Consider the following 117,489-nt stretch of genomic DNA (forward strand, 5'->3'; position numbering starts at 1 on the left):
CATTCAAAACATTTCCATTTGCTTTTTGAAGTGTTTTGCATAAATTGGGCACAAAGGCATTAAAAATCTCACACCCAAATTCCTTTTTTTTTATTATAGTTTTTTATTTACAAAATATATGCATGGGTAATTTTTCGACATTGACTCTTGGAAAACCTTCTGTTCCAACTTTTCCCCTCCTCCCCGAACCACTTTCCGGGGGGGCAGGTAGTCCAAAATATGTTAAACATGTTAAAGTATACGTTAAATACAATATATGTATACATATTTATACAGTTATGTAAAGGGCTGAAACTCTGAATAGGTGCACTTGAATTAGACAACCAAGCACTTAAGGCGAATAACCTACTGGACAATAACTCTATTAGCATGTTTGGAATTTCTCTTCTCACAGTTAATGCTAGCTCAATGCTTGGGGTTAAGAGAATTGTAAGGGGGGATTGGGGATGGAGTGAGACAAGCCAGTCACTTTGGAGGTGGACTAAGAAAAGAGAGGTTGTAGAGAGCTTGTGGCAGTCTTGTCCATCTCCTTCACTTCTCCTAAAGATCAAGGGCTTTTACTTATCCTGATTCTGGCTGATTCTGAGGCCTTCAGGGGGATAACCCAGATTTCACAGTTACCTTGCTGCACAAGAAAAATCAGATCTAGAAACAAAGAAAAAAATCTGAGAAGGAAAACAAAAATGCAAGCAAACAATAACAAAGAGAGGAAATGCTATGTTATCACACCCAAATTTCAAAGCTCCCAAGTTAAGGAGAAAATATTGGAAGCAACAAGAAAAAAACATAATATGGAGCTACAATAAGGATTACACAAAATCTAGCAGTTACATTGAAGGACCATAGGTCTTGGAATACTATATTTCACAGATCAAAAGAACAAGGGTAACAGAAAAGTTAAGTATAATCTTTAATTTTTTAAAAAAGGGGCATTTACTGAACTGAAAGACTTTAAGGTTTTTGTGGAAAAAAACCCAGAACTTAAGGAAAAATTTGACATAACATCCAGGAGAAATAAATATAGGGTAAACATTAAAAGTTCAATTATAAGGGACTCAAGGTCAAATTATTTACTTCATATATGTGAAATTATTAGCAGTACTCGTAAGATTGTCATTATTTGGGTATTCTGAACTGAGTATGTGTAATGGGCTGAGGCTTGAATTGATGCACTGAGGTCCCAAGCACGTGAGGCTAAACAGTAATTGGACCATACTTTATTAATATATATGCTTGGAGAAAGAATGGCCCCCGCCCACTCTTTGTACAAGTCCTGATGTGTTGTATAGGAAATGACATTTTTGGTGGGTAGAGGCAGGGGAGTGGAAAGGGAAACTGAAAGAGAGACTGCTAGCTGGCGTCTTGACACAGCTGCTCCCATTGCTATAGCGACCGCCCTTCAGCTCTGATCCCCCTTTCACCTACAATCCCCCTTCACCTCTGCTAGCTGGCTTCCTGTCGCAGCTGCCCATATTGCTATCACAATCCTTCTTCACCTCTACTGAGAATAAAGATTGAAGATTTTTCCCTTAACCTGAATTCCTGACTCCAGCTGATTTTAAATACGTGGTCATCACAAGTATGATGGAATGATTCTAAAATAAAACTGTGTAGGGGGAAAAAGAAAAAGTAATTACCTCATACAAATGAGGCATCATAAATAGATACAAGAAACTAGCAGGGCGAGGGTGAATGGTGCTGGAACCTTACTCTTACTGAAAATGGGCTAAAGAGGGAATAATATATAGGGTGGAGAGAGAGGATAAGAGAAAGACTTAATTAGTACATTAAGGAATAAGAGTACAATATAGTAGGTAAATGTAAAGCAGAGAAATAAAGAGAAATAGAGTAAGAAGGATAGGAAAAATAGGAGGAAAATGTAATTTACAATGTTAATGGGATGAATTTACCCATAATATGGAAATTGGTAGCAAATTAAAAATTTGAATTCAACATGTTGCTTTCTAGAAACATAAAAATGAGAGACACCAAGATAAGGACAGTAATAAAATTTATTATGTAAACAAAATTAGGGATAGTAATCATCTTAGAAAAGTTAAAATAGATTTAATTAAAACTGAAAAATAGAGAAATTGTCGGCAATATTCAATACTGTTATAGAATCTTAAAAATAACTGGATAGTATAAAATACATGAGCACATTCTTGCTAGAAAAGACACAAGATCTATAGGAACATAAATGGTAAAACATTTTTTATACAAATAAACCCAGATCTAAATAGATTGAAGTAATATTTATTGTTCATAGATAGGTAAAGCAAATTTATTTTTTAATGTCATTTTAAAATTTCATTGACATGCAATGACATTAAAATGTCATTTTTAAAATGACAATTTTAACTTGTCATCTCAATTAAATTACTAAAGTTAATGAGTTCAAATAACGAGAGCAAAAAAGTTCATTTGGAAGAGTAAAATGTAAGGAACTTTAAAAGAAACCAGGAAAAAAGTAAAGGAAGTAGATTTGGCAATACCTTAAACTACATCATAAGGGAGAGCATTGTTGAAGTGTAAAAAGGATAATTTTATTTTAAATTAAAATCTTTTGTATAAATAAAACCTATGTAGCCAAGAATAGAAGGAATGCAAAGAATTAGAAAAAAATTTTGTAATTCAGTTGGAATACTGCAGTAATATAAAAAATGATAAGATGGTTGATTTAGAAAAATATAGAAATGCTTGGACCTATAGGAAGATGCTATAAAAACAGATGACAGGTGAAAATAAGTATAGTGTGCTTTTATGAGTGAGAGAGTGTGTGTGTGTGTGTGTGTGTGTGTGTGTGTGTGTGTACCCACAATTATGTATAAAAATCTCCACACTTAATTGTAGCCTTCTTTAGGTGGAAAAGGGCAAAAAGTAAAAAGTACACACATAAAAGAAAACCAACAGGGAAGCAAAACTGGGCAGTTTAAAAAATATGTAGCATTTAGCATATAGATTTTCTTAAAATGGAAACTTTTATATTGAAGCCTCTTGTATGGTTTGCTGTGAATATGGCAATTTTTAAAAAGTATTTTAGTTTAAAATGAAAAGAATCTCACACCAAGGACCTTAGGCTGTAGCTTGAGAGTGAAAGATGATTATTATCTCTCTAGGGCTGAGGGAAATTACTGTCACTATTATCACTACTTTGTAGCTCCTACTACTTGGGCCAAGGGAATTTTTAACTTTCTGACCATAACTCAGTGTTTACACTGAGGGAGTTTTAGTGGCTTTAGAGGCTTTAGTGAAGACTTCAGTTCAAAAGACAGACTAATCTTTAAGGACTTCTCTAAACAATCATTGTTTGTCCTTCATGCTCAAAGAAGATCATGGCATCAGGAAGGTGATACCATAACTTTAGGTAAATTGAATTTAAGTGACAAAGGACTATGCCAAGTCACCGGCCTCACTTTGTCTTTTGGAGCCTTCTGAGTCCTGTGGCAATGTGTAGATCAGGATGACTGGAAATGGCCCCAGATGCACTGGGAAGTTCTCAGTTTGACTGAGTACTGGGACTGGAGTCAGTAAGAAGTGAGTTCAAATTCTGCTTCTAAAATACCTACTAGCTGTATGACCTTGTGGAATTCACTTAATCCTGTTGGATTCAGTTTCTTCATCATAAAATGAACTGGAAAAGGAAATGGCAAAGCCCTCCACTAACTTTACTAGTCTCTAAGCAATCAGGCTGGGTACTCCTACTGTTGGAAAAGGCTGCTGGTCAAGACTAATATCCCCTTCATGTTGAATAGTGCCTAACACAGAGAATACTCTTAATAAGTTGTTGAATTGAATTTCCAACTCAGAGTCCTAGTCAGAATAATTGAATGGGACTTTACTATCATAATGTTCTAAATCTATCATAATTTGTTTTCTAAATTACTCCATATTCATATTATAATACTATTAGTTTCTGATAAGAGTTCTCTTCTGTCTTAGGACAGGTTTCTCCACTTAAAAAAAAAAAAAAAACTCCCTGACAAAAAATTAATTTGCCTATTGCTTAGCATTTACATAGAACTTAATTTTCAAAAATGGCTACTCTCCAAGTGACTAGGTATTACGTGTATGAATGATTTGTTATGGGCTTTCAGAGAGTTTTATTATGATATACAGAAAATAAGTCTGAGAAACCAAGGATATTTTAAAATTTCATCCATATCAAAAAGGTAGTATGTAAAACTATCTTCTAGGTGAACAATTTTTTTCCCACCCACAAATTATTCAGTAATTAAAGATGAGGAAGTGTCTCTATTAATTTCCATGTGTAGTACCTAGAGCTTCCCTTATACATGGGTCCCTTGATCCCCAGATTTGAGGTAAGTCACTTCCTTAGGTAACTAAAACCAGAATGATTTTGAACTTAACCAGAATCCATCTAGGTATTTTCAGTTTAGGCACCCTCTAGTGGTCAAGTGGATATACTGCAGCCATTCAGAAGGTTCTATTTTAATCAAAGGAATTAAGTGATCTGGGGCCTACTTTCCAAAGGAGAGTGCTCACCTCTAGGCAACTAGACATTCTTAGTAAACAATTAACAATGAACATGCTGTCATTTATATAGGTTTAAAGTTAGCCCATAAGCCTATAATTAGATTTGTTTACATGGCAGAATGCCATTACTTTAGGAGAGCAAATCATTGGGCAGGGTACATAGATATCCTAGATCTTCCAAGTTTGAGAATCATATTACTAATAATGTGGATTATAAACAGCATACAATTAGATGGCTCAATGAATAGAGCACTGGTACTGGAGTCAGGAAGAACTGGGTTTAAATTTAAAGACCTTTACTAGCTGTGTGACCATGGATAAAACACTTAACCTCTTGTTGCTTTAATGCTCAAAGAAGGAAATGGGAAACTACTTCAGAATCTTTGCCAAGAAAACCCCATGGACAGCATTATTACATATGGTTCCCAGGGTCACAAGAGTTGGACATGATTGAACAACAAATTAACAGGAAAGTTTTGACCAAGGTGTGGCTCTTAGCAATTTACTGCTATCTCACCACAAAAACCACCAGAGGAGTCAACAATCCTTGTGAGATGGAAGACCATCAAACTTTATATAATCTGCTTTGCCACTGCATCCTAATATCCTCTGGACCTTGCCATCTATATTGCCTCTATTGCCTTTAGACCTCCAGGCTTTTTCCAACTGTTAGGCCTGAGAGAGTCTGTGGGAGAAGGCAGCAAAAAAATTAAGACTTGGGAAAGTGAGTTCTTGTCTTCTAGGAAGGTTCTGCTAAGTTAACCTAAATTCAAGTTCTTCACCTTTAAATTTACTTTTCCTAGAGCTAGTGTTACCAACTAAGTCAAGATGAAAGCTAAAATCAGCTCATCAGAGCCTTCTCCAATACTTCCCCATTGTTTAGTCAGTACAGGTACAGCACTGCTTCTGGGTTCTCTCCCAGAATGTACTCTCCAAATGTACTAGCATAGGCATGTTAGCTCTTTAGAGGTGTGACTGATACTTCTGATTCTATGGATAACTCAATACATAGTTATTCCTAATACTGTGGTTCAAAAGCCTCCATCGATGTGTATCATATTGACAATCAGCCAATAGTCTTTTCTAATATCTTAGAAAAGACATTTACTGAAATAACAAACCAAAAAAAAAAAAAATCTAGTATTTATATATCACTTTATTGCTATTATATGCAAATTGCTTTAAAAAATGTTCTTTTATCCAAACATTAATCCTGGAAGGTAGGAATTATATAAGGATGAACAGGAAAAAATAATGGAGAAAAGACAGAATTAAGAGGAGTTGAGGAAGGCTTCCTATAGAAGATGGGACTTGAATTAGGACTTAAAGGAAGCCAGGGTAGTCAGGAGGCAGAGCCTAAAAGGAAGAGCTTTCCAATCATGAGGCACAATTAAAATTCCTGGAGAGGAAAGAATTTGTGGAATAGGCTGGAAATCAGTGTCACTGGATCAAAGAGTATGTGTTAGGGAAAAAGGTAAAAGAAGACTGGAAAGAGAGGAGGGGATAAGTTATGAAGGGCTTTGAATGCCAAACAGAGCATTTTGTATTTGCTCGTGGAGGTAAGGGAACACTACTGAAGTTTATAGTCTCATATGAGACTAGGGAAGGACAAAGTAGGAGAAGGTGTGATGACTGCATATTTAAAATCAGAAGGAGTCAGGAATTCAGGTTAAGGGAAAAATCTTTAATCTTTATTCTCAGTAGAGGTGAAGAAGGATTGTGATAGCAATATGGGCAGTGAAAAAGGACTGCGATAGCAATATGGGCAGTGAAGAAGGATTTTGATAGCAATATGGCAGCTGCAACAGGAAGCCAGCTAGCAGAGGGGGATTGGAGGTGAAGGGCGGTTTCGATAGCAATGCAAGCAGCTGTGTCAAGACGCCAGCCAGCAGTCTCTCTTTCCGCTTTCTTCTGCCCCCTTGCCTCCATCCACCAAAAATGTCATTTCCTATACAACACATCAGGACTTGCACAAAGAGTGGGCGGGGCCATTCTTTCTCCAAGCATATATATTAATAGAGTATGGTCCAATTACTATTTAGCCTCACGTGCTTGGGACCTTAGTGCATCAACTCAAGCCTCAGCCTATTACATCTCCAGCTTTCTTTTGTTTTAGAACACAGGTGGTCATGCCATTCCTGACTCCTCAGGGAGGTCAGAAGAAGGTACCTGAGTGATAAAAGAGAAAGTTCATAGTAAATGGTTCAGTTTCTTCTGTAAAATATGAGGCAAAGGAAGAGAAGCCATGGGAGATTTGAGGAAGGATAAGAATAAAAAGAGATGCTGTGGAGAGTATAGTAGTGAGTAAATATGAGAAATATAGCAGGATTGCCTAGCAGCAATGAGGCCTCAATTGGAGTTGTATAATAAAATACTGGGCCTGGAGTCAGGACTATCTGAATTCTGCCATCTGCCAGATGTGTTATTCTGAGCAAGTCACTTAATCTCTCTTTGCCTTAATCCTCTGGAGAAGGAAATGGGAAACCCCGACAATATCTTTGCCAAGAAAACCTAGTAAGAAGTCATGAAGAATCAGGCCTATCTGAACGACTGAACAACAACATAAATCTGTAGTGGACCCAGTCAGAACATTTGCATGCTTTTTTCTATATGTATGTAGGCAAGAAAATAATGAATGACTGGAGTGATATATAAGACTGAAGCTTGGATGGACATAACTGGCAATATAAGGGGGCTAGGGGATTGAAAAAGGGAGGACAGCGCAGAAAACTGGGAGAGAATTGGGGACTCAAGGAACTAGAGGTCATGGTGCAGATGAAGAGAGTTAAGTAAAAGAATGCAGAGGGAGAAGTGAAAGGCCAACAGATAATAATTAGATGTGAGGATTTCAGAATTCTTGATATCGAGTAGGCACATTTTGTGGGTGACTGGGAATGAGGTTGTGTGGAGGAGAAGCTCAAAATAGCTATAGCTGAGTATGTTGAGGAACTGAGTAGGACATCTGAGGGAGAATCAATATGAATATTGAATTCTACATAATATGAGTACAGAAGTTGAGACTTGAGAAAAAATTATAAGCCAAGAATAAGACTTATGGAGAAAGAAAGTGGAATGAACGGTGGGGAAGAGAGGGGCAGGGGAAGAGAAAATCTATAGACAACAGCTATCTGGAATTTGTTTGATAGATATAAATATTTGTTTGGAAGATATAAATAGCATGAACCCCAAAGGAAGAGACTTTACTAAGTGATGGAAGAAAAGGGAGAACCTGGAAGTGACAATGGGGAGTAAGAAATACTCCAACTTCTCTTCCTCAGCCAATGTGAAAAATGAGTGAAGGAGTTACCAATCCTGGAAAGGGTGGCCAGGGAGGCCATATAGAAGAAATTCTGGTTTCAGTACGACCTAAAAGAGAGGAAAAGATTAAAGAAATTTGTTGCCTATGGATCATGCCTTCCAAAGGGCAGAATGAAAGAGCTAGATGGAATTGGGATGAAACTTTGAGGACATAGAGGGTAGAGAGAAGAGTTTGACAGTAACTTCTCATACGATTTCCAGCACAGACTTACTAATGTTACCTGGATCTATTCTGGACTGTCCTTCATTCTCAAAGAGGATATAACATCAGCGAGGGGATGCCATGACATGCAAGTGAACTGAATTTAAATGAGGGAGGGCTGGGCAAGGTCACCTGCCTCACTTTTCCCTCCAGAGCCAACTGGGTCTCTAGTAGCAAGATATAGATCAGAATGACTAGAGATTGGAGACCTGTACTATATGAAGGACATAAAATGGGACTTGTGTAAAGAGATTTATGTCCTTCATTATGATTTCCACAGAAATCTCTGAGGCAAATGCACACAAACATTTGGCTGAATAGCAAAAATTGCTATAAATTTATTCTTCTACCAACAGAATCACAATCAATATATGCCTATCAAATCATCTGTGGCTTAGAAGATAAGTTCTAGGATACTGCTGGAGGCATGTAGAGATGAGGCAATCAGTTAAACTGCTGCTTTTATCTTGGATAAAGTTAAGCAGATGCCAAAGTTAAAGGAAAAAGGTCATGAAATATAGCTTGAAGAATACATGTACCTTGATGTGGGGAGAGCTGGGAGGAGCAATACCACAATGCCTCCTCTAAATTTCACATATTTTTAAATTTAAAAAAAGGTTTTAGAAAATAAGGAGCAGATTATTTTAGAATCAGTGATGAGAACAAAAATAACCCTCTTAGCACAGTAAAATTAAACAATTTTAAAGCCATTCATTCATTAAAAAGTGTGGTATCTCCAAATTTCTAACTACTCTCTGGAACCATAACATGCCAGGAAATTGAGCTAATTATCTTTAAGTCTATCTTATTTATGAAATTAAAGGAAAAAAAAAAAAACCACCAAGCAGTAACATCCTTTTACACTGAATTGTCATTTGCTTAGTTAAATAGCAAAAGGAATACACATAAATTTTAAAAGTTTTTATAAAATTAAGTTTTAATATCATTTACATCACTTACAATAAGTACAAAAAATAGGCTCATTTTAATTTCATTTTAAATTTTAAGCTGAGAATTTCACATATGAAAACCCCCTTTTGAAGAATATTAAATATAGTCAAGATCAAATGTCAAGATGAAAAAATATCAAATATTAATTTCTAAGTAATATAAAATTTAAGCAAAAATAAGCTACAATAAATACTATGTAACTTTTTTGTTGGAACAATTTAATTCAAAATTTTAAATATACCTTGTGCCTCCTTCAAAACTGATTTTTTTTAAATGTGAAAAATTTAAGTATAAAAAAGTGATTGAGATATATTTCAGGTTTTTTTTGACTACTAGGAAGAAAAATGTAAACAACTGTGGACCTTTGGGGAGAAATGAATAAGGAGGCTGCCTATCATTGAAAAAAAAAAAAAACAAATTATTTAATTCACCTTATCTACTACATTTGATTCTCTTTTCATGTGGTATTTCTAACTACAAAAAATTATTTTAAGAAAACTATATGACTAACATTAAATTGATAGTAAATTCAGATATACTTTCTCTTACATTTCAAACAAAAATTTTTTTTTTTAAATTAACTGTTGATGGTAAGTTATTTGGGGAAACTCACTTTACATAGTTTGGAGCTGGTAGATTTTTGGACCTTTTTTCAAGAGGTAACCTTGGTCATTTAATGAACTGATAAAATTTTCAAAATCAGCAACCTGGAAGAAAAAAGAAAATTCTGGGCAAGTGAACTATAAAACAAACTAAATTTGCTACACTAATTATATTTGAATATCTGTTCAGACATATGATTTCATTGGTATAGGAAACTATAGCAGTGAAGAAACTCTCTACCAGGCAGCATGTAGATAGATACCATTTGTTATTTCTAATCTTAGATAGCTGTCAGGGTCACTGAGAGGCTAAATGACTTGCCAAGGATAAAAAAGCCAGTGTATAACAAAAATAGGACTCACTCTGAATCTGAAATATTAGAAGATTTGATCATGAGGTAAATGAGTATCTGCTGATGAACACTTTAACTGGGAAAAAAGAGATGGTGGAAGATGGTGGACTTAATGATGTATTTAATCTGAGGGGAGAAACAATATAAAGAGAGAGCACTGTCTCTGAGAAGAAGGTGTGCTTCCATGAGCATCAGCCTAGGAAAAGGGAAGTGTAAGCTGACACACCCACCAGTGGAACAGCATAAATATGGAAGAATTATAATCAAACTAAAAATCCCAATCCCCAGAGTATCTGACAGAAGCCCAAACAAGAATTACTAGGAAAACTGGAAAGCAGCCTGGCAAAAATTAGGTTTAGGCCAATACCACATTCCACAACAAAGTCAGAATGGACTTATGATTTAAATATTATGTCATAACAAAAGTTGAAAGAGAACCAAATCAGTTATGCTTCACAAAAAGTATAACTCCATGACTGGTGTTGAATGATATAAATTTTTTTTCTCTAATTCTGAATACCAAAATCCCTCATGTGAGTATTTCTAAATGTATCATAGGGCACAAAAAGTCTGTAAATTTAATGTGAATCTACACTTTATGCCATTTTCTTAATTAAAAAAATACAACATATTCAGCATGTTTTTTTCATAATTGTCCTTGCTGTTACGTTCTTCTGAATTAATAGAAAATTCCCATATATACAACATAAACATATAAATATATTTGTATAATGGTACTTTTTCTAGAACAAAAGATGCCCACTGACTGGAGAACAGCTAATCAAATTGTGGTATATAAAATAATGAAGTAATATACTATGTTGTAGGGAATGGTGAATATGAAGAATTCACAGGAATGTTACAAGTGAAATAAACAGAACCAGGAAAAAAATGTACATATATTCTGTCCTCCTTGGTTAATGTGTTATTTAGTTTTACTGAACTTCTTTTTTCATATATTTCTTTTTCTTTGTTTTAAGGGATAATGACTGATTTGGGGAGGGGAAAAGACATATCTGGAAAAGAAAATAAACCAAGATACAGTGAATAATTTTATTTTTTATATTTCAGCATCCCTGGAGGCAGAACATGTTCCCACCTATTCCCAAGGAACCTTTAAAGTAGAAAACAATAATAGAAATGCTACTGTAGTTTGAAGGAAATTATTCAAGTTTGGGATTTATGAAATATGAAAGAAAATATGAAAGAAATTTTAAGCAACACCTTATTATACTCACTACAAGTAATTTCCTTTAAAATTCCCTTATATGGTTAAAAAAAATCTTATTGATACAAAGGTTTGAATGAAAAAGTCTCTAAATATATTTGCTTCCTTTTTTTAGTTATTAGCTTTATAGAAGTCATAATGCCTTACAAAAATGATTACCAAACAATAAATGGGAATACAAAAGTTGAAAATGTAAGTTAGGAGAGATAAGAAACACTCAGTTTAATCTAAATAGCAACAGAGCTGAATATTCTTGATTAAACATCCTGATTTCAGTAGTATACTACTAATAATAAATTATATTCTAATTTATCTGCTGCACACATTTTGTTTTAATGAGCACTTTGGCTTATGTCTGCATTGCCTTAAGACAGTATAATATAATGCTTAGTGCAATGGACTTGGAGTAAGAGTTTTAAATCCTAGGATCTACTAACTGTCTGACTCCAGATCTAGTCAAATACCCTCTCAGAATGTCAGTTTGCTCACTAGTGACATGAGGATAATAAAACCTGCATGCACCTACCTTTGCTCACTGTGAGACATAAAATGTCTTGCAAACTTTAAAAGTGATTGAAAATTTGTTATTATGATGTAAAATATCTTATAGCTAAGAAGCAGTAGAAAGAAATCCAGTTTGAGAGTCTTAACCTGGATATAAGTACTGTCCTTTGACACACACTGACAGAATGACCCTGGGCAAGTCTCATAACATTCTATTACTGCATTCAGTTTTCAAGGACTATAACCTCTGGAGAAGATGCCAATGAACATTGGTAGAACTTCCTCACTGGGTGTTCCCTATGCCAATGAAAAAGATCTGGTCCCTCTTACCCCCACACCCAACAAGAGCACTTTGCAGAGAATTATATAAAAAATATTACCTGAATGTTTAGCTCTTTAGAAATCTGTCGAAGTTGTTGATATTGAAATAAATTATTATAGGTTCTTTCTGCAATGGTGTTGAGAGCAGAAATAAACCTTTTTGCTGCTGATCTGTTGCTCATTCCAGAACCATGTTGAGAACGTTCAAAATCCAGATTCCCAAACTCATCTGAGTAAGTTCCTAGCATACTAAAACAAAAGAGATTTGGCAAATATGGCAGGGATAAAAAAAACTTGGTAATAAACCTTTAGACTGTAAAAGACATTTAAAAAATGTTTATTCTGAATTTTGGGACTAAATAAAATTAGCATTTCTATATACAAAATAAAACGAAAGATTTTCTGGATAATACATAAAACTACAAATCTTGAGTTTCCTTTCAAGTTTGTAATAATTTCAACAAGCAATTTTTAAGGTTATCCTGCTTGTCAAGATTATCATCTCTTTTATTCTCTCATGTTTAAAAACAAGTTTCAATGGCCCTCTTTTTTTTTTTTTGACAACCTATTGCTATCTATCCTTATCTTCCAACCCTCATCCCTAATTGAATTAAAAAAATATTATTGTAACAAAAGGTCAAGAATCTTCACAGGAAATAATGGAAAGAAAAGGGATTTTGACAGTGCTAGATCCCAATACTATAAAACATTAATCATCAAAAACAATTTGACACTGACTGAAGACATAGACTGCTTATTAGAATGGATTAAATACACAACATATAGAAGCAAACAAACATAGTAGGCTAATGTTTGATATACACAAAGATGCTGGCTAGTGGAGTAAGAATTCACTCTGAGAAAAACTGTTAGGAAAACTAGAAAAGAGTAAGGCAGAAAATATATTTAGAGCATCATATAGATTGTATACTGAGATAAGCTTCAAATAGAAATCGGAATTAGACATAAAGGGTAACAGCATGTATAAATTAATAGGAACAAAGAAGAAATTAGATCTAACTTCTAGATCTATATATAGGGGAAGAGTGCATAATAAAATAAGGGGTGGAAAGGGTCACAGAATACAAAATTGATAATTTTGATTACATTAAAATGAAGTTTTTATACCAACAAAATCAATTAGATTTAGAGATTAGAGAACTGAATTAGCTTGAATTAGGGAAAAAAAGAAAAACACCTTTGCAGCAAGCTTGTCTGATAAGCATCTCGTTTTCAAGGTATATAAAGAAGTGATTAAATAAGAATATGAGCTACTCCCCAACTGATAAATGGTCAAAGAATATATTTAGTCAGTTTTTAAAATGAGACATCTAAGCTAACAAAATATGGGAAAAAGTCCTGAATCACTAACAATTAGATTAAAGCAACTCTGCTGTAGGACTTTAGCTGCTGTTTGGATAATGGACTGGAGAGGTTAGGACCAATTACTAAATTATTGTAGTAGTCTAAATGTGAGGTGAAAAAGGCCTGATCCAAAGTGGTAGAGAGGAGACAGATGTGATATATGTTGTGGACGTTGACATAATCTGGCAACTAATTAGATATGTGGGGTGATGGAAAATTAGGTGTCCAGGATGAGTCTGACATTGCAAATCTGGTAACTAGGTGGATGACAGTGCCCTTGACAGAAAGACAGAAGTTTAAAAGAGTTAGGTTTTTTGGGAAAAAATAATGAATTCTGTATGAATGGAAGAACTTAGCACAAAAATGATAGCCATTACATGGTAAGATTATTGGTTTTGATGACCTATGAAGTAAGTTAAAAATATAGACTAGAACTCTGTTTTGTATAACCTCTTCAACTCCCACAAAAATGGTAGAAGAAAGCAGGATAGAAAATACTAAGAATCACACAGATCTTAGATTAGTTATAAGCATTAATATAGCTATTAGTATTAATGAGCCATCTTTATCCAGTAACTCATTAGTATATATATTCTACTGGAAGAAGTGGACTATATCCACACTGATATTTTTGCCACAAATGAAACTAGAAGGAACGAGGAAATTGAAGCAAAATGGAATGATATCTCATAATTCTTCCTATGAGTTAATAAATTTGGCAGACTTGGGTTTTATCACATATCCATAAACAAAAAACAATTTGAAGAGGCATTTAGTTATCTTGCTTTTTAAGATTCATGATAAACACAATAGCTCATCATGAAACAATCTTAGCCTAGATACTAACTGTAAAAGAAAATTCTGTGAAAAAATAGCACAGTGTCATTCAAATGAAGTTAGTATATACCTTGTTAATTTAAGTTTGCTAGGACAGTACGGACCAGGGGGACACTTCCCTTTTCATCTCTACCCAAAATAAAATCTATGGATCATAAGGTAAAATATCAAAAGTAACGTTAAATGAATATTGATACCTGATGTGAGAACTAATCTGTAATAGCCAGCAGACAACCACAGCCCTATTACAGATAGCATCTGTACACTCTCTATACTCTCCAGGCTCCTATATCAGATCCTCTATAGGATTTATAGGAAATTTTGGCATTTCCCTTTCTTAAGTTCCCTACATTTGATTACTTCGTAAAACAATGCTTTCCATGTTTTCATACTCAAAGTCCACAATGGTAATAGGGATCATTATTAAAAGGAATCTCTAGAGGCTTGAGAAAGCTAAGGATCATATTATAATGACCTAATGAGATTGTATAATAGGATTCTTATAAGTCTTATATCTATATATCGTGCTTCAAAATGAATCAAAAAAGCCCCTGGAACATAGCAAGCATCAAACAATATTATAAAACTGATAACAAATTAACAAAGAGGAAATAACTGGTAACTGACTTTGAAATAATTTCAGAATGTTTGTATATAGCATGATCGCTGACTGGATTAGGGTTATAATGAAAGGTTTAATTTCATGAGCTACTTTTAAAAGTGAGACTTTATCAGGAGATAGTGACAGACAAATGGCAGTAGTAGATACTGTGATCAAGTGAATCTTGAAATCAAAGTCTATTAAAAAAGATATACTTGAGGGCATTAAGAATATTACAGCCAGGGGCAGGTAGGTGGTGCAGCAGATAAAGAGCACCAGCCCTGAAGTCAGGAGGATCTGAGTTCAAATCTGGTCTCAGACATTTAACACTTCCTAGTTGTGTGACCCTGGGCAACCCCAACTGCTTTAGAAAAAAAAAAATTACAGCCAAAAGGTTAATGCCACAATTCTTGTATCATCATCTATACTACTTCCCTTTTTGTGAAAACATCTTTGAATTAGATGATAGATTTCTAATGAGCTTTTGAGAGACAGATAAATGAAACAATTTTCAGTTATACTAATCAAAGCCAGAGGCATTTTGTCAGCCTATAGTTTTGTAGTGGAATTTGTTTCAAAAATATTTATTAAGTTTTCAATTTTTTTAATAGGCCATCTGAGAATCTTTATATGCCCTTCTCCTTTTTTGAAGGCTCTTAATCTTCCTACAGCTTCCCTGGGTGATGGTCCCTGTATTTCATAAATATTGTACAGAATTTTACTTGGATATTTCAAAATCCACTGTTTTCTATTTACTGTTCCAAAAGCAAATATTAACATTGGCATTGCCAAGGTGTTAATTTCACTAAAGTGTTCTTCCATTGAACTCTGACTTCAGGATGCTGCTAAGTCTTTTGACATATAACACCAGCTTCCTTTCTGACTTTTTATACTCTATGTCTTACTTGAAGAAGATCAAGGTATTCATAAGTATTGCTTTAATCCTTGATTTTATTTGAGCTCTGGATTCAAGCTCAAAGATTTACTTTATATTTTATCTTGGTATAAATTAAGAACTTCACACTTATTGAATCCAAATGACATTTTAACGTCATTGGAAAAAGCTTCCATGAAAAAGTTGTTTAATATACTTTTCAGTAAAGCCATACACCTTAAAGCCACACATATATATCAATTGATTAATGTAATATTTTGGTGAGATTCCCCTTTGATTCAAGCATATTCAGTACCATTTAGCAGGGATGATGATAAAAAAGTTTTCTTGTCCACATTGTTATTAAAATCATTTTCACAGAAATAATGATTCAGCAGGAAAATCAAGTACACATAAATCAACAATCTAATGACAATGAAATTAGAAATTTCATTTATTATTTCTTAGTTTAATTTAAAATTTGAATCTTACCTGTACTTCATAATTTCAACTATGTCCTCTGCATCTTCTTTGGTTGCTTTTTCCCTTAATTCTAACCTTGTCCGAGCCTTCAACAAAATTCATAATAGATTTTCAATCTTGATAGGTAATACAAGTTACTATATTTGCTCCTCTTAGAATAACAGTCATTAGAGGTAGCTATATTTTATGCATTACACATATTTTAAAGGTGCAACTCCAAACATATTAGTTTGGCATAGGCTGGGAACTGATCATCTGAAATATTATTATAGTTACAACATGACACTTTCACTGAAGTTGTACTCCAAGGCTTCAGCACAGTGTGAAGATCGCTCTGGTTTATCAAAGACTACGTAAGAGGAGAATAGCTAGTAGAAGGCCTACTAGAATGGAAAGGAATCACAAAGATTGTCTGCTAAGATATGGAAGTGTTTTGAACTGCATCAGTTGAGGGAGTACTCACATGAATAAAGCCATGAATCTTTGGAATAATTAAGTATGAAAATTAGCAATATAAAAAACAAAGAATACAAATTTTTTTTTAACTTAATTACTTTGAAGTTAAGTTTCTAGTAATCTCTTGTGTTTTATTTTAAGTGACAACAATCAACACAAGGCCCTAATTCCTAAAATGATCAAAGTTATTTTTTGATTATTATTAGTATAAGGCTTCCATTACCCTTGATATGTATATATATACATATACATATACATATACATGTGTATGTATATGTATGTAAAACTTGGTAATTTGGAGTTCTGGAATACTTTATATCCTTTTCCCAGATACTTCAAAAAAGAGATTATGGATCTGTCAAATCTTCAAAGAACACTCCACAGTGAGTTAATAAGCAGTCCTACTGGCTAGAAAGAACCACCAAGAACTTTTTTTGGAAGATATAAAGATATTGGTTCACACAATTTGTGTATGTTTAATAAATCTACTAAAGGATTTATATCTTTTACTTTCGGATTGTATACAAAGTATCCTAGTGCCTATTCATCAAAGATACCAAATCTGCTTTTAAAAATAATATAGTACAGCAAATTGTAGTAAAAGTAAAGAAATAAAAACTATTTAAATTTTTACAACTGAAAATAACCTCTGTCAGACGAATTAATGACTCCAACTGCCTTGTGGTAATTGGTGTGCCATTTAATCTCTGAGTCTGTTTCCGAAGTTCAAGATAAAAATTTTGAAGAATTTGAGCAGCTTCTGGAGATAACTTTGGATGAACATATTGCCGAGAATATCCAACATACTTTCTCAATAAATAGTGTGGAATTGGATCTAAGTTTTCTCCAGGAGAAACCTAAAACAATGATTCAAATATGGATTATAGATATGTAGATAAAACAAAAAGATTACTAAAAAATTATCAGTTTTAAATTATTAGCAAATTGATTATAACAACTTATCGCTATGACACTACACTATGACCAAGTAGTGCTGGTTCAATATCAGGAAAACTATTAGCAAAAGTGACCACATCAATGACCAAACTAATAGAAAGAACATGACTATTATCATAGATGCAGAAAAAACATATGACAAAACACAACATCCATTCCCATTAAAAACACTAGAGAGCATAAGAACAAATGGAATTCCCTTAAAATGATACTAAGTAAAAAAAAAAAAAATGATACTAAGTAGCACCTATCTAAAACCATCAGCAAGCATCATATATAATGAGGATAAATTAAATATTTTTGGAACTCTAGATATTAATTCTTATAAAAGAGATTCTGACTCTTAAAATCTGTTTGAGTTTAATTATTTTGAATAAAACTGATATTATCCTTAACTCTCATATAGTACATGAAAGAAAGAATAGAGCATAAGTGTATGTAGTATAAATGCAATAAAAAAAGAATGAATTAATTTCTCACATTTAAACAGAAGAAAAAGATTGAGGAAGAAACATATTGATGAGGAAATGCTTACTTTTAGTCTTTCTGATAAAGGTTTATCAGAGACAACTTCAAGCAAAGAAGTGTTTGAATCCTGAGTGCTCATACGAGACACTGTGGCACTTGAAACTGTTTTCTTCTTTCCAGCTCTTATTGCCATTACATGTTCAGAAAGTAAATGGTCATGATCCTCATTTGGAGTATCCAGTAGGATAAATACCAAATCAAATCTGGATAACAGAGCACTCCCAATTCTATAAGGTTTATAAACACAAAGGAGAATTTTTAAAATTGACAAACCATGTTTCCCTTATTACTCAAAAATACCAAGTAACATTTAAGAAACAAAAATTTAAAGTTAATAAGAGAATGAAACATTTCACTTTAAAGATCAATTAGCAAGTACAGCATTAAGTCTCACGTAAAGGTCGGGAATTCCTGGAACATAGGCCATAGTGGTTCATGATGGCTTCTTTCTGTCTGTTATACAAGTGAAATGGGCTCCACTTCCTTCTCTCCTCACCTCACCCCAAATACCCCTTGCTTATTTCTACTTTGCTTGTAACCTTAGGATTGATACACTCTTCTTTGGAACTTCAACTCAAGATATCATCTTTCACTATGTCTTTTTCTTGCCCATTTTTTAATAGATTGCCCTTTTCACACAGCTGAAGTAAAAAAAAATTTTTTTTTAAATCCAAATATAATTGGTCACATAATGACCTGTATTAGAAGAAAAACCTGCCATTTTATTGTACATTTTTTGTATATGCTAATAAAGACTTACTTTAAATTTTCAGAAACAGTTTTAGCTTTATTATAGTGTCCCCCAACTGGGTTTGCAGCAGCAATAATTGAAGTTCTTGCTGGAAGGTTGCAGACAATGCCAGCTTTAGCAAGACTAATACTTTGCTGTTCCATAGCTTCTAGCAGGGCTTGATGCTGATTACCCATCTTATCAAATTCATCTATTCCACAAATACCTGCAATTAAAGTAAAATTTAGATTAAAGGAATAGCTGTTATGACTTTTTCTCAAGCTAACTATAAGAAAAACTAATAAATAAAACACACAACTACCACAATTTAAAATTTTAAAAATGCATAATTAATAACCTAGTATTTTGTATTTAATACATATTAAATCTAAGTAGTTCAATTTGAAGCAAAACAGTAGTTCTTTAAATATCTAGAATTTCACAATAAATGATCAACTAGTTTCTGGAAGTTTGAAGCATGAAAAATTATAAAGTAAACATTGCATCATAAAGAGAATTATTGTCCATACAAAACAAAAATGTTACATAACACCAATATCATTCATAATAAACCACCTACTGGACACTATACTTTTAATATAAATGATTCTAGATGCTGATCAAAAGTTAAATGTTTCTACTAGTTAATATAGCATATCAACCATAAAAGTTATCCATCCAAACTACTGCTATGTTTTCTATATGTAGCTATTCTGAAAAGTTAGCAGTTAGATGGACTGTCTCATCCCTACATGCCTCCAGCAGTTCCATAGGATTTATCTCTTACTAAACCAAAGATGATTTGATATGTGTATATTGATTGTGATTCTATTTGTAGCAGAATACATTGACAGCAATTTTTGCTATTCAGCTACATGTTTGTGTGCATTTGCCTCAGAGATTTCTGTGGAAATCATAACTTATAACTCCCATTTTACATTCCTCATATAGTATAGGTCTCCCATTTCATGCAGGGAAATCCAATTGTCTTGATCTATATTTTCTCACTGGACTCGGATGGCTCTGGAGGGGAAAGTGAGGCTGGGTGAACTTGCACAGTTCTCCCTTACTTAAATCCAATTCACTTGTATGTCACGAATTACCTCTATGATGTCATGGTAATCTTTGAGATCGAAGGATAAACAGTCTAGAACTGTGAATAATAATACTAATATTGAAAAGGTGCATTCTAGGGGAAGAACAATTTAGATGATACTAAGGTGTAGTATTCTAGCTAGCTTTCTGGACGTCTCTGGACCAGCCTTGTTTTCAGCAGAATAGTCATCATAAGAATGGTCAGGGATAAAGTCCAAAAGTCTTTATTGTCTAATTCACAGTCTGTCTCCTTCGCCTGGAGCTGGACTAGCTTTCTGGAGGCCCTCTGGAATGGGTCTTGGTTTCAGTGGAGGAAATGCAGGAGAGATCCACCACAAGGCTGATGAAGATGGAATGTTTTTCTTCTAGTCCTTGTTGGCACTTATATACTTTATTATAAGTACATCATCATAGGTGTCAATCTTGTAGAATAGTTGTCAACTTGTAGAACTATACTAAGTACATGTAAACTAAAGAATCATTATCTCACTTCTACTGACTTAACACCTTGTTTTAGGATTAAATCAATCATACTGAGCCTAAAGAGTTCCTGCCCTTTACACTAAAGAGACTGATTTATAAGTTCTGGAGCCAAGATGGCAGAAAAAAGGCAGAGACCTGCCTGAACTCTACTCCAAATTCCTCCAAATACCTTTAAATAATAATTCAAATTCTAGAGAGACAGAATCCACAAAAGGATGGAGTGAAACAATTTTCTAGCCCAAAACAACTCAGAAGGTTGGTAGAAAAGATCTGTTATAGTGGGGTAAAAGTGTAGCATAGACCAGACTCCCGCAAAATAGGAGGCCTTAGGGGTGGCTGAATCATTGACAGAGAGTAAGAATCAAACAATTAATCAGGAGATTAGAGGGGTCTCTTTGTTGGCACTGGGAGCAAGATTCCATTGCTTTGCTTAATACTCGGATCAGGATCATAGTCCTGGTTTCAATCCCAGGTGGGAAAGGAGCATTAGCATGTTAGAGCTGACAGCCTCAGGGAAGCAGGAGTTCTACTCACAGTTTTAAGGTGGAAAAGAGTGCCTATAGTTACTCACACACCAGTATACAGCACAGGGGAATGGTAAACATATTTCTCCTTAGATCATGTTATTTTGGAAGAAGTGAAAATTAACAAGTCCTCAGAATTATCTCTAAAAAAGGCTGCACAAAAAACCCTAAAACTCGAGACTGTGCCCCTTTCACTCTGGAAGCACAACTCCACTTAGTACAGAGTTAAGAGTCAAGAAATATGCTGGAAAATGAGCAAACAGTAGAAAAAGATACTGACTATAGGAAGTTACTATGGTGATAGGGAAGAGCTAAATACACATCAAGAAGAAAACAAAGTCAAAACTCCTATATCCAAAGCCTCAAAGAAAAATATGAATTGGCCCCAAGCCATGGAAAAAATCAAAAAGGATTTTAAAAGTCAAGAGAGGTAGAGAAAAAACTGGGAAGAAAAATGAAAATGATGTAAGAATATCATTAAAAGGAATCAACAGTTTGGTAAAACTGAATAATTACTGAGGAAAATAACATCTGAAAAAAAACAGAATAGGCCAAATGGTAAAAGAGACATACAGATCCAATGAAGAGAAGAATGCCTGGAAAAGTAAAATTATCTAAATGGAAAAAGATATGCAAAAGTTCACTGAAGAGAAGAACTCCTTAAAAAGCAGAATTGGTTCTATGGAAAAAAAGGCACAAAAATCCACTGAAAAAAAATAATTCCTTAAAAATTAGAATTGGGCAAGGGGAAGTTAATGACTCTGTGAGATACCAAGAGTCAAACAAAACCAAAAAGAATAAAAATAGGAGACAAATAATCTGCAAAATATATCCAGGATTGATCATTTAAAAATTATTGGGCTACCTAAAAACCAGGATTAAAAAAAAGTGTGGACTACATTTTTCTTTTTCTTTTTTTTTTTTTTTTTTAAGGAGCTGTAGAAACTTGAAGAAAGGGATGTTGTATGTCCCTTCCTCTTTTTTTTTTTTAATATTTTATTTTATTTAATAATAACTTTATATTGACAGAATCCATGCCAGGGTAATTTTTTTTTACAACATTATCCCTTGCACTCGTTTCTGTTCCGATTTTTCCCCTCCCTCCTTCTACCCCCTCCCCTAGATGGCAAGCAGTCCTATATATGTTAGATATGTATATCCTAGATACAGTATATGTTTGCAGAACCAAACAGTTCTCTTGTTGCACAGGGAGATTGGATTCAGAAGGTAAAAATAACCCGGGAAGAAAAACAAAAATGCAAATAGTTCACATTCATTTCCCAGTGTTCTTTCTTTGGATGTAGCTGCTTCTGTCCATCATTTATCAATTGAAGTTCAGTTAGGTCTCTTTGTCAAAGAAATCCACTTCAGAATACATCCTCATACAATATCGTTGTCGAAGTGTATAACGATCTCCTGGTTCTGCTCATTTCACTTAGCATCAGTTCATGTTAAGTCTCTCCAAATCTCTCTGTATTCATCCTGCTGGTCATTTCTTACAGAACAATACTATTCCATAACATTCATATACCACAATTTACCCAGCCATTCTCCAATTGATGGGCATCCATTCAATTTCCAGTTTCTAGCCACTACAAACAGGGCTGCCACAAACATTTTGGCACATACAGGTCCCTTTCTCTTATTTAGTATCTTTTTGGGTTATAAGCCCAGTAGTAGCACTGCTGGATCAAAGGGTATGCACAGTTTGATAACTTTTTGGGCATAATTCCAGATTGCTCTCCAGAATGGTTGGATTCGTTCACAACTCCACCAACAATGCATCAGTATCCCAGTTTTCCCACATCCCCTCCAACATTCATCATTATTTTTTCCTGTCATCTTAGCCAATCTGACAGGTATGCAGTGGTATCTCAGAGTTGTCTTAATTTGCATTTCTCTGATCAATAATGATTTGGAACACTCTTTCATATGAGTGGTAATAGTTTCAATTTCATCATCTGAAAATTGTCTGTTCATATCCTTTGACCATTTATCAATTGGAGAATGGCTTGATTTCTTAAAATTTGAGTCAGTTCTCTATATATTTTGGAAATGAGGCCTTTATCAGAACCTTTAACTGTAAAGATGTTTTCCCAGTTTGTTGCTTCCCTTCTAATCTCGTTTAGTTTTATTTGTACAAAGGCTTTTTAATTTGATATAGTCAAAATTTTCTATTTTGTGATCAGTAATGGTCTCTAGTTCATCTTTGGTCATAAATTTCTTTCTTCTCCACAAGTCTGAGAGATAAACTATCCTATGTTCCTCTAATTTATTTATAATCTCGTTCTTTATGCCTAAGTCATGGACCCATTATGATCTTATTTTGATATATGGTGTTAAGTGTGGGTCCCTGCCTAATTTCTGCCATACTAATTTCCAGTTATCCCAGCAGTTTTTATCAAATAATGAATTCTTATCCCAAAAGTTAGGATCTTTGGGTTTGTCAAACACTAGATTGCTATAGTTGACTATTCTGTCTTGTGAACCTATCCTTTTCCACTGATCAACTAATCTATTTCTTAGCCAATACCAAATGGTTTTGGTGACTGCTGCTTTATAATATAATTTTAGATCAGGTACAGCTAGGCCACCTTCATTTGATTTTTTTTTCATTAATTCCCTTGAGATTCTCTTTTTATTGTTCCATATGAATTTTGTTGTTATTTTTTCTAGATCATTAAAATATTTTCTTGGAAGTCTGATTGGTATAGCATTAAATAAATAGATTAGTTTAGGGAGTATTGTCATCTTTATTATATTCGCTTGGCCTATCCAAGAGCATTTAATATTTTTCCAATTATTTAAGTCTGACTTTATTTGTGTGGAAAGTTTTTTTGTAATTTTGCTCATATGATTCCTGACTTTCCTTTGGTAGATAGATTCCCAAATATTTTATGCTATCAACAGTTATTTTGAATGGAATTTCTCTTTGTATCTCTTGCTGTTAGATTTTGTTGGTGATGTATAAAAATGCTGAAGATTTATGGGGATTTATTTTGTATCCTGCTACTTTGCTAAAATTATGAATTATTTCTAATAGCTTTTTAGTAGAATCTCTGGGGTTCTCTAGGTATACCATCATATCATCTGCAAAGAGTGATAGTTTGGTTTCCTCATTGCCTACTCTAATTCCTTTAATCTCTTTCTTGACTCTTATTGCAGAGGCTAGTGTTTCTAATACAATATTGAATAATAATGGTGATAGTGGGCAACCTTGCTTCACTCCAGATCTTACTGGGAAAGGTTCCAGTTTTTCCCCATTGCATATGATGCTTACTGAAGGTTTTAAATATATGCTGACTATTTTAAGGAAAAGTCCATTTATTCCTATGCTCTCAAGTGTTTTTATTAGGAATGGATGTTGGATTTTATCAAATGCTTTTTCTGCATCTATTGAGATGATCATATGGTTTTTGTTTGTTTGATTGTTGATATACTCAATTATGCTAATAGTTTTCCTAATGTTGAACCAGCCCTGCATTCCTGGTATAAATCCTACTTGGTCATAGTGTATTATCCTGGGGATGATTTTCTGTAATCTTTTTGCTAATATTTTATTTAAGATTTTAGCATCAATATTCATTAGGGAGATTGGTCTATAATTTTCTTTCTCTGTTTTCAGCCTACCTGGTTTAGGTATCAGTACCATGTCTGTGTCATAAAAGGAGTTTGGTAGGACTCCTTCAATCCCTATTTTTTCAAATAGTTTATTTAGCATTGGAGTTAATTGTTTTTTAAATGTTTGATAGAATTCACATGTAAATCCATCTGGTCCTGGAGATTTTTTCTTAGGGAGTTGATTGATAGTTTGTTCTATTTCTTTTTCTGAGATGGGACTGTTTAGGATATTTACTTCTTCCTCTGTTAGTCTGGGCAAGCTATATTTTTGGAGGTATTCTTCTATTTCATTTAAGTTGTCGAATTTATTGGCATAAAGTTGGGCAAAATATCTCCTAATTATTGCTCTAATTTCCTCTTCGTTAGTGGCGAGTTCTCTCTTTTCATTTTTAAGACTAACAATTTGATTTTCCTCTTTCCTTTTTTTAATCAGATTTACTAAGGGTTTGTCTATTTTGTTGGTTTTTTCATAGAACCAACTCTTAGTTTTATTAATTAATTCAATAGTTTTTTTACTTTCAATTTTATTGATCTCTCCTTTTATTTTTTGAATTTCAAGTTTAGTGTTTGACTGGGGGTTTTTAATTTGTTCCTTTTCTAGCATTTTTAGTTGCAAGCCCAATTCATTGACCTTCTCTTTCTCTATTTTATACAAATAGGCCTCTAGAGATATGAAATTTCCCCTTATTACAGCTTTGGCTGCATCCCATACATTTTGGTATGATGTCTCATTATTATCGTTTTCTTGGGTGAAGTTATTAATTATGTCTATGATTTGTTGTTTCACACAATCATTCTTTACTATGAGATTATTTAGTTTCCAAGTATTTTTTGGTCTACTTTCCCCTGGCTTTTTGTTGAATGTAATTTTCATTGCATCGTGGTCTGAAAAGGATGCATTTACTATTTCTGCCTTACTGCATTTGAATTTGAGGTTTTTATGTCCTAATATATGGTCAATTTTTGTATAGGTTCCATGAACTGCTGAAAAGAAAGTGTACTCCTCTCTGTCTTCATTACCTTTTCTCCAGAGATCTATCATATCTAATTTTTCTAGTATTCTATTTACCTCTTTGAATTCTTTCTTATTTATTTTGTGGTTTGATTTATCTAATTCTGAGAGTGCAAGGTTGAGATCTCCCACTATTATAGTTTTGCCATCTATTTTTTCTTGCAGCTCTCTTAATTTCTCTTTTAAGAATTTAGATGCTACACCACTTGGTGCATATATGTTTAATATTGATATTGCTTCATTATCCATGCTCCCCTTTAGCAAGATATAATGTCCTTCCTTATCTCTTTTAATTAGATCAATTTTTGCTTTAGCTTGACCTGAGATCAGGATGGCTACCCCTGCTTTTTTGACTCCACCTGAAGCGTAGTAGATTTTGCTCCAACCTTTTACCTTTAACCTGCAAGTATCTCCCCGCTTCAGGTGTGTTTCCTGTAAACAACATATTGTAGGATTCTGGCTTTTAATCCATTCTGCTAACTGCTTTCTCTTTATGGGGGAGTTTACCCCGTTCACATTTATGGTTAAAATGACCAATTCTGTATTACTTGCCATCTTGTTAATCCCTATTTATGCTTTTCTCCCTTCTTTCCCCCTTAACTCCCTTCCCAGTATTAAGCTTGTGAGCACCACTTGCTTCTCACAGCCCTCCCTTTTTAGTATCTCTCCCTGCTTTAGATTTCCTCCTCCTATCTTACCCCTTTCCCTCCCAGTTTCCGTATTCCCTTCCACTTAGCTTATTCCTTCCCTTTTCACTTTTCCCTTCTTACTTTTCAATGAGGTGGGAGAAGTTTCACCATAGATTGAATATGTCTAAAATTTTTCTCTTAAAGCCAATTCTGAAGGCAGTAAGATACCCACTATATTCATCCCCCTCCATTCTTTCTCTCAGATATAATAGGTTTCCTTTGCCTCTTCATGAGATGTACTACCCCCACTTTACCCTTTTTCTGGTACAATGTCCTTTCCACATCTAGTTTCTAGAACAAGGTATACATGTATTCTTTATACATCTTTATAGCTGAAATATAGTTCCCAAAATTAATCTTTACCTTTTTAGATTTCTCTTGAGTTCTACATTTGTAGATCAAACTTTTTGTTAAGTTCTGGCTTTTTCATCAAAAATAGGTGAAATTCGCTTACTTTGTTGAATGTCCATCTTCTTCCCTGGAAAAAGATGCTCATTCTAGCTGGGGAAGTTATTTTTGGTTGCATACCAAGTTCCTTAGCCTTTCAGAATATCATATTCCAGGCCCTTCGATCCTTTAACGTGGATGCTGCTAGATCCTGGGTGATCCTTATTGTGTGGCTCCTCGATACTTGAATTGGGTTTTTCTAGCCGCTTGCAGTATTTTTTTCCTTTGTCTGAGGGTTCTGGCATTTGGCCACTATATTTCTTGGTGTTTTGATTTTAGGATCCCTTTCAGTAGGTAATCGATGAATTCTTTCAATGTCTATTTTACCCTCTGTTTCTATGACTTATGGGCAGTTCTCTTTGATAATTTCCTGGAAAATAGTATCCAGGCTCTTTTTTTTATCATGCTTTTCTGGGAGTCCAATGATCCTCAGATTGTCTTTCCTGGATCTGTTTTCCAGGTCTGTTGTTTTCCCCAGAAGGTATTTCAAATTCTTTTCCATTGTTTGATTTTTTTGGATTTGCTTGACTGATTCTTCTTGTCTCCTCGAGTCATTCAATTCCATTTGTTCAATTCTGATTTTCAGTGAGGTATTTTCTTCACTCACTTTTTTAATATCTTTTCCTAATTATCCAATTGAGTTCTTTTGTTCTATGGAATTTTTTTCCATTTCGCCAATTTTGTTTTTTAGAGAGCTATTTTCTGTTTCCAGTTCGCTAATCCTATTTTTCAAGGATTTTATTTCTTTATCCACTCTGTCTTTAAATGAGTGGGATGACTTCTCCAGACTCTCTTGCCAAGCCTCCCTCTCCTTTTCCCATTTTTCTTCTAGTTCCCTTGTGAGAGCCTTTTTAATTTCTTCTATGAGGTTCATCTGTGCTGAGGAACAGATGATCTCCTCCTTTGGGGATTCACCTGGGGACAGTCTGTTTTTAGTCTCCTCAGGGTTTAGAGTCTGCTCTCTATCTGTATAGAAGCTGTCAAGGGTTAAAGTCCTCTTCAGTTTTTTGCTTATTTTGTCAAAGAATCAGAGACAAATATTTGTGGGGGGTTTTTTCAGTCAAGCATTAATTCAGAGGCTTGTGATGAAATGGATAGTGAGAGAAAATGCGGAGCTTGCACAGCTGTGTGCCTCTTCTCCGCCATCTTGGCCAGAAGTCCTCTGGACTACATTTTTCAAGAAATTATCAAGGAAAGTTCCCTAATATTCTAGAACTGGAGGATAAAAATAGCAATATTAAAGAGTGCACCAATCACCTTCTGAAAGAGATCCCAAATTGAAAACACCCAGAAATATTAAACCCAAATTCTAGAGCTCATAGGTCAAGGAGAAAATATTGCAAATAATCAAAAAGAAACAATTTAAATATCATAGGGGCACACAATTAGCTGTTTCTACCTTAAAAGATCAGAGAGCTTGGATATTCTAGAGGGCAAAAAGAGCTGGGACTATAACCAATGATCACTTATCCAACAGAAGTGAATATAATCCTTCAGAAGGAAAAATAGACATTCAATAGAGGACTTTCAAGTATTCCTGATAAAAAGACCAGAACTGAATACAAAAATCTGACTGAAGCATAAAATGGTAAATAGGAAAGAGAAACCATAACGGATTCAATAAGATTAACCTGCTTACTTTCCTACATAAGAAAATGTGTATAACGCGTTAAAATATTCTCATTATTAGGACAAGTAGAAGTATATAAAGACAGAAAGCACAGGTATGAGTTAAATATGATGGAATGATTACCTTAAAAAAAATTAAAGGAAAGACTGTAGAGCATGAACCTTACTCTGAAGAGAATATTGCAAAGAAAGAATTATACAGACATATTCAGTTAAGTATAGAAATGTATCTTACTGAACATATTTAACCTATATCAAATTGCTTGCTCTCTTGGTTTATGGAAGATAAGGAGAACAATTTGGAACACAAAGTCTTACAAAAATGAAGTTAAAAACTATCCTTATATGTATTTGGAAAAATAAAATATCAATGAGAAACATTTAAAAAAAAAAAAAAGAAAGAAATGTATCTTACCATATAAAAAAAGAGGGGAAAGAGATAAGAGACAGGGAGAAGGAGTTGATAAAAGGGCAGATTGGGGGAGGTAAAAATCAGAAGCAAAACACTTTTGAGAATAGACAGGGAGAACAGAGAATAGGATAAACACTTGGAAAACAGGTTGGAGAGAATTATATAATTGATCATCATTATTTTGAAAAATATTTATAGCAAATTTCCTTAATATAGACCTCATTTCTCAAACATATAGAAAACTAAATCAAATTAAGAGAAATAAGAGCCATTCCTAAACTGATAAATGGTACAATGATATAAAAAGGATATAATTCCATCAGAGTAATTGAAATTATTTATAGTCATATGAAAAAATATTCTAAATCAGTGATTACAAAAATGCAAATTTAAAAAAAACTTTGAGTTACCATCACATACCTATCAGATGACTTAATATGACAGAAAAGGGAAATGACAAATGTTGTAGAGTATGTAGAAAAATTAAAACACTAATGCATTGTTGGCTAATGTATTGTTGATGAAGCTATATACTGATTCAATTATTCTGGAGGGCAATTTGGAACTATGGCCAAAGGGCTATAAAATCATGTGTACCCTTTGACCAAGCAATAGCACTACTAGGTCTTTATCCCAAAAAGATAAATAACAAAAAGGAAAAGAATCCATATGGACAAAAATATTTATATCAGCTTTTTTTTTTTTTTTTTTGTAGTGACAACTGGAAATTGCAGAGATGTCCATCAATAGGGGAATGGCTAAACAAGTTGTTGTATATTAGTGACTGCTATAAGAAATAGCAGATTTTGAGCAATCCTGCTCTCAGAAAAACCTGGAAAGACTTTGATCCATTGTGAATAACAAAACTATTCTCAGCAATGATCTAAGACAATTCAGTAGGATCTTATAATGAAAGGTGCTACCCAGCTTCAGAGAAAGAGCTCATGGAGCCAGAATGTAGATCAAAGATACATTTTCCTTACTTCATTTTTCTTGGGTTTTTTTGATCTGTGTTTTCTTTCACAGTATGAGTTACATGGAATTGTGTTTTGCACAACTATAGATATATAACCTATGTCAAATTGCTGAGTTCCTGAATGAGGAGCTAGAATAAAGGAGAAAATTTGACTCAAAATTTGAAAACAGAATGTTAAAATTGTTTTTACATATAATTGGGAAAAAATAAAATATTAAATTAGAAAAAAAAATCACAGGTAGAAAGACATCAATGGCATGATAAAAATCTTGGACCAGATTAGTATCTAAAAGGGTTATTGAGGAGAGAATCAACACCTACTGACCTATATGCCTACTTCCTATCCATGTCAATATTTTATGAGGATCTTCTACATAACATTTTGAGGTCCATATAATTACTTATTTTCTTATTTGTCCACAAATTTTAAAAAAATAATTTTTTGATTTGCAGTAACTTTTACAACTGTGAACAGTATAAAAGAATAATAATTTATAAAGAATATATAAGGATAAAATGAAACCTTACATTTTTCATTTTTAAATGAAAGTAGCTCTTTATTTATCTAAAACAATACAGTAACAACCACAGATTTTGAGATGCGATTCACTGTCCCAATACCATAGTTCCACTGATCTTTTATTTAGCACTTACTAAATTTTACTCTATGATGCTGCAATATATAAAGGAGATGTTGGTGTTATATAACGTGTTTAGTTGCATTGTGTACAATAATTCGTTTCATGATATAATATCTGCTTATTATTTTTCATACTTTAAATTACCAGTTTTCATACTTAACCTATGTTAACATTCACAATGAACATTGGTAACAATAATTTGTTTTTCACAAAACCAGTTTTAAATAAACTGATGAACAGCCCATAACTACATTATGGGCCCTTAGATATTTCTGAAAGTCCAGAGGAGTGGGTTTTTTTTATGGCTGCACTTAGAAATTAGGCTAAAAATGTTTAGTGGATGTAGAGGACTGAAACTATTGAGTTAATGCACTGAGGTCAGGACTGCCGAGCACGTGAGACTAACTACCGATTGAACAATACTTTATGGGCATATGCTTGAAAAATGGTCCTTCCCACTATCCTGTGCTAGCTCAGTATACAGAAGATTGTAGGAGGGACTAGGGGATGGAAGAAGACTAGCCAGAGACACATTTTGGCAGTAGATGAGAGGTAAGGCGGTTGCAGAGATTCTGCTTCCATCCTGTTCAATCCTGCCTCTAAAGATCAAGAATAAAGACTAAGGACTTTTGCTTATCCTGACTCCAGATGATTCTAAGGTATCCAGGGTGCGAGCGCGGTGGTCACAAGTGGATATTCCAAAATATGTACATCACTCAGTTGTATGGTGCTACTTTCAAACTAATTGCCACTCTTTTCAAAATATAAAAACTGCAATGCTATTTTCCCATTACATTGGTACAATTTGTTGCCAATTGTTGAAGTATCCCTATATGCTAATACTTTGCAAACAGTATACTAAAAATGATAGAAAGAAATTTAGGGCAGTAAAATAATAAAAACTTTTAGTCTACTGAACTTGGCTTCATTTTTCTTTCTTACCTTGATCACCAAGTACCAGGGCACCAGCTTCTAAGGCAAAGTCTCCAGATGTACTATCTTTTGAAAGTGTTACAGTCAGACCAGATGAAGTAGTTGTATTTCCACAAACATAAACACCACGTGGAGCAACATTACACACTGCCTAAAGAAAATAAGGTAAAGCCACTAAAAGAAAACAAAAAAATGAACATACCTCTATATATATAGTGCCATCTTTGAATTCTCAAATCTTCCTTCATTATTAATTCCTAACTTTTCTTGATTCTACCTTTATATTCTTATAAATATCAATTCCTCTTTATTCCTACTAGTCCCACCATAGTTTTGGTTCCTTATTATCTCTATTCAAACCTATTACCATTCTCCTAATCTTTAGTCTTCCCTCTAATAATTCATTATTCTAGTTGTAGAATATTCACAAAGCAAAGCTTTGACTGTGTCTCAACTCAGGAACTTTAAATGCTGCCAAAATTGCCTACTGAGAAAAGTCTGAATTCCTCCTAATATTAAAAACAATCTATATATGAAGATTTAATCATAATATGGCTTTTCAGCTCAATTACTTGTACTTTCCCCCCCAAATACATTAATGTTACCTATTCTTTGAGCATATATTAATTGTTCTATCTGGAATACTTTTCTCATCTGTTCAATTCATACATATTCTTCAAGGCCCAGTTCAAATGACAACTTTATCATCAAGTTTTCTCTAACCTCCATCTCAGGAGGTAATCTTCGCATCTTCGGATTCCTGTATTTTGATAGATCCCTACTTCAGGACCACTTTCAATGCCAGACTATCCTCTGAGACCAAAGATCTCTTCCATCTCCTTCCTGCCTTTTAGGGTCTTCTCCAGAAAAGAAAGTCATGCCTACCTCCTGACCAGGATCCTACACCTCCACCTTCAATTATCTTCAGTGAAGGCATCCAGGAGACAAAGATACAACATTATTGCCTGTCAGAAGGCTCAACTTATCATCTGATCTACTAACTTCAACAATCTTACCCCAATCACTTGGACTCAATGCTGAATTGTTGGCATGGTCTCATATTCTCATAATGTCCTTGTTCCAGTAATTTTGAACTCCAGGCTGCCAGTATACAAAGCTTAACTTTCTATCTCTTCTACCTTAACGTTATACCCCTTCTTCCCCATCCCAGATCTGCCTATTCCTTTCCTGTACCCTCTGGAATGTGTCCTACTCCATAAATTACAAACTTTTACCTTAAATCTTTTTTTTCTTTTCACTCTTTCTGTCTTCTGGCCCTCACAGAGATTTGGCCAATTCCTGACGAAACCATTTCTATTGATATCTTTTCTAGTACTGGCTATAATTTCTCTTGTACTATACTCCCATTCCTCACTAATCCTGGTGGAGTAGACATAATATTCCTTTTCCCCCACTAACACTTTCAGATTCCCTCTATCACTGTCACTAAGTGCCCTCTCTTCTATTAAGACTCAAACAATACAAATTTATCACTCAATCTAAACCTGATAGTTGTTATTTATCAACCTCCAGGACGTTCTCCTTTTTTCCTCAATACCTGTCTCTCAGTGTTATTCTTCTTATCATCTCTGTCCTCATATGAAAGCATTTAAACATACACACACCAACAGGTCCTCAAATACTCTAACTTCTCAGTGTTCAGTTTCTCAATTCTACCTCACCTACCCACAGAGGTTAAATATTTGATCTCATCAAATGTTCCACTTCCTTATTGTCCAAGCCAGGGGTCCTCAAACTTTTAAATAGGGTGCCAGTTCACTGTCCCTCAGACTGTTGGAGGGCCAGACTATAGTAAAAACAAAAACTTTGTTTTGTGGGGCCTTTAAATAAAGAAACTTCATAGTCCTGGGTGAGGGGTATAATTGTCCTCAGCTGCCGCATCTGGCCCACGGCCGTAGTTTGAGGACCCCTGGTCCAAGCCATAAATTCCTTCATCAGATCATAATTTTATATCTTTCCACCTTTCTCTATGCCTTATGACCTCTAACCCTTTTCTTTATTTTTCAAACATGACCTTCAGTCTATCCCCTCCTCAGCTCTTTCTTAAGCCACTACTCACTGGCTTACATTCTCCTCTACTCTGGCTACATTCTCTTCCCTTTTCTACCTTGACTGGTTAGTAAATCAAATCAATTTAACTCTACATCATATTCTACCTTCACAACTCTGTTGTCCTATTGATGATAATATCTTACCAAACATGAACCCTGAATTATTCTTACCATCTGCTTTCTTCTTATCTATTCATATGTTGCTGAATGGAACTAGATGTAATCATAGAACTGTATTGACTAGATTTATTACACATTTATGTTATTTAATTTGAACTGGGCCTTCACTACAGGACACAAAATTTGTTCTTTCCAAATTAATCTGCTATATCACCATAATGACTATTCTAATCCTTATCTTTCTCAAGCCTTCCATACACTCCTTTCCTCATTTTCTCAGATAGGACCTTACCTCTATGATTTCACTGAAAAAAATTAAGACTGTTTTCAAGCCTCCCATACACTCCTTTCCTCATTTTCTCAGATAGGACCCTCACCTCTATGATTTCACTGAAAAAAATTAAGACTGTTTTCAAGCCTCCCATACACTCCTTTCCTCATCTTCTCAGATAGGACCTTACCTCTATGATTTCACTGAAAAAACTAAGACTGTTTTCCATGAGTTCCCTGATCTCAAATTATTCAGTTATTTTCTCTCACTATCTACTTCCTCACTGCAATCTTGAATGAATCTCTTTTCATCTTATACTCATTTCACTATACCATCCCTGTTATCTATCACCATTATCTCTTTCCTTTGTGGTTGTGTTCCATGAGAAAGCTGTGTACAATTAGTGCCTTTATTTCCTATATAAAGTGTAGTTTCTGTCCTCATTAGTTCAGTGGTGCAATAGGCCTGAAGGCAAGGAGACAAGTAAAATCTAGTTTCAGACATATACTAGATATGTGAGCAAGTCATTTAAACCTCTGTCCCAGTTTCTTCATCTATGAAATGGTGATAAAAATATAGCACCTACCTCCCAAGGATGTTGTGAGGGGCAAATGACATCTGTAAAGTGCTAAGCACAGTGCCTGGCCCAGTAAACAATCAATACTTACTTATCTATCTTCACAATGTTTCTATTATATATATCTTCTCTATTTATATAGCTACAATCCTAGTTGAGGCCTCTGTTACCTTTTGCACTGCAATAGACCTCCAACTAGTCTCCTTGACTTAAGTTTTTTCTTAATCCAATCCATGCTCAATTCAATGGCCAAAGAGATTTTTCTAAAAAACAGGTCTGACCCAGCTCCATAAGCTCCTGTGAATTCCTTTTATATCCAGAGTCAAATATAAAATCCTCTGTTTGATATTTAAATCTTTATATGGCTCTAACCTGCCCTCCCAGTGTTTTTATACATTAATCTCTTCTACACACACTATATTTTAGCTGCATTAGTCTACTACAATTTCTTAAACATGACACGATCTCGTAATCATCTTTACTCTGACTGTACTCATGCTTAAAATGCTTTACCTCCACCTCTTGATTTTCTTGGTTTCATTTAAAACTCAAGTCAAGTATCTAAGATTGCAGAAGGCCTTTGTGGTCTCCTACTCACCTGATAGCACTTTTTTAATCACATATTAACTTTCATCTATCCTATATATTTCTTGTAGGTGTTTGATTATCTCTTGAATCCTCTATTAGAACACATTTCATAAGGAAGACTGATTTTACTCTCATTTGCCTCTTCAATGATTGGTACAATACTTGACATTCAGTACTTAATAAATGATTTTTGATCGACAAATTTGCACCTTTTATTGGCTTTCACATCCTATATTATAATACAATTATTTGTTTTTTGTTACTTGTTTTATCAGACTGTAAAACATAGCAACAGAAGGGACTATGTCTAATTTATCTTGGTATTCACAAGCATGCTTTGCAAACAATAGATACTTAAGAACTAAACAAATTAATATTTAAATTCAAATAGCAAAAATGGTAGTTGACTTGCCCAGAGTCACACAGTGAGGAAGTATTAATTGTCTGAGGCTGGATTTGAACTCATATTCTCCTGACTTCAGGGCTGGTACTCTATCCACTGTGCCATCTAGTTGCCCCAGGTCAAATAATTTTTTTAAAATTACAGTTACAGTGATTTAAAATGAAACTAAATATTTTAAACAAAAGAGTATGCAGTACATAAAACGGTCTAGAAGCCCAAAGTTTGAAAAAAAGAAGTTCAGAGTTTAAATCTACTTGGCTGTTTTTAAGTAAGGATTCTAATAAAACCTGAAAATATGAGCAATTCCACTGTTATTGTTCAGGATTGCTAACTGAATCATTACTATGTATAGATAGTCACAGAATGAACGATTTTTGAAAACAAATGTGGAAGAATAAAAATTTTATAAATTATAAACAAAAAAAGAAAAAAAATTCATGCAATGAGTAATTTGTAAAATATATTTGTAAAAATGATATGAGTAGCTTATAAAAGGTATCAAACTTTTGGTCAAAGTATGATGGTAAACTAGTGGCTAACACTTTAGGTTTCAAAAGCAATATGATCCTGTGGACAGAGTGCTGAACTTTGAGTAAGAAAGACATGGTTTGAATACTACCTCACACAATTGGTAGTTATATAATTCTAGATAACTCATTTGCCTATCTAAGGCTCAGTATAGTTATTTTTAAAGTGGAGATAATACTAGTGCCTACTTTACAAAGTTTATGTGAGGATAAAATGAGATAAAATATATAAAACATTTTACAAATTTTAAAGCTCTATTGTGTACTGCCAGCTGTGTTGTAATTATTCTTCTTAAGGAACACAATCAGAAATATGCCAAAAAATGCAATATAGTGGAATGAACGAAAAAGGAAAAGTAAAAATGTGTGTTTACAATGTGTTGAGTTTTTATTACACAATGTGTGGAATATGTAATACAAAATATAAAGAAAATATAAAACTCTGGGCTTCTTATTATGACTAATTATGGAGCAAATAAATCAAAATTTTGATATTATAATTCTCTGAATACTCAGTAACTCCTCAACTTTTATACTTACAAACAATTACATAAAAGGCCAGTTGGTGATGCTATTGTACTTCTGTAATTTTTAGTTTGGTCTCATCATTAGTAAACTAATTTCACATAATAAAAGCAAGGCAATGGGCAGGAGATCAAAGATGGGAATTTTAAATTGAGGAATGTGGATGACAAGACATCTACTTATTTGAGCTATAGTAAATTATAGGTAGGTGATTGCCATTTGAAAGGAGAACCAACAAAAGAATTATTTCCCTGACTCACACAAATCTCCTTAAATTATGTATCAAATCATGTCCATGGAAATATGCTTATTATGTACAGATTAAGCTTGATAAAACAAGTGTATTATATATCCATACCCAAAACATCAAAAGTGCCTAGGTACTAGGCCTAGGGTTGCAAATGCAAAAGTAGGGACAGTCCTGCCTATCCCCTGGGAGACTGAATTCTCCAGCTTCATAATGCATTCACAGCTATAAATAAACATAAAACTAACAAAAGGATAATACCTGAAAGAATGAGCAAAGGCCTCTTGAAGCAATTGGCACTTAAGGTAACCATTCAATCCCTAATTAAGGTTTCTATTAGATCTGTAAGTATAACGTGATAACCTACCTGTAGCATTTGACTCTTTCCCAATCCTGGATCTCCAACCACTAAGACATGTGGGTCTCCTCGAATTGGAATTCTGTTTTTGTCATCCACATATTTTTGACATCCTCCAAAGAGTGCTAATGCCAAACCAGCTTTAACAAGCTAGAGCATTAAAAAAAAAATTAGTCAGAAATAAGGCAAAGAATTAATAATTGGTTCTTAGCTCCTATTTCCTTCTGACATTGTATTTCTGAAATTATAACAAGAGCTCATTTCGTGTGCTATCTCCCTAATTTTCCTGAAGTTGATTACTATCAAGACTATCCTGTAAATTTATAACATTAATTTATGAAGGTAATGATTCAAATGAATACAAACAGGAGGAAAAAAAATCAATTGATAAAAATTTATTAAGAATTTATCATGTGACTAATGCTAAGTGAAATGAACAGAACCAGGATATCATTATACATGGCAATAACAAGATTATATGATGATCAATTCTGATGGACATGGTTCTCTTCAACAATGAGATGATTCAAACCAATTGTTCAATGATGAAGAGAGCCATCTACACCCAGAGAGAAGACAGTGAGAACTGAATGTGGTTCACAACATAGTATTCTCACTATTTTTATTGTTGTTTGCTTGCATTTTATTTTACTTCTTTTTCTTTTTTTTTTTTTTTACTGGTTTGATTTGATTTTTCTTGTGTAGCACTATAATTGTATAAATATGTATGCATACATTGGATTTAATGCATATTTCTACCATGTTTTTTAAAAAAAATTATCATGTGCCAAGCACCATGTTAAGTGCTGGGGATACAAAAAAGAGGCAAAAGAGACTGCCCTCAGGAGCTTATAATCTAATGAGGGAAACAACACACAAATATATACAAAGCAAGTTATTATACAGGCTAAATAAGAAATAATCAAAATTAATAATTCATATTAATTAAGATCAATTATTTTTATTTGTCTATTTTATAACTATTTCAAAATTCTTCAGACATCATATTTACTACCTGAAGACAGTAGATTTTCACTTAAAATAAAAATAAAATTAAACAATGTATAATACTTACTTCATGACCAAAAATTACAGGGCAAAGTGAGCTGAAAAACAAAAAGAACTAGCTTTGAAATACTGTCAAAATTCATTATTTTTTTAAAAAAAAACTATTAGGTATTAAGGAATTTTCTTTTGCTATTAAAAAAAAAATTCACCCCCCCAAAAAAAAATTCCAAAAAATTTTTACTACATTTAAGTTTTCAAAATTTTTCCTTGTTGACTTGTGCTAATCTTTAAAAAAAGGAATATTTTTTCTGCATACACTTAAGACACTGAATAAGTACTTTAATTATCTTAAGTGAATTATACCCACTACTAAGTCTTTTCCAGAAATAGATTTTAAATTGGCTTTTGATTGTAGAGCATACACATTGTATTAAATGATCAAGTAGATATATATAACAATATAGTGAAGATAGTAGATGACAACATATTTGAACTTTAGATGGATTATATAAACAAAACTATGGATGGATATGCAGCAGTGAACATGCAACCATTAGGAAAAGAAGATAAGCAATATGGCATAAAAGATAGAATGCTAAATTTGGGAGTTAGGAAATCCAATGCTGGAACACTACCTCAGAGACTTACTAGCTGTACAACTTTGAGCAAATTATTTAACCTCTACCCCCTTCAGTTTCTTCTACAAAATGAAGATAAGAATAGCACCTTCCACCCCAGGATTGTTAATATAGTTTTGCAAAACTTATAATGCTATCAGCTATTATCACAATCACAATAAAAATAGAGACTGTCAACTGTATCAATTTTTACTAAATTTTATTATATATACTCTGACCCCTTTCCCCCTCCTTTTTTGGAAACATGTAACCATTTATTGCCTCCTATATTCCAAAATTACTGATGATCCATGGCTCATGTTTAAGTTTCAAAGAATCTCAATAGGAAGGAATAGAATTGAAACAAAGTAACAGGGAAAAAGTCACACAACTGTCATATTCACATAAAAAAAAAACCAGTCACATAGTATAAAAATAAAACTATGTTAAACATTCTGATCTCTTATTTATTTTCTTCATATTATCATGGCAGAATGGGAAAGAAAGAAAACTGGATTTGGAATCAGAGAACCTGCTGCAAATTCCATCTGTTACTATCTGTTACAACCTTGGGGAAATCTTATAAATCTGTTATCTAATCTGGAAAATAAAAGATTAAAACAATCTTTATGGTTTTTTCAAGTTCTGAATCTATGATCCTATAGTCTTAGGCAATTAATTTTACTTCTCTAATGCTAATTTTTTTATCTTTAAAAGGACAATAATATTCTCCATAAATTGTGGAAATTAATTGATATGGCTACAAAAATACTCTGTAAACATAAAATATTAAATAAATATGAACTATCATTAAATAAAATCAAATGAACAAAAAAGAAATATCCATCATTAGATAAACATGACCATCTATGAAGAGCAGTAGAAATATTGCTAAATGTTTATTTATGTGGAGGGTATTTGGAAGAAATAGAGAACTGAATTTGAATCTTCCAGTTCCCATGATAATAGTATCCTGGTGAATATAATAACTATAGTTCAGAGGTCAATTTCTGCTTTTGTGAGTTTTTGTGGTTTTCTTATTCGGGGAGGCATCCTCGAATTGAAAAGCTATGAGGCAAAAGTATAACAAAGTAGTGGATTTAGAGTCACGGAGACTTGAGTTCAAAACCTGCCTCTGACATTTACTTGCTGGTGGAGTTTGGTAGTCATTTAACCTCTTTAAGAGGGACAGTTTTCATACGAGGTGTACTATCAGTGTATAGTGAAGATTTATGAATAATGGTGAATTTGTTAATTAATATTTAAAATTCAGTGTAAAAAGGTCTTAAGGCTCCAAAGCACAAAATCAAAGTGAACAATAAGGCGGAAGAAAAGTACTTTACTTAGAAAAGTATCTATATTCCTAAAATGACAATTCTTTGTATCTTCAACTGACTTCTCAGAATGTAAGGTACAAGTAATAATAGCTGAAGGTTATCTTATACTTTGAATGCTCTATATACATTTTTTCATATGATCTTCACAACAAATCTGTGGAGTAGGCACTAGTATTATTATTCCTGCTTTACAGATGGGGAAACAGAAGAGTTGAATAACTTGCCCATGTCATATCAGCTATGGTCAGAAATGGGATTGGAACCTAGGTCTGTGTTAGCTTCAAGTGTAGGGTTTTCTTTCAAAAGATAGCAAACATGTAAATGACATTGCAAGGCCGGATAATAATGAAGCACAATCACTAGTTCAATAAGAGCTGTGTATTACATTATATGAGCTTCAAACATTTAACTTAAGCATTAAAATAACTACTTATCCATACTTGACAATAAGCTTAAAAAGGTTTTCTTCAGATTGAATTTCTTGGACAGCATAAAGATCTTTCAGTGAAAACTCCATAGATGTTCCATAATTTACTCCATTTTCAGAAATTTTTGTTTTTTGTCCTTTGCTATTGCTGACAGAATTTGCTTCAATGTATAAAAGGAACATGCACTTGTCATTCTTATTTCGAGAACCTAAAAAATTAAAACAAAAACTTTATTCAAATTAAAATCAAGACATGGTAAACTATAAAAGAAACTTCAAATAAAAGTAAATGTTACACCTTCATAATAAACATTATATCTAAAGTCTAGAATATGACAATTAAATTTGGAAATATCCCAAACTCTAACAAAAAGATGGAAGATGAATAGCTACTCATTAGCTCTTCATTTAAAAAAAAGAAAGAAAAGAAAAGAAAAAGAAAAAAAACAAAATTTATAGTATACCTTCTTCGGTATTTGACACTTTAACAATTCCTGTAATGGTGACTATGTCTCCTGGAACACAGCTATCTACAAGGTCCTGAACAAGTTCACATTCTATTGTTCGAGGAATCCGACCTGCTTCTCTCTGGTCATCTGACATCAACTCTTGAATTCTACAAAGACAGTAAAGTACAAGTTCATAGAAAACACTGATTTTATTTTTTCTTTTACATGTTATAAATTTGCTCATCAAATATTAAAGTATACCTTAACATGGAGGTAAATTAAACATTGTATATAATAGTAAAAATAACATAATTCCTTACCACTTTTTCCATTTAAATTGTGAGGTCAAAGCTTATTTTAGCAAATTCTATTACTTTGGAATTATAGGCATGATATAAGAACTACACATAAGTGTTTCCTCTACTATTGCAAATGTAATCTTTAAAATGGTTTTTCAATGTCCTAGAAAACCAGTTTCTTTAGGTATTGTAGCAGATAGATAGGTAGAGAGGGGTATGTGTGTGTGTGGGGGGGGCGGGGTGTATGTATATGTGCAGAGAATAGTTCATCACAAACAATCAACATTTTATTAAATGACTATTATTTGTTAGATTCTATACAAAGACAGTCTGGCTCAGTGACTCACTATTTCAGGAGGAATTAGCATATTCCATCCTCTTCACTGTCAATTTCTAGGTTCTTCTATTATTGACATTACTCTGGTCCTCTGAAATCCACTCAATCCATAACTACCACTTAATGAAAATTCTGGTACTTGTTGGCTACCAACTTGTAGGCAATCCCTTTCTTTTCTCTAAGAACTTAGTGCCTGGCTCACAATCCTCCACTTCTTACTTCCTGCCCTTTATTCTAAGAAGTCCCAATAAATACAATGACACTCTCAGTTTCCCAACTAACCTCTCACTCCTCAGTCACACCAAAAAAAGGCCATACCTTTGTTCTTATCCACGTCTTCCTTGACTTCTGTGCAACTTTTGACATTTCAATTATCTACTTCTCCTTAATACCAATCTATGTTTTCCTGACATTATTCTTTCTTAATCCTCCTCTCATTTATCTGATGATTCCTTCTCAATCTACTGGATTTTTATCCAGGTCAGATCCATTAACTGTGGGTCTGTTCTTCCCTTCTCTACACAATTTCACTTGAATTCATGAACTTCCACAGACTTTCAAATCCACATTGTTTCTGTTCTACTCTCTCTACTTCCCTAATGAGAAAGCAAAAAAACAACAACAACAAAAAAAAAAAAAAAAAAAAAACTGTAACAAAGAAGATAGTTAAAACAAAAATTCTTGTGTTCATCCTATGCTCTTTAACAGGCATATTTCAGCTAGTCTTCTGGAATGATGGTCAATGTGAGTTCCTAAGTGTTTCAAAAGTTTTTTCAAAAGTGTGTCAAAGTTTTTTGTTTTTGCTGAAGATTTTTCCCCTCATCTACCTGATTCTCTTACTTTGGCTACACTGGCTTTGTTTTTTGAAAGATTTTTAAATTTTTTATATACTCAAAACTATTTTACCTCCCTCCTATGATATATTCTCTCTCTCTCATTTGGTTATAAACTTTTTTCTCTATCCACAGAGCTGACAGGTAATTTCTTCCTTAGTTTTCTAATTTATGATGTTATTTTTTATATTTAAAGTCATGTACCCATTTGGAGCTTATGTTGGTATACAGTATGAAATATTGGTCTAGTCCTAGTTTCTATCAGATTTTTTCAAATTTTAACAACAGTGTAGAAGGCCGCAATTCTGAAAAGTTATATTTAAGACTCAGTATGATTGACGAGATAATGATTATCTAAGCACATACTTAGTGTAGTATTTAATGTGATGTAATGATGTAATATTCTACAGCTGGCACTCGCTCAGTGTGGTGTACTGATGTAATCATACTGAAGTATTTAAGAACTGGGACAACTGGGAATGCTCTTTCAGCTCTCAGCCATAGACACAAGAGAAGATGCCAGGCTCCAGACTCCATCTTTGACCAGCCATGTGGTAGCTCTCCTGCCTCCTTCACTCCTCCCCACTAAGACCAAAGACTCAGGGTAATGCCAACGTCCTCCAGAGAGCTAATTAGGACTTTACAAACAGTTTTTGTTGAATAGTGAATTCCTGTCTAAATAACTGGAATCTTTGCACTTTTGCTATGGTGTTTATTTGTTTCTATATAAATTATAGCTAATCTACTTCAGGAAGTAACCTATTTTTTTACCCACCATCAAAATGATATTGGGAAGTATTTTATATGGTAGTTTGAGATCTGGTATTAGTAGGCCTTGTTTTTTGCCACTTTTTGCATAAATTCCCTAGATATTACTGATTTTTTTATTTTTCCAAGTGAATTCCATTTTTTTTCCTCCACTCTACAAAATTGCTTTTTGGTAGTTAGATTGGTATAACACTATACAAATAAATTAACTTAAGCAACATTGTCATTTTTGTTATATTCACTTACAATTCCCATGAGAAATTAATATTTTTCTAATTATTAAAAATTGCCTTTATTTCCATAAAGAATGTTTTATAATTATGTCCATATAGTTCTTGTGAATGTCTTGGCAGGTATATTCCTAAATATTTTATACTTTCTATAGTAAATTTTTAACAGAATTTTTTTCTCTTTATGTTAGATTATGTTGGTAAGATATAAAAATGCTAATTTATATGGCTTAATTTTATATTCTGCAACTTTGCTAAAGTTAATTGTTTCAATACATTTTTAAAAATGACCCTCTAGGATTCTCTAAGCTATCATACTATCTGGAAAATGTGATAATTTTGTTTCCTCTTCACCTATGTTTATTCCTTTGATATTTTTTTTATTGTCTTATTGCAATATTTGGTACCATATTGAATAGCAGTGATAATAATGGATGTCCTTACTTTATCCCTGATTTGCTGGAAAGGCTTCTAGTTTATTGCCTTTGTAGATAATGCTGGCTAAAGATTTTAAATAGATAATACTAATCACATTAAAGACTTGTTTATTTCTATGTCTTGTGGTATTTTTTTTTCCTTAACAAGAATGAATTTTGTATTTTGTCAAAACATTTCTGTATCTACTGATATCATCATATGATTTTTGTTGTACTTGCTATTAAATAACTAATTACTTTCATTCCTGGTTTAAATTCAATCTTGTCATAATGTATAATCTTTTTGATATGATGATATATCTTTTCTAATATTTTATTTAAAACTTTTACATCAATTTTCATTAGGAACTTAAACCCTAATGGTTTTTCTTTTTTGCTTTTACTTTCTTTGGTTTGGGTATCAAGGATATATTTGGGCAATTTACATGTTTGTAAATATACATTTCATTTAGATTGTCAATTTTTATTAGCATATAATTGGATTGATTAGTTACTAATAATTTCATTTCTTCATTGGTGTGAATTTACCTTAAATATATTTGATACTAGTTATTATGCAGAGTTCCTTTGTAATACTTCCCCCATGGCCTAGCAATTTCAATGAATAACTACAATAAGTTACAATAAATCTTTTAGCAAACCCTGCATCACATAAAACGCATGCATTACATTTACTGATCAGTGTTTTTAATCACTATTGGACTAATTATAACAAATTTTATTCTATAATATGATAATAATAACACATGTATATATCACTTTAAGCTTCCAAGAAACTGATACCCTATTTTTGTTGTTACTTACTTAATAGTCTGCCAATCTACAGTAACTGTGAGAGGACAGCTTCGGATGGCAGTGAATGTTTTCCCATGGCATACAGGCACAGGACACTGGAATAGAATATAGTCAAAGTCATATTTTACTAGACTTAAAATGAGATCCTTAGAAAAATATGAATGAAAATTCTTTATTTAACTTTTTTGATTAATAATTTGGTGCCTAGTTATAGTTTGATACAGCAATGGCAAATCTAAAAACAGGTTTGCCATTGCCTATTTTATAAAATCTAAATACTACACAGGTGTCAAGCCCTTCATAATCTGTCTTCATTCTGCTTAGCCATTTTCCCTAATTTTAATCTCACAATCTTATTAAGCTTCTACTAGATGAAGAGTGCTCTGAAAGAGACATAAAACATAATCAAAGTACTTACCAAAATATTAGATAGGTCACCTTATTGTTTCCTCTCACACAATACATTCATTCCTACCTTTAACACTGCCTTTTTGATCTGGAATACACTTCTTACCTTTGTCTCCAACTATTTATATATTTTACCAATCATCAAGCCCGACTTGTCCTGTTTTAAATCCCACTTTTTTTCTTTTATATCAATAAAATAGAAAATGAAATAGGTCAATGAATTGGGTATGCAATTAAAATTTAAAAAAGAAGAAATTAAAAATCTCCAATTAAATACCAAATTAGAAATTCTGAAAATCAGTGGTGATATTAATAAAACTGAATATTAAGAAAATTATCTAATTAGTAAATAAAACTAGGACCTGAACTTATGAAAAAAAATTATTCTGCTATTTTGCCCAATTATATTCAATAAATTTAACAATTTAAGTAAAATGGAAGAATACTTACAAAAACATTAATTGCCCAGATAAACATAAGAGAAAATAGAATATCTAAACAAACATTTTAGAAAAAAGAAACTGAAGAGGCCATAAATGAGCTTCCTAAGGGAAAAAAAGCATCAGGATACCAGAGAGATTTACAAAAGAATTCTATCAAACATTTAAAAGACTAACTAGTTGCAATATTTAACTATTTGGAATAATAGGAGAAAAAAAAAAAGAATTCTACCAAACTCCTTTTACAAAATAAATATAGTGCAGATACTTAAACCAGGTAGTTATCAAACTGTATATACCCTTTGATCCAGTAGTGTTTCTACTGGGCTAATACCCCAAAGAGATACTAAAGAAGGGAAAGGGACCTGTATGTGCCAAAATGTTTGTGGCAGCCCTGTTTGTAGTGGCTAGAAGGTGGAAAATGAATGGATGCCCATCAACTGGAGAATGGTTGAGTAAATTGTGGGATATGAACGTTATGGAATATTATTGTTCTGTAAGGAATGACCAGTAGGATGAATACAGAGAGGACTGGCGAGACTTACATGAACTGATGCTAAGTGAAATGAGCAGAACCAGGAGATCATTATATACCTCAACAATGATACTGTTTGAGGATGTATTCTGATGGAAGTGGATCTCTTCGATAAAGAGAGCTAATTCAGTTTCAATTGATCAAAGATGGGCAGAAGCAGCTACACCCAAAGAAAGAACACTGGGAGATGAATATAAACTGCTTACATTTTTGTTTTTCTTCCCGGATTATTTATACCTTCTGAATTCAATTCTCTCTGTGCAACAAGAAAACTGTTCGGTTCTGCACACGTATATTATATCCAGGATATACTGTTAACCTATTCAACATGTAAAGGATTGCTTGCCATCTGGGGGAGGGGGTGGAGGGAGGGAGGGGAAAAATTGGAACAGAAGTGAATGCAAGGGATAATGTTGTAAAAAATTACCCTGGCATGAGTTCTATCAATAAAAAGTTATTAAAAAAAAAATACTTAAACCAGGAAAAGTAAAAACAGACCAAAAAAGTATGGTCCAATTTCAATAATGACTATTGAAGCAAAAATTCCAAATAAAATATTAACTAGGAGACTACAACAATATATTAAAAAGATTATACATTTATACATTATGATCAAGTGGGATTTATACCAGGATTGCACAAATGGTTCAATATAAGTAAAATGATAAATATAATTGATTATATCAATAATACAAGTAAAAAAAATCATATAATTACATCAATAAATGCAGAAAAAGTTTCTGAAAAAATATAACATTTGTTCCTGTTTTAAAAACACTTGAAATCATAGGTATAAATGGATTTTTCTTTAAAATGATAAGAAGTATCTAAGTAAAACCATTAGTAGAGACAGCTCTACTAATAGTGGATAGAACATCAGCCCTGAATTCAGGAAGATCTGAGTTCAAATTTGGACCCAGACACTTTATACTTACTAACTGTGTGATCCTGAGCAAGCCACTTAACCCCAATTGCCTCAGCCAAAAAAAAAAAAAAAACCTCAACTATTGGTGAACATTATCTATAATGGGGATAGGGTAGAAGCCTTTCCAATAGGATTGGGAATGAAATAAGGATGCTCATTATCAACAATATAATTCAACACTGTATTAGAAATGCTAGCAAAAGCAGTAACAAAAGGAAATCGAAGGAATTAGAATAGGCAAAGAAGTAGCTCTTTCAACATTGTACACAGCAACAAGATTATACAATGATCAACTGTAATAAACTTGGTTTTTTTCAACAATAAGGTGATAATAGACTTGTAATGGAAAGAGCCATCTGCATCCAGAGAGCAAACTATGGAAACTAAATGTGGATCACAACATAGTATTTTTACCTTTGTGTTGTTTGTCTGCTTTTTTTCTTTCTCATCTCTCCCCTCCCCCTTTGATCTGATTTTTCTTGCATAACATGATAAAAGTGGAAATATGTTTAGAAGAACTACACGTGTTTAACCTACATCAGATTACTTGAGCCTTAGAGGAGAGGGTGGTGGGGAAGGAGAGAGAAAATTGGGAACACAAGGTTTTGCAAAGGTGGATGTTGAAAACCATCTTTGCATTGTATGTATTTTTTTTTTAATTAAAAAATTCTTTCTGCAAACAATACCAAGCATACCTATGATGCTATATTTGGAAAATTCTAGAGATTCAACTGAAAAACAGTTGAAACAATTAATTTTAGTAAAGTAACAGGACATAAAATAAACCCACAAATTATCAGCATTTTTATCACAAAAAAGTCCTTCAAGAATATATATCAAGTGATAGTTCATTTAAAAGAACCATAGACAATAAAAAATATGTGTCAAATTTATAAGAATATGAGTCATTCTCCAATTGTTAAATAGTTAAAGGATATAAATGGGCAGTATCTTTGCCAAGAAATCCCCAAATGGCTTCATGAAAAATCAGACACAACTGAAACAAGTGAATGACAACAACAACAAAAAAGGGATTCTGAGAAATGGAGTGTGAGGTGGAGCATATGAGAAATTCACTATAATAATGGTTCCATTCAGTACTGTTTATTCCCTAAGGGTTAAAAAAAATTCTTTGACAATGAAGACTTGAAATTACCTTTGTGGGAAGACTATATTTTCCATCTGGAAAAGAAAAACTTTGTATTTCTCCACAAGTAGCACACAAAAAAGCCATCTTGGTACAAAGAGGTTTTATATTACTGACTCGAACAACTGTTCCTCGTAAAGCAATATATTTTCCATAGCAATTGGCTCGGACATTTTTCAATTGAGTTAGGGAGTCATAGTTGTATACCCTAAAATAATGGAAACATATATGTGAGATTCATAAAGAAATTATCAAATTATCTATGAAATTACAGAGTGAAAACATCATTAAAGATATAAGGACTTCCCCCCCCATCCCTTCCTTCTTCCTAAGTTCTTTGAGAAAAGAATTTTTTTTACAAGTAGGACTACATGAAAACAAATGATTAATCTAAAATGTCCTCTGTAATGACACACAATTTAATAACTTCCACTGCTTCTTTTAAAAAAATACTGAAAATTTCACTTATAAATTCTAGGCAAAGCTTATATGCCACATCTACTTCCTTTTAATGAAAATGGCTCTGTGTTTAAGTAACAACAACCTGTGTGAAATACAACCAAAAATATGATCATAAGGAGACTTAGCAACTTAATAATACACCATAGTCATCACTAACAAATCTAAACACTAGCAATGTCATAAGTATTCAGTGATTAAATTGACATTGATTGAAAAATGACAATTTTCACATTTTCCTCGAAAGACTTAGAATTGGTTCACATCAACAAAATAGAGAACTATATGAATATCCTTTCCATGTTAGATTCTTTTAAATAATACTTTCTTAAACAGTTTTCAATGTCATTATTCTAACAAATTTTAAAACAAAATTAATTCTTTACCTTGCAATGATATGTGGCACATTTACAATTGTTTCTCCTTCACTTGATAATCCCTCTTGGGCCTGTAATTCAGCTGCATGTCTTTCAAGATCTTTTGTTAATATCTAGATAGGTAAAATACAGAGACTTCTTTACATATTATTTTATACATGTTTCCAGAAACATTTTAGCTTATAAGGATCCTAATATTCCTTGGTTAGTACTATTATCTATGTGTTTACTCTGCAATATCCTATGCTTTTGCCATGACGAGGAATTGGCATTTGCCTGACTCATTGTCTCAAGGCTGGGTTTTCAAACTCTCTATGTAGAATCTCTGGTTCCAATATAATCTGGCTACTATGTCTCCCAGGCTAAAGTAAGGCCCAAGGAGGCCTTATATCAGTGTTTCTTGGTGTAGTTCTACTAAAGAATGCTCTAGAATCTAAAAAAAATTTCAGAAAGGCAATGAAGAATGTAGTATAATGTTAAATGGTTGAAAGACCTGGGTTCAAGACCTAGCTGACACATAGTAGTTGTGAAATCTTAGGCAAATTATATAATCTCTATTTTTCCCAGTTATATGTAAAACATTTTTTTTTTACATTTGTTTTTAAAATGTTGAATTCCAAATTCTCTCTGTCCTTCCTTTCCACTGAGAAGGCACATGTGAAGTTATTCAGAACATTTCTATTAAAGTTAAGCTGTGAAAGAATATATTCTGCTCTTACCACCCCCCCCAAAAAAAAAAACCCTCAAGAAAATTACATTAAAAAAAAAAAAGTATGCTTCAATCTGTATTTAGCCACAACCAGTTTTTTCTCTAGTTACAGATAACATTTTTTTATTATAAGTCCTTTAAAGTAGTCTTAGATCATTGTATTGCTGAGAACAGCAAAGTCATTCTCAACTGATCTACCTACAATATTGATATTACTTTATACATGTACATTTTATTTTGAGTTCATGGAGGCTTTTCCAGGTTTTTCTGCTCATCATTTCTTACAGAACAGTATTTCATCATAATTGCATGCCACAAATTATTTAGCCATTCCCCAAATGATGGACACCCCTTCAATTTCCAATTTTTTGCCCTGAGAAAATATAAATATTTTTGTACATATAGACCGTTTTCCTTCCCCCCCTCCACCCTGTCTCCCACACATCTCTTTTGGCATACATGGGTAGTAATGAAATTATTAGATAAAATGTATGATTTTATAGCCTTTGGGCACAGAACATATCTTTTGATCATTTATCAATTGGGAAACAGCTTTTTAAAAAAATAAATAATGTTATGTCGCTTAAGATTTGCCTTTCCTGATTACCACCTTATGTTACTCCTGAACCCTGTATTTGAAAGTCAAATCTTCTATTCAGCTCTGATATTTTCATCATGAACACTTTAAGTTCTCTATTTCTCTGAATGATCACCTTTTCCCTAAAGGACGATACTTAGTTTTGCAAGGTAGTTGATTCTTGGTTGCAATCCTAGCTCCCTTTCTCTCTGAAATATCATATTCTAAGCCTTTTAATGCTTTAAAATAGAAGCTGCTAAATCTTGTGTTATTCTGACTGTGGTTCTACTACAATTGAATTGTTTCTTTTTGGATGCTTACAATATTTTCTCCTTGATCTGCCAAAATTTGGCTATAATATTCCTGGAAGTTTTCATTTGGGGATCTCTTTCAGGAGGTGATTGGTGGATTCTTTCAATTTCCAATTTATCCTCTGATTCTAGAATTTCAGGTCAGGTCATTTTCCTTGATAATTTCTTGAAAGATGATGTTTAGGCTCTTTTTTTGATCATGACTTTAAGGGAGACCAATAATTTTTAAATTATCTCTTTAATGCTTGACAATTCTCTTAAGATGACAAATGATAAACTAGTTGCTGATCTGATCTGGTGGAGACAATTTCTACACCAATGAAATTACAGATTTGTGGAAAAATTAATTAGACAAACATGAATTTTGTATTAAATAAAGAATCTCCACACAGATGATGGAAGAATTGAACAGAGTAGCCTTAAATAAGATAACACATCCATTCAATAATATAGCCAAATTTATTTTCTCCCAAGAGGAATCATCAAAGAAAATAAGAAAGACTAGGCTTAGAATCTTAAAATCTAAAGGTATGAGCTTCAGATCTGCATTTTAATAACCATGTGATTCTGGGCAAAAGAAAATGTCTCTATGAACTTTAGTTTTCCCTTCTGAAAATGGTATGAATACTTATACTACCTACTTCAAAGGATTGTACTACCTATCTAGGAGGAAAGTTCAATATAAACATTAACTATTATTCACATCATTAAACTACAGTAGCTATAGGATGTGATATGTATGCCATTGCATCCTATCTTAGACTTAGGCTTATAACATAGGAATATTGTTAGTCCTAGTCAGTAGAGACTTTTGTTAGTGAAGGCTAATAGAACAATGTTTTTGAAGGGACTACCATGAGTCTGCTTTCTTTTATCAAGGTATTAAGAGAAATCTTGTTTTCTAGTGCTAAGATTCAGCAAGCCAGCTGTGCCCTGAGTTTGGCATAATCACAATCCTTTGTACTCACCATCGAGGACCTCAGTTGCAACAAAATTCCAGGAGCATCTTTGAGGATGAAGTCCTGCTATGAATCAAACTTATCATATTGTTACTGTTACCCCTCATTGTCAGGACTACCGTTCACTGTGCAGTCACAGATGTAAGTATTGAGATCTTCCCACACTGCCTTGGGGCCCCCACTAAGAGCAGGACTCAAGCACATGTGTCTTTGTTTACAAGCCATTTTCCTCACATTGAAATGAACCTTCTGTTTGATTTTTGACTGCTTTATTCGGTTCCAGCCACCTACAGGTTAGAGAGCAGTTCTAGTCTGGTTGACACTTTCAAAATCTTACAAAGCTTATGAAAGAAATTTTTACCTGATGAATTGCTAGACCCATACAGGCCAATGTTTTTTCAGGCATATCTCTTAATTCAGTTGCTATGTTTGGTATCAAGTTAGTCAATTTATCATCTTGTATCAGTTCTTTATAATCCACCAAAATACTTCCTTTTCTTTCTATTTCATCCTAGAAAATAAAAATACAAGGCCATATTTTTCTCATGCATGTAAAAATTTCATATGTGAATTTTTCTAAAAGTATTTTCATTAAGCACTTTGAAAATATATATTACTTATATGTTAAGAATTTTATTCTATGGGATTCTTACCTTATCATATAACTCAATGTGCTTTGTGAAAAAATCTTCAAATGCTTGAATCTTCTGAACAAAAGGAGAACTATCGCTGTAAACTAATGCAACATGTTGTCAGTATGTATATTACACACACACACACACACACGCTTCCTTGATGCATATAAACATTATAGAGATTTCATGGTCTAAGAGAAGTATCAGTAGAACTCTGTGTTCTGTGTTCTCCTCCCTCACCCAGTTAGTGATCTTGGCAAAGTGACTTAATTTCATAAAACCTCAGTTTCTTAACTGTAAAGTAAGGCTTAGGCAAGATGACCTCGAAAGTGGTCCCTATTCCAAATTTATTTTTCTATGTAAAAGCTCAAGTGACATTCCCAACTGAGAAAAGAATCTCAAACTAGATGAATGTCCACATAGCCAAGCGTCTGAGCATCTGATCTTCCCTTTACTGGCAATGGAAGCTTTCAGATACTACTGAGCCATCCTCAGGTAGCATAAGGGTTCTCAGCTTCAGGAATGGAGTTAGCCATACTGGTACTGGACTTAGTGTAGACACCTGAGTAACTTAGTTCACTACAACATGGAGGTCAAGAGATCCACCAGTCTCCCTCTGGAACTAGCACTGAATGAGTATCCACAATGCCTGTCTCAGTTTAAACCACTGAATAATTAAATCTCATCCAGATAGGGTCACAGATTTAAAGTTGGAAAATACCTCAGTGGCTATCTAATCTGGCTTTTTTATTTCAAAGGTAAGAAAACCAAGGCTCAGAGTGATGGTGTAGTTTGGCCAATATTACACAAAAGGAAATGGCATAACCAGAATTTGTAGGTCACAGATTGATCATAAGAAAAGCCTGTGAAGGCTATCAAGTTCCACCCCCTTATTTTACAGATGAAGAGGAGACCCAAAGAAGTTGAATGATTTGCTCTATTTCTAGTGCCTATGTGAAAAATAGAGTATCCTTCTCCAAATATAGACTCTTTCTACCATGCCATATTGCAGAATACAAATTTTGTTTCGTATTTCAAACATGAATTCCAAAAAGTATTCAAGAAAAATGTCATTTATTCTCATAACTCTAAACTTTACCTTCAGAGAAATAAAATTTCCAGCCTTTATATGGTATGAACTGGTCTAGAGTTGATTGTTGCAGCCAAGGTTCCGGGCTTTGTACTGAAAGATATATTAGGTTATGATTAAGCATTTTCCAAATTTCTTCAAAACAATTCTTAAGCAATTAAGTAAGGAATGATACCAAAAAATCTTCAAGATAAGAGACTCAAAAGCCTCTTTGAATGTTATCATACCCACAATATACATCATTATTTATCATACATCAAGGAGCACTAGTTGCTCCCCAAGCAATATAAGGTATCATACTCACCAGAAACATGTTTCTCTGTTGTTTTCTTCTCATCATGTCTTTGTTCTTTTCCTCTTCCTTTACCAAAGCCCCAACCACCTCTTCCTCTTCTCCAGTTTTGAAATCCTCGCCCAAATCCTCTGCCTCTAAAATTGGCACTCATACCCTACAGAAATTGAAATGGATTTACCCAAAGTCATATGGGTAATATTTGAAAATGTACAACAATAAATGCTTGAAATAATGGAATAGATCACACTCTGTTAGTAATCATATTTACCATATCAGAGAACTCTCAGATTTATTTATCTATCCCTACCTTCTCTCCTGACCTCCAATCTCACATCTCTGGGGAAGGAAATGAGCATTTACATATTACCTGTGGGTGAGTCACTGTGGAAGTGTTTTTTGTTTTTTCAAATATTATCATACTTTCAATTGGACACTTCGAATGAGCTATTTTATGGTTATCTTAAGTTCAACATGTTCAATATGCCATTATCTTTATTCAACAAAACCTCCCCTCTTTCTAACTTCCCTATAATTGTTAAGGGCAACCACAATTTTGTCATCTGGGCTTGCAATCTAAGTATCTTTTGACTCCTTACTTTAATTCACTTCTCATATTCAATCAGTTGCCAAATTCTGGCAATTCTATTTCTCCAAGATTTTTGGTATATAATCCCTCCTCTCCTTTAACATTGATTATCGTGCAGGCCTTTGTCAAGTTATATTCGCTCTACTGCAACAACCTTCTAATTGGTCTCCCTATCAAATCTTTCCCTTTCTATCTATTTAGCTATCAAATTGTTATCCTCAAATCAAGAGTCTCATCATTATCACTCTTCTATTCAGTAAACTCCAATGTTTCTCTTTTCCTCAAGGATCAAATATAAAATCTTTTGTTTACTTTTTAAAGGCATTAAAACTGATCCCTTTCTCCTTTTCCAATCTTTACATCTTACTTCTGTCCACATGTTCAATGATCCAATGACTGGCTTCCTTGCAGTTCCTCTCCCTTGACACTTCATCTCTTGACCTTGTTACTGATTGTCTCCAATATTTAGAAACCTTTCTTTTCTAATCTCTGACACCTGACTTTCTTTAATTTTCAGTTAAAATCTTACTTTCTGCAAGAAGCTTCTCCCAGTGTCCCCAATCTTATTGCCTTCCTTCTGAAGTAATTTTCAATTTATCTTGTATATATCTTGTTTATACATAGCTATTTGCATGTTGTCTCTTATTGGATTGTGAGGTTCTTGAGAATGGGAACTGTTTTTACCTTTCTTCTTATCTCTAGCATTTAACAGTCTAGCACACAATAAATGCTTGTTGACCTGATTTGGTATGATAGTTTTGATTTCTGAAATATGAGATTGTAGTTATAAGTTATAGGACTCTCATATAAAGTCACTTGGACTAAGTGGCCCTAATAACCCTAATAAACAGGTAAGCAATAAGCTGCCCATACTTTTCTGTTGCCTTGATTCATTTTCACTTTATGAATAATCTCTATTAACTGACTGGATAAGTCTCTGTCCAACTGCAGTGAATGACACCTAATCTAGTGCCTGATTATCACTTCAAATCCTCTTTAGTTAGGAAACTTCTCTATTCCAGCAAGGGAGAATATCTCTTCCAGCACATTTAATAGTCTGTCCTTACAAAGTCCATCTTTAAACTGTAAACTTTTCCACTTATATCCCACTGTGAACTAATATCTTCCTAAGAGCTTGCCATTCTCTCACATGAATGATCCTGTCCTTACATGGCCAAATCTCTGGGGGAAAATGTGTGTATGTATATTGCTTTTATTTTTGTTTATTTGCTGTGCTGCATAGTAATAAAAATCATGCTTATTTCAGCTTTCTGAGAGTTAATCTTTTGTAAATCCTCAAATTTAGGTCCCTGCTCTAACCTGAGTTGTGAAGCCAAATAGTGTACCTGATATAGTAGGAAATGTACAAAGTAAATGACAGCCTAAGACTTTTCCTGGTAAATGACAATGATAATGCTTGAAACTACGTATCTCATGGCTTTTTTTTTTTTTTTTTTTTTTTGAGAATAGCACCGGTGTAACCTTAAAGCACTATATAAATATGAAGTGTTAGTTTTAATATATTGTTCCAGCATATAAAAACATTGTTTTACACTGTGTAGACTTCCCTAGAAAATATGCATTGAGATTATTCTTATTGAAAAATAAAAAAGAATAAAACAGGTAGGCTTTTACATAAGATCTTTCTACAGTAGACTATGGCTTCAATATCACAAAACTGACTAATATACCTTAATTTTCAATTGTAAAAAAAAAAAAAAAAATTGCTTTCGTGGAGCAAAACAAGACATTGCCATGCAATATTTTTTCACCTGACCTTACCATTCTCTAAAGCTGTCATTATATCTTTCTCTTCCCTTTTATAACTCAAACTCCTAGGAAAAAAAAACAAAATAAAACTGTTTATTCTCATTGTTTCCACTTCAATTCAGTCTTTCCTCAGACCATTGCATTCTAACGTGTTTCTACCAATCAACTTAACTGACTCTCCTCAAGGTCACCAATAATTTATTTCTTGCTAAATCCAGTAGCCTTTTTGGTATATCTGTAGCAACTAACACTATCGAAAATTGATCACCTCATTCTCAGTAATTTTTCCTCCTTGGGTTTTATTCTATAGTGGGTAATCTCCTATATATTAGACTAATCCTGTTCTCCTTTGTTGGATCATTATCCACATCCTACAGCTAGATGCCAGATAAGAGTTCTTTCTACATTTTATGTCAGTAACTTCATCTGTTCCCAAAGATTCAATTATTTTTTCTTTCTCCCTTTTTTTTTTTCCTGAGGCAATTGGGGTTAAGAGACTTGCCCAGAACACACAGCTAGGAAGTGTTAAGTATCTGAGGTCACCTTTGAACTCAGGACCTTCTGACTTCAGGGCTGGTATTCTATCCATTGTGGCAACTAGCTGCCCTCAAATATTTTTTCCAAATAAATGACTCCAAAATCAATCTATCTGCTGCCTGAGCATCTCTAACTGCCTGTTCGACATCTCTAAATATCTCATAAGCATCAAACTCTACATTTCCCTAAATAGCCTCATTATCTTTGACCTCTCATAATTTTTGTTGAAGATACTTCCATTTTTCCAGAAATATACATTCACAATGTAAATTCTATCTTCAATTATTCACTTCCTTATTCCATATTGCTAAGTTTTGTTAATTACACCTCAACATCTTTCAGTTCTTCTCTTATTCACATCAAAACATTCAGGCTCTCATCCCCTTATCTCTATATCTAAGCTCTTCCCTCTCCAATATATCTTCACCACAGCTACCAAACCGGAATTCCTTTGTCTAATAGCAGGATTGCAACTGCTGCTTTTTTGGATTCATATATTAAGTGATATATTTTTTATTCCTTATATGTTAGCAAGAATTCACTGAACATTTATTATATGCAAAGTACTGTCCTAAGACCTGGGGATAAAAAGATAAAATGGTCCCTGCACTCCAGAAGTTCACATTCTAGAGGAAGACAATATGAAAATGACTATACGTATCTTTGCTTTTTTAGATATGCCTTGTAAGTAACGAATTATAGCTTCAAGAAACTTTCAATTGCTTTTATGATAAAATATTAACCCTTCTGACATTGGTCTTGATCTAACTTCCCAATCTACATAGAAAAAGGTAAGTGGATTAAGAATATTAAATAACCAAATTTTTAAATGTAGATGGATGGGAAGTTTATGGATTAGTCTCTTTAGTATATCTTAGAAGGGCATACCCTGGATAGTGAGGTGGCCCAGATATTAAATGGAAGAGGGGAAAAATTACAATCAGGAAAATGTAGGAACTTCCAATAGTCCCAATTCTTATATCTTTTTAAAAATATCAACATTTTCCTAGTAATTTTATGCACCTGTAAATCATGGTACTCCCCAATCAAAATTAAAGGTGCCATAATGGGAGACACAGAGATGTAAGATAGGCATGTGTGTTTACGCTGTAGTGTATCAACAAAGGTAACTTAACTTTGTACAAGAAGTGGCATAAAAGATACCATTTAAGGAAAAGGGATGTGGCCAAGCTGAGAATATGTGGTCAAATGCAGTGCTAAGTTGGCAAAAACAATATAACTAAAAACCTTTAACTTTTAAAAATGTATTGTAAAATTTGTATTTAAATATTAGTTTGCATTATAATCCTATTTTATTTTATGCATTTAAAAACATTATTTTGAGGAGCCCACAGGCTTCCCCAGCCTAGGATGACTCAGAACCTCCGACCTAAAAGGAGGCTTAAAGCAAATCAGGGAGTTTTAATTGAAAAATTTGTAAAAGTGGCAGATTCAAGATGAATGAATTCTCAAGGAGTTTGAGTGCTTAGGAATGGGGGTATGGGGCGAAGACGGAAAGGGAGAGGGAATGGGAGGCAACTGGCAAAAGAAGATATAAAGATCAAGTCGGGCTTTCCCAAGTCACGACTACGGTCCCTACTCCCTCCCGTAGAGGACCCGCGCGGTCATAGCAGCTTCCACCCCAGATCCTCGGGGCCTTCTCACCCTCCCCGCCGAATCTCAAAGGGACTGCTCAGGGACGGCAGGAGGACGTTAGAAAACTCAAACCAGGCCTCTCCGGCACTGCTTGGCGTGACTCCTCAGGGAGGGAGAGGCGTAGTCTAAGCCCGGTAACTTGAACCACGAGAATGACAGAAGACAACAGAGAATCCCAGTCTCCAAGCCGCCTTCTCTGGCCCGGGGTTCTTTTTTCGCGCCGGAATGACGCTCTTCCGCCTAAGGAAAGCAGAAAAGGAAAGGGAGGGAATAGAACAAATTGGAGCCAATCGGAGGCACAGTCAGACGGAAGTTGGAAGGCGGCTGAGCCACCCATGCCGGAAAGCGGAAGCGGCGTGCTCTGGGCTTGTCTTGGAGAACTGGCGGCGCGGTTGTGTCTGTTCTTCGGGATTCCTAAAGGCTGATGGAAGGTACGAAAGGAGAGGGGCAGACTGGAGGAGGCACCATGGAAAACAACGCGGAGCAACCTCGCCAACAGGACCACCTTATTAGGGATGGGGATTTTGTAGTATTGAAGAGAGAGGACGTGTTCAAAGCCGTGCAGGTGCAGCGAAGAAAGTGAGTAAAAGTGCCCCTGGACTAAGGAGGAGGAGGAAGAGAACCCCTTCGGTATCTTCCTTTCGGGGTCTGCCTCCTGAAGGCCCAGCTACCGCCTCCTCCTTGGCCACCCTATGTAAGACAAGAACACCTTTACTTATGCACTTCACACACGGGCCAGGGGGAGAAGCAGGCATGTGGCCTTTGCCCATCCTCTCTCTGCCGCCATCACTCAGCAGTCCTGCTGTCTTGGAGGTGCACGCCGTGTAGCTGTGGGACCTACCCAAATGGTGGGCTGGGAAGGGAGAAAGTGATGTCATTCTCTCCCAGCCACTGGGACATCTCCATTTCTCCAGGAGCGATCTCCCTAGTTCTCAGTCTTTCTCTGTGTCTCAACCCTGATCTTATACTTGGGGACTGCAGTTTACATGTTGATATCCTTCTCAAAAATTTTGCCCTGCCACTTCATCACTCTCCTCTACTTAAGCGACCTGTATCTTCACTGCATCTCAGCTGCAATGAGGATTCATACCTTTCTTTTCCCTATCATCTATAAGTATTCCATTCAGATGATCTAGAATCCAGAAATTCCTTTAATGATATAGGCTTCTGCCATCAGTCCCTCTGCTTCACTCCTACACCTATATTTCAATCTTATTTTGACTTGCAATCCACACCCTCTCAGTGCTCCTAGGGCTTGGCACTCAAAATGCCTTAAAATATTCTTTTTAATTCATTTATTCACTTTCTTCTCAGTCAGTCACTGTTTTCTACTCTGGAGTCACTTGCCCTCTTGATCTACTGCCACTCGTATCTGGTCAAACTTCAGCTCTGAGTTATATCTCTACCACTTGTCTTTTTGGTGCCCGAGAGCTACATTGGAAAGTCACACAACTTTGTTGGCTGGATCCACCGTGAATCTATCATTTATCAAATGGGCTTTCAAGTTGCATAGTGTAATAGAACAATTACTTTGGAGTCAGAGAACCTATATTGAAATTTCGCCTCTATTTGTGAATATGGACAAGTCATTTTTCTTCTCTTAACCTCAAAGTTTTCTTATATATGAAGTGAGGAGATTGGACCAGATTATTTTTAAGGAGAAGGGATAAAAAGTTGTAGAGAGGCAAATTTAAATTTAGGCTAAATGTAAATAGAAACATCTTAATAATCAAGCTATGCAAAAGTAAAATGGTCTACCTGTAGAGATAAGGTGCTTCTCATTGAAGGATTTCAATCAAAGATTGAGTGACTGTTTATATATAAATATATCATAAAGGAGATTCTTGTTCCTTTATGGGTAATCTTAGATAGTTTTTAATGTCCTTTTGAATTCTGAGAGTCTTTGAATCTTTGAATCTTCCTTTTCGTTTCAGGTATTACCATCTACCTTGCTGCCTCTTCATCCTCTTCCTTGTCCCTTAAGGTGGATGTTCCTCTGGTCAACTTCTCTCTCTACACTTTCTACTTAGGCAATTTCATTTATTTCTTCAGCTTCAAATATAACTTCTTTGTAGAAGACTCCCATGGGCAGTCCTGAGATGTGAGAGGGGTATGAGAAACCAACATGTCCAGCTGGCACCTGACCAAGAATAATTTCTACAACCATTGCAGATTATCATTTAATTTCTGATTTAAATCCTCCAGTAAGAGAAATACTCTTGTCTTTCTTCTGAACTCCAAACTTCATGGAGGAAATGGCACCTGAGATAAGTTTAATTCAGCAAATGTTTATTAAGCATCTGCCTTGTCTCAGGCACTTTACTAGGCACTTGGGATTCAAAGATAAAAATGGAATAATTGTCCCTACTCCAAGGAGCTTATATTCAACTTCAGAAGTGGGATGGGAGAGGATGCGGAAACAACATGTGCATAGCCAAGTAAATGCTAAATACAAAGTAACTTAGGATAGTGGTACTAACATCTTAGGACATCCAGAAAGGCCTCTTATGGACAGACCCATTTGAGCTGAGCCTGGAAGGAATCTAGGGGGTTCTAAGGCAAAGGTGAGGAGAAAGAAAATCCCAGGCATAGTAAGAGAGCCTGTACAAAAGGCACAGAGATAAGAGATGCACTATCATGTATGGGAAACACCAAGTAGTTCAATTTGCTTGGAACAGAGTGCTAGAGGAGGAGTAACAAGCTTGGAAGGGCAGGTTAGGAGACAGATTGTGAAGGGCTTTAAATGCCAAACAGAGGAGTATATGTTTTATCCTAGAGACAGTAGAGCTTATTAGATCATAGATTTAAACTGAAAAGGATTCCATCTAATCAGTCAGTAAGCATTAAGTGTCCACCCTGCCTATATAAGAGATATAAAGAAAGGTAAAAGACAATTTCTGCCTTGAAAGATCTCACAATCTAAAAGGGGTAGACAACAAGTAAACACCTAGGTACAAAGAAGTGTTCAACAGAGGGAAGACAATAAATTAGAAGGGATTGAGAAAGTTTTCCTACAAAAGATGGAATTTTAGCTTGAACATGAAAAAAGCCAGGAAGTGGAAATGAGGAGTAGGAGCATTCCTAGCCTGGGGTACAGCCTGTGAATATGCCTAGAGCCAAGGTGATAGAATATCTAGTTTGAGGAGCAGCTAGAAGGTCGATGTCAATGGATCTAAGCATATATGAGGACAGTGTCATAAGATTAGAAGGGGGGGAGGAGGAAGTGCTAGATTATGAACACTTTTTTTTTTTTTTTTTGCTAAGGCAATTGGGGTCATACAGCTAGGAAATATTAAGTGTCTGAGGTCGGATTTGAATTCAGGTCCTCTTGACTTTAGGACTGGTGTGTTTTTGAACACCAAATAGAGGACTTTATATTTGATCCTGGAGGTGAAAGGGAGCTTCTGAAGTTTATTGTAGTGAGGTAATGTAGTCAGACTTCTACTTTTGGAAAATCACTTTAGTATTTGAATGGAAGATGAATTGGAATGGATAGAGACCTTTTATTTAGTTCAGGGGTTAGATTGCAAAAGGCATTAACGATAAAAAAAAGTTACTCCTTTATCTAGTTTAATTTCTTCATTATACAAATAAAGAACAACATTCCCAAGACCACACAGATAATGAGGAGCAGAAGTGGGAGCCATTGAAGCTTTTTTGAATAGAGGTCAAGCCTATGTGATCAGAGAAGGAGAGAGGACTGGATCACCTTCTGAAAATTGTGAGGCTCCTTTAGTGACCCCAAGCTTCTCATGAAAATGCAGACTTCTCTTATTGATAGTAATATTATACCAGTATTAAATATATGGCAGCATGACTTTGAAAACAACTACCTCAGTGGAATTAGAAATAGTTCACACAGAGGACAATGGAGAGATTCATAGTAGTTTTGAACAGACATCAGCATATAAATGATAGAGAATTTGAAGTACAGGAATAAAAGATATATTCAAGGAAGTATATGAAAGGAAGACAAGATGGCCTGGTCCATGGGAAAATTATACTTGGTTCAAGAGTTGTACAGAATAAGCATTTTGCTTATTGATGGGACTTTCCAAATTGAAGAGATTACAGAACCATTCAAATATTTGAGATTGGAAAGGGACAGTTTATAGGAGAAATGAGAGTATTTTGCTTTGGACATGTTAGATTTGAGATGTTGATGAGACAACCAGTTGGAATTTCCAGTAAATAGTTGGTATACAGTATTAGAATTCATAAGAGAAAATAGGGCTGAGTTGTCATCTGCATGAAGGTAATAAAATGATCCTGTGAAAATTAATGAGATCACAGTGAAAAAGGAGCATATAAGCTTTGGGATATACCTATATGTAGGGTGTGGGATGAGGATAATAATGAGAATGAGAATTGTTTGGACAAGTAAGAAATCAGTCAATTTTTAAGGAATCTTATTGTAATTCTGTTTGCCCAGAGTATTATTATTTTTCTTTATATTTTGCATGTTTCCCTTCCTACCTTCTCTCTCCAAAGATTCCCTTCAGTCTTTGACCTGCTAGAGCCCATGCTTTTATACCTTTCTAATTCATTAGTTTACATATATTTTTTGCTAAAACATAAGCTATATGAGGTCAGGAATCTTATTCTAGCCTTTTCTCTCCTTGCCCTCCAAACTAACTTCACATTCCATATACAGTGGATTTTCAGAAAATGCATGAATTAAGGGTAATAATGTATACTTGATGGTGATTTATGGAACCTTATCCCTCCTGCATCAGTAGTAACTTCTGAACCAAAAAATCACATATACTGTGCAAAAAAAAATGTTTGTTTTTTTTTTTTAATCCCCTGTTATTCCATATTTGACTTGCCTTCCCAGGTTAATTGTATGCCTTTTAAGGGCCAGAATTTATCTTCTACAGTGCCTAGTAAGGTGTCTTGCACATATTAGTAAATTTAAAAATTTGATCTTTGATGTCAGAAAACTAGAGACTTTTAATATTACGATACAGCCAAGTTACCTGTGAATTTCTTTAAAATGTAAATGAATCTATAGTTGTATCAAGGTATGGCCAATAGGCTGTTATTAAATATTGAATCATCTTAGTTGGGAATTCCAAAAAGAAAGCTTTCTTTTGGTTCCTGATCAGTAGAAGGAAGTAAATGAAGGAGAAGTACCTATCCATAGTATAAAAGAAGTGTTAAAATTTTTAAGTGAAGACAACTCATAGAGATAAAACCCAAGAAGAAATTAATAAGAACAAAGATATTCATTATCATTGGCTTTTAAAACATTGTCATTTTGTAACTTCCTCATTTGTAATTTTAAGTCACTGTTTCTTGTTAGAGCCATCTAAAATGTAAAGATAGGCTGTGTTTTTTGCGTGCAACAGGGAGATGGGAAAAATGCTTTTTCTCCCTAAATAAATAATCTGAGCCCTGAGAAATCCCAGAGAAGAAAGAGTAGTACTTATAGAAGAAAGATGGGAATCAAGTTGGCAGAGAATCAGCCCTGAAGTCAGGAGGACCTGAGTTCAAATCTGGTCTCAAGACACTTCCTAGTTCTGTGACCTTGGGCAAGTCAGTTAACCCCAATTGCCTCAGCCAAAAAAAAAAGAAAATAGTTAGATTTAGACTTGCCATAAGGAAAAATTTCCCAACAACCAGATGGCAATTAAAGGGGAAAAAAAATAAGAATTAGGCAGTAGAGTAGTACAGTATCAGACTTAGGAAGATATGAATTCATCTATTCCAGATACTTAGAGCTGTAAAGACTTTGGATCTGTGACCCTTAACTTTTGTTTGCCTCAGTTTCCTCAACTGTAAAATGAGAATAATAATAGAACCAGAATTGCTGTGTGGATAAGTATATTTTTTAAAATAACTTTTTATTGACAGAACCCATGCCAGGGTAATTTTTTACAACATTATCCCTTGCACTTACTTCTGTTCCAATTTTTCCTCTCCCTCCCTCCACCCCCTCCCCCAGATGGCAAGCAGTCCTATACATGTTAAATATGTCACAGTATAGATACAATATCTGTGTGCAGAACCAAACAGTTCTCTTGTTGCACAAGGAGAATTGGATTCAGAAGGTATAAATAACCCAGGAATAAAGACAAAAATGCAAACAGTTTACATTCATTTCCCAGTGTTCTTTCTTTGGGTGTAGCTGCTTCTGTCCATCATTGATCAATTGAAACTGAGTTAGATCTCTTTGTCAAAGAAATCCACTTCCACCAGAATACAGAATACAGTACATAGAATACAGTAGCATTGTTGAGGTATATAATGATCTCCTGGTTCTGCTCATTTTCCTTAGCATCAGTTCGTGTAAGTCTCTCCAAGCCTCTGTATTGAGTGGATAAATATTTGTAAAGTGCTTTGTAAACTTTACTATATCAAGTTAATTATCATTATTTTAATGGTTGAACAATTATTTCTTCAAAATGTTATGAAAGACATTAGTTTCAGGGATGGGTTGTACTAAATGGCTTTTGAGGGCCTTTCCAATTCAAAATGAGCCACCTAGCTGCCCCATATTTTCATCTTTAAAAAAAAAAGAATAGTATTTTATTTTTCCAAATATGAAGATCCTTAATATTCATAGATCTAGAAGTCTGCAAAATTTTGTGTTCTAAATCTAACTATTTTCAGGGCAGTTAGGTAACTCAGTGGATAGAGTACCAGCGCTGGTGTTAGGAGGACTTGGTAATTTGCCACCAAAATAAAAACTATTCTTTCTCCCTTTGTTTCTTGTTCAACCTTATTCTGATTTGAGCAGGAAAGTCTGATCTCTTCCTTATAAACAAAACATTTAATATTACTAATATTACACATGATATAAATATAATAGAGTACTTGAAGAGAGCACTTAACCTTCTTAGACTTTGTGGATTAAACTAACATTGTTTTCAGATCTGTAGAATGAATTTAAACCTGTAACATTGTTTCTTACATCTTATTACCTTGTTCCTAATTTTTGTTCTCTTCAATAAGAAAAGGAAAAAAACTCCGCATTTTGTTTTCTGTGTATTATTGTCTATTAAAAAAACAGTATCCATAATTTGCAACAACAACAACAACAAAAAAAACAAAGCAAGTAGTAATTGATTCTCAGTTGTTTTTCTTATAATCAATTAAACACAGAAGATTTAAGTCACTGGTCCTTAAGTTTACTCCCTGAACTCTCAAAGAATTCAAAACTTAGATTTTGCTGAGACTTAAAATCATTCATCTCCAAAAGGAAGGGGTTGACTAAGAAAACTGGGAATGGGGTAATGGGAAATATACAAATATTAATATTATTTAGAATCAATTATTTGTTACAAAAGAGGAATATAGATAAAGGAAGTTCTGCTTAACCAGATGCTGTTGACCTATCTTTTGAGAAGCCTGAATTGTCTTGAGAAACATCGGATCACGATATTGGACTGGAAGTCAAAAAACAAGCATTAAAATTATAGTAACTATTTTGAAAGAATCACACACACAGCATATTTATCCCAGTTTCCCCATAATGATAAGAAACCATAATGTTCTCACTTCACATTACCTCTGAATCATTTAGTTAATTAAAACTTATTCTTCTATGTGCTGATCACTGTGCTAAATAAGCACAAGTCTTCTTGCTACCTAAAAAATGTATTTAAAGATGAATGAATGAATGAATGAATTACATTGAACTGCTCAGACTTAAAATATTAAATATATTCATGATCTAAGATTTTTTTGAAGCCAGTTTATTCATTTTAATTCAGTATATGAAATATCAAATATTAAAAAAAATGGATCTTTTTTATAGGCATCTGTTGGTAAATATAAGGGCAGCATGATAAATCAAAAAGAGTGCTACATTAGTAGGTGAGAAGACATTCTATCTTTGTGATAGATAGATGTATCTATAATGTCTATTCAGTTTCTTAATCTATAAAATTAAAATGGCACCTGCCTCCCTAGATTGTTGTGAGACTCAACTGAGATAATGTCTATGAAAAGCACTGTAAACTTTAGCATTATATAATTGTAAGTTATTTCTAAGTGGCACAGCAGATCAAAATGTTAAACATTGAATTGGAAGACCCAAATTCAAATCTAGCTTCAGATATTTACTGGCTACTTGGGCAAGTCATTTACTCTGTTTCCTTATCTGTAAATTGGAAATAACTATATTAATCATCTACCTGTTGTTAGTGTTAATCAGAATAAAATGAAATATTTTTAAATGCTTTTCAAACCTTAAAATATTAGATAAATGCTAGCTATTCTATACATCTCCTTTTGTCTCAGTTTTCTTGTCTGTAAAAGAAGAGGATTGGAATAAATGACCACTAAGATTTCTTTCAGCTTTTTATCTATATAGCTATACCCAGAAATATTGTGGCTTCAATTCCAGATACCACAATATAGAGAATATTGCAATAAAGCACATCACAAATTATTTTGTTTCCCACTGCATATTAAGAGTTATGTTTACACTGTACTTTAGTCTGTTAAGTGTATAGTAGTAATAGTCTAAATAACAATGCACACACTTTGATTTTTAAAATGCTTTATTGCTTTAAAAAAAATGCTGTCATCTGAGCCTTCAGTGAGTCAATCTTTTTTGTTGGTAAATCTTGCCTCAATGTTAATGGTTGCTGACTAGTTCTAGTAGTGTAAGCTGTGGTAATTTCATCAGATAACACAGTGATGAAGTTTGCCACATCGATTAATTCTTCCTTTCATGAAAGATTTCTCTATAGCATGTGATGTTACTTAATAGCATTTTATCTATTATAGAACTTTCAACTTTAAAGTTAGTTCTTTCACATCTCACTGCTGCTTTATCAAATAAGTTCATGTCATAGTCTCTAATATTATTGTGTCTCTGGGAGTAGGTATGTATTAGGAGAGAGATGGGAGAATGGCCAGGTTAGTGGAGCAGTCCAAACACAAACGATATTTTTTGTTAAATTTATTGCTTTATATAAGTGTGTTTCATGGAAACAATTAGAATAGTAACATCACATATCACAGATCATCTTAACAGATAAAATGTTGAAAAAGTTTGAATATTGTGAGGTTTGCCAGTGTAACACAGAGACATGCTAAACCACATATATTGAAAAATAGTGCTAATAGACTTGTTGCAGGGTTGACACAAATCTTCATTTTGTTAAAACACACACACACACACACACACACACACACACACACACACACATACACACACACACACACACCCTACTATAATTTCTGCAAACTGTAGTGAAATGAAATGCCTATTAAGCCTATGTCTCTTTATTCAGACAGTCAATAACTTATTATTATTGGCTAGCCCTATATTAAATACTGGGAAGGAAGGCAAAACCATAAAAAAATTTTATCCTTAGGAGTTTAAATGAAGTCTTCTCTTCAAACTAAAAAATTATTTAATCACCAAGAATTTTTTAAATGTCTGCTGTATGCCAGGGACTGTGCTAAGTAGTAAGGAAATAAAGATAAAAATGAAACATTCAAAGAATTTATATCCCATCCCTAGCTGTCCTAGCTGCTTCATCTTACAACATTATTATAAGAACTTTACATTTGTCTCTGATTTGCGGTGAAAAAAACTTACATTATGTGAAGACTTCCAAATTTTTCCATAAAGTTGCCAGCAACTCATTGTTGGATTCATTTCTGATATTTATATAGTAGCAATGATACTTGTAAATACATATGTATTAGATGATGTAGACAGTTACTTGCCTGAGGAGAAGGGAAGATTAAAATCTAACTATATGTCTATCTATAACTATATAATTTATAAAGTCCTTTCTACTCCTGTGATTCCAGAAGAACAAATGTTATTTTAAATGAATAGAAATTGTATTATTTCCTCCTCCAACCCCAACTCTGTTTTTCTGCTCTTGCATTGTTTAATTTTACAAAGGCCTAATGCTTTTATATAATATAGTAATATTGTTTGCTTATTCTTTGTTGTTGCTTTGTTGTTTCAATTTCTTCTTTTCCCTATTCAAAAAAACTCAGGTTTTTGGGCCCCTGATTGCCCATTGTAGTCAGGGATGGTTTTGTAGGTTTTTTTCTTCATAGGAACCAATTGAATAAAAAAGAATTGTAAACTTGTTTAGAATTGTCTTTTTTCACATTTTGTAGAGATATAATGAAAAGAACATTTGGTCTGGAATCTGAAGACCTACATAAATATCCCACCTCTGATATTTACTACTTGTTCGACCTTTAACAAATTGCTAAATCTCTGTAGGCCTCAATTTCCTCATCTGTAAAGTGAAGGAGTTGGACTAAGTAGTTTCCTAGCTCTCTTCTACCCTAGGTTTATGATATTACAACTAGCTTATTTGACTAATAACTATCTTCTTTTTAATCTCTTTCAGAAAAGTCACTTTTGAGAAACAGTGGTTTTTTTTGGATAATGTCATTGGACATAGTTATGGAACTACATTTGAAGTATCTAGTGGAGGGAACCTTCAACCCAAGAAAATGATGGAAGAGATCACTTCAGGTATGTCTTGTTTTTCAAGTATGGAAAAATAGTTTCTTAATCAAAAAGACCTCACAAAGTAGAGGTTTTTGAAGAATCTACCACCTACATTTATCTTTACTTTGCTTCTAAAATTCTATTTTAAGAAATTCCAAATTAGTTTGGTATTGTAGTACCAACATAATATAATAATGCTGAATTAGGTGGCAAATTTAGGTTCTAGTCTCAACCTTTCCACTAATTAGCTATATAATCTTGGATAAATAACATGATAAATAACGTCTCTCTCTCACACACACACACACACACACACACACACACTCACTCACTCACTTATTCTATCCCAATTTCACCTATAACATGAGGCAGTTTGATCTGATAAATTAATGGAATGTATAGGAGACTTAACCTTGTGCCAAGAAGACCTAAATTATTTTTAAGATCTAATCCATTTTTTATTATTATTGTTTTAATTTGGAGAGAAGAAATAAGTAACTTTTATCAGTGTTTTAAAACTAGCTTTTTATGTATTATTACTTAACCTCATTAGCATTAATTTTAGAGGCATTGTGTTATAGAGCACAGAGAAATGGCCTCACATAGTCAGGAGTTCTGACTTCTCATCTCGTCTTCGACACATCCAGGTTATGTGATACTTGGCAAATCACTTAGCCACTCAATGGTCCAGGCAACTCTCAGAGACTACAGTTGTAGAGGAGGTGCTTATCTGCATCGGTGAGGAAATTCTTCACCTGTCCTGATGAAATCATAGGTCAAGTTTTTTAAAAGCAACCTTAAACATGAAAAATTTGTCCTATGAATTAAAAGTTTATAATGTTACTTTAGGACAAGAATATAATGAATCAATCTCTTTCCTTTAGAAACTAAAGAAGCTGGTATTGATAATCGAAATATAGTTGATGATGGAAAGTCTCAGAAACTTACTCAAGATGACATAAAAGCTTTGAAGGACAAGGGCATTAAAGGAGAGGTAATATGAGAGTTTGCCCAGATATACTTAGGGATTTGCTTGGTGTTTAGTGAATTAAGGCACACAACTTTAGGTGACGCATAAACACTGTTATTGTTATTACCTCTTCTCTTAATAAACATGTCAAGAATGGCCTTCAATTAAAAGTATCAGAGAAAGCTCTTTTCTCCTGTGGGAAACTTAAATGTTTGTTTCATTATTATTGACCCCCACATTCCTTAGCATGAATCTATCCTTGGCCTTCTTTCTTCTCATTCTCTCATTTCTTTTCCCCTTAATAACCTAATCTTCTTCCATGAATTAAATTGTCATCTTTACATAGATGATACCCAAATATACATAGCTCTCCCCCGAATTTCAATCACTTGTCAGCTGCTTGTTCATTTCCACTTGTCATCCCATTAGCATTTCAGATTCAACATGGCTCAAAGAGAACTCATAGTCTTCCTTTTCAAATCCATCCTTCTTCCAAATTTTCCCAAATTTTGCCAAATTCATGGCATCACTTCCCTTCCAGTTACCCAAATTCATAATCTCATGATCATCTTTGATTTTTATTTTTCCTTCACTCCTCTTCTGTATTTAGCTGCCAAGTCTTGTCTTTTCTTTTGCAATATCCCTCATATCCATTCCCTTTTATTCATTCATCTGCACTATTTTAGTAGGTTCTAAATTGTTTTTCTTCATTCTACTTTATTCTTTCTAAGGCACAAATCTGATCATATTGCTCCTTTGCTCAAAAGCTGTCAGTAATTCCCTTTTTCCTTAGAATAAAACAAAAGTCTGTCGATTGAGAACTTTCCTTAATCTATTTCCAAAATAACTTTCCATCCATATTTCCCATTATTCCTCTTCATTACATTTATGTTTCAAACTGAATTTTCCAGCTTCCACATCTGTGCATATGTATAGACTTTCCTGGCTTGGATTGCACTCCCTTTTTCATCTCTCATCTCTGCTTCATAGAGAATCAGTTCAGATATTGCCTCCTCCATGAAGCCTTCCCTGGCATCCTTATCTTTCTTGCCACTTATTAATGTTTTCTCTTCCCTTAAATCATTTTCTATTTACTTATCTCTGTATACATGTAATTTTTCCAGCTTCATGAGGTTTTTGTATGGTATAGTTTTCATGTTTCTATTTCTGGCATCCAGCAGAGTGTTTTGTACATTGTTGTTGCTTAATGTTTGTTGAGTCAAATTGAATTAATACTTTGGTTTTTATGAGGCGAGAGGATCCAGGATTAGACCTTTGTAAATGTACTAAAACCCTTTTTCCTTTGTCTAATAAGTTTAACTATTTGGTGTGCAATGTGGAATAACTATTACTTTTCTTATAGGAAATTGTTCAGCAGTTAATTGAAAATAGTACAACATTCCGAGATAAGACTGAATTCGCCCAAGATAAATATATAAAGAAGAAGAAGAAAAAGTAAGAATTGTATTAGTAAGTTGCAAATAGAAATAAGATAAGTTCAAAACAATTATTCTCTACAAAAGGAGTTTTTTGTGTGTTTTATCTTTAGATATGAAGCAGTCATTACTGTTGTGAAGCCATCAACCCGTATTCTTTCAATTATGTATTATGCAAGAGAACCAGGAAAAATTAAGTAAGCCATATTTCCTTTAAAAATGGAAGACTTGGGGAACAGGAAGTAGTTTATTGTAATAAAATCATGATTTTGAATAAACTTGGGAATACAAAATACCACTTCATGAGTTCTAAGTTCTTAAATATTTTTTGAAATGTAAGTAACAGTGATGGGATCATTTTTTTCCTCCTTAGCTACATGCGATATGATACACTGGCCCAGATGTTGACTTTGGGAAATATCCATGCTGGCAACAAAATGATTGTCATGGAAACTTGTGCAGGCTTGGTGCTGGGTGCTGTAATGGAGCGGATGGGGGGTAAGAAAGTTCCAGATTTTAAGCAGTTCACACTTGTATTTAAGATTAAACATGTTGAATTGTTTTGACAGCAGGTCTGAGCACCATATGCTGCCTTAATTTCAAAATATTTTGGGAATGTTTTGAATTCTTGCTTAGAATCAGAAAGTAGCCACTGTGTTCTCTCCCTCTCTGAGGCAAGGTGACTTAAGATGATACAAATTTCAGATTTGGCCTATTTAAAGCTCTCTAGGAAAACAGATTCTTAAAAACTCCTTGGGAGGAACTATGGAGTAAGCATCTTTTCCATGCTGAGACCAACTAAGCTTATCATGTTTTCAAATTGAGATTATTCAGTAAAATTTCTTTGTTTCATATGAACTTAGGAGAAGATTTGCAGATTGTTTTTCCCAGGATATTTTATGCTGGAACTAACTTTCAATGGATTATTTCATCTTCATATATTAAAGATGTATCTTCTTTATTTTCAGGTTTTGGATCAATCATCCAGATGTATCCTGGAGGTGGTCCTGTTCGAGCAGCAACAACTTGTTTTGGATTTCCAAAATCTTTCTTTAATAGTCTTTATGAATTTCCCCTTGGCAAAGTGAATAGTCTGCTAAATGGAACATTTTCTTCAAAAGCTTTGCCTTCAGAATCCAAAGACAGTATTTCAGTAGAAGAAAACAATGGTGTTCTTCTTGATGACCTGCAGACTTCTCCAAAGGAGATGGAAGAAAATATTATTGAAGTTATAGAAAATAACCATCCTCAACAAGAAACAATGGAAGTTATTTCTCAAGAGGCAGAATATAAGGAGCAGAAAGAAAGAGGAAATAAAAAAGACTATGTAAGGATCCTGTCTTCTCATGATGTTTCTCTTTTATGCTCCTATACCTTTATTGCAATCATAAATGTCACAATTATTGGAGAAAACTTTTTTTTTTTGATATTTAAGAGCATTCTGTGGTATAACTGGAGAAAAATCCCCCACACTTTAGATTTGGAATCAAAGGACCTCGATTTGAATCTTCCCTTCTGTTTTTTTTTTATTTATGGGACCTTCAGCAGCTCACTTCATTTCACTGTTCCTCAGTTTCCTCATAGAGGATTAGTTTGGGTTAATAGAAAGAGTGATAGTAACCTTGTGGCAGTGAGCAAATCAGCTCTTTAAGTTCCAGTTTCTTCATCTTTAAAAATGAATATAATAACCTACATCACAGGATTATTGTGAGGATCAAATGAGATAATGTATGCAGGGCACTTTTCAAACTATAAAGAGCAGTACAAATGTCTGGATTTGTAATTAAAATGAAGGGGTCCGAATTGATATTTTCTAACCCTAGATGTGTGCCCCATGTATTTTAGTATAGTTTTTTAGTATTTTAGTATAGTTCCTGACACATATTAAGTACTTAATAGATGTTTGTTGACATAACTGTACAAGTTATTAGGATATATCCCATGCTATATTTTAGTATTTTTATAACTGCTTCCTAAATTACATCTTTTTACTATTGTGGACTGCCTGAATTGGCAAAGAACAAATTGGAGATCCTGTTAAGTGTCTGGGTCAGCAGTTGATTGAGTTAAAAATTTTTTTTCTTAATTTTTCAAGATTCAGGAATTCCAAAAAAAACAAGAACAACAGAAGAAAAGACAGATAGAAGCTGCTGCTCTCCTGAATGAAAGAAATGCAGATGGGTGAGTATGGGTAATATTACTCATCGAGTGCACAAAGCTTATTAACATTAGTCACACTCCAGCAAAACAGATGGCTTAATTTTTTTTTTTTAATTCTGGTTATCCTGCCACTTGCTCATCACCATTATTGCCAGTTTGTTGCTTTGAAGGAGTTACTTTGGCTGCAAGAAAATTTAAACTGCTCTTGATTAATTATTTAGCAGTCTGGTTCTACCAGCTTCTGGTTTTTCTTTCCCTTGACTAGTCCACTTAGATCTTAGTGGTTGAATAGAAAGAATGATACTGTGGAAAGAGTACTTTGGTTCAAATTGTAACTTTACCCCTTAACTATTTTGAGACCCTGAGATATCACTTAAAAGTCTTTAGACTTCATTCATCCTCATCAGTAAAATGAAAAGTGTGGTTTAGATGCCCTTTGAGGTCCCTTTCACTTCTGGGTCTATGATCCTGAAATTTCACTAGGAATTAAAGATTAGTATCTTTAAAAAACTGAAGGAAATTACTTTGAATTTAAAAGAAATCAGCCTAGATACAAGTACAGATTTTAAAAGGAATTATAAAGTTGTCCCCATAGTACTATAGATAGAACCTGTACTACCAAATGGACTTTGCCAAAAGAGATGGGAACTTTCTCTGCAATTTTTAGGATTTGAAAGGAAATCACTTGTCCAGAGACACTGCTATTCTGAAGCACAGTCAGCATCTGAACCCAGGTGGTGCTAGTTCTAAGGCTAGCGCTGCCTCACAACATATTGCCTCTCACTATATTAATAAAGCAGATACATCAAGTTTATTCTCATTGGGTACATCAGTGCTCTAATCTAGGGTGACAAAAAAGAAGCTAGTAACAATTTCACAGATTCCAATATATTTTGGGTAAGTAGATTTAGTCAACTTCAAGGCCATTTTAAATGGTGATTGATTAGTTGATTTAGCAACTACCAATAGTGAGAACTAAGCCTTAATATTGAGAAAGTAGCAGACCTTGAGGGCAGTTGGGTGGCACAGCAGATAAGAGTATTGGGCTTGGAACCAGGAAACTCATCTTACTGGGTTCAAGTCCAACCTCGGACATTTGCTAACCATGAGACCCTGAACAAAGCACTTAACCCTATTTGCTTCAGTTTTCTCATCTGTAAAATGACCTGGAGAAGACAATGACAAACAATTTCACTATCCTTGTTCCAAATGGGATCACAAAGAGTTGGAAGTGACTCAGATGACTGAACAACAATAACAACAACAACAAAAAAAAAACAATAACAACCCTGGAGTACTCTGTTAGTTTGAATTTCCAGAAAGCTACTTAAATGATTTCTTTTGTGTATTTGTATAATTGAATACATGTAACAATTTTAAAGTCTTATCAAAATAGTGTATTCTACTTGACAAAAATATTTTGTCTTCATTTGTTTTTCCTTTTTCAGTTTAATTATAGCCAGTCGATACCACCCAACACCCCTGGCTCTTTCTTTGCTGGAATTTGTTGCTCCTTCAAGACCTTTTGTTATCTACTGTCATTATAAAGAGGTAATGCTATACTGATTTGACATGGATTTTTCTGTGTGGCTAAGTAAATAATAGATTGAATGCTGAAGATTTGGGATAATGCAAAAACCTATTAACTTCTGTTCTTGAATTTCTGTCCAGGAAATATTACTTAAATTGTATTTTTTTCTTTATCTTTCAGCCTCTGGTAGAGTGCTATACAAAATTAAGAGAAAGAGGAGGAGTTATTAATCTCAGGCTATCAGAAACCTGGCTTAGAAATTATCAGGTATGTATTTAAATAAGTTGCAATGTGAAATAAGAAAATACATATTGTCCTAAATATATAAATATTTTCACTTTTGTCTCCAAATCTCTCTTATATCTGATTTCTTTATCCATGTGACTATTACCTAGTTCTAACTGGTGTCATCTCTCACTTGGACTATTATCTTGCACATAGTAGCCTTCTTACCATTCTCCCTGCTTCAAGATTTCCCACTCCAATTTAACTTATACAGTACTGCCAAAAGGGTTTTTTTAAGTGCAGGCCAAACTACATCAGTTTTCTACCTAATAAATCCCAGTAGTTCTCTCTTGCCTTCAAGATGAAATATGGCTTTTATTTGGTTTTTAAAAAACCCTTCACAATCAATCTTATCAACCTTGTGATGAAAGGCTTCCTTTCTTGTGTTCTACAGTCCAGCCAAACCACCTTCCTACTATTCCTCACACATTACACTCCCATTTCATACCTACCCATTTTTGTCCAAGCTGTCCCCTGTTCTTGGTGTGCTCTCTTCTTACCTTTGCTTCTTAGAATCCCTTCTTTCCTTCAAAACTGTTCAAGCATCATCTTTATGAAGACTGTCATTATACAAGCTGTAGTGCCTTCTTGTCCCAAATTTATCCTGTATTTATATGTATATTTTTTGTATGAAAATTTGTTTACATGTATGTTGCTATATAAAACATATAGTCCTTGAAAAATGAGAACTATTTAATTTTTCTTTTTATCCCCAGAACCTAGACATACATCAGGTGTTTAATAAGTGCTTCTTCATTGATCAAGTATTGTAGAATGTGCAGTAATTCAAATTTCTGAATTAAATTCTTCATAAGTTAGTTATTAATTTAGAGATATTTAAAAATATGAAAATTTTGGTTTTATGTAACTTTCTGGGGACTGTGCACCAAACCTTGCCTGAATTTATTTAAAATTACATTTAACTGTTTTTCTTTGTATTAGTATACAATCTATACTCTGAGATTAGGTAGAATTGAGACAATTGAATCTTGCTTTTATTACAAGAAACCTTGTACATAGTAGACCTCTGATTCTATTTCATAGTATCTATCACATAATTCCTTTTCATTCCAGTTATGTAGTTACCATTCAGCTTCATACTTACATCATCACCTAGACTATTGCAGTATCCCTCTCTGATTTCCCTGCTTCTGACCATGTCTCCCTTCCTTTGCTCTTACAATCATCTTTCATAGAGCTGCCAAATAATCTTCTGAAAACACATGTCTACCTGTGGGATATGCCTCCCCAAACATCTCCTGGAACTCTTTATTGCCATTAAATTAAAACATAACTTGTCAGTATGGCATTCAACACTTCTCAGTTTTACTCTAGAGTCCCTGTCCAGACTTATTTTACATTGTTCTCTCTTTGCACTCTGGTCTATCTTACATGGATCTAAAGGTTTCCTCAGATCCACCTCCTGTGAACAGTTTTTTCTTCTCTTCCTAGTTGATACAGTGCTGTGCAATTAAGTGGGAGCAAAGTAAATTTATTAAGTTTATTGACTTGTACAATAAATCTTACATCTTAAAAAAAGCTCAGCATCTTTATTATATAGTATGTCACTTGATTTTTTACATGATTTAGCATTGAATTAATGAGATTTTTTAATTCATTTTTAAATCCTTCAATATGAAACAACATTTTAAATCATTTTGTATATTGTGTACCTTTGACAAACAGCCCATCTATCCTTAATTGTAATTAGTAGGTTCTCAGTAGAGTTTAAGTTAGATAACTTCCTATGCCATGGCAGTATATTTATTTCTACCTCTGATAAATAATCTTTTTGTGATGTATGGAATGATATAAAGAGATAAAAAAGTAATAGGAATTCTATCATTCTGAAACATTAACTTCTCATATCAACATGTTAGAATTCATCATTCTATTTAAAAATATATATTTCTAGTCTCACTAAGGAAAAAAAAAAACATCCTTGAAACATTGGGGTAATGTCTGATGATTAGAGTTAGATTGTACACATTTACTTAACTGCTTTTGAAAGTAATTTAGTGTAGCTTTAAATAAAAAAAGTAGCATTGGTAAAGAAATCTTTTATCAATTTTTAAGTCTTTTTTATTGTTTTATCCATAATAATTATCTTTTTCTTCATAGCAAAAGTTAGCAGTTAGCACCCAGAGAGAGGACTGTGGGGACTAAATGTGGATCACAACATAGTATTTTCATTTTTTTTATTGTTGTTTGCATTTTATTTCCTTTCTTTTTTTCTTTTTTGATTTGATTTTTCTTGTGCTGTATGATAATCATAGAAATATGTATAGAAAATTGTACATGTTTAACATATATTGGATTACTTGTTGTCTGGGGGGGATGGGGAGAAGGGAGGGAAAAAATTTTTTGGAGCACAAGATTTTGCAAGAGTGAATATTGAAAATTATCTATGCATATGTTTTGAAAAGAAAAAGCTTTAGTTAAAAAATAATAATAATAAAGCAGTTGGCAAAAGAAAGTCTTACCACTATATTTTCAATTTTAAGAAGCCTTTGTAATACTCTAGGAGGAGTCAGTTTATAAAAGTCCTTATTTGCCTTCTGAGGATTAATCAGGACTGTTGTGTAGCAGTGGTTTATCAGTTCTTCATGTTTTTCATTTTTGATTCTCTTTTTCTTTGCTCTTTAGTATGACTGATTTTATTTCATTTTAATTTCAAATAATCTTTGAAACTTTTTACCCACCATGTCAGGTCACTGTGACATCTCTTATGGCCATATGTATACTCTTAAGAGCAACAATTTTTATACATTTCCTTGTAGTATTCTATGTTCTTACAAATAATGTATTTAAAAACACAACAAAAAAGAACATGTGGTATGGATTCATCTAACAGAACTAACTAAAGATGAGAAAATCAGCTTAGGCTGGTTTCATCTGATTAGGATCAGATGTTTTAGCCTAATATCCATAGAAACATGAAAGAATAACCATTGCTGTCACAGAATGTTAAAATTATCTAACATTCAAGTAATTCAGATACTATGGTAGTCTGTCTATTTTCACAGATTTTGTTTTTGTTTTTGTTTTTATTTAGACATATGCTCTTTGCCCAGTGAAATTTAAGTTTCTCATGAGGAAAATACTGTTTCATTTTGTCTTTGTATCCCTAAAACCTTGCACAGTTCATAGTAGGTACTTAATGAGAATATGAATATGTTGAACTCATGCAATGACAATAATAATTCATTTACATAGTACTTTGAAGTTTATAGATCACCTTTTGTTTTGAATTTGCTTTGTAGTAAGCATATTTGGAGGGCAGCTAGGTGCCACAGTGGATAAGAGTCCTGGTCTGGGAGTCAGTAGAACTCATCTTCCTGAGTTCATATCTGGCCTAAGATACTACCTAACAGTATAACCCTGAACAAGTCACTTAACTCTGCCTCATTTCATTGAAAATGAGCTGAAGAAAGAAATGTCAAAGTAATATTTTTGCCAAGAGAATTGCAAATGGGGTCACAGAGTTCCAGATATAACTGAAACAAACCATAAAGCACATTTGGAGACTTGTAAAGCACCTTCAGAATTATCAAATTTTAGAACCTTTTTTTTGTGTCATAGACTCCTTTGAAAAGGCCAGCAATTCAATACAGGTTATACACAGGTAATTAAAGCACTGTGATCCTAAACAAAATAATACTTCCTGGGCCATAGTTTTTATCTCCTTGCCTTATAGAGTAAATTGAAGGGAAATACTTTGTAAATCTTAAAGTGTTGTAGAATTGTTACTTCTCATTTCATGTAGAAGAAACTGGAATAGAAGATTTTTGATTTTTGAATAAGATTATTCCAGAAAATTAATTTAATACAATGTTTTAAAAATTATATTTGAATCTTAATTTACCTTGTGTCAACTTAGAAAATTTAACACTTTTCTTTGCTTAGGTTCTGCCAGATCGAAGTCATCCCAAACTGATGATGAGTGGAGGTGGGGGATATCTTCTCTCAGGCATCACTGTTGCCAACGATAAACAAAAACCAGAGTCCTGTGCAGTAGAATTACAGAAGAATGAAGAGCCAATAGCTAAAAAGCGGAAAGTTGAGGAATCTGAAGATCTACCTTGATTTTACTTAAAAGGAGTCTTTGAATTAGCGATTCATATATTAACATGCCATTACCAGTTGCTCCTTGGTACCCTAAGAGCATGTTTACACAGCCATTCTTGGAAACCTGGATGTGTTTATGTATTTTAAAGAAGATTTTCCCAGTTAATAGCTGGTTGTTGGGAAGGAAGAAAAAAGACCTCTGAGCCACTTTATGGACAGAGGTGTTAGATCCATCATGGCATGAAAGTGCCAGGAAAACCAAAGCCTTTCGGCATGACATGGAATTAAGTTTGACTTAACCAAGTTCACTTGTGTGTCTTAAAATTGTGTGTCAATTAGTGTCTTAAAAATTCAGATAAAGTAAAAATAATCTCAACACATTTTGTATATAGAACTCAACTGGTTTTAATCAATTGAAAACTATTCATATACACATAAATGTGTATTTGAAAGAATTTATGGAAGAAAAGTTTAAACAGTGTGGGAGGTTTTGTATAATTTGCATACCAAATATTTCTTATATCCAGTGGTATTATGTACATTTTAAGATTGTATTGGTTTTTATTATTTTTAATATTTGACAACTTGAAGTTGTAAATATTTGTTTTATCATTGTCTATCATGGTATATAGAAGGGTTGTGGTGGGATTATTTAGTTTTTTGTTAATTTTCAAAAGACTTTCATTATTCATTTCCAATAAAACTACTCTAACTTTTCTCTCAGTATTAAAATTGAGAGGGATTTTTTTTGTATTTTTTTTTTCCACGAGGGATCTTTCTTATAAAAGGACAAATGGGCCATAAATACTTCAGATGTGACAATAAAATGATGAGACTTTTTCACATGATTTATAAAACTAAAACTAGTCTCATCTAGTTTCTCACCTCAATCCAATACATTTTAAAGAGTTTTCTGTTTCATGACTATAAGTTAATATAGTCAGTGATAGTAACAATGCCAGTTTGCTGAGTCTAAGCATAATTAGGTAGTTAGATTTTTTAAATTTTTAATAAATTGGCCCTGATTTCATTATTGATTTGCAACTGATTTTCAGATTATGCCCAAGACAGATGACTGTCTTTATAGTTTTTGAATATGCTGTTGATATAGTATGGTTATTAATATTTATTTAAATATTAATAATTTATTATTAGTATTATCTTAACTGTGAAATTCTCATGAGAAAAAGAAGTTGGGATATTCTTGATTAGGCTTATGCTATTTAAACTGCTAGATCTATACTTTGTATTCTGATAATGGCAAATGATAGTTATCAACAAATACACATCTTGTTCTTTTTTTATCTTGGCTAGCAATGCATTTCATACTGAGACTTAGCTTCATGTTAAAGTAAATCTTTGTTTTTCTAATTGCCACTATCTGAGTACATTGTGAAACATGGGCTAGGATAGAGAAGACATTTGCCTGGCTAGAGATTCCAATATTGCAAGTATTTATTAATTGTCCTATGTGAGGTAATAAGGGTACAGAGACAAAACAAGTACAGTTCCTGACCTCAAAGAACTTAATTCTACTGGAATGTATTATTATTGTTAACTCGCGGACATGGTTCATAAATCTGATGGGTCAGATTACAGTAACTTGTGTAGTGCACAATGACTATCCCTTAAAAATTATTTATTTACTTATTTTGTAATCATTTATTATCTTTCTCTCCTACTGCTCTCCCTGCTTTCCCAATTAAACAATAAAAAAAGCACGAAAAATAAAATGTTTATAGTCCAGCAAAATAATTCCACATTGATCATGGGCAAAAGTTTGTCTCATTTTTTCATTTTAAATCTAATTTTTCTGGCAAGAGGTGGGTGGCATATTTCCTCTTTAGTATTTTGGATTAATGGTTTATCATCACATTGGTCATAGTTCTGAAGTCTTTCAGATTTTTTTAGTCTCAACGATGTTATCCTCGAATAAATTCTGGTTCTGCTTATTTCACTTTTTTTCATTTCATAAAGGTCTTCCTAGTTTCCTTTGAAACTTTCCATTTCAATATTTGTTATGGTACAATAATATTTTGCATTCACTTACCATAATTTATCTAGCCATTTTCTAGTAGACGGGCACCCTCCTTTATTTCCAGTTTGGGCATACTACACAAAGAGAAATTATAAATACATTTTTGTACGTATAAATCCTTTTTCTCTCTTAGGCATTACTGAGTAAGTATATGTAGTTTGCTAACTATTGGGACCAACTTTTGCTTTCCAAAATGATTAGAATAATTTATTGCTCTCTAAACAATGCACTCATCTGTCCATTTTTTCCAAAGTCTCTTCAACGATTGACTTTTAAAAATTTTTAGTTGTTGTCTTTACAAATCTGAGAGATGTGAGGTGGAACCACAAAAGTTGCTTTAATTTACAATTCTCAAGTTATAGGATTTGGAGAGACTTTTTTTTATATAGTTGATAGCTTGAATTTATTATTTAGAAAACTGCATGTTGATATCCTTTCATCCATTGGGAATGACCCTTCAAATGATTACATTTTTGAAAAAAGTAGCTTTTCTCAATTTAAGCCTTTCCTATGTATTCCTTATCTAGAACTATTTATAGGTTAAATTCATTTATTACCCAATATTACCATTATTTCTGGGGAGGAAGGTTTGGGTAGGTGGTAATGATTTGAATGCTGAATTTTCAACCAAAGCATAAAGTTGTAACTGAAATAACTGATACCAAAACTATTTTTCTTGTATATATGATTTGTGCCATCCTTTTGTGTGAATGACAGAGTTAACTGTAGAAAAGCTGCAGAAAATGTGGAAATATATATAGTTCAGACTAGTCATTTTTGTGGTTCATTTGTTCCAGTCATGACCCCATTTGGAATGTTCTTGGCAAAGATACAAGAATAATTCACTATTTCCTTCTCAAGCTCATGTTAGGGATTGGGGAACCAAGACAGGCAGGGTTAAATGACTTGCCCAGAGTCACACAGGCTTGCTTTAGGTATATTTAAATAGTAGAAATTGTTTAACCCAGCAGCTGCTTGTAGGATGAGTGGATTAGGTGACCTTGGATTCTCATATCCTTGAGTTTACAAAAGCTAGTATTTTGACATTTATGAAGTAGAAAGCTATAAAAACAGTTTATAAATTTGTTGGATATGCTTTATCTGTGATTTTGCTCAGTTTGAACTATGTTGAAAGAATTATACTAATCTACTTGGGTCACATATTGAAATGAGCATCTACTGATCACATCTTTCGTTTATATAGATAAGCCAGTTCAATTTAGTAAATGGCTATTCTGAACACATTTTGTGCAGAGCACTCTGCTAAAAATTAGGGAAGTTATAAGGATCTACCCTCAATAGAGCTGGTACCTTAGTAGGACTCACTTAAAAGAGGGACACTTTACCTCTAAAAAAATCTGTCAAGTTATTTCCCCCCCTATTTAATAGTATTTTATTTTTTCTAATTACATATAAATATCACTTTCAACATTAACTTTAATAAAATTTTGAGTTCCAATTGTTTTTTCTCCCTCCTCAAGGTGGCAAGCAATCTGACGTAGGTTAGACATATATAATATTAAACATTTCTACATGAGTCATATTGTGAAAGAAGAATCAGAACAAAAAGGAAAAACCATGAGAAAGAAAATAAAAAGTAAAAATAGTATGTTTTGATCAGCATTCAGACTCTATAGTTTTTTGTTTTTTTTTTTTCCTGGATGTGAATAACATTTTCCATCATGTGTTGTTTGGAATTGTCTTAGATTATTATGTTGCTGAAAAGATGAATATATTGTATATATTTGATATAATCAATCAAAGTTGATCACCACTCAGTGTAGTTACTGTGTACAATATTCTGGTCCTGCTCATTTCACTTTATCAGTTCATTTAAGAAAAGATTTTTCTGAAATTCACTTCATCATTTTCAAGTTCATTTTTCTATTTCATTATAAAGCATCAAGAAAACCAGGATCATAGTTACTGTTCTAAGTCTCCCAAGACTTTGAGGCAGCAAGATGGTACAAAGGTTGGAGCACTGAAGAGTCAGAAAGAATTAAGTTCATATCAGACCTCAGTGAGGCAAGTTACTTCTGTTTGCCTCCGTTTCCACATCTATAAAATGGGATAATAGCACCTACCTTCTAGGGTTGTGATAATTGTAAAGTGCTTTGCACAGTACACAGTAAGCAATAAATAAATGTTAACTTACCATTATAATACTCAGAAATATTCATTCTCTTAAAAATGCCCTCTTATTTTCACATTGTCTGAATGTCTTATTAGGTAGTTGTATAGAGTTTATAAGACTGAAGTGAGAATATTTAAAGTAATTTATAAGTCATAAAGCATCACCTCTTGGAATATAAATTGACTCTGGAAAAATGTAGTATTAAGTGAATTCTTTCACGGGATGTTTGTGTTTTTTGGAATTAAATGTTGAGAGTATGTTGGCTGGCAAGTCTTAATCAAATCTCTGACTCTGCCATTTTAAGTTTCAGTATTCCTTTAGCACATGTAGTGGCCACTCCATTAATCACTTTGGAATTTTTACTTGAAAAATAGTGAGTCCTGAAACTTAACAAATATCATGCAGCTTTCTCTCCTTATAAATATGCCTAAATCCTATGGCTCAGCATCTGATATTTCCAGGAATACTTTAAAATAAAGATACAGAGTTTTTGGAAGATTTTATTTTTGGCATGTTCATTTTTAAAATAAGCTAGTATATGCAGAAAGTTTTTTTTTTTCATTCAAATAGAAGAGAACAAAAAAGTTTGCCAAGAATAGAATCTATTGAAGAGGTGGTTGGTCTGCATTCATCATGTGTATCATTCTAGAGCAAAAGCATAAAAAGGTGGAGATGAATTCAGAAATCTGGGAATTATAGAAGTCTTATTTTTATTCCCACCATTACTTCCTATGGCTATTGGATGACAACACACACACAAAAAAAAAAAAGTGGGAAAAGAGACAGAGGAAGATTTAATAATTCTGTTTCATCACTGACAACAAAAGGAACTAAAAGTATCAGCTTTTTAAACAAAAGCTCACTAAATATGAATTCAGTTAAGTCTGACTCTGACCCCATTTGTGGGTTTTCTTGGCTAAGATACCAGAATGATTTCCTTCTTCATTTCCTTCTTCAACTCATTTTACAGATGAGGAAACCGAGGCAGTTAAGTGGCTTGTCTAAGATCAAAGAACTAGTATCATAGTTAAGTCTTCCTAATTAAGTCATGATAAGGTGGGTGACTATAATAGGAAATCATGACAATTGAATAAATAACCAAAACAATGGGTGACTCAGCACGAACTAGATGCATTTCTAAGGTATGAAAGATGCTTTATATTCATAAAGAAATGCTGAAAAGATTGATCTTAAAAACTCCTGTCCCAGATGAAAGGGCATTAATTTGGAATATTACCCTATCACATAAATTAGGCTTTTGCTGAAGAGTGCTTTGCAGATTTTCTTAATCTTTGGACACAAATTCCCCTTCCCTTACCCCCTCTACCCCCACTTAGGGAAAATTAAATGCCCGAAGTTAACTGCTGAAGAGTAACACTAAATTCAGAATAGTGTTGAGGTCTACCTTCTTCATTCAATCAGGAATGGAATGCTTTGCTATTTATTACTCACATAGTTCTGGTTTCTGGATGTCCACTAAGTCAGTGTCTCCAGAAATTCTAGTTTGGTAAATGATACCTGCAATAAGTAAGTACTGCTTGAATGCTTTGCTATTTATTATTTACTTAGCTAGCCTTCACTGTGAATCCTTTAGTTGTTTTCCTCTCTTTATGACCCCATTTGGGGTTTTCTTGGCTAAGATACTGGAGTGGCTTGCCATTGTCTTTTTAGCTCATTTTACTGATGAAGAAACAAAGAAAGGGTTTCCAGATTTAAATTTAGGAGAATGACTCAGATTTTGGGCCAATATTCTATTCACCATGCCACCTACCACCTCTTTCTGATGTTAAAAATATCAAAATAATTTTTTAAAATTGCATTTTAATAATATTCTTGCTCATGTGGTACCACTTCCTGGACTCTTCCTTGAATTTCTGTGTTTGCTTTTTTGAGACTTGTTCTCTCTTTCTTGCCTGGGTTGGCAGAGGGGCAACAACTCACAGGCCTAGTCCAAGTGCTAGTTGGTTATAGAATTAACTTAATCTGCTTTTCAGACATGAGTGGGTTCACTGCTCCTTAGTCAGCTTAGTGCCCTCCTCTGTTCCTTAGGGAGGGACAGCTCATCTCGTTGGGACTGAACTGGGTGAAGCCATTCTGTTGTCTTCATCCCTGCAGAAGGCCGGAAACTCTGAACTCAAGCCATACACTGGCTTCAGTCATCCCCAACAGAGGGATTCCAGGCATTTGAATTTTAAAGGAAGTCCATTATCAAAATTATAATATGACAGCAATTAAGAAAATTGAATGGAATGCCTGTGGCGTATAGGTGCTGATCCAATGTATTTGGAAAATGTCATGCATTTTAAGAAAATAATTCCTCCTTACAAAAAACAAGCCATTCCCAAAAGCAACCTGGAAATATGTAGCAACAACCCAGTTGCTGTGACTAAACTCTGATTTAACAGATTGAATTCCCAGCTACAGCTAAGCATTTTTGGTGGCTATAAAGCCATCATCATGGCTTATAAAGCATATCATGCATATATGTGTGATCTCTAACCGGGCACTGAAAGTCGGCAATGCAAATAGTACTTGAGAGACCACAGATGCCAGCCAGAAACTTATGTGATCTTGGGCAAATCACTTAACCTTATTTGTCTCAGTTTTCTCATCTATAAAATAAGTTGAAGAATGAAATGGCAAACCACGCCAATATCTTTGCCAAAAACAAAAACAAAAAAAACCTAACTGGGGGTCATGAGGAGTCAGATGTGACTGATTGACTAAATAACAATAATACTTTAATGATTATAAAGCTTTCTAATGCATTTTTTATAGTTTGGAGGAAAACTGGGCCCGTGCCATGCTGCTTTTTGCCAGTTGTCCTCCCATGTGGAACATCTGCTTTGTGTCATTTTGTAAGCTGTAAGTTTGCTGCATTGCAGTGCTTTGTATCCTTTCAAGTCGTATTCATTCTGTCTCCCTCCCTCTCCATCTCTCACTCTCTCTGTGTCTCTCTCTTGGTCTCTCTCTCTCTCTCTCTCTCTCTCTCTCTCTCTCTCTTGGTCTCTCTCTCTCTCTCTCTCTGTTTCTGTCTCTCTCCTTCTCTGTCTCTCTCTTTCTTTCTCTCCCATCTCTCTTTCTCCTTTCTCTGTCTCTTCACTTTCTTTCTCTCCCTCTTCCTTCCCTTCTCCATTTCTTTTCCCTCTCCATCCCCCTATTAGTTCTTGGCCTTCCAGTTTGGGGGCTTTTGGATACCCTGCAAAGGAAAAGAAGAGATATGTGTATGAGCCTGTACACAGACACTGTTGGATGTTATAAGAACAGAGTTGGGATATTTCTGTAATTAGTCAATTAAAAAAGGAATTGACTTTAAATGTCAGTGATTGTTTTCACTGTTTCATTTATGCTGAGGCAGTATTTATAACTAAATGATGATTATTTGGATTGAGATAGTTTGTTATCAGGTGGCTTACTTGGCTTTTGGAGTGTCAGGGCATGACCACATTTAAATAGCTCCATTTTTCCCCTGGTTAAAATAAACTCCCATAAAAATAAATATTTATCTGGCTAACACTTTTAGAAAGGTAACCTGAAAAAACCTGGATTTGGCAATGCAGCCAATTCTTGATTATGTGTTGGAAGAGTGTAAACATGGGCAAATGAATCCACCTGTAATCCCTAGGCTTCATTCACTACATGTCAGTTGCCACCTCATCTCTTTCAAAACTTAAATCAAAACTGGTAAGTAGTGAACTCTGCAAGTGCTCTCAGGAAAGGAACTGGCAGGTTATAAATAACAAAGGAAAGAATCTTAGAATATTAAAGGGGACTTATATACTGTTTCTTTATAACCATGTGGAAAACTGGAGTTGCAGGTTGCCTCCAATGATTCAGCTAAATGTGGCAGGTCATGGTATTCAGATGTACAACTCCTTCAGCTTTTATTTCTGTTCATTATACTCTGTTGCATTCTCAAATCTTAAACAAATAAAAAGGTGTGCAGGTAAGGTGACACAACAGTTAGAATGCTGTGTCTGGAGTCAAGATCTGAATTCAAGTCCAGCTTCAGACACTTAATAATTATGTGATCTTGGGCAAATCACTTAACCTTATTTGTCTCAGTTTTCTCATCTATAAAATAAGTTGAAGAATGAAATGGCAAACCAACGCCAATATCTTTGCCAAAAACAAAAACAAAAAAAACCTAACTGAGGGTCATGAGGAGTCAGACATAACTGACTGACTAAATAACAATAATACTTTAATGATTATAAAGCTGATATATGCAGAGATTGTTGAAATGACTTTTAGCAATTTGAATATTTGATATATCTTCTGCAGTCTATTCTGTTATACATCCATTAGGCCATTCTACCCCATGCCTTCTGTAAGTTTAGAAGGCTCATCCACCATCTTATATCTGGGAGATCATCAAATTTAAACATATAATATCAATCTACATGCTGAATATATTAAAGGAGCCCTAAGTATCATTCTCTATAACAGAAAAAGAAAGTCAAGAAAGATGATGTATTTGGTCCTATTTTACTTTTTTATTTTTTCAAATTAGGAGGCATAATATATTTCTCAAAGACAATAGCACATTCATCACAAAGCATATTCAAATATAAGTTTATATGCTAAAATTCATGCTATTCAAGTTTCAATAGCATCCTAAAAACAATAAAGACATTTCCAACTGTGTAAATACACTGAGTGAACAGTAAACTCTACTAACTGTCTTTGGGTAAATGATACTTTCTGATGGCAGCATCTGCCAAGACTAAATAGTGTGAGTGCATATATATTAAAGGTACCCACTGGTGTGAAACTTTATAGCATGAGTCACCCTCTCTGGCTACCACTGAATTTCTCTGCTATTTTCTGTAATTCCAGGTCCATTGCAGCCAAGTTTTCTAGTTCCTTCTCCTGTAAAAAAAAAATTAGAAAGAAGATTTAGACCAAGAAACATGAGATCTAAACACATGTTCAGCCTTGGGTTTGAAATGGATGGATTAAAGTAAAGCAAAAATAAGCAGGCTTGAATCTCCAATTTCTGAGACCAGAACATTCTGCTTGCCATCTCTGCTCCTTCTAGCATGAAACTTTGTAAACTTTCAAATGTAAGGACCTTAGAAATAAATGAGTTTAACTCCCATTTTGCAAATGGAAAAACTTATGCTTAGAGATTAGTGACTTCCCTAAAGTCACATAGGTAGATGGGACAATCTTTTGCTTCATCCTTCATTGCCCTTTTCATCACTCTACACTTCCCTAGTCTTTGAATAGAGTTACAAGTAAAGTTTTGGCTCTTCTTTTGTAAGATAAGATTTGACCTGCTGGGGCAAAGGGATGGATACAAAAATATCCCTAGAGTAGAGTTCTTAACCTGGAGTGCATGAACTTTTGAATTGTTTTTATTAATTCTTTAAATATAATTGCTTTTCTTTGTATTTCTCCATATTTTACTTTGTGAATTTTAAGACATTCTGAAAAAAGGTTCATAGACTTCATTAAAAAATTAAGAAATCTTGTCCTAGAGATTTCTTTTAACCTCCTGATTGCGTTAAGAGGAGGTTATACTTTTAAAATACTCTTTCTAATGTCATCCTTTGGGAACTGACTTTAGATCTTCAATTTTTTACAAGTGCAGGCCTTAAGTACTTAAGGAAATTTAGGGAAAGCCAGATATTGTGTTCCAAATTATGGTGAACCCAAATACTGACACCCTCAGGATTTCCTCCTTTTTCTAGTTGATAATTTAATTTGGTAGTTATGAAGTTCCAACTAGCTGTTTGGAAGGAGATGATTTTACAAATTGAAATATGTCAAGGGGTTTGAGGAGACTGAAAAATGGAGACTTTTTCCACACTTTGGAAAAAGTAGAAAATTCTCTGTAATGATGAAATAAAACCTGGATAAATGGTTTCCAAGCCTCTATTAGCAGGATAGCTTTTGTGACAAGATATTTCACCACCCTTTCTCCCACAACACACATTTCTCAATTTACACAAATTTCCCATGGGCATTGTTTCTCTAATTTGAAAACATTTTCATTCTAACTCATTCTATACCCCTAGTGAGCACTAATCTTTAAAAAGCCATATTTGGTATACTAAGCTCCCAAAGACCTCCAGTATGAGTGGCAAATGGGAAGAGTCCATTGCATCATATGTTTTGATGTATATTTACAGAAATGACTCATTGACAAAGGGGAAAATATAAAGCCAGTGGTTTAGATTGTTTTTTCCTAGGGTCTATGAAATTTTAATACCTGGTGACAGCATAGACTTGTGGATTAAGAACTGTCATCAAAGTCAGAAAGATATGTTTCAAGTCTTTCTTCTGATATAATGACTGAGACTCTTGACAACTTACTTAATTTCTCAGTGCTGAAGATAATTCTATGTAATTTGTAGAGCACTTGCCAATCCACATTGGTTCCTTCTATCTACAGTAATGAATATACATCTCTGAATCCATTCCCATTTGTACCCCCCAAATCTGACGAGCTGCATGGACTGCATGCTGTCAATCTTACTTAGGGACATTATGACTTTTATTCATTCTATGTGAATCAATAAGGAAAAGGAGCATTGCTTAGACAGGGAGCAATAGCTTTAATAAAAATGATCTCCACAAATTTGAAATCCTCCTTTACAATATCAAATATCATTTGTCTTCCACAAGAACTGTTAGCCAGAAACCAAACAGATTCAGTTCACCTCTTCTCATAATCTGTGTCTCCTCTAGGATTAGAAGCATTTTTGAACTGTATCATGAACAAGAAACAAGCAGGAGAGAGATAGAAAGGAAATTAGGACCTTGTTTATGTAGCTGTGCACTCCCCCTTCCCTTCTGTTACCCTAAATATATACTAGGATCTAAAATGAAACTATACTCCAGTAAAAAAGGTAATTTCCCTCTATAATTTTTCATCTCTTTAACTTCACCCATTTTTTAATTTCAGATATTCATGGACCCATCTGTCATTAAACAATGACTAACTTTTTCAAATAAAAATCAAAGACATTACCTCCTCCTCTGTCAGAGGCCTCTGACCAAGGTCACCATTCTCACTCCTGACCATTTGGTGTTTTCTCATGTCTTCATCAGAATTATAGAATTCTGGAAATTCATCAGACTTCTTTCTGTAATTGAGAAGCTGGGCAAGTTCATCAATTCTGTCATATTGCCTTTTCAGATCATATTTGGGGATGGTGACAAGACTTCTCTTCTCATCGTGCTCCTGATTCATGTCTTCTACAAATGGCTTTTTGTCCCATAAGTCATAATCATTATAGTCAGGGAAAAAAGTCTTTTCATTTAGGCTAGATCTATTTTCCTCTTCATTCTTGGGAAACTGATCACTCATTCTATCCTTTTCCTCAAAATGTCTGTTCTTCCACTGGAAGGGTTCATAATAAGAACTGTATGGAATCCCTAATCTCTTCATCTTTTCTTCTGCATGATGTACATCAAATTGTTTTTCTTGAAGCCTTGTTTCTTCTCTATTATTTTCACCATCTTCATCTCTCTGTCGCCATTTTCCTATATCACTTTCCTCATTGTTTCTCTTTTCATGATCCAAATAGCTTCTGTCTTGCTCTTTCTTTCCCCTAGGATGCCTCCTTTCATTGTCTATGTTGCTTCTTTCACTGAGATACCTTTTATCATTTCTATTTCCACGAGTGGAATGAACACCTGGTTCTTGTTCCCTTTCTCCAAGATAGTAGCTATTATTCTCATCAAAGTGCCTTCCTTCCTCATTTTCTCCATCATAATGATGTCTCACTTCTTCAATTTGTCTGTTGTGATGGTTTCTTTTCTCTTCTTCTTCTTCCTCATTGTACCGCCTCTTATCTTTGTATTCTTCACTTGACCTTTCTTCCTGAAGATCATCAAAATCACTATTCCTGTGGTAATTCCCCTTCTCTTCATGATAACTTGGTTCCTCTTGTAGGTCTTCATAATTGTTTTTGTAATGGCCTCTCTTATCCCAGAAATGATCCTTGTCTTCATTTGATTCCTCAGACTCGAGTGTGTTTCTTCTTTCTTCAGAGTGAGCCTTTCCCTCTTCAAAGGACTGGTCCAGTCTATATCTCCTGTGATGGTGTCTAGGTTTTAACCTCCGTTTGGTCACTTCAGAGACAGCAGCCTCTTCGCTTTCAGCTGATTCTACACTTCCATGTAGGTTTTTAGGCTCCCAGCCACGTTTCTCATTACTATTACTCTCACTTTCCTCTTCACTCTCTTCACTGCTTCTTTCCCGGCTATGTGTCTTCTCAGGATGTTCCACAGAATATCTGTTATTTTTGGCTGCAAACTCTTTGGTGATCTTAGCTGTGGCTTGGTTCCTTTTGTCAAGAAAGGTATTTTTAACCTCCCTTGAGTCTTCATAGAGAGGTTTCTCTTTACTTCCTTCTTCATTGTGATCATTTTTTTTATATTTTTCAATCCCCCCTTCCACTCTTTCTTTTTCTTTCTCATTGCTATTTTCAGGCTGGTACTTTCTTGCCTCTTTAAGGTCTTGGTCTTCATGAAGATGAAAACTTGGTTGATACTTTCCTCTTTCTTCCTTATTCTCTTCATCCTGCTGGAGTTTTTCTGTGTTTTCTTCCATTTGTCTTTTAGATTCTTCCTCTACTGGGTTTTCCTCCTCCAAACTCATAGGTATATGAGTTTCTCCATTAGTTGGGTCTCTTAACAATCTTACTGCAAATTTGGATTTTTCACTTTCATTTTCTGTTTCATCTTTGTCCTGTTGCCCACCTAAAATAAAAATTTCAAAGAACACAATGTAATTCATAATATGTTTCAAACTTTCAATAATTACCAATTTATGACTTCCATATATCCTAAGGCTGTTGATATATAGACTGAAGTTGATGGCTATTGAGCACCTTCTTTTTCTTCTTACTTTTTTCACATATCTTTATTTTATTTTTAATTTATGGTCTAGAACAAGCTTTTCTATAACATTGTATAATAAAAAACATGGTTGCACATGAAATTGTAAATGTTATGTATAACTTGCTATTCATCATGTAAATTTCTTTATTCTTTTTTCCTTCATATCCTCTCATTTTATTAGCATAAAGAATATGGATTAGTATTATATCAAAATTCAGATATATAATTAGCATCATTTTAGAACTAAGAGGAATCAACCCCTTTTTAATAGATGAGCATACTGAATCTCAGCAAAGTCAAACATATTAAAACTTATATTTTTATTTGTATGTTTCTTTATCATGAGTCTCAAGATCATTCTTTATTGAATTCATCCTGATTCTAAGAATAGAAAGATTATTAAGATGGAGATATGCTCACTGAGCAACTAAATTTAATCAAGATAAACAGCCAATTTGTATAATTCAAGCACCAAAATAAATCTTCTCTACTCCCAGATGATCTATTTTGGTAATCAAGAATCATCAAATCAATTAGGGCAATGAATTAGTCTCTATTTTCTTTTGTACTATGTAGAAAGTATCTATAGAAAGGCTGATATATAATAATGGAGAAGAGAAATGGAAACCCTCTGACAAAAAGGAGCATTGTTTAAAAATATCCAGTGAAAGGAAACTCATCTTGAAAATTTGAGCTGATTATATGCCATTAAAACTTTCACTCCTAGGGTCTCACTTATATCTGATGGACCTAAATCAATAAGTCAAATCCCTCTTTAGTATGACAGCCTTTAAAACATTTTAAAATAGTTGCCACACCCTCTTTTCTCATGTCCAGAATTTAGCACAACACTCTAGATATAGTATGCAAGCAGAGAGTGAATCAGTACTATTATTTTCCTGATTCTGGACACTATAAATAAACACTTTAATTTTTTGGGGGGATGGGGGCAACTTCAGTACACTATTGAATCAAAGTATGCTTGTCATCAATTAAAATTTTTAAATATGTTTTACATATATTGCTATTAAAGCACATCTCTCCTCAGTCTACCCTTGTCAATTTATTTGTTCAACCTCAGTTTAAGCCCTCAGTACAGGGCTTGAATGTTAGCCCTATTAAATTTTATCTTATTAGAATTGATTTATTAAATTACCCTGTCCTTTTTGGAAAACAACTCTGTCACTCAACATATAAACTTCTCCCTCCAGGTTTTGTAGCATTTGTAAATTGGATACATCTGCCACATTTCTTTTTCCAAATTGCTGATGAAAATGTTAAATAGGATAAGGTCAAGGATAGCAAGTCCCCTATGCTGATATTAAACTCTTAATCAACATTCTTTGGCTACTATTATTCAAGTAGCTATGAATCTAGCTATCTGTTCTATCATGCAAACTCTATTTTTCCATCTTGTCCCCAAGAATAATATTTCCTTAAATATATAAACACTCTATCCATAGCTTTGCATAGTAATCTGACTAAAAAAAGAAAATATATTGGGCTATTATAATTTCCTTTTAGTTGATTCATAATTATGGTTGTTTCCCTCACAATAACAATAAATAATGTTCAAAATTTTGAGCCACTGAGGAAACATCTTAGCAAGAGGGAAGTGCAAAAATCCCCTTTTAGAGATATCAGATCTCTGAGGCTACTCAGGTAGCATGTGTTTCTGTTCCTTAGCACATAAACTGGAAAGATAACGACTGTTTGACTATATATTGTATAAGACAAAGGGAATTTTATCATTCTAATTATTCTTCTTTGCTGTAGATTATGTTAAGCTGCCACTGCGATGTGTTATTTCAATTTTAGTGGTTTGGAAGCTTAACATCATTACAGAGAACAGAAGGATCTAGCTAGCCAAGAAAAAAAAATTAAGGTAGGAAAAGGAGTCATTCTCAAGATACAGGCAAATTTCAGAGTTTAAAAGGTCAGAGAATTGATAAAAGCAGCATTTATTAGCAGAATTGAACTGGAATCCTAGGGCAGAGGACTTATTTCCTACTTTGTGCTGAGTGTCAGGGGTATAAGTAGTCCACTCTTAGCCAGAGGGAGGTTAAGGGTATATTTATGCTTCCAAGGGAAGTTAGCCCCTGAATGAGGCAAGAACAATTTCTTTGATTAACCAAAATGCAAAAGATGTTTTGTTTTGAATTTTTCTCCAACTAAAAAGATTCTTGTCTGAAGCAACAGTGTCCAAATTGTAATACTCCCTGCTAAAGGGCTATAAGCCATGGCAGATGATAATAAAGACTGCAATTACAATTCACAGCTTAAGAATCCTCCTCGAGGGAATGAAATACTGAATTACAAAATTAAGCTGTGAGCTGTTCCACAATTTACCCTAATTTCAAAGTCACTTGAATAATCAAAAAAGCCATCTCATTTATAAGCATTATGGTGTAATGGAAATAGGAGTGGACATGGAGTCAGGAGATATATGTTGAGTTCCAGCTCTATTACTTATAAGCTATTTGTTTTTGAGAAAGTCACTTAACTAGCCATGATCCTCAGTTTGTTCATTTGTAAAATGGGAATAATACTTGCCTTACCCATCTCCCAGGACTGTTTGAATTGGAGCATTACAGATATCAATTGGTTATTCTTTTCTATGGAAGGGATCCCTGCTCTAGAATGATTGGGAGACTGGGCTGGATGATCTCTGAGAACATTTCCAATTCCAAGATTTTTATAATTTTGAAAAATCCTAAATTTCTATGATTCTCACTTTGCTTTGGTTTTTATTCAAGAACTATACTTTAGTTTCTAAAAGAGTTAATGGAGAGAGAAAAGAAGCAAAGGTAAAGAGGAAGATTGAGAAGAAAAAGACAGAAAAAAAGAGCAGTGAGTCCAAGGGAGAATCAAAAACCAGTCACTCAAAAACAGGAATCAGCAATTTTGTTAGCATTTTGGGCCAATGGGACCCACTGGTACAATTAAAACTGAGAAGAAAGAAAAGAAGAAGAAAAAAGAAAAAAGAAAAGGAAGATATTGGCATATAGGAACTTGAAGTCAAAGTTACATCATTTAATTACTAGTACCTTTATCTGCACCTATATCTCACTGACCATGAGAGACCAGGCACTTGGTGACTGACCACTAGAAGGCCTGAGTTCTGGAAAGAAGAGATCTTACTAATAGGCAGTAATTCTTAGTGTGAATGCATGGCATTTATACTGGCAAATGAATGATATGGAAAGGAGATGTGTTTATTTATATATATAGATTCTAGAAGACTATCCTATTTTTCTGTGTACAGTTATTCACAGAGATCCATCCTTTCATTTTCTACTTCTTTCTAGAAAAAGAAGAAAGGAACAAAAGAATATATAAAAAAGAAAAGAAGGTGTGTTAGAGAGAAGTTACAAATAATTACCTCTGATTATGTACACCATGTATACCAGTAGGAAACAAAATTCAGGCCATACTGGATATTTGGACAACACTGAGTTCTTATTTCAACGGACATTTAAGATGAATATTTTTACTTTTTTTGTGGAAGAGAGTAAGGTATGATGAGCTGGAGAAGGGGAAAAAAGGCTTCATTCCATGATTTCTAACTCAAGAAATTTTTTAACAGTGGAGAAGAGTAAAAAAATTTAAAAAATGAATCTTCTTGACTTGTTTTTATCTGGCAGGATTCTTGTATGCAGTTGAAAAAGGACACATGTTTGGAAAACACCTTAGTTATAGCTATTCTTATTAGGTCCTGCACTGTTTGTATTTGTTCAGATCATAATAAAAGTAAAACCAACATCAGTGTCCTAGGTACCCCAGATACAAGAAATTGGTCCTACAAACCATAGTTCAAATATATTGCTTCAAGCTGGAGTTATAATCCACATAAACCTTTTCTAGTATAACAAGGCCCACACTGAAAGAGATTTTTAAATGGTATGTAGGTCAAGTGGTTTTTACTATCAATATTAAAATCACTAACATATGATTATGATGAATCAAGAAGAATATCTTTATAAGAAAGCTTCATTTTTTAATTTTTTCTTCTATCTTCCCTTATATTCTCCTCTATTCCTCATTTTCAATGCTATCATTTTAAAATATTTTTCTTAAAGAATGTCAGCTGTTCGGGATGAATACAGAGAGGACTGGCTAGACTTACATGAAGTGATGCTAAGTGAAATGAGCAGAACCAGGGGATCATTATATACCTCAACAATGATACTGTTTGAGGATGTATTCTGATCGAAGTGGATCTCTTTGATAAAGAGAGCTAATTCAGTTTCAATTGATCAAAGATGGGCAGAAGCAGCTACACCCACAGAGATCCATCCAAAGAAAGAACACTGGGAAGTGAATATAAACTGCTTACATTTTTGCTTTTCTTCCTGGGTTATTTTTACCTTCTGAATCCAATTCTCCCTGTGCAACAAGAAAACTGTTCGGTTCTGCACATATATATTGTATCCAGGATATACTGTAACCTATTCAACATGTAAAGGACTGCTTGCCATCTGGGGGAGGGGGTGGAGGGAGGGAGGGGAAAAATCGGAACAGAAGTGAGTGCAAGAGATAATGCTGTAAAAAATTACCCTGGCATGGGTTCTATCAATAAAAAGTTATTAAAAAAAAAAAAGAATGTGGGCTGTTAATTGAATATGGATTAAGATCGCTAGCTACTGGGAAGTAGGTTTCTATTAACATGTCATAGAAGTGACCTTCTCTATATGAAGTTTGAGGTATCTCTCCACATATTTGGGGATTAAAGAAAAAAATTGAAGGGTTAAATTTCATTTAAACATATTATTTCTTTAAGTTTCTATATAGTGAGTGCAGAATCTAGACTGATCATACTTGATAAACCTACTATATTGTCTCAAACTAAGTTCTATTTTCAGATAACCTGAGAGAAGAGATGAGCACATTATACTCAGACTGGCTCTAATATATTGAATATATATATACATAGCATATTTACATACACACAGATATGTTAAAAAAAATATGCCAGCACCTAATCTCAATGAAGAATAGATTTGACTGAATGTCAAGTCATAGAAATCAGGATCAGTTCCTATTCAGGCATCTTCAATATTCCTCTTTTTCACTTGCTTCTTACCTTATGCCTACAAAAAAACTTATCTTCCCTACTTTAGGAAAAAAAAAGGTTTTTGACCTTTCTAACCAAGTCAAGGATTTCCATACATTCACTGCCCAACTTCTTGCAAAAAATTTCCTCTCTTCCTCACCTCCCTCTCCTCTACCTCTTGCAATCTAAGTTTCATTCCATGCTACTAAAATTACTCTCTTAAGAGATATTAGGGACCTCCTAATAATGAAATCCAATAAGCTTTTAAAAATCTTCATCTTCCTTGCTCTTTTTGCAATATTTACATATCAGATGTTTCTGAGTATTCTATCCTCTCTGGGTTTCAAAAATCTCTCTCTCTCTCTCTCTCTCTCTCTCTCTCTCTCTCTCTCTCTCTCTCTCTCTCTCTCTTTCTCTCTCTCTCTCTGTTTGTCTTTGTCTTTCTGTCTCTGTCTCTCTCTTTTTGACTCTCTTCCCTGCCCCTTCTCTCTCTGGCTCTCTCTCCCCTGCTCCCCCCTCTCTATCTCTATAGCTCTGCTCTTTTCTCACTGTCTTCAAATTCATTTCTAATTGCATGCAAGATATTTCTACCAGGAGATCCCCATTGTTTCTTTAGACTCAGCATGTCCTGAGTTCAAACTTCACCTATTTATCTTCCTAAACCTCTTTCTTCTAACCTTCCTTTAATTTGATTTCTACAGCATCACTATCATATAGTCTTGGTGTTATTTTTTAGTCTTTCTTTTCTCTTATATCATACCATCAGCTAAAAGATCCTGTCAATTGTAATCCTGATAAAATTTCCTTCACATCTGTTTCCTTCTCTCTATTCCCTCTACTACCATATTACTAGAAGCCCATATTACCATCTACTTGAACTACTGTAATAATCTCTTGACAAACCTTCCAAATTTTTTCTCTCCATGTCGATCAATTATTCCTAATTCTATCAAATTAATTCTACTAGATCTGGTCATATCACTACTCAGAAAACTTCAGTAGCTCCTTATGCTAAATAAAATTCCAAGTCCTTGGGCTGGCATTCAAGATCTTCCACAATCTGATATACCTTACCTTTTTTTTTAATCTGTATCTCTTCCATGAATTCTGCACTACAACCAAACTCACTGTCACTTTGAATACTCCCTGAATTTTTCCTACTTTTGGATCTTTGTTAACATCGTTCTTAGTACATGAAATTCCTTCTTTCAACTCCTTTCCCTATTGAAATTCGAACTCTTCTTTAAAATTCAACTCAAATGCTTTCTGTTCCATGAAACCTTCCTTGATTTCCTCTATCCCGACTCAGTATTCCAGAATTATCTAACCCTAACTTACTTGGGCTTTACATAGCATTTTGCTCACATCTCTCTAACCACTTGCCATATATTCTTATAGGTTACAGGTATTTGTATATGTATCATAATCCCTTATTAGACTTTAAGCCCGTGTCTTTTTAAGATTTTGCTTCTCCCTTAGTGCCCAGCAAAGTTTTTTGAACACAAGAGGTGATTGATAAATTTCTGTTTAGGTAAGCTGTATAAAATGCTACAGCTAAGAGATGACGGGGCTCAAACTTTCTGACACTGCCTATGTGATGTTGGGAAAATCATCTAAGCTTCTTGGGCCCCATTTTCCTCATCTATCAAATGAGAGAGTCACATAGTTTAATTAGTGACAGAACTGGAACTAGAATCAAGGTCTTCCACCATACAGCCTAGCATCTTTCTCCCACACTACTCTGCCAGAAGTAGGGTGGTCCTGGAGCCAGCTTGTACTGGCTTCCAGGAGCCAATTGTTAAATAAGTGAAAGAGCATTTACATCTCAAAAATCATCAAAGGCCATAAATCAGGGCTTGATTTACTGTTTGATTATTTGTCTGGATTTCAAAAATGACAGAGAAAATGTTAATAAAGTAGATTAAACTTTTAAAGCTTGTCATGTGTGCATATTTCTCCTTGAGGGCCAATTATTAAATATTTCCCAATACAGACCTGATTAGAAATCATATGATTGTCAAATTAAAATGAAATTGAACCCCATTCTAAAACAGGAGGCTTCTGTGCATCACCAAGTCTCTCAGCCCAAGTCAAGGAACAGAAGATTACACTTACCCTTCTTCAAGATTTTCTTGCACTCCAGACTTATGGGAGGAGCATTTGGTCTTGATAAAGCATTGGAAAGGACTTCTACTATGCAATGGGTCACCTAGAGAAAGACACAGTTTCATTAGCAGAATTATAATAGTTCAGTCTAGGGCCCTGCCTAAAAAAACATTCAAAGTCGGTGTCATGTGTCATATACTTCCACAGTATAAAGAACACATGAAATTATATATATTTCACCGAGGAAAAAGTCTAATGACTTTTATAACAGTAATATAGATTTGTAATCAGCAACTATTTTCAAAGAGATATTCTCTAAACTGGCAACTTAATTTTGCTTCATCATTGGATAGAGATAAAACACCATAATACCTAAGACCACATAATGAAATTTTGATACTGATAGGAAAATAAATAAGCATGTGAATCTGAAAGAAAAATACATATGAATATTGATATTTAAAATAATTGACAAATATTTATTAAGTGCCTATTGCTTCATTCTGCAAGAGGACCATGACATCAGGGAGGTGATTCCATGACAATGCAAGTAAACTGAATTTAAGTGAGGAGGGGTTGTGCAAAGTTACCTGCCTCACTTTCCCCTCCAGAGTCATCTGGGTTCAGTAGCAAGACATAGGTCAAGATGACTAGAGCTGGCTCTGGAAGCAGTAGGAGACCCTGGCCTTTTACAGCCAAGGTCTTCAACAGGTCTCAGTTTGACTGAGGCTACACCCATCCAGTGATTAAGGCTAGATAGATAGCCTATTATGTATAATACAATTGTACTAAGCACTATGGGAAATAAGTACAAGTCACTGATTTTGCCTTTAAGGATAATAGAGATGATAGACATAATTATATATTTATACTAACAATTTGTGCAGATTTAGGGCCAACTGAACAAGAAGCTTTACTGGGAATACTTGAATAAATCAGTGGGTATAGTAAAAAATTAATTGAATAAAAGGGAATTAAGTAGAACATCTCTCTTCTGAGACAATGAATCATAAGATAGATTTTGGAGTTGGAGAAAACATTAGGGATTATTCAATATACCATATTCATTTTAAAGTTTATGAAACTGGGTTTCCAATAAAGTTACATGACTTGTTCAAGGTCATATGACTATTAAATGGCAGAATCTAGACTAGAACTTCTTCTGAATCAGGTATTTCTTTTCTATTATACTAAGATATTTCCACCAATTCAAAATAATAAATGCCAAGTGCTAAATCAAAAGCACAAATAATAAGTATAATTAGAATTCAGAGGAAAAAGAAATACTTGTACCCAGGGGTCTGGGCAGATAAGACTTCCTGGGAAAAATAAAACATGAGCTTGGACTTGAATAGGTACCATTTCAATAGGGGAAAGGAACAAGGGAAAAAAGAAATGTTTTTCCGTGCTTCTCAACTGGATATCATTTACTTCTTTTGTGTCTCCCATATTTCTTAGCATTGTAGCAAGCACAAAGTATGTTGCTTGAGGGAAAAGTGGTATGTATGTAAAAATGTATAGAAATACAACAAAAAAGTGTCAATGAAACAGATAAAAATAGAAGATAGCAGAAGAGAGTTCAGAAGGATACACAGACAAGCAAGGCCATCTTGATACTGCTCTGTTAAATATACCTTTTTAAAAAAATGATGCACATATAATAGAGATTTATGGTTTTATCTACAATCTTTTTTGTCTATTCCTCTTTGTATATAAAGATGTTTATGTTTGTTAACACTTGTCAAGGTCACAATTTAAAATTTTTTGGAGGAAAAGAGGAAGGAGAAGAATTTTGGAGGAAAAGAAGAAATTCTGGAGAAAAAAGAATTTTTGAAGGAAAAGACTAGATTTCAAAACATCTAGTTCAAAGTATAGCAGAAGGAAATTATTTGCATTTATTCTGTTTATAGTTATAAATGCACCATATTTTCTTCTCTGACAGAATATAGTCTATTGATAGAAGAGACATTCAATTTTTGTTTTTGTTCCTCCAATTTCCAGCACAGTACATAGTATATAGTAAACACGTAATAATTGCTTGTTAATTGATTGATCAATACAAGAAATCAGGCTTTTGAGCAAATTGGAAACCTGATTTTTTTGTTAATTATAGAAAATTTCTGAAAACAACAAGTAGTTTTGGCATCACATTGATACTGAAATTGGAGGAAGGGGAAAAGGGAAGAGATAAAGTATCCCTGTTTAAGGAAAAAACTCACCATATTAGGGAGACAAAACCAGATCTAAGAGGTAAATACTTTGGGGAGAGAGAGAGGGAAATTCTAGAATTATGCTTTTAGCTATGATTTCTACTCACCATCTCTTCTATGTGGTCTCCTTTATCCACTGGCATAGAAGTGACAGCTTTAGAAGAAGATAGAGTTGAAAGTTGTATGAATTGATTAAAAATAAATAAATAAAATAAAAAATGTGAACCAAAATTCAAATATTTACATCTCTCCATAAGACAATAATTACCATAACTAATATTTCTTTATCATTTTAAAGACTTCTAGGTTTTTTCCCAACGCAACCCTATGTGACAGGTAATATCCCCACTTTTAGGTGACAAAACTGAGGCTAAGGGAAGTCAAATGATCTGCACTTGATCACAAAGCAAAGTTGGAATCATGACTCAGATACAAGGTTCATGATCAAAAAGTCTGTGCTCTTTTGACTCTACATTCTTTCAAGACAGAAGCAGAGAATTGAAGCTGTCCCTAGTGTAGAATAGATCCTCATGAATGTTTTCCATTTTAGGCTGGTTTCTGTGCTAGGCTTCTCTCTCTCTCTCTCTCTTTCTCTCCTCCTCCTCCTCCTCCTTCTCCTCCTCCTCCTCTTTCTGTCCCTCTTCTTTCTTCCTCCTCTCCCTCTTTATCCCTCCTTTCCTTCCTTTCTCCCTCTCTCCCTCCTCTCCCTCTCCTCTTCCTTCTCCCATCCTCTAGCTCCCTTCTTCCCCTTCTCCTCCCCTCTTCCTCCCTCCCTCCCTCTCTCTCTCTTTTCCCCCTCTCCCCCTTCTTTTCACCTCTTTCTCTCCCCCATGCAGTTTCAGTCTGCCTGTCTCTCTGTCTGTCTCAGTCTGTCTGACTCTGTCTCTGTCACTGTCTGTCCCTCTCTCTCTCTCTGTCTCTCCCTTTGCCCCTTAACAGTTGGAAGAGTTGCTGGTGCATAAGTTTACAGCATGGCAGTAACAAAGCCAAGCAATTTTTAAAATGAGACTCATTTGCATTGGAAATTGTCCCTCTGTGGTATTGTCCACTGGAGACTTTTTGCTTTTACTGTGAAACATACAATTCCACTTGTATACATGCAAGGGATGGAGAATTTTTCTGGCTTTAAAAGTATGTGAATTTATAAAATATTAAATTAAAAAGTATTCTACTTTGCGACTCTGTTGTACCTCAGGCAGCTGCTTACTAGGTCTGCTCCTAGCCCCACCTGTGCTTTGTGGTGCTCATAGTTACTATAGACCCCAAATTCTAATTGAGCAGGTAGACAGAGTTTGGGGAAGAGAAGTACAGGGGAAATGACTCTAGCAGCTGATGCAAAAAAAAAAAAAAGCATGAAGCTTATTTAGTAAAATTAATCTATAAAATTTCTTTCCCTTCTTACTCCTAATACAAGATAAAGGTTTAGGTTCCCCACACCACTTAAGAAAAGTTTCTTAGTGTTCTTTCATGATTTGCTTCATCAAAGATATGCTTGATGTTCGTTTTAACCTGGTATCACCGACATGGGAATGGGAAAGAGAGAATGAAGGATGAGAGACATACTAGGAGATGTCTCAGATCCTGTACCCATTGGTTGGCAGCCCTGAATGGGCACCTACTCATTTTTAGATGACTCTGAGTACTGAGCTTCTTGATGAGTAAGGAAAAGCTCATTTAGTTGATGTGATCAAGCTTCCCACCAATCATATAGGAATGCCATTTTATTATTTTCCCTGAAGCCACTGTGAATACTACTCTAATTCCCAATACTTTTTGTCTCCTACTCTGGGCGCATTATCTAGATTTATACTACCATTGCTCCTGCAAAGGGTATGTCTGTCAGCTGCCTTAAGAGACAATTCACAATCTCTATGATTCTACAAACCCAAACTCCCTTCCTGACCACCATTTCTCTACTTGTGTTTTCCTTCCTTGTTAGGATGGAAATTCTGTGAGGACATGGATCAATCTATTTTTTTTATTTTATTTTTAATTTCTGGAATAACATAATTATTTCCTTAACATAGTAGAATTAAAAAAAAAGATGATTGCACATGGAAATCTATTACAATCTATTATGTATACCTTGCTATTTCTTATATATATGTATATATATATATTTGAATATAGTAACTTATTAAACATTTTTGCCTTCTCTCCCCACCCTACTCTATGATAGCCACCACTATTAGACACAAATATGTATATAAATGTAAAATCATGCTACATACAAGGCTATTTATTGACTTACCTGGATATTATCTATATATTTCTATTTATTCTGATTTTTGTATATGTAGTTTAGTAAATAGAAAAGTTCCTGGGATATAGTAAATGCTTAATAAATGCATTTTAATTCATTGACCTGCAAAGAACATTTTCCCCCATTTTAGTTATAAAAGATAAGATCCAGGGAAGGTGAATGGGGAAAAATGTTATTTTCAGTGCCTGAGTCAGAAGCAGAATTAAGAGCTCCAATCCCCTTTTCTGGTTGACCCACTTTTCTATTCATCACACTGGGCTAAAAAGCTCATGACACCCCTGTTTTGATACCTGAGAAGCCAATAAGAACTGCCCAAGAAAAGAATAAGAAATTCTCAGTAGGGGGAGAATGAAGTATGAAGAAATAAACTTTCTGCAATCTCCAAAGGATGCCAGTAATGAGTTATGACCTACTTAATGATTTCATGAGCTTTATGACTTATAGACTTCAAGAAGGAGTTGAATTGCTCAGAGATTTTTTTTTTGAGAGAGCAATTGGTAATTAGTTTTTTAATTATTTGCAAGTCTGCTCTACTCTAGTCAAGGCAGTTCCTATTATGTTGGGCAGCTTCTTTGAGAAATTTATCCTGCAGATAATAAATGTCAACAGTTCTATTTTATGTGACTGCCAATAGGCAGAAGTATTAGTGTTATTAACCTGATTCTGACTCAGGCAATTTTATATCTAGATTGTAGGGCTCTGCACATGTTGATACATAGATGGAGTTGGCAGAATTGTTTTCTTACTTCCCTTACTTCCCAATGTGCGTGATTCATTCTGAAATCATTTCTCTGAAAGACAGCCAAGAATTTGGGGAAAAAATATTTTCATGTGAATGTGAATAAAAGTTTCACATTTCCTGGAGTATCACACTTATAAAAATAACACATTCTGCTTCACATCATACTTATTTGTGAAATGTCATTTTCTCCATTTAGACAATATACACTTTGAGAACATGAACTGTTCTGCTACTGACTTCGTGACCTTGGGCAAAGTAATTAACTTCTTAGGCCCTCAGTTTTCTCATCTATAAAATAAGAGAATTGAACTAAATATCCTTGTAAGCTCTACATTAATGAATCTACAACAGGATTTTATTTCATCTTTGTATTCAGGTACTTAGTCACTTACAATTAGGAAGTGATTAATAAATGTTTATTGAATTGAGGCAGCATGATAGTGCAATGAATAGAGGACAGGGCCTGGAGAAAGTAAAACTCTTCTTCCAAAGTTCAAATCTGACCCCAGGCATTTACTAGCTATGTGACTCTGAACAAGTCATTTAATCTTAATTGCCTCAGTTTCCCTATCTGTAAAATGAGCTAGAGAAAGAAATGAAAAACCATTTCAGTATCTGCTAAGAAACTCTAAAAGACATTTAGAATGAAGAATAAGGCATAACTGAAATGAATGAACAACACATGCATGTGTATATGTGTAAATATATGTATGTAAATAAATTTATGTATGTCTGTACATGCACGTGTGTGTGTGTGTGTGTGTGTGTGTGGGTGTGGGTGTGGGTGTGTGTATTTCTATTGGTATGGCTCTGGGCAAGTCACTTAAAGTGGGAAAACCTAGGAAAGTTGGCTTTATCAACATTATCATCCTATTGAAACTAGGAAAATAAACCAAACTTGGAGTCACAGAGCTATCTAAAGATATCAGTACAAATATTAATAAAATCTGTTGAATTAGTAGCTCAGTCTATATGTATCACAATACTTCTGCCCTTCTACTCCAGCAATATTTAAAATATATTTCCAAACTGTTATACTCTCAAGCAACAACATCTCTGCTTCCTCATTCAAACTCCTAAAAAAAAGCTATCTATACTTATTGCCTCCACTTCCTCTCCTCTCCTACCTCAAGCCCTTGCAATCTAATTTCAAGATTCAGCATTCAACTGACATTGTCTTCTCCAAAGTTACCAATGAATTTAGTCTTTATCCTTTTTGAGTTGTCTACTTCATTTTGACATTACTGAGATTATCTCCTCTCTGGGTTTTCATGACATTACCTGGTTTTCTTCCTATGTGAGTGGTCACTTTACATTTTCCTTTGATCAGTCTTTGATCCTTTACTCTCTATAATCTTTATCAGAGGTGTCATCAAATTTAGCTCCCATGAGTTTATCATTCCTGTGCAAATGATTCACATATCTATAATTCCAGCCTTTGTCTCTCACCTAAGTTCCAGTCATGAATCACTATGTAATTATTAGATATTTCAAAATGGATGCCCTGGAAACATCTCCAATTCAATGTGTATAAAAGAGTGCTCAGGTTCTCTCCCACATCCACCCCTCTTCCAAACCTTTATATTTGTCAAATCATCATTCTTTCAATCTCTCAGGTTCATAATCAGGATATTATTTTTGACTCTTCACTTGCTTTCATCTATATATCCAATTAGTTAGCATTTCTTGCTGTTTTTACTTCTAAATCATTTCTTGCATTTTATCCTCTTCCCTATTTTAAACTAATAAAGTCATAAGCTTGATTCAAGCTGTCATCATTTCTTATCTAGATTATTGCAGCAACCTTCCTTGCCGACATTCTTTCTTCTCACCAATACATCATCCATATTACTACCAAAGTGATTTTCTTTTCTTAAGCTCACATATGCCATGCCATTCTCCTACTCAAATTCTGGTGATTTTCTATTAATTTAAGAATCAAATATAAATCTGACTATTTAGCTTTTAAGCTTTTCATAAGCTGATCCCAGCCTGTCTTTCTTTCTAGCTTCATTGCATATTTTTTCCCCTCTCATACTTTGTGATCAAGCCAAATTGACTTTCTTTCTGCTCCTTACACATGACACTCCATTTCCTGTCGCTGTGTTTTTGCATTAGTTATCCCTCATGCCTGAGATACATTGACTTTTCACCTCATCCTCATAAAATCCATGGCCCTTCAGAATTTATTTTTGGCAACACCTTCCACATGAAGCCTTTCTTGATTTCTCCAACCATCAGCACCTCCTCTGGAATGACTTTTTATTTATTTCTCTTTTATTTGGGATTTACTTATATGTGTACTTCTTGCCTCCCCCTTTAGAATTTATGCTGAAAACAGAAATAACTTCATTCTTTATATTTGTATTCTTACCATCCAGGACAGTGCTTAGCACACAGTAAGTGCCTAACCAATGCTTGTTGATGGATTGATGATGATCATTTTTTAAGACAATAAAATTTCAATCTTCATTCCAATCATTTGAAGTTCTAAATGTTGCTATCTTAAATGCCTTGAGATGTTTCAATTTGTGTCATTGCTTAGTGCCAGGCACATGATAAATGCATAAGTGTTTTTTGATTGACTTTACAAAGTTCCTTAGTTCTTAAAAGTTTACAATTTTACTTGGTCCTTTTAAAGTCCCTTTCACTAGAAAATTTCACCTCCATATGATAGAATCACCACAGTCCTCCCAGAGTTCCATATCAAAGACAGAGAAGCTAAGACAAGAATTGTGTAATGAGTAGGTCACAAATTAATAGGAGGAAGAGAAAACAAAACTCAAGTATTTAAAAATTCTTAATATTATAATCTAGTAAAACAACAATAACAATCATGGATGATTACTACCCTGCAAACTTTTTTCCACTCAACTGTTACCTTATCTTTATATATAGTAATATGATAGGAAGTGACAGAGAAAAAAAATTACCATTTCCATTTCCCCTTTTTTTTTTTTGCCAAGATGAATGCTTAATGGCTGTGATCTTAAGCCCATTATTCTAGTCAAAGCAAAGTGACTTAGATCACTTTTATCCTTTACACAATAGCCAACGAAGTCCAAGTTCTCAAGTTTAATAACACAAGAGTTACTTGGAATAGTGAAGTTCATGAAAATTCAAGCTAGGAAAGGAAATTTAGGCAAGTTTATTAAATGCTCAAATTTCAATATATTGGACTTATTTTTTAATTTTCTTCATTTCTATGTAGTCTCTCTGAATAGGGTTTACAAGCTATTTTAATTTCATCCCAGGAATGACTATCTCCTAAGACTATTCCTTTGTGTAGCTGACTTTTCCCAGATCAGAAATCTGTAAAATTCTTTGGAATGAAAGACTTCTGAAGCTTCAAGATGACTGCTCTCTTAATGAATTGTAAAATTATCTATTAAAATCTTGCTAGAATTAACCTGTCCCCAACTCTGCTATATTTTTTAAGGTATTCTACTTTTACACAAAAGTGTAAAATACTCAGCAGCCAGTGTCCCTGAATTGCTTTCATCAACCTCTGAAGGTGCCAAAATAATAATACCCAATATGTTAGGGTGGGTGAAAATGTGTTCTTTTTCTATTGCAACAAACTGCAGCTTGATAATAATTTTTCAATTGCTAATTTTGCAGAATAATTCACTTTTATGGGACTGAGGATCCCATCTTTTCATTTGATCCTTTGTAATTAGACCAGAAGCTCTATGCTTATGAAAGTAAGCACATATTTTGCCTGTGAAATCCAAAGCTTCATTCTGTGACATGCTAATTGCTATTAGTTTTCTTCTACAAGTAACATATGTAACATCAAACAGTCAAGTTATTTCTGGGTCTCATAAGGTAGTTGCTTTCATATTACGCTTTTAATTAGTTTACTTTTGCATAAAGTAATACTCACAAAACTTCTAAAAAGGGAAAACTAAATGATGTTTATAAATTAAATATGCAGATGGTAAATTAACTTTTGAGTTGTATATAAAAGGAATTTCTTATGACTCAAAACTGGGGTCTGCCATCATAAATGTTCACAATCTCACTTTAGTTTGGTTGCAGGATGAAAATATTGAAGATTATCTATGTTGTTGACAGTGCCAATTAGAATTGCCTATATCATGAACAAAAAAGATACTGGAACAATACTGATCATTGTGGGAATTTAATAAGTCCCCTTCACAAGATATCTGATTAACACAATAATAAAATTAGATGGCCTTTTCAAGTTCCTCCCAGATCTGTGATAATAAACTCTGAATTTCACATTTTCATTTTGTTGAAGTATTTTCATGGATAAGAAAATGTTTATAAGTATTTTGTGATTAAATGATAAAATTTTAAACAATATTTATAAATGTTGTAATTTGTCTTTGTTGTCTACAGGAAGATATTTATAAGGACTTTAGCCTTTGAGCCATTATCAATTCCTCAAAATATTTTGAATATTTTTCTATTCTATTGCTGAATAGAAATATTTGATTAAATTATTTCATAAGGATTATACAAATAATAATCTTCCAAAGATATGTGATCTGAAATATAGCAGATCTTCTCTTGATTCTAATTTTGTGTCTAAATTTTGAATTTAGTAATTACAGTCAAACATAAAGCAGTCAAAAAATTATAGTTAAATTACAGAATTCTAGAGCCATTGACAATAGTCTATCCAAGTGGTGAGAATTCTTTTTCTTTGTCTAGCTCCCAGTACAGGTGCTAAATTAACAACCCCTACAAAGCCAAGTCGACAAATATTCAGCACTTACTTCCTTAAGAGAGTTGCTTAAGTTGAAAAGTTAATCGATAACTAACATTTATATTGTTTTAAATGCTTTATATGATGCACAAGTGTTTTAAATATGCAAAGTAATTTACATAGCTTATGTAATCAGAGTCACACTGGCAGTAAGTATCAGAGGCAAGAATTTCACCCAGGTCTCTGAGAATCTCTGAGAAGATTGTCCTATCCACTGTGACTTCTTTAGGTAAGAGATCAACACACTGTAGTTTCAGTAACAAATTACAATTCAATAAACATTTATTAAATGACTGCTATAAACATAGTAAGAGGGGGGTAAAAAACTTCAAACCTGACAGATGGTGTAGTTCTTGAGTACAATTTTGAAAAATAGGTTTAATGCATTTCCAAATCATAAAAAGGGAGAAATATAGTAAATTCCCCTGAAGAGATTTTCACTAATTCAAAAATTTTAGACTCCTATGGAAGGGCATTTTTCTTCTGAGACAATTATTTTGAAAGATAACTTATTCAATCTGAAGCACACAGACAGAAACAGAAACTTCCAGATAGTTATAATCTTCAACTTCATTTCCAAAATGGATATATAAGAATTCTAAGATTTATTCTTTCATTTTTTTCCATTGTCCTCACCTATTTGGTTCTTCCACCCCACCCCTCAGGATATGAAGTTGAAAGAAACACCCTTAGGAATTTCTATTATTAGCTAACTGAAACCAATTGAATTGTGTAGGAAAACACTATCACAGAGAATGAAGTATATATAGACAGACAAATTGATTATATATGTGCTATATGCATGAACACACAAATACATAAATATAAACAGGACACACATTTTACTATGTTTTTAGTATTCATAGTAAAACACAAGAAGCAAATGCCTAACTAGCATTACTTTGTTTATACTCCCATATCTTCTTGGATATATATCTTTGTCAGAAGTTAGATAAGCAATTTAAGATACTCTACCTTAAATTTACATCTAGACTGAGAGGAATAGATTTAAGAAGTGAGTGCAACACACACACACACACACACACACACACACACACACACACACACTCCAGATTTCTTTCTCTCTCCTCCAATCCCCATCACCTTAACCCATATTAGGTTATTCTTTGGGATAAATGTTTTGAAAATAAAATCAAATTGGCATCCTTTTAATACTCTTTCTCACCTAAAATGGGTAGTAGAAAAGTTACATACTCCCCATATTAGGCTAGGAAGCTCCCCCAAACTTCCCTAAAACTGAATCAGTAGGGAGAAACAAGGGGAAAGCAAGAAGGTTGTACAGGAATTATCAAAGAGACGCTGGAGAACAGAGGAAGCCCCACAAAAGAGGGAGAAAACTCTTCACACATCATAATTCTGATCCTTAGCCTGCCACACACGTCCTTCCCCCACCCCCACCCCCATCCCAGTCCTTCCAAAATTACATCCATGACAGTAATGGAAATGATAGAAGTACAGACAGACATGAGGGAATAGCTCAAAACAAATAAAGAGCTATCCGTGGTGCTGAATTGATTACCCAGCTCAACTTACCTCCTAGAGCCATGGCTCCCAGTAGACTGAGTAATATTAAGGGCCGCATGGTCCTTGATCGCTGAGGACCAGAGACTTGTGCAGGCCAGTGGCAGGGTAGTTAGTGGAAAAGGACCTGGAGAAGAGGAGAAAAGGAAGTATTAGCTGAGCTCGGAGACAACTGCAGCAGTAGAGTGCTCAGGAAAGAGCTGTTCTGCCACCACACCCTAGGTTCACCCGGGAATGTAAAGAAGCAGCAGCTCTACCTCTATTTAAAGGGGATAAGTGGGGGCGGAAAGGCCAGGAGGGGGCAGACAGCAAGAGCTGAGATTCAACCGAGAGGCGGGGACCCTAGTTCAGTCCTCCTGCGTCACGACAAGCCCAGGAAGAAGTGTCTGGGAGGAGGGACGGAGAGGAGAGGGAGGGGGAGGAGAGACATGTTGGAGGGAGGGGAAATCACTGCAATGAGGCAGAAACTTCAACCAGCCTAGACGCTTACTTCCTGGGACTTGGGAGCTGGAAGCTGAAGGAAAGAACGCTATAAATGAAGAAATATGGTCCAGATTTGATTAAGGAGGGAGGATCTACGACTAGCCTTCCTTTTTGTATCCCGACCTCTAAAAAGACAATAGTCTTCATCAGGGGTTTTATGAAGTTGCCTCCAAATGTATGCATGTGTTTTTACTATATAGAAATGCATGCCTATATGGCTATAGCAAATATGTTTAGGTGTCTGTATATTAATCACTGTTTGCTTTATGGTATGAAAGTGTTGCTAAAGAAGAAAGATAGGAATAGGAAAGTGAATTAAAGGTGGAGACAAAAGATTGTTTTTAAAAGAAAAACAAAGTGGCCAATAATAATCTTCCAAGATTAAGTTTCCTAGGTTGTATAAAGCTCTCGGTGAAAGACTTTACTAAAGAATTATAGGAAACCATGTTGTTACTGAAATCCTCTGATATTCAATAATTACTGCAGAGTTAAAGTGAAAATCAACTTCTGGTTAATAGTCACCAGCTGTGTGATCTTTGAGTTTCTCCTATTCATATGGAGATAGATATTTTTCTCAATATAAAGAAATGTTTCCCATATTAAAACATAGCCAAATTAACTATGGTTTAATATGTTTTCATTTTATAATTGGGATAGGATTGGATTTCTGTCATACAGCCCAGAAAAGGAGGCTGCATTCTACAACAAAGAGAAATTGGCTCTTGAGTGAGAGGACATATTCATAACCCTTCTTCTAAATATTTACTGCCTGTGTGACCTTGGGCCTTAGTTTCTTCATCGTTAAAATGAAAGAGTTGGATTAGATATCTTCTAAAGTTTACTCCAGGTCCATGGTGTTATGAAAGAGTTTCCCTTGGAGGAGATGAGAAATGTTCATCCTTTCTCGCTTTGTTCATCCCAAACTAATCTCTCCTCAATGGAACATTTGCAATGTGATTCTATAAGTATGTGCCTTTCATAAGAAGAAAGGAACATTCCAGAGTCTTCATTTATAATGTAAAACCTAGTAAAGAGACTGAAAACATATAATTGGGCCTTCACCTTAATGTGTCCTTTCAGGGAAGAAATATTAATATATAGGACTGTAGAGAAGCATTTGCATTCCTGAGTTTAAGGAGGTCTAATTATCTTTACAGAGGTTGGGTTGTAAATTTATTTTTGTTTGACCTCTAAATCAAGTTATTTCACCTAGACCACTTCCATTATTTTAAATACTGAACTTAATATCAAGTGGTCCATTTAAAAAGATATGTGCTATAAATATAAAACAATGAAGATCAAAAAGGGATATTCTGAATAAGCTCTGCCCTTTCCTCCAGTTGTGATTTATATGAAGCTCTTCTTCTATTGATGAAACCTCACTAGAATTATAACTGCTTTTTAAAAGTCATTGATTCACCTCACACAAACCTCTGAAATTTCAGCCTCAAAAAAGGACTCAATTCCTGTTTCACCTTCTTCTGCCAATAAATTCCTTCTATTCTTGCTGCCTCAAGATTCCACAATTAAAGTACCTTCTTTCTTTCACCTGAATGCCTGGGATACCAAGTTCTTTCTTTTATTTCTCAGACTAAATGTGCACCTAGTATATTCATAAATGGATGACAAGATTATATTCATGGGGTAGGAAATATTTAAAAATGTTTTCAACTGATCAATTTAAAAAAAAACAGAAGAAACATTTGCATAGATTTGTGAAAGACAATCTTTCTTCTCAATGATCTAGGCAGGGGTCCTCAAACTATGGCATGTGGGCCAAATGCAGCAGCTGAGAACGTTTATCCCCCTCACCCAGGGCTATGAAGTTTCTTTATTTAAAGGCCCACAAAACAAAGTTTTTATTTTTACTAAAATCTGGCCCTCCAATAGTCTGAGGGACAGTGAACTGGCCGCCTATTTAAAAAGTTTGAAGACCCCTGATAGGGCTTGCTTTTACAACATAGACCATTCTTTATAAAACTCTGATTCAAATGCAGATTTTGCTGAAAAGTAAACTGTAGGAAATACTAAAGAAGATTAAAAGGGAAAAATAGATAGCTTTCAGTATTTCCTAGTGGAGAAAAAAAGATTTTGCATTTGATTTCTGTAAACTGCCTTAGCAACAGGGAGAATATTTGGATTTTTTTCCCCTGCCAATTAGTAACATGCCCTATTGCAATTACTCTCTTTAAAATGAACTGCTAGAGAATTCAGTGCACCTGAAGTAGACAGAAATAGTATTTTATCTCTTATAATTAAAAAGATTTGCTCTTTATGCAAAGTATCTTTACATTACTCTTACTACAGTGTGAAAAACCTGACTTGTTAAACAAGAAAGTATATTTGATGATAATCAAAATCTAATTATCATATGGATATTCTGGCTATGAAACTCAGTGATCAAATTTACTTAGTGTCAAATTTATTTTGGATCATTCCAATCAACACTTCCATGCAATTTGATACATTCAGTTTGTGAATCATAACACACTTGTTAGTCCATATATATATTGACATGTTGATTAAAGTTTATATTTGACCACTGAAGTAGTGATTGAAACAATTTTTAATGAACAAACTTTTTCAGTATTCCATTTGAAAACAAATGGGCAATTCCCAAAAGGGTTAGCTACAGGACAGATGAATTGACTTTCTTAAAGTGAAAAGGGATTTTGTACAAAATGAACAAAAGGACAAAAAATGTCAATAATAAAGGGGAGAAATATTGTCACTTTGGAGGTTAGAGGAATGGGGTTTAATATCTTTGAGACAAGGAGTGACACATCTGTCTTTCAGTTAATCCTTTGGAGGTACAAAAATTTTCAATCAATTGATTAGGGGGTTGATACTAGTTACACATTTGAACATAATTACTTTGCTACTCAGTTTTGCTCTGATGTTTTGCTTTGTAGCTGGGGAGGGCTAAATGGGAGAGAAGGGTATATTGAAAAAATAATTGCGATATTTAAAAAATCCAATGACAATTTTAAAAAGAGAAACAACACTAATATTCTTGAAGATACAAACTTCAGTATGTACCATTGTCTTTTTACATCACCTTTATTTTTAATATATCCCTCCTCTCTACCCAATAAAACCAAACTTTGTAACAAATATCTAAAAGGAAAGATGAAAAAAAAAACATGATTCAAGAAAACTAATGAGTAGTTATCAGGCATTACTTTTCTCCCCGTTCCTATTTTCTTTCATCCCCCCCAAAAAGAAGAGAGAGAATTATTGAATTCCATGAGCATAATTAAACAAAACAAATTTCTATCTGGGTCATAACTACAAAATATGCTTCTTATTCATCATATTAATTCTCTTTCTGTCAAGAGGTAGATAGCATTCTTTTTTCCAGTCACCTGGAATCTTGATCATTTAGTTGCTAAACATTCTTATATTACAATATCATTCATTTTTATAATGTTGATATTAAACAAAAATTTTTCTTCTAATCCTCTTCATTTCACTCTGCATCAAGACATACAAATGTGTCTGCGTCTCCATCTTTTCTCTTAATTTCATACAGCACATAATATTCAAATCCCACAAATTATTCAGCTATTCATTTGCTGAATGATACACACACACACACACACACACACACACACACACACACACACACGTCATGCAAGGAATTTGTTAGAATACTTTTTTCTGTTATTTCTCCAAAAAGTTTATGTACATTAAAATTAATTCCTATGAATCCATCTTGTGCTGAAGTTTTTTTTCTTTTGGAGTTCATTTATGGCTTGTTCAATTTCTTTTTTCTGGGAGTGATTAATTTAAATTCTCTATTGCTTGTTTTGTTAATCTAGTTAATTTATATTCTTATAAATGTTTATTTAGTCTATTTAAGTTGAAGCTTTATTGGAACATAACTGGTTAAAATAGTTTCTACTAATATTCTTTATTCCTTCATTTCTTGTGATTTTTCCTTTTTATTTTTCATATTGGTCTTCTCTTTGTTATTTTTAATCAAATTAGCTTGTGGTTTATCTATTTTTAAAATATTTTCTGGTTTTATTTAGTGATTCATTATTGTTGTTTTACTTTCACTGTTGCTAATCTCTTCCTTGATTTTAAGAATTTCAATTTTGGTATTTATTTGAGGAATCTCATTTGTTGACTTTCTAGGTTTTTTTTTTTTAATTTGAATGACCAATTCAAATGACTAATCTGTTCTTTTTCTTTTTTGTTAAAGAAAGTGATTAGAGATATAAATTTTTTTCTAAAGACTGCTCTGGCTGCATCCCAAAAATTCTAGTAAAAATTTTAGTCTCACTGTTATCATTATGTTTAAAGAAACTACGTGTAATTTCCATGATTTGTTCCTTAAACCACCAATTCTGAAAGATTAAAATTTCTTATTCTCTAATTGATGTTTTAGTACTTTTTATTTTATTTATATATTTTAATTATATTATGGTTAGTAAGAGATGTGTTTAATATTTCTACTTTTTTGTAAAGTTTTAATATCCTAATATAGGACTTATTTTTGCAAAGGTTACATGCACACTTTGAAATTCATTGTAATTTCTCACAATATACTCCCTCCTATAACTATTCAATATGTATCATATAATAATCTGTCATATCTAATTTTTATAAAAGTTTTATTTAGGGAATGAATTCTAAGCCTCCCTTATTCTAGGGATCAGACCAAGAAGTACCTCTTTCCTTACACTTCTTCTACCCCCCAACTTCCTTTCTTAATCATGGCAGTCTTTCCATTGCATGCACCTCCTATTTCTGGGGACTCAAACCAAATTAGGGCCCCTAGTTCAACCCATGCCTTACTTTCATCTGGTACACTGAGATTATCCTTTCTCTGTGGATCACTCTTAATTGAAGTCCTTTCCCCCAGAGGAGAAGATGAAAAAGAAGTTTTTTATTTAATCTATGGCTAAGTCTTAAGTTGTCCCTCTTCTGACAGAATGTTCTTTTTACTTTATTTCCCCCCCTTTTCTCCTTCCCATACACACACACACACACACACACACACACACACACACACACACACATCCCTACACTCATATATGTGTTAATTATATGCAAAATATATATCTACATACATACATCTATGTATTATATAAATATGCATATGCACATACATATACTTACATCTAAAACAATATTAATATGGTTGACATATAACTGACATAATATAGATTTCTCTCATCACTGAATCTTTTTTAAGTTTGACTTTGTATGAGATCAAGAATTATTACCCTAGCTTTTCTTTCTAATAAATTCTACTCCTGATAATTGTTATTGTATTTATATATATCTCTTATTTTCTATCCCTACTAATTCTTTTATTTACTTCTACCTATTAGCTTGTCTTGCTATTATTTAACCTGCCCACTGCTTCTCTCCCTTTTATGGCTTCCCTGATTATTCCCCCCATGGATTTCTCTATTATCTTCTCCCATCACACTTTCCTTATCTTTTTATCCCATTCACATTTATCTACAAACCTTATCCCATGCTTGTTAATCTATACATCTTTCTATACTTCACCTTATCCTATTCCCTCCCTCCTTATTTTTTATACATTTATTTTATTGTTCCCTATTTAACCCATTTCTAATGGGAATAGGTTTTCAGAACTACCAGCCCCTGTCTAATGCCTTTGTGTCAGTTCTTGCTTTCACATCTCATTCCTATAGCATAATTACTATTTTTACCTTTTCCTAGATGGTTTTGCCTTTCTGCCTTACATGATACTCAATTGTACCCCGGTCTTCCTTTTGAATTACCTAATTATTAATGTCAATTTTAGGCATCTGGTTTATATTTCCACATATAGAATATATATAAAATATTCTATTATATAATATTAATATAATATATTCTATATTATGTAATATAATATAGAACATAAACTATAGAATATAAAGTTTGTCCTTATTGAGTCCCTTGAAATTATTCTTTGATGTTGGCTCTTATATGTAAATTTTTCTATTAATTCAGATTTAAGATAAAATCCTAGAAATCTGAGAATTCATTGAATGTCCATTTTTTAAATTCAATATTACATTTAATTTTGCTATATTGTTTTTGGCAACAATTCTAGTTCTTTTCATTTTTGATATATAGTATTTTAGAATCTGTGGCCTTTTACTGTAGCTATTTATAAATCCTCTGCAAACCTAAGGTTAGTTGCAGCATATTTAAACTGGTTTTGTTGTTGTTTGGACTTTTAAAATTTTCTCTTTGATCTTGGGGGTTTTGAAATTTAGCAATGATGTTCCTATATGTTTCCTGATAGGATTTCTTTGAGGTGATGATCAATAGATTTTTTTTTAATTTACCCTTTCCCCGCTTGTTCTAATACTTTAGGGCAATTTTCTTTAAATATTTCTTGTATTATTAAATTATGATTTTTTTTTGGTAGTTCAATTCTTTTTATGTTTTTTTCTTCTTGATTGATTCTCCAGCATTTTTTTAAAATGAGATGTCTCATATTCTTTTCTGGTTTTTCATTCTTTATATTTTGTTTTATTATTTATTTGTCTCT

The 117,489-nt window shown here is 33.9% G+C and overlaps 3 protein-coding genes across 4 annotated transcripts; 1 reads left to right on the top strand and 2 right to left on the bottom strand.

The window, feature by feature from the left end:
• Positions 1-8,424: 8,424 nt before the first annotated feature.
• On the bottom strand, positions 8,425-58,121 carry MCM8 (minichromosome maintenance 8 homologous recombination repair factor). Its single transcript, XM_051975954.1, has 19 exons — positions 57,920-58,121; positions 53,371-53,515; positions 53,076-53,159; positions 51,995-52,077; positions 51,703-51,852; positions 48,795-48,898; positions 47,959-48,157; positions 44,504-44,589; positions 40,811-40,962; positions 40,360-40,555; positions 38,033-38,063; positions 36,967-37,107; positions 31,279-31,420; positions 18,838-19,033; positions 18,085-18,304; positions 17,240-17,449; positions 16,146-16,222; positions 12,036-12,225; positions 8,425-9,675 (listed from the first exon to the last, which is right to left on the bottom strand). Exons 2-19 carry the CDS (start codon positions 53,510-53,512, stop codon positions 9,583-9,585), a joined length of 2,496 nt encoding a protein of 831 aa, XP_051831914.1. The 5' UTR covers positions 53,513-53,515; positions 57,920-58,121; the 3' UTR covers positions 8,425-9,582.
• Positions 58,122-58,262: 141 nt separating this feature from the next.
• Positions 58,263-80,777, top strand: TRMT6 (tRNA methyltransferase 6 non-catalytic subunit). Its single transcript, XM_051975955.1, has 11 exons — positions 58,263-58,489; positions 68,248-68,375; positions 69,236-69,345; positions 70,685-70,776; positions 70,871-70,954; positions 71,131-71,255; positions 71,726-72,084; positions 72,853-72,938; positions 74,366-74,468; positions 74,629-74,715; positions 78,640-80,777. The coding sequence occupies exons 1-11, from the start codon at positions 58,335-58,337 to the stop codon at positions 78,817-78,819; spliced, it is 1,509 nt and encodes a 502-aa protein (XP_051831915.1). The 5' UTR covers positions 58,263-58,334; the 3' UTR covers positions 78,820-80,777.
• Positions 80,778-87,449: 6,672 nt separating this feature from the next.
• On the bottom strand, positions 87,450-110,893 carry CHGB (chromogranin B). Of its 2 annotated transcripts, XM_051975956.1 has the most exons (6): positions 110,738-110,893; positions 110,493-110,607; positions 101,306-101,352; positions 98,998-99,091; positions 89,953-91,688; positions 87,450-87,845 (listed from the first exon to the last, which is right to left on the bottom strand). In XM_051975956.1, exons 2-6 carry the CDS (start codon positions 110,539-110,541, stop codon positions 87,762-87,764), a joined length of 2,010 nt encoding a protein of 669 aa, XP_051831916.1. In that variant the 5' UTR covers positions 110,542-110,607; positions 110,738-110,893; the 3' UTR covers positions 87,450-87,761. The 2 variants fall into 2 exon arrangements, with proteins under 2 accessions (XP_051831916.1, XP_051831917.1); XM_051975957.1 differs by lacking the exon at positions 110,738-110,893 and having other exon boundaries at positions 110,493-110,731.
• Positions 110,894-117,489: the final 6,596 nt, after the last annotated feature.

Source organism: Antechinus flavipes, chromosome 2 (assembly GCF_016432865.1).
Source record: "Antechinus flavipes isolate AdamAnt ecotype Samford, QLD, Australia chromosome 2, AdamAnt_v2, whole genome shotgun sequence".
In the NCBI taxonomy this organism is placed as follows: Eukaryota; Metazoa; Chordata; class Mammalia; order Dasyuromorphia; family Dasyuridae; genus Antechinus; species Antechinus flavipes.

What these genes read in the sequence shown, in the direction of transcription:
- MCM8 (XM_051975954.1), bottom strand. Translation starts at nt 53,512, where the DNA reads ATGAGTGCCAATTTTAGAGGCAGAGGATTTGGGCGAGGATTTCAAAAC. An exon ending in AACAGAGAAACATGTTTCTG is followed by an intron (nt 53,160 to 53,370) that starts GTGAGTATGATA and finishes TATATCTTTCAG; the next exon opens with TACAAAGCCCGGAACCTTGG. An exon ending in CTGTAATTTTTGGTCATGAA is followed by an intron (nt 37,108 to 38,032) that starts GTAAGTATTATA and finishes TTAATGCTCTAG; the next exon opens with CTTGTTAAAGCTGGTTTGGC.
- CHGB (XM_051975956.1), bottom strand. Translation starts at nt 110,541, where the DNA reads ATGCGGCCCTTAATATTACTCAGTCTACTGGGAGCCATGGCTCTAGGA. An exon ending in GAGACCACATAGAAGAGATG is followed by an intron (nt 99,092 to 101,305) that starts GTGAGTAGAAAT and finishes GTCTTTCTCTAG; the next exon opens with GTGACCCATTGCATAGTAGA. An exon ending in GGCCTCTGACAGAGGAGGAG is followed by an intron (nt 87,846 to 89,952) that starts GTAATGTCTTTG and finishes TTTTTTTTACAG; the next exon opens with GAGAAGGAACTAGAAAACTT.
- TRMT6 (XM_051975955.1), top strand. Translation starts at nt 58,335, where the DNA reads ATGGAAGGTACGAAAGGAGAGGGGCAGACTGGAGGAGGCACCATGGAA. An exon ending in GATGGAAGAGATCACTTCAG is followed by an intron (nt 68,376 to 69,235) that starts GTATGTCTTGTT and finishes TCTTTCCTTTAG; the next exon opens with AAACTAAAGAAGCTGGTATT. An exon ending in ACAAGGGCATTAAAGGAGAG is followed by an intron (nt 69,346 to 70,684) that starts GTAATATGAGAG and finishes CTTTTCTTATAG; the next exon opens with GAAATTGTTCAGCAGTTAAT.